We start from the raw sequence: 144,179 nt of genomic DNA on the forward strand, positions 1-144,179 counted from the left end.
TCCCCAGGTAGCTCCCACTTTGCCCAGAACAATTTATGTGTTTCAATGTGTTGACTATCATCTGGGCAGGAAACTTCATTTCAAAGTGAAGGATATTTGAGTTAATTTTTCTGGCTGTGAAATGCAGTATTAAATAAAATCTCTTGAAGTCATATTCAAACTATGACCACATGTACTTCCTCCTCTGTTTCCTAGTAAATTGGAAGTGATTAAAATCTAGGCATCTTTTTGCATTGAAAGTTGTTCAAAGTTTCCCAGAGCATTCTAAGAGGATGTCTCCTTGTGCATCTGAAGTACCTGAGTCAGTAGATATGCCTAGAAATTGCCCATAGAATTGATTCCAAGATCCTACCCAGAGCAGTGACTACTTTTTGTAAAAATATCCTGCTGTTGTGGCCCTGGTCTTGCTGACCAGTTCCCACCCCCCCTTACAGGAGCTGAGAGTTGGTTGTTTAGGGCTTACAGTCATAGTGCCAGGTTGATGGTTGGACTTGTTGTCTTAAAGATCTCTTCCAAACTTAATGATTCTATGGTTGTATGAAAGTCCTGCCTGAGAAACACTAGTGCAATTGTCTCATGCTAAGGAGAGGTATAAATTGAGTGAGTTTTGATTCAAATGGCATCAGAAACACTGAGAGCAGGTTTGCATCAACTGTACTGAGGATGTTCAGCCTACAGCTGCCAAGTGTGAAGCTCACCCTTGGCTCCCATGCTGCTGTTGTTCAGAGCTGCTGCTGCTCAGCCAAATGCTCTTGTCCAGAGCTCCTCCTGGAGGTGTGTGCTTGCTGTCTCTTCCCAAAGCAGCAGAGCTGGGAATGTGATGCTGTAGCCTGGCAGCGAGGCAGATGGGTGATGATGTGTGCCAGGGGTAGGCTTGTCTGGAGAGGGATCCTGTAGGTTGTTGTTAGGCATGCCCCCAGAAGAGCAGCTCGAGGGAGACAGGCTGCCTAGTGCATACAGCAGGGTACTGCCAGAGAAAATGTTTCATAGGCTGCCTAGTAACTACTTGCAGAAAAAGACTTCATAGCACTAAAACAGAGCTAGTTCCTTATCAAGAGATATTTATAGGGATGCTTGTAACATTTCAGCTATGCTCTCACAGATGGCTTCTTGATGTCTCATTCAGGCTCACTCATCTCTCTCGAAACTCATTGCAGCAACCTCTGGAAAGGCAGTTGCATGTGTTATGTGTGTTTATCCTGTGTAAAGAGTGTTCCAGGCTCTGACCAGTGCCTGCCTCAATGCTATGGAAAAAAAATGTTGTATACATCTCAGGCTCTAGAACTCATTCCCATTTGAGTGCACTGAGAGCTTTTGACAGTGGCCAACACACATCTGCAGTACTTACACAACATTAACAAGAACACTTTGGTGCTGTTCTGGAGAAGATGGATCTTAGATCCTTTTTATTCTTGAGCTAATGGCTGAAGAGCTGACACATATTGGTCCTTAACTCTCAGAGCTTGTTCCCTTTTCTCCAATGTATTGTTAGCACTTAATAAATAATAAATAAGTGCTATGTTGGTGTCTCTTTAATGAACTGAGCCTATAGTCCCAATGTGCAGTAGCTGTGCATGCACATCTCCATGTGCAGTGTTAATGGCTGTATTATGTAACTGTATAATGGAGTGTCAAGGAGTCTCTGGGACTCCTGCCTGAGAGAGGATTTGAAAGGAATATGAACAGCAGTTTGGTCCTGGATTCATAAAAGTGAATTGATCAACAGTAGACCAGCATTTTCTATTTACTTGATAAATAAGTTCAACCTCTAACAATCTGAGAGAAATTTCAAGAACGTATGCCATATTTGCTTGCTTATGAAGCCCTTTTTTTCATTGCTTTGAATAAACACAAGCTGAATGCAGATAACTGCAGCTGTGTTTTATAGCACCAAATACAGGGCTAAAAATGCCCAGAGTGACAGGGTCACAGCTAAAATTCTTCCAGCTCCTAGTGAAACTTGCCTGGTACATGCCTACATCTCACAGAACTGAGCAATCTCTCTGCTTCACATTGCTACTAACTTCCTCATGAGAGGAGGGATGCACAATATCAGGCTCCTCCAGCCACCTTCATGAGGGGAGCAGAGCATCAGAGATGGTCAGAGCATTGCTGGGAGCCAGGCTGTACACACAGAGCATTTTGGTTTTTTGATATTGCTTGGAAGCATCTGCTTTCTCTTCTATTTAGCCAGCTGACTCCTGGACTGCTGAGCCCCAAGCCCTGTGTGAAATATGCACATGCTCAGGCAGGGCATGAGAGTAAGAGTCAGCTGCAGTTTACTAAAGCATCAGAGGCAGAAAAGGAATCAAAGATGAATTTGGGAGGCCATGGAAGAGAGAGAAGGAGATGCAAGATGCTGAAAAATGTGCTACCTGCAAGAAATGGAATGAGGGAAAGGGAATATGTGGAAAGATTAAAGATTAACTGGAGGGAGAACACAGGGACATCAGAAGGAGAGAGCATAAAAAATGGGTGAATAGTGAGACATAAATGAAGAATAGTGAGGGGAACAGCTGGGAAAAACAGAACAGAGCTAATGGACTATTTCAGTATCTTTTGGGAAGAGCCTAGAGGGAAGCTTTTAAAGCAGAGTTTTAAAATTTAAATAATCAGAGAAATAGAGGTTATATTGGTTATACAGGGTGTTTTTAAGGAAGAAGAGAGCAATCTGGAGGGACTACACAGCATTTAGAAGTTTTCTAATTCTTGAAGATTCTAACTTCTCCAGAGATTTTAGTCAATTTACTGTATCAGTCATGGGCTGTTTCCTAGTATCATTACATTACATCCACAGTACTTTTTCCTATTGCAGAGATTAGCAGTGAAGGTTTTTCTTTCAAGTAGTTATTGGTTTTTTAAAGTTTAACAACAGATCCTAATTTTCTTGCAAGGGAATAGGAAAGTTTTTGTAGGTGCAGTGCTGAAAATAAGGATTCTGTGGATCCTTAACAACCAAAGATCCACTGACTGAGGCTGTGCAACACAACTTCACAACTTGGCACTTCCTTTTAGTTCTGTGTTCCTATGCTTCTGTAAAAACCTGATAGATTAAAATTTAAATTTTGAAAACATTTAAGCTTCAATTAATGCCTCTTCACCAAAGTCCTCTTGTTTATACTTTGGGAACATGCCTTAGTTTCTTTGAAGTCAATAGAATTAGAAAAGCTCTGCTAGAAAGAGATAAAGGATTTGTTTTGTTGATGTATGCAGCATATAATTAGTAACCTTTTAAGTATAAATCTTACTATAGATATCATTATTTGGAACAAGAATGGCTGTTATCTAGGTAAAAAACTGACAAAATCTAAACTAACTTGAAGATCTTTCAAACTGGAGTAAATACATGAACAGTCCTCTTCCCTGATGTAATGCTCACCACTCCCTATTTTGGTACAAACCTGTGTTTCACACAGGCCTTTTCAGCACATTATTATAAACAAGGCCAGCTTCTGACAGATGGACACAATATCCTGTCTTTCCTTCCCAGGTGAACATGATTTTGTGCAGCAGGTGTCAGCCTCAGAGAAGCCACGTGATGCTGCCATGCTCCATATTAGTTGAGGTAGGTAAATATAGTAAATACATTGCTAAGTTCTTGGGTGTATTTCTTAATAAAACACTCTCAGCAACTATCAATATGTTTATGTTCATGGGGTGCTCTCTGCTAGCAATCACTTCTGGCAGCTGGGAACAAAATTCCTGTCCCTATAATATTCTTTCATGAGAGGGAATGGAGTCCCTATGCCTGCAATTAAATTTTAAGTGATTGTAATGTTCTGAAGTGCCAGAATACAGGGAAGTGAAGTACCTCTGACCTGGACCCAAAATTTTGATGATTAAATCTTAATAATACTCTCTAAGTCTGCTATTATTTTTGTTCTTAAATCACTTTAACAGTTTGAATAAGAGAGTTTGAATAAGAATTTGAGTTGCACATCTTGTAGACTCCAATAAAATATTGCTATGAAGGAGAATGTAACTCTCCATAGCCAGGTTCTACAGGGTAACTCAGTTTAGAAGAGTTGTGCTTATTTATATTGGCAGAGGTTTTGTTCCTGTTTATTTTAAGCCACTTCTGTGTCCAAAACATTTGGGTCCCACACAAAAATTCCATCAAAATTTCTCTTATCCTTTAGTGCATGCTAATTATAAAGAAAAATACTGATGGTTCTTAGGTTGCCAGCTGACTTGGTTTGAGGGAGCCTGAGGGAAATGATTAAGCTGTATTTTCAGCAGTCTTTCCTGACTTGCATGTGCACACTGGTATCATTGGATTCTGTGGACTGCAGATAAGAGTGAAACCTCTTCAGATAAACATCTGTTAGGCTGAGTGAGAGTGGGGCATTTGCATTCAATTTTCTGCTCAGCCACAGACTCATGCACCCTCTTGGGCCTTTCTGCAGAGGCAATTAGACATTGTTATCCCTGCATTTCCGGCCATCATCTGTTCTAGGGATTTCAGTGGTTCTTAGGGTTAGACAAGCACCACTTGAGAAGTAAAACTTGAGAGTAAGTAAAACTTGTAAAGTAAAAATTGAAAAGTTTTAAGATTTCCCCGTGAGTCTAATTCCTAGACTCTGCATCTTGGTACCAATCTCCTTACCTCATACTGGTACTGAGAGAGCAGTACTTTGGTTCCTGTGGGATGCACAGATCCTTCTGTGATACATTTAGAGGTATCTGATAAATGGAGAGTGGGGGATGTCATACATTGAGGGAGAATATAGCAGCATGTCAAGCAGAAGTTCTTTATGGTGTAAACATTATGACTTAAATGACCTTTCCTGGAGAAATTCTCATCCTCAATAGTATCATGGAGCCTTTTTGCCTTTTGAATTAAGGTGTTCAAGGTTTTTTTATCAGCACATTCTGGAAGTTATTTCTCTGTGGATAGAAAATTGCTTCATTGTCTGGCATTATTTCTGTCACATAATTTCAGCAAGTTTTGTTACTTGGCAATTTATGTTCACTGTTTTCAAGTGATGTTTGTGATCCATTGTGACACAAATCACTGCAGATCCACTGGCTTTTCTTGCCTGTGCAATGTCACACTGAGACAACAGCAAGACTCATGGCCTCTGTGTCATCACATCTAATAGCATTAGGGGATCAGAAACTCTGATGATGTCACGATGAGTTTTGAACTAGGATGTGAATTGCTTAGGCAGTCTTTGTCATTACATTTGTCCAGGATGTTATAGAGATCGTTTTACAAGACAGCTCTTGTGACTGACTATCCTCTTAATGCCATTCCACAAACAGGAAAAAAAAAGTCATTGATTGTTTTAAAATCTTGCTGAATTTGGTGTATCAATTGTCTGTCAAGGACCATGGAAGAAAATTGTGTCAGAGTTTCCCATTCAAGTAGATTCTTATTTTCTTTTGTCAACATAGCCAAGTTTACCAACCCAGATTCTGATCTTTGTGAAACTTATTGCCATATATTAATAAGCCTACATTTACTGTGTTGGTCCTCTAAGGGACTTTTGGATTGAAATTGCCTTTCATGGAAGCAATTCCTTCACAATTCTTTTCAGTTTCTAATTTCTATTATTCATTTTAGAAATTCTTTATAATGAAAAATATATGTGCTATAATACAGATCTGTCCTGTCACTGCTAGAAAGGAATAACCTGCTGCTAGAAACAGGGGAGGCTCTGGTAATCTGTGTAGTATTTAACTTTCAAGAACAGCAACACATTTTATTTGACAATGCCCTGAGAAATTAAACTTCCAGCCATATCTAACTGGATGATAAACATTCAAAGAGAAGAGCATTTCAACATTAATCATTCACTGAGAGCAAGGCAACTGAGAGAGACCAAGCTGATGCTAATGAAAAGCACTAACAGTGCTAATGAAAGTTTTCAATGTCTTCTACTGACAAGGCAGGCATTGGAAAGCTTCTGCTGCTTTGAAATGGATAAGGCACAGTAATTCAATAAATGTTCTTTATTTGTGGTCTTCCAAATCAATTTCTGAGCTTAGCTAACACCTTAGTAAGCATTTGCACCTTAGCAGGCTGTTTAAAACTTGTATAACAGCGACCCAGAAGTCTGAACTGTTCTGTGTGCAAGGGCTGTGTTGGTCCCCCCAGGCAGTGCAGGAAGGGCCACGTCCCCCTCTCTGCTCATCCTCCCCTGCTGGCACTGACTGATTGGGGTAACCTGTACAAGAAGCAGGTACCGTCTCCCCTGCTTTTCACAGCGCCTCTTTTATTTATAAGAAATAGATCAAAGCGCAAAAAGGCGAGAAGAGAAAGTGTCAAGGACAGTAGGATCCAAGTCAGCTATGCTCTGGTGGAAACTAATTCATAAATGGTTTTTTACTGGAATTGTCTCGAAGCCTGAGCAAGCTTTTTGCTCTTCTCTGTAATGTAATGACTTTTTCAGCCCTCCGAAATGCAGGGAGAAGAAAATCCCTGGTACCCAGTGGATGCACTGTGGTTCACTGTTCCTGCTCCCCTGGAAGGGAGGGCACAGTGATTGGTGTACCTGTAGGACATGAACATGTAGTTGAACTTTTTTTTTCCGGGGGGTTATTTCTAGTGTGCTTAAGGAATATTTTTAGACAGTGGAAGTCTTTTCTAAGAACTCACATAGTATAACTACCCCAATTAGTTTAAAAGCTTTATTACTCTATAGTTCTTTAAAACATCCACACTGGTGGTATTTTTCTTGGAAAATTAAATGAAAAGATTGTGTAGAAGTATCTATTCATTGCATAAAACTAGTGAGATTCAGTTATGTGTGCAGAATTAAATTGCTGTGTCTCAACAGCAATGAAAAGATCTCCATCCAAGATTTTTTCTATCTTTGGGGTAGATTATATGATAAAATCTGCTCTACATCCCTATTTACATTATCCTTATTTCTGGAGCTGCTAGTTGCAATGTTATTGTAAATTGAGATATAAACTGGAGAGTGCATGATTAAAACCTGTCAGGATGATATGCATTGTTTAAAGTTTTATATAATACAACATTCCTGGCTTTCCCTAAGCTTACTATTGACTTGGGCTGAGTAATAAATGTCAAGGTGAGCTAGGAAAAAGCTGATATTTTTCTCATTTCTAAGAGTTTACTTTTCCTTTTTTTGTTTTTGCTAGCAGAAAGTTTAATTGCTCTAATGGAATTAAATACTGGATATTAGGACGCCTAATAAGCTAAATAATTGACTTAAATCCAATTTGGATGCTGTCTAGTCACCGTAGAAGCAGCATTCGGCATGTTCGGTATTGGCATTGCTATATGAAGAAAATTTTAAAGCCATAAAAATTATGTGACCTAAGGTAGTTGTATCTTTTTAGCAACTGTCCACTCAATTTCCCGAAGTCAATTTTTGTGCCAGCTTAGGGAAAATAGGATTCTGCAGTCCTTATGTTCTGTTCTGAGGTCTCCTAGTGATTTTAATTTTTCTAAATCGGCAGAATTCCTATAGGAGGTGGAAGAAAGACCAAACACTAATAATATTTTAATGCCTTTTTATTTCAGAGATACTTCTGTACCACATTTACAGCTTTACCACATAGCAGTCACTTCAAAGGAAATGAGCCTTATTTGCCTCTAAAAATGATAGTTTCTGGCAATATGAAGAGTGTAAAAACTGCATGATGCTTTAAGGGCATAAAAGTACTCATTAGGCAGTCATAACAAAAATGATATATGAATTTTAGTTCTGGTAGATATTGTTTAATCTTTGTCCAAAATAAATCCTGAAGACATTTCATGTTCCTTGGTTCTGTCCCAGTGATTCAGCTTCTTCTCCCTCAATCACCATAGGCCTGTGCAGAGCCAGGCAGCCTGTGCAGACTCAAACTCTCCTCACGCTGTCCTGCTGCCACATTGGTCATCAGCTGCCTGCATGAGCTGTTGAGCTGCTGCCTCCTAATCCTTTTGCTCTGGCAGGAGCCTCCAGAAATCCCCACTTAGTGCATTTTCCCACAAGAAACCTGTAATTTCAGCTTCTGATGTTCTTGCCAACTTTGCAAATGTACCCTTGCACAAATCCCTTGCTCTCCACCTTTCTTTTTCTAATAATTTTTCCCACATGATCACTTGCCATTTCTTTCTTTTAGTCCAGTCAGTTGTCTGTAGTTAAGCTGGCCAGCTGGATGAGTAAGGCACTGAATGAGGAAGGATTTTCAGCAGCAGTGAATAAAGTAAAGAGTTGTGTATTAACCAAGCAAGCATATGTTTTGTTACATAATAATTTGACAGTGTTCCCTGTTATATCAGTGGTAGACATATTCTAATCTAATAATTTTCTTATCCTTTAGCCTAACAATTTGTTAAACAGAATATTTTTAAATGAGGAGAGCAATCTTATGTGAGTTAATTTAACAGGGCTTGAAAGCTTTGGCTATTAATAATTCACAGTGCCAAGTTACCACAAAGAATCTTCAAAAGCTGGTTTAACTTATTATTTTATTATTGTTATTACGTCTCTTTAGTTTTCCAACTGTTACTTTCAGTTCAGGCTTCACTTCTGAAAGCTGCAAAGGCTGCTGCCTTCTCTCAGAAGTAACTTCTTGATGCTTTAGTTACTTCCTTGCTGCCTTCATTAGTCTTTGGCTAATGCTTGACAGCTTGACAATAGTTTTTGCCTGGAAGGTAATTATGATGAGAAATTATAAGTAGGTCAAAGGCATAATCTCTTAAATTATGTTTTTAAAAACGAATTCTGTAACAGGTATTATGTAGCACCTTACTGGAGCACATACATACATACAAATATATAGATATATACACACAGAATACTGTCTCTTTAGAAAGTGCAAAATTAAGAGATATCTTTCTTGCTACCACTTTAGGTAAGTGGATGGGCAGCTTCAATTTGTATCAATTAAGCAATTTACAGGAAATATTATTTTATTCTTAGATATGAATTACAATAATCAAGTGAATTGCAATAATTTCTGTGAACCACCATTAGAACAGATTGTAGCAATTAAGATTAAAGATAGCAAATCGCTGGGTTGGAGTAAATCAAATGTAATTCCCAGAACCACAGAAAATTTTAGGTTCAAAGCAGGGCTGACCTCACTTTTCTGACCTCACTCCTCAGAGCCTTGTAAATGAAGTTTTGAATATATCTGCAAGGACAGAAACACCTTGATAGGAGGAAAGTATCTGAATAATGATTGATGTAAACAAATGCTTCCTGCAGAAATTGTTTTGTAGGAATCCAGTCATTTGGAGAAACACACAACTTTCAGTGTGAGCATGCCTATGCCTTAAAAATGTTTGTCTTTTTAGTCTTGCTCTGAGCTTAGCCTTGTAGCCAAAAGGACAGTGTAGAGGGGATATCTGCAGAAGGTTTCTTAAAGTGCAGAGGTGTCTGTCCTGCAGGGAGTATGAAAAGTCTGGCTTTAGGAAACAAACCAGTGCAGGAAATTCCTGTGAGGTGTATCCTCAGTGGCCTGGTGATTGTGTCATTCATGGCAGAACCCCAGGGCTTACAAATGCTTTTTGTCTTTGTAGCTGACTTTTGTCACTTGGGTTTTCCGCTTTCTTGAGTTTTCTGGCTTTGCTGCATCTCATGAACTAGAAAGAAAGGGCATTTTTCAGAGGCACGTGTGTGAAAACATGAATGTAACATGAATGTCTTGTGAATGGCTTGGTGTCAAATGTAAGACACACATTTCTTGGATCTCCATGGATCATGAATGTGGAGGGGGGATACAGGAGGGTACCAAAGAGCAGGTCTGATGAGTATGATGAACTGGACTAAAGTATTTTTAATATTTAAATTTTTAAAAGTAATCTAAGAAAATAATTAGCACTACATCTAGTTTTCTTCAACAATTACCTGGATACTGTTTGTAATTCTGTTTGGTAAATTCTGTGGGCTGGGGGTTTTTTTCCCTTTTCTCCATTGAACCACTGCCTATAAATCCTGAACTTGCTCTTTTTATGCTTTTGATTGTAATTTTATGAAGTAATGGATAATGTCCAGCTCAGGAATGGGATTTCAGGTGTAATGCTAATGAGAAATGTCTGGTATAATTTGTAAGAACATAAGTCCTATGGCACAACTGTGTGTGAGCTTACCAGGCAGAAACAGAGAAAGTGTGGGACTCCTGCCAGCATGAGCTGCATACATTAAACTACAACCAGAGCTGGAAGCATTCTGTGACTTTGGTGCATAATTTATTATATTAGTCCATTTGTCCTTCCCTTCTGAAAGAAAGCCAATATGTGGGTTAATTTAATCTTACATCCAGCCTTGTGCTTGAAAGTGAAATCTTGTATACCTTCCCTGTCCAGGATACAACTGCTAGGGGCCAAGCTGGGGTAAGAAAAGAGGGAACTCTGCAAGTTTTACTCTGTAAGTGCCACTGGGGAATCATCAGACATGAAAGGAAGACCTCACAGTTCCATGCAGAGTCCCATGCCAAAGTGACAGTCTAATTTCTGTACACACTTTTGGATGGTTTTACGGCTCCCCTCCTTAGTATTGCAAAATATTTTATTCTTCAGTCCTGGAATTAGCAAAAGATAGTGATAGCAAGAATGCAAAGCTAAAAATTAGTCATAATTTTGTTAAAGTGTGGAAGTTAAAAATGAGAGGGTGGGTTCATCCAGGTACCAACCAGCAACGCTGGCCACTAAAACAGCCTGTGAGTAGATAAGCACTGATTCATTGCACAAGTTTTCCTGCGAATGAACAAGGTCTCCTTCAGTTAAAACAGAAGTTCATCTCCATCTCCCTGCTAACTTCAGCTGTTGTTCATAGATCCTTGAGCGATGTCTATATTATCTGTAAAAACACTGGGGACTTCTAGGGTTCATTTCCCATAGGCACTTAAACTGGGGGTGAGAGCATAAGGTACCCCAAAAAGGTCTTGATGAGCTCACCATTTCCTTCCTTCACAGTTCAGATTTTCAGCTTGATGAGAGCTTTATACTGACAACATAGAACCTTGAGGAGTGGGCAAACAATTACTTTCAGTGTATCCCCCTTAATGGCAGTACGGATCCTTAGTCAATAAATTATCTTAATTATGCTGACTACTTATAATAAAAATGTACAAAGGAGAAGGCAAACTACAGTGCAGAAAACTGTCATATTCAAATGAGTGAAATTAATTCAGTAATATATAAAGAGAGTTTTTGAACTGGTCTGTAGAACCTTCAGGCATTGTTCAAATGTCTGAACTAATTTTAGTTTATGTACAAAACCAGCTGTACTAATACATACGAGTGTCCTACACAGGGTAGGTCTGTGTGATTTTTCTTTTTCCCCACTTGAATACTGCATCATGAATAGGCTAGTGCTATGTCAAATACTGTGCAGTAATCTGCTATGTCAATCTTTCAAGGGATCATTGATTACCTTGGGAGGTGGCTTTTTTCATTACAAGAAATGACAAGAATTCTGGGTGAATGAGATGAGGTAGCTTATTTACATATTCTGAGGCTAGTCATATGATTTTTATTGAGCCAATTATGCCAAAAATTGCCAAGTTTACAGTCAGTTTGTATAGCATTGCAGTTACCAAAAATGTGTCTATCAATGAAAATAAATGTGTAGCTGTGGTTGTAATTTTCTGAGTGGTAGGCTTTTTCCTAAATTTATCTTAGGAAAGATTAAACAATTATTATTTGAGCTTTCAAGTTCCAGTGATTTATTTCCTTTCACACTGTGAAATGAAAAATTTTGTGTGTGGTTTTTTATTATAAATAGTGGTAGATATGCTAACACAGGCTTTAATTCTGAGAATGTACAGGCCTTAGGTACATGGTGTCCCACTGGTATCCCAAGACTCAGTTATAACCTATGAAGAACTATACTTCTTAATTTGAATACAGAAAACAGTTTAAAAAAGATTAATTATATTACTGATGTAAATACTGACTAGGCAACTAATGCGCCGTGACTGCTGCTCATTATATCAAACTCAATCATTTCATTGCTGCCTTGTCCTCCTCCTCATTTGTTTCATCTCCATCTGCTCACTCTCTCATATTACTTGCACTGCATCATACCCAAGCTTACTGGGCAAAATGTTGTCTTCTATGAAAAATATGGTCCAGTTCTACAAAATACTGCACTATAAATACAATAGTAATGCTTATGCTGCTACTAATTTGACCATTTTTCTTCCTGTTTGAGTCTTGGAAAGTACAATTCCTATTTTGGAGCTAGTTTATCTATGTGTCAGTGAAAGTTAAGAGTAGAATTGATGACATCTCACTACAGCTCTTTAAAAGAAGGGTGCTAGTCTAAGCTAGTCATCAAAGCTCATGTCATTACTCTTACAAGTGCTATCATAAGAGGCTGGTATTTCTTAGGATGCAATGAATGACATTTTCAGAAGATGATTCATATTGCCCTAATGTAGTAGAGCTTAGTCACATAATGGAGTTGTCTCTGTAAACTGTATGCTAAGACCATAGGAAAAACTTAAATTTTGTGCCTTACTTGTTTGAATCAAACTGGAAGTGTTCTGGGCGAACCCCCATTTCTGATTCTGGGATGATGCTGCTCCAGCTGCTAGGAAATTTTTTTATCTTGCATTATCATGGTCCTACAAGTATAAATTTTAGCAGTAAATGTCCTGGGTTTTAGGACTTAGATCACAGTTTATCATTAAACAATTTACTGTATCAATTAAAATGTCCTTTTAGTTGTCTCTTAAAAATATCTGTAGAGATTTTTTTTGTTCATTCTGTCTTTTCGCTACTGCTGTGCCATCAACACAGATGCAATATTCCTCTCAGAAAGGGCTGGGTTAGTGTTTCAGTGTAGCAGTGTGGAGATCTAACTGTGAAAGTCATAGGGCTTCAAGCATCTGACACTCTGATAAAGCATGAAAGAAGTAAACAGGAAAGATAAGATAAAAATAGTGGGATGATTTGATATCAATTCTTATTTTCCTTCCTGTTGAAAAGGCTTTGTTGGGTTGGCTCTGTTTCTTTACTGCCATTTGCCAGAGCAATGTTTTATAACTAGAAAATACAATAAGCAGCGATGATGTAAGCACATGAAAGGTTAGTGAATTTGGTTTGGAATTGGAAACACCTCTTTGTAATAAAGGTCATGATTTCAAAATATTGCAAACTAGTGTGTCTAAGGTTTCTCTTGGTCTGCTTCGCTCTACATTGTGTCTAATGTAGAGCCGAGCTAAAAATTCACTTAAAACTAGGTAGCAAATGAAAAGAACAAGATAAACCTATGAGGAACATCAGGGGAACTCTTGCTCTGAAATCAGTGGCACTATTCCCAAGGAAGTTAATTTCCAAACAAGTCTGTCAGTTACCTGAGTTTCAGCTGACAATTTCATGTATGAATAGCCTTCTGAAACAAAAATTGTGGGTTCTGGGCTTTTCTCTGCCATTCTTCTGTCATGCATATCACTGTGGTTGCAGACTATATTTAGCTGGTTGCATTAGTCACTGGGGATTGTATTCTTATGCTTCTATATGTTTGATTTAATATATGTTTGCATATTCAACTCTGCAGGCAATAAACATCATGTTCATTATAATAAAAAGGTATCTCTGCTTATTCTGGATCAGCTAACTGTGTTACATTGGTACATTTATAAACAGAAGTGTATAAATGGTTTGTGACAACAAAATGCAGGACTATTTTATCAGCTGCTTTCTGGAAAAAGATTGATTTTCCTCCATGCAAAAATTTGAAAGATATATGCCACCAGCATTTCTATGGAACATGCACTCAAACAGAACTAAAGAGCTGAGTCTTGTGCTCACTGCAGTCCAACTGTTGACTTTTGTCTTGGATCAGGCCATACATCCTAAAATGAGGGTGTCTCTATGCAATTTCTGGGATTACAATTTTTATGTGTATGGTGATGTGTATTAGACAGTGCTAATGAAATGGGGAAAATAGAATTTGTGCTAGGCAGAATTCACCACAAGATGTCTCATGTCTCACTACAGATTTTTCACAAAGGTAGGGAGCTATCCAGCTAAGTCTGGTGAGTGCAGTGCGAATTACATGATTTAGATTCTTCTGGAGAGTGTGTTAAAAGCACATAAAAATAGACTGGATGTGGAATCCAGACGTGATGAGTGTGTTCTTCAAGGGCTGATTAAAAATAAATGCACAGAGACTAACATCACTGAATATTGAAAAAATTCTCAAGAAAGGGAGGAAAAGGAACAGTTAAAGCCAAAGCACAGCACTAGAAGGATGATTAGTCATTATAAAACAGGGTGATCTCACCTCATTTGTTAATTTTTACCACCTTTACTATGTAAGATAAGTGGACTCTATGGCTGAAGTGTCCATTAAGAGTGTTTTTCACCCCTGTAACATTTGGGGTGGAGTGTGTGCCTTTAAGGAACTGTTTTATCTGCTGGCTCTGGGGATCCAGACTAGAGCCCACACATGCGTGATTCTGTACAAGCCTTGGGCACAGCTGTCTATTCTTGTGTGTATTGCTGTATATGTATTTTTAAATAGAACTCTTTTGTGTTCCTATGTGTATGACTTCTCTCAGCACTGGTGCAGACTCTCCTCTTACTTTAGGATGTTACTTGAGTGAGGATAGATTCAAGGCCAGCTACCAATTTTCTTTATAGCTGTTAAAGAAAAGCTTTAAGTGTTAATTGTTTTCATAGCTATCCATATACAAAAGACTACTTCAGTTCCCAGTTTTGGAAGGACTGGGGGGTCAGGGTGGGTAGTTGTGGGACTGTAGGGAACTTCTACTGGGGCCAGAAATGAGCCAGAGCACAAGTTGATTGTATAAGTCAAATGTATTTCACATATCTGATCACCCAAACAAGTAGATATGCTCAGGATAAATGCTATATGTTGACAAGTTTTTTAATATAAATAAATACACTAAACTTATTATGTTGGGTGTATGTTAAGGAATCTAATTTTAAACTTTATTATGGAGTCTTTTGTTAACATGCAACTACAATGTATCTCCAAAACTGCTGCCATGAAACTGCCTGGCAAGCCATAGAGCAAAAGTGAAGAATGATTTTCTTGTAAAATCACAGAATCACACAAGAATACATGGAGGTGTTTAAGGAAAGACTGGATGTGGGAGTTAGTGCCATGGTTTAGTTGACATGGTGGTGTTAGTTGGATTCAATGATCTCAGAGGTCCTTCCTAACCTAACTGAGGCTGTGCTTCTGTGATTCCATGTTGAGATCTTTCCCACCCCGGCCAATAGTGGCGATCGGTGTGCGTGCCCGAGCCCGTCCGAGCTGTGGCTCTTGGCACTGCCGGGGCCGGGCCGGGCCGGGAGTGCGTGCGCCTGCGGGAGCTGCCCGTCCCTGTGCCCGCCCGTCCTACAGGTGTGCGAGTCGTCGCAGAGAGGGACCCGCGGTGGTCCCCGTCCCGCAGGAGGCGGAGGAGAAAGAGCGGAGGGTTCCCTTACTAATCCCGGCAGTACCGCGGGAGCCGTACGGGGGTCGAGCAATTCCCTTCACCGCCCGGTCCGGCGCGGCCGCTGCTCCCGGGGCGGGGCGGGGCGGGGCTGCCCCTGCCGCCGCCACGCTCCGCCCGCCCGCCGCACGAGCCGGTGCCCGCGCTGGAGCCGCTGCCGGAGCGGCGGGCCGGGCCCCCGCTGCCCTGTCGTGCTGTCCTCCTGTGCCCGGGCCGCGCTCCCCGCCGGGCTGACCGCGCTCCCGGGCGCCGCTGAGCCGCCCCCGCCCGCGGTGGATGCCGCCGGGGAGCGGGCGGAGCGCGCCGCCGGGGAGAGGGGCTGCCGCGGCCGCCGGAGCCCACGTACATGCGAGTGCCCTCTCCGCTCACCAGCATGCTTTACTTCCAGATGGTGATCATGGCAGGGACCGTGATGCTGGCTTATTACTTCGAGTACACGGACACCTTCACCGTCAACGTGCAAGGCTTCTTCTGCTACGAGGGCGCGTACCGCAAGCCCTACCCGGGCCCGGAGGACCGCAGCGCCGTGCCGCCGGTGCTCCTCTACTCGCTGACCGCAGGCGTGCCCGTGCTGGTGGTAAGCAGGGGCCGCCCGTACCGCACTCCGGTGACTTGCTGGGCTGGAGCGGGCCGGGCCGGGCCGGGCGGGCCGCGGGTCCCGGCCGGAGCGGTGCCGCCGGCGGGCGGCTGCGGGCCGGGCCCGGCGGGCAGGGACCCTCCGCGCTGCCGGGACTGCGGCCCGGCCCCGGGCCCCGGCGGGCAGCGCTGCCGCCCCCAGCCCCTGCCCCACCGTGCCCACCGCGCCTCTCAAGTTTATTTTTAGCACCGGTTTATGTAACTGCAGTGCCTGTATTTCCAGCCCCGTGCGACTCCTTTTGGTAAAAAATTATCTTTTCTTTTTCGAAACGAGCGTCGCTTGCAGATAGATGGGCAACCTGAGGAAAACCCGGTTTACAGCTACCACTTACTGGTGTGTCATCCGGTACTAATTAGAAAATCCCTCTGTCAGTTTTGTTTTCTAAAAGTCGACTGGTACGTGCAAGGAGCAGGGAGCAGTTTTACTTGATTTAGTTGTCTCCGTATGTCACAGTTACTGATGTGTGTGCAAATGAAACCTGTGTCTCTAATTGAACATGATCTGCCGTCAATCAGTTTTAAACAGGTGTGGCTAAAAAGTGATTTATTTAATCGATTTTCTGTGGGGATCTTTTTTCGGGAAACAGCTCAGAGAAAGCTTTTTGGAAAAGCAGTGAGATTCCTTTCAAGCTGTTGAAGGTACTCTGTGTTTCAGATAACGAGGGCATTAACATCATTCAGTGATCCCTCACCATACTGAGGAGGAAAGACCTGTAGGGGAGCATTTGACTATTGGGGATGGATTATATATAGACTTACCAGGTGCATGCACAGTTACACATACAGAAAACCCTTGTAAAGAGTTGATTTTAATCAACTGTAAGCATTAGAATAGTAAAAGAATGCATTAAGAAGAGGCCTTTTGAGATGGCAATTATTTTTTTATCGCAATAATTCTTTTTCAGGAAAACGTAACAAATTAGGAGTAGAAAAAGCCTCATCAGGGTAAGGCTATGGTAATCCCAGGCACAATTTCTGCTTTTGTAGCATCATGAAATCTCAGATGGTATCAAATATAAAACCTTATGGTCAGTATCAGCCTTAGTATTGAGACTTGGTTCTCTTTTTAATTGTTTTTTTTCCTCCCAAGGAATTAAATTTCTTCATTTGGCAAAGCATATTATGTAGCATTTTGGCTTTTTTGAGTTCTTTTGATTTGTGCATCAGTTATTTGACTACTTTTACCTGTTTGTTGTTTTAAACCCATAAATACTGTTGAGATTCAAAAAGGGAGTTTTGCTGGTTTTTTTCTGGTGATGTTTCTCTGATGTCGGTGTGTGGTGTTTGTTTTGCTTTTAATTCTATTTCTTTTGTTTGCCTCAGGAAGTTATAAAGATTATGTCAGATATTCATGTTGAGCATCTCTTTTTCCTGTTATGTGTCAGCAAGATGGATTGGTAGTTTCCATTCATTTCCTGGTGCTAGATGATTACGTCAGAGCAATCTCCATGACATTTTGGGTTGGCAGTCTTGTAATTAGCCTTGCTCAAAAGCTAATAATAGAATTTAATGATACTTAACTGTGGTTCACCTTCCAATCACCAGTCTTTTAGGCAGATGACATGCTTTGGGATGTCAGGACATGGAACACCACATTGAAGATGCCTGTGTTTCAGTTTTAAGAAAGTATTTTCATTTTGTTTTATTAAACAAAAAATTCAGCTCCTGGGAGTCTCATGAATTCAACAGCATTGTCTAATCATTAACTTTATTAAATAGATGGATTTTTTACTTTTTGCATAGAGTTTTTTTCTGATTTGCCTTGAGCAATCCTCGTGGACTTAGTGTTTTCCCAGGATGGCATACTCAGTTGTGCAGGAGCATGTACATTGCCTTTGCTTGTTCCTTTCATTGAAAGGAGTGGTGAAAGTAAGATTTCTTCACCAAAACAACTTGTATGTTTCAAGTTGTCGTAGGTTTTAGAGATCAGATTCTCTTCTATTTCATTTGTTTCTTGCTATGGCATTTTGGACGTGCATGTTCTGTGTAATTTTGTTTCTGTAAATGAAATATAAAAATGAATCATGTAACATAGCCCTATTTTGGTCTGTAAAGTCTACATGCAGATGTAGGCTAGTGAACGAAACAGATTTCTGTGAATGCAATTTCAGGTTTTTTTTCCCCACAATTGAGTACTGTCCTTGAATGTAGGATATTAAGTAATATAATTAATGATTTTTTTAAAAAAATGCTTTTCTTTCCTGCTTGTTTGGTGTATGGGGTTAATGCTCTTTCTGGAGTTTTGAGGTAGAGCAACAGAATCTTTACCTTGGTGTTCATAGCAACTGAGGTTTTCTTAAGTGATTGGACTTGTTTAATTGGAGCCATAGAGTGCTTGCTTCAAGTTACCTTAATGTGACTCAATGGCTCTATTGCACTGAGCTTGAATGAAGTTGCTCAAAAATCATAAAAAAAGAGTTTTTATAATGATTTTCTTTTCCCTATGCCTGCTAGTAGAAAACTAAAAAAGTAAAAGTACCAGTAGCAGAATCTGTCTTGATGAGCATCTCCTCAGCAGTGGGTCTCTGGCTGCTGTGAGGCTGTCATGTGGCTGCTCATCCCAAACCCCTGTGCCACATCAGAGTGTCAGGCCATGGGGCTGAGCTGAGTGTCTGCTCACAGGGCAGCCACAGCCATGTGCAGATAACAACCTGTGTCATCTGTCAGGGATGTTCTGTGAGAGCTGTGTTCATCCTGGAAATTTTCTGGTTAGTCTTTAAAATGCTGCTTCCTGCTCGTATGTTCCTACAGCCCTGGTGCAGCATTGCTGCCAGGCTTTCATTCCTGAGTCAGTCTGCCTCCTCAGCCCATCTGCCCCCGTGGCATCCAGGGACAGATGCAGCCGGCTGGCAAGGCACAGGTGCTTGAAGTGTGATCTGAGAACTGCAGTCCCAGGGCTGAAGCAGAGACTGCTTGCTCTACTGGAATGCTTGACTTTTTGTTGGGGTTTTGGCTTATTTGTTTGGGTTTTTTGTGTGTTGGGGTTTTCTTTGTTTCCTTGTTTTGTTGGGTTTTGTTTCTTTGTGTTGATTTTTAGTTGTTTGTTGTTGTTGAGGATTTTCTTTGGTTTTTTTGTTTGTTTTTGTGATGGCTTTTTAAAAAAAAATCTCTGTGATTCAAGTTGTCTTGGGAAAGGGAAACTGACTGAAGGAAAGAAGTTTTGTACTCTGTACTTGAGACTTACTGGATTTGTGTATCTGCAGTCTTTGGTCAAGTAATTACCATGTATTTACCAAATATTTAGTCAGCTGTGACTTGGTGGGCAGCTAGACTAGATGATTATTGTAGGTCTCTCCCAGCTGAACTATTCTATTCTAAATATCTCATAGTTTGTGTAGGATCTAGTAAGGAGTCAAAGGAGTCACTTTGGCTGTAACAAATTTATTGTCTGCTAAGATGTCTCTGTTTAAAGCCCCTGCAGCTTCAGAGTTGCCTGGAGAAGCTGTGGCAGCTGGCAGGTTCAAGGCCAGGCTGGGTGGGCTTTGAGCAGCCTGGCCTGTATAAGCTGTCCCTGCCTGTGGTGGGTGGGCTGGAACTAGATGAGCTTTAAGATCCCCTCTGACCCAAATCATACATGGGATTCACAGGTATTGCAGCAACTGTAGGGAACTTGTAGAGGAGTCCAGCAACCTTGCTGAAGGATGAGAAGAGCTCCTCTTTTACAACTGCAGCTTAGCATTTAATAAAATATATGGTCCCTTCAAGTGTTAAAGTTTTAGTTGTTGATGTCCTAGGTCATGCTTTTAGGCACCGGTAGTGACTTGAATGAGCAGATGTGTTTGTGTAAGGAGCATTAGGCACACAAGCAGTAAAATCTTTTAAAAATGGTGGAAATTGCAATCAGAAGAGTGGAAAAGCCCTAAGTATGATATTCTGTGAGGGAAGACTCGGAGACTTGGGCAGAAGCAGTGCCCCTGTGGGGTCCCTTTTTCCCCCTTTGTGAATCAGATTTGGAAGAGTACTACAGGCTCTGTGCTCCTATCTTTTTACTGTCCATAGCACTAATACCCTGAAATCTCTGGTGTATTGAGGAATTCTCAATACATGGTTTTTTTTTTTTCCTTCTTTTTTTTAATCTTAAAGTCAAATGTGAAGGTGACAGGAAATAGGTTCTTGATTTGAGTCTATTCAAATATGTAATAAGCATAGAACTGCTAGTTGAGGGCTCAGTGCTATTTAAGCCATTTCCCAATGTGCCAGTTCTTGCTCAGTGGGCTGGTTGCTTTTTTAAACTTGTTATGACAGATGTAGCTTGGGAAATCCACGTCAGTCTAATCCTTTAGCTTCCAGTAGAGATGTTTTCTAGAACGGTGAGGCTAGTGTCTCATGTTTTCAGAGTCTATAGAGTGATCAGTTCTGCATTGTTTCTTTCTGGTAGATGTTAATAATTTTGACCTCTTTAAAATACTGTGAAGTGTACTCAGGGATTCTTTTATTCCATGTGCTAATATGGATTATTTAAAATGTCAAAACTGTTTAAACAATAAATGGTATAAAATGTAATGTATTAGACCTGAGATGTATGCTGACTGCCATATAAAAGCTAGGAGGAGATACTGACATATTTTTATTAACATATGTACACAGTTCAATTATGCAAATGGTGTTTGTTTTTATTTCCAAGTAACAAATATATTATTACAGTACATATCCATAAAATATACACTTCTATTTGCTTAGGTGAGTTCCTAGCATATTTGTTTCTCTGCAAACGTATTAAAGAGTAATTTGTTTTAGGATAATACTTCTAATGTCATCACTGAAAAAAATATTTGCCATTTAGACATGAAGTATTGCATTCTCTCTTTTTTTTTTTTAAGTGGACTGGAGGAATCTCTAGATTTGGCACATACCAACCAAGGAACGGATGTCAAAAGTGAGACATTCTGCCTTGAGCTTAGCTTTAGTCAGTAACTTTTTTCTTTGAGGAGGAAATTTTGAATCCTGGCAAAGGAAAGACTGTAAAGTGAAAGATGCAATACAATTGTTCTTGTATCAAATTTACTGTACCCCAATACTTCAGAAAAAACAAGATCAGTCTGTGAAAATTGAAAAAGAGAAGATACCTTTTGAAGTATATGCACAGATTTCCTAAGTCTGCTTTCTTCTTCACTGTCTTTGCTATCTTAATAGCTCCAGGTCTGAGTAGCTGAAGAGCATTTGAAGAATATGCAGAGACCTGAAGGAGATGCACCACTTGGTTCCAGCACATAGATCTAGGTGATGTGATTGGACATCTCCCATCTCAGTCTTCCTTTCTGAACCTGCTTGGACCTATTTTCCTTTTGACATCTGTGATTCTGTGTGCTGTGACATCAGGGACTGATCAGATTTTATCAGGCTGAGTTCTCAAAATGGTCCTGGCAGAGAAGATTTTAGTTAACCCGTAGTTCACTGAAACTATTCTACTAGTGTGAAACTTAGTGCCATATGTGAAAAAGGGTTCTAGATTGTAATAGTTGGGACATCAAAATACTCAGTTGTCTGTTATAATATGAGGAAAAGCACAATCTAGAATTAAAGTCCTTTCTGTGAATTTGCTGTGCTTCATGCCTGAGCTGTTACTTCATTCCTCATCTTAGTCAGAAAAAGCCACTACCTTCACAAATGGTCCTTCAACCTACTTTAGGCTGATTATTTTTTAATTTCATGGCTGGTACCAAATCACTTTGGCTTCTATGGACACCTTGATAGTATTGGAAAAAAACTAAAGCAGAGCCATTTCACTTTTGTGAGACCCCACTGCAGCACTGCATCCAGCTCTGGGGTTCCCAGCATAAAATAATGTGGACCTGCTGGAGGGAGTCCAGGGAAGGATTACAGAGGAGATCAAGGGTCTGGAGCATATTTCCTGTGAACACAGGGTGAGAGAGTTGAGGTGGTTCAGCTTGGAGAAGAGGAGGCTTTGGAAGGACCTTAGAACACCTTCCACTGTACAGAGGGGGCCTACAGGAAAGCTGCAGAGGGACTTTTTATGAGGGTTCCTAGTTGTAGGACGAGGGTTTAAAGTGAAGGACTGTGGATTTAGAATAGATGTTAGGAAGAAATTCTTCACTTTGAGGGTGGTTTGACACTGGAACAGGTTGCCCAGGAAAACTATGGATTCTCCATCCCTAAAATTGTTCAAGGCCAGGTTGGGTGGGACTTAGAGCAACCTGGTTGAAGGATTGGGAGCCAGATGATCTTTAAGGGTTCCTTCCAACTGAGGCCATCCTATGATGCTCAGAATTGAACAGACTTTTCTCCTGGTCTGGTACTTAAAGAAGTAGTGACCTCTGTGCATCCTGAAGGAGATTAAAGTGTTATGTCATTTCTTCCAGAAAATAATCAAGGAAGCTTGATAAATAATGCAAGGATGAACAGTTGCCAGCAGCTGTGTTACAGGGCAAAAAAAATCCCAGGGGTATTAGGAAGGTATTCAAGTTTTCAGTTTTATGTACAACTTCCTGAAAAAGTTAAGGAATTGCCCAGCAAGGTATGCAGTCTATCCTAGTGCTCCTTTTCTGGGAACAGTGAACTTTTATTATGATATTTGAACATCTCATGGTGCTGTTTTTGATAAGACAGTGATAGAGCAACAGCAGATTAAAGTTTTACGTCCTGACTCATATGAATTGAGTAGACTAAGCAGCCTCTGAAATCGAATGGAAATGGTTTTGAGAAACTAATTAGCTAATCAAAGAAAATAATTCCAAGATTATTGAAATAGGTTATATATTAAAAAGCTAAAGCTTTTTAGTCTTATGTGCCTTTCTCTTGCTGGCACATTTTTCAGCTGTTAAAATGTTCCATGAATAAGGAATTGCCAGTCAACTTTGTTTGCTCTGTGATCACATTGTTCTTGCAGGGCTCATTTGGTCCCTGTCATCATAGTCCTGTTTTAACCTGTGTGCACAGCTGCAACTTCTTTCCATGATAGGTTTCTTCTTCCATTCCCACGTGTTTGTAGGAAAGATAGAAAACCTGCTGCCTTTTGTTTTGTTTTGGTTTTTGAAATACGCAAGTGCTAGGGACTTCAGGAAGCCACTTTTTTGGGAGAAGGAATGCCCTTGTCTGCAATGCAGGAGAAATTTAAAGCTAAGGGACAGTTTATGTCATGCTCTTCCTTTGTGAATGGATAATTGCTTTGCAACTCTACTTAAGAATAAAAAAATAAATCACGCTGTTAGGTCTGCAGTAACTTTGTGTACCAGATGTCAGTATTGGCCTGTTGGGACACATAGCAAGACAAATACATGATTTGATAGTCTGATGCTGGTTTTATCTCAGCATTAAACCACTAATCCAACAGAGCTATAACCTGGAGAAACAATTAAAAATTCAGAACCACTGTGTGTTTTCTTGGGAATTCTTCTTTATCTGCCTGTCTTCCTGTTGTGCTGTGATGGCTTACATGAGTGGTGCCTGCAGAAGTTATGTTTGTACTTGCAGTGGAATGTATTTCTGCTGTGCTTAGTATGCATGTGATTTACAAACACTAACAATATCGAGGCCATATGCTTCATCCTTTGATGGGTTCTCTGGAAGTAAAGTGGCAAGCAGATGTGAACAAGGCAGGCAGGCTTCTGTTTGCAACAGCTGAATGCCTGCTTGTCCTACAAATGATGCACTTATGTTTAAGTGAGAAGTTGTTAATCCAACTAATCCTGAGCGATTAAGGAGTTTGTATCATTGTTTATAATCTAAAATAGGAGGCTTGAAGTAATAATCAGTTTTTCAACTAAACAATTCTTGCTCACTGTACATCATGCAGGATTGAGGAGATGGGTGTCCATATGATACATAATAAATTACAGCCAAAGTGGAATTGTAAGTAGCTTTAGCTGTGTTTTTCAGCCTTAAAAGCAGAGTGATGTTTAAAAAGCTTTATATGCTCTTGTAGCCACTCTCAGATACACTGAAGTGCATGATGGCCCAGCTTTCATCATGCATGGTTTTTTATTTAGCAGACATGTGGTAACCTCACAGATTGCAAGTAAAAAGTCTAGCTGAAGTGGATATACCATATCTCTGGCGCTCAAAAAGTTGTACATGAGACATACTGGTCTAAGGAGGAGTATCTGTTGAAAACAAAGTCCTTTGTATTTGCACATAGTGCAGTGACCATGGTGTTGGACAGTGACTAGGAAAGCAGTTCTAGCACTTGCTATCTCTAGTGGGCAAACTGCCTTTACTAAGAGCGCTTCTATTTACCTGTGGATCAGAATATGTTTATTTTCTATGTAAAATGCCAACAAACCTGCAGTAGAAAAATGACTGTATGTATTAAGGCTTTTTAAAATCTATTAGTGTAAAAAAACTCTCAGTACTGATTCAAAACTGACTCTTAATTTTGGATTCCACTTCCTGGGGTATGAAGCAGCATAAAAAACCTTCCTGATTATACAATATGAAAACTCGGGTCGTGCATTCCACTTCTGCTTGCCAGTCTGGACAACTTATTATCTATAGTTCTGTGTGAATTGTGTAAATGTGTCTTAAATATCCATTGCCTGATTGCTATACATTGTATATTTGTATGGAAATTTCATTAACCATATGCACTTGCTAATGTGCAGCCAATTATAAACGTAGTATAGCTATGTTTTAAAAATATTATTTTTCTTTCACTGCTGTTATTTCTTCTTGCCTCTCATCTATGTCAGTTAAAGAGTATGTATGAAGGCATTCAGAGTTTTTAGTTTTCTAAATAATAATTAAGAAAAAAGCAGCTACCAAGAACAGAAATCAGCCTGACAATATTCTGCTATCCAGATTTTTTTTCTTTCTCTATAAAGCATATTGAAATACCTGTTGTTTTCGGTTGGTAGGTTTTGTGCTGTCTCTGAAAAGGATTTGTCATACATTTTATTTTTTATTGTTCTGATTTTGTGTAATATTTTGGGGATTTCTTCAATCAGTGTATAGTGAAGGCTCTTTATAAATCAGTGTATATTGGCTCTTTATAAATCAAGTATTGAATATTAGAATCAGTAAGAGGAACTCAGCTTCCCAGTGTAGTTATTTTGGGTAGTAATAGGTATTTCTGTGACCTGTCTGTAGCAATTTAGGACTCAGACATGACTAAATTAATTCTGCTTAAAGAGCTCTTAATCACGGGCCAGCTGAGCAGTAACCAATGACATGAACTTGCAGCCTGTGGGGAGCATAAGGTGAAGTATTTGAGCTTGACCTGCTTTAATCAAGACTTAGCCCAAGATGTGTTCATTTTTTGGGTTTTACAGAGTGTGTGCCCAGGCTGTCCAGGACAGGCTGTGCTGAGCAGGGGGAGCCTCACAGGTGTGGTGGCTCATGGCTGAGCCTGACCACAAGCGCAAGTCTGTGCAGGAGTTCAGCTCCATGCCGAACGATGTGTGTCCATGCCCAAGCTTTGGCACATACTAATAGTACTTTGGTCATACTTCCATAGAGTGAGCTGGGTGTCCAGAGCCTCTCCACTGCTCAGGTTCTGCTTTTCCTGTTCCTGTCAGGAGTGTCCTTGGCCCTGTTGGGTGTATCAATGCTCTGCCATGAGGCCACACCTGAGGCTGCTGCCATCATGCATTAAGGGTGCACAGACATGACTGAGCATCTGAGGGCTCAGGGGAGCACTGGGGAGCTTGCATTAGGCTGTAGGCCATAAGCATGTTCCATGTCAATGGCGTGGGGACATTCCAGCTGTTGGGATGGGCCCCTTTGCCAAGTGCTCACGCTTGACTGAAGTCAGCGCTTCAGTCGGTCACGGGGACTCTTTCCAGAGCACTTAGCAAAGGCAGATGAGATTTGTAGGCAGATTGACCTTGGGCCATGTGAGTGGTTTGGGGACATCTGCAGCTGGCAGAATGAATGTACAGAGCTGGGCTGTGAGCTCTGTCAGGCTTTGCCTTGGTAAAGGGATCGGAGCACTCAAGCAGGATGGACACGTAGCCATTAATGCCTCACTGTCAAATGGTAGTTGTGAAATTAGGCTTCTCTGTAAAGCACTAGGAGATTTTGCATGAACAGTTATACCAGAGCTAGATTGTTAATTTGTTATCTTGGTATTGTTAACGAATTATCTTGATATTGATGGAGTTTAATCACATGCTTCAGTGCTATTTGAAATCACAAGGCTTTCCTGAGGTGGAGTGCTGTGTGTGAATGAGTTTGGTGCTGATAGAATCTTTTTCTGGAACCACATTCATTTTAGTAGTCAGTACTGCAGCTTTACTCAGTATTTCTTTTGTTTCTGAATTGTGATTATTGTGTGATTAGGAGTAGACGGAAATCATAGAGCAAAGACTATTTCTTTAAAAAACTAAGTATGTTTACTTATGCAAGTGTGTATGCACAATATGTTGCCAGAAAAGGTCATGTTTACATGGTTGACTTCTATCCATAGTTTAGTTCACATGTACTTTTAACCTTGAATACCAATAGCAAAAATGCAATGCCTCAAAGAATTTATTCATTTACACCAGAATACTTAAATTGTTATCACTGAAAGTGTGCAAACAGCTTTCAGCATACTTTGAACTTCTCTTTGTAGTAGTTTAAATTGCTCCAATAATGATTGCATCCAAGACTTGCTAAAAAAGCATGTGTTTGTACATTTACATAACAGTATGTATTTTATATAATATCCTTTATTCTCTTCACAGAGAAGACCAAAAACCAGCATTATAAAGTCAACCTTGAAGACTGTCAGTGTCAGAGCTTCATAAGATCTAAAAATTTAAAATAGACTCATTCATCCTTAAAACACTTCTCTCATCACTTGAGCTGTTTTCAAGATACTTGATAAAGCCAGCAGCATATTTAGTATTATTTTACAGATCTGTGCAAAGGAGATGATCCTTGTTAGGGTAAGCCATTATGCACTATTTCATGAGTGGAAAGAGATACAGTCACATATTGAAAAAGAGTAGCTGGGTTTACTTCAGGCAATAGACTTTGCAATTAGTTTTGAGAATAGCATTGCATGCCTTAAAGAGCTGTTTTTATGCTCTGCTGTCTTCACAGCAAAGTATACAATCTCCCCTCTGTCTTGTAGGCATTTCCTGTACTAGGAAATTTTTGCTGAAATTTCCCACTCTTGCTACTCCTGTTTCAGCTCATTGGCTGCTGTGCCAATGAGGGCACTTGGGACTTCCTCTTAATTCAAGCACTGCATTGTGTAAACTTCTAAACAGGGTCAGACAACATAGTGTTGCCAGCTGCACATCTGCAGCCATCTGGATTTGTGGCAGGAGCAGTAAAATAGACATTGTGTAGCAGAGTTGAAAGAGTGACAAAATTGGTGCAAATCATATTTGCAGAAAACCCACCATAGAGAAACCCACCATAAAGAAAATCCACCATATTTGATCTACAGAATTTACAGTATCATTATTGAAAAGGTCCTTCTACTTGTGTTTTTATCAGATAAAGAAAAATGGGATATGTTGTTGCTGTGCAATGTTTTGTGAAAAAGCTTGCTGGCTAATTCATTCCCATTGCATTCTTGAGCAGGGCTAAGTAATTATTAAAGCTTCTGGTGCTTATAAACAGGCCTCTACCTCCACTTGTATGACATCATTAAGATTCTGTTTCTTATAAACATCACTTCAGTATCTTAATTTATTATAATGGCATTCTTAAGGAGAAATAATTGTGCACTGAAATTGCAGCTTTCAATTCTGAGGGAGGAGATGCAGGGGGAATGGTCACCAATTGTTTTGTGTATGGGCTTGCTAGTTGGTTGAGGTGAGGCTAGAAGAGGCCCTTCTGACCTCTTTTGGGTCCTTTCTCCCTGATCAGCATCTCTAGTGACCATTCTGGGAATAACATCATGAGTTTGCCTGGTCAGTGAAGCTTGAAAAGTTAACTTCTGTATTCTCTTTGACTGTGTTACTCAAGTGTCAGTGCAAGGTGCTGTCTCTACTTTTCTCTACTTGAAAGCTTCTATTTGGTCACTTGTTTCCTGGCTCTCAGGGGCACTAGAAGTGTGGATTAATATTGTCAAGGTTGGTTACTGCTATTTTACTGCTGGTTTTGTGCTGAGTGCACATATTATGCACAAGTAACCCTAATGTGAGACAGCTCAGAATAAGTTTTAGTTTTAGACGAAGTACTTCTATGCATGGGCTTTTAAAGTATTTTGAATTTATTTTTAATGATACCTGGATTCTTTGCAGTATTGCTTACAATGTAAAGACATAAAGTATATTAGAAGAATGACTTATAAGTTAATATGTTCAGGAGTGGGCATTGTATTTTTTGACTTATCTTTCTGATTTATCTGACCTGTTAAACTTCTTCCTCAAATATTTGTTACTGCTTCTCTGTAAAATTGGATTGTCTTCTTAGTTTTATTCTCTTGGGACAGTATTCATATCTAAGATCTATTTCCAGACTTTGGATGAGGTGTTGCTCTTAACCTGGAGTGCCATGGTTTTCACAACTAGTCCAGCTCCTGTTGAAGTTATTGAGCTTACTACGTTAGATTTCAACTGAAAAAGGGTTCCCCACCTTAATGTATTTCATTTGTTGGCAATTATACTGTAGCCTAAGGTAATTGTAAAGGAAGAGGTGCTTATACAAAGGCCATTATTAATAGCAGTGGAGCTACTTACGTGATTACAAAGAGAGCTATTTTATTTTGAAGGTGATTTTTAATAAAAAGCTTAGAATTATTTTATTGAGCTGTCTACTTAAATTTATCATTATGAATCAAATATTAGTTTATAATTATAAACATAAGTAATAAACTAGTTGTGTGTATATTTTGTAGACATACATATTTTGCCACAAAAATCCAGAAAACAATTTTTGTGGAATCTTATGGGTATTAATCTTATGTACAGCATGTTTTTCTCATAGCTTTATTGAAACACAAGGTATTTAGAATGTTCCAGTGCTTGGTCCTCCATTTTCCATTGTTTGATGGCAGTGGCAATTCAGTGAAAGTGGCTTTCCTTGAACTGATCTCTGGCATGATATATCTGCAAAACATCGCTGGCCTTGAGTAGAAGTGAGCTAGAAGTAAGACAGTGGGAAAAGCAAGAAATACCAATATTCTCTTTCTTCTGAACCTCTGAGAACAGTTGGCTACAGTCATATACTGAGTGTAAAACCACTACTTTGTGACTGGAATCTTTAAGAGATGCCTTTTATGTAATCAGATTTTATTCAAACAGGGATGAAAGGCCGTTTATGCTGAATTTTGCAATTGAATGTTCATCCTGCAGTTGCATAGATCACCTAAGGCTTAAAATTCAGAGTAATATTGCTGTTGGAAATGATCACTGGTATGGGTGTCAGATGCATTGGTATTGTGTTTATCAAGGAATCATGTTTTCAATATGCACAGAAGGGTTAGAAAACCAGTGTGCCTCAGCAGACAGAACAATGTACAGTTTTCTTGGCCAGTGAAGAAACAAAGGGGTTCACCAAGATAAGATCGTAAAGAGCCACAGTGTTTTCCACGTGTCACTCAAAGTCCAGTGGAAGACCTCCTTGATACAGCTGAGTGCAAAAATGAACATATATGCAGTTCATCTTCTAATAGAGAAGATAAATTATAGAGCTTTGAACATTTCATTTTTTCCTTCACAAATGCCACAGTACTTTAAATGTTGAAATTAAGTCCTTGAGAAAAATGAAAAATTTTTTTGTAGAGTTATTTTTCAAACTACTTAATGAAACAATTATATTTAACAACAACCTTTTTCATGTATCCATCAGCAATCAGGAGACTAAAATCAGCTGAAATCTGAATGATACCTGGTCATATTACAACTCATTTTCCTAAGGAGGTGTGTTTGTGAAGTGTGGCGTTCAGAAACTTTACGTAATGGCATCCTTGGTTTTTGTAAAAAGAAAATGAGAAAAATTTAAAAACTCTAAGAATTTCCTATGATAACCATATCTGGAGTATTAGAGCCTAAAGTAACTTCACAGTTTGAGATGTGAATTTATGCCTTTAGAAGGCAGTTTTGAATTAATTTTTCTCTCTTCTCCTCACCATTTACTAGGGATTTTTATAGATGTAGAGCTTTTCTCTAGATTAACATTTTTTCTCTGTTTTTTTGATGTTACTTTTTAAAATTAGAGAAGCTTGATGCATGGGTAAGAGTTCTCATGAATGTCTCTTGTCTACTACCTATTGCAATGTGTTCAGCAAGAATACTCATGTCAGTATTGTAAAGCTGCCAGCATTTGGATAGTTTTAGAGCCAGGTGCCAGACGCTTACTTGGCCCCCAGATGCCACATTGGCGTTCCTGGGCGTGTTCCTCACATCCTGGCCATTTCTAATTGCCTGGAGAGCTGCAGTGCGGAGCAGCTGCATGTTCTTCATCTCACAGTGGTACGAAAGATTCACCAGCCATGAGCAGGAGCTGCAATGGCAAACACAGCAGGTGGAGAGGGCTGGATGCAGAGCTCAGCGTGGAGGGCAGGCAGGAGCTGCAGTGGCAAACACGGCAGGTGGAGAGGGCTGAACACAGAGCTCGGTGTGCAGGGGCAGGAGCTGCAATGGCAAACACAGCAGGTGGAGAGGGCTGAACACAGAGCTCGGTGTGCAGGGGCAGGAGCTGCAGTGGCAAACACAGCAGGTGGAGAGGGCTGAACACAGAGCTCGGTGTGCAGGGGCAGGAGCTGCAATGGCAAACACAGCAGGTGGAGAGGGCTGAACACAGAGCTCGGTGTGCAGGGGCAGGAGCTGCAGTGGCAAACACAGCAGGTGGAGAGGGCTGAACACAGAGCTCGGTGTGCAGGGCAGCCCAGCAGGGCGGGCACACCGCCTGGGCTGTGTGCTCAGTGCTCAATCCTGGAGCATCGAGTGCCATGCAAGGCCCTGCTGTCATGTGCCACCAGTTGCCCTCTGGTGATGGCACAAGGCTTTCTCTTAGTTACTCTGGGAACAGCAGGGCTGGTAACTCTTTCTCTAAATGACCTTTTATGCGACCAGCCTTTGCTCTGGCATTGTGCCATTTCAGCCCTGGTGCTGCTCTGCAGGGGCTTTGCCCATCGGACACCACAGATGGGCTCCAGAGGAGATGCCATTTGCACACATGATCAGTTGCTCAGTTAAGGAAAAAAGGAAGCTCTTAAGAGACTCTGTACTTCAAAATATTTCCTTTTTTCCCTCTCATGTGGTAAAGAATGAAGATAATTCGCTGAATAGTGAAGTTGTCCATGTCTCTGTGATTATGTTCTCATATGGTTCATTTCTGGCTTCCTGCTTATAAATGCTTGGCTACCGTGTGTCTCTTGCTTTCAAATACGAGTAAAGTCTTTGTGTAGAGAGCAGCCTTTACCATTGTTACATACTGAGTGTATGTCTACAATGTATTAAAAAGGGAAATAAAGAATATTTGTTCCTATCAAAAGTAACATTACTGTTTAGTACCATACAGACTTACTCCACACTATGGAGAACTAAGTAATGCAGATAATAGTGCACTATTAGATATGTAATCTTTTACTGTTATTTTTCTTTTGTAAGTGGACATGACCAAATATATTGAATTTTTATATTTTTCTCAAAAAACTATGGGGAGTACATATTTAAAACAAAATTTACAGGTTCAAAAAGGCTGAGTTTTTTCAAAATCTTTTTTTAGAAAAGTAGTTTTCTTTTTTACATCTTTTCTGATGACCTTCAGAAGCTGCTATGCAGTAGGGTCCTATATCCTCATGTTAAATGCAAGAGAGGATATTTTCTGTTTAATCAATACCACACAGATTTATCTAGGATTTATTTTTTCATTTTCTGCAGAACTACTGGTCATTTGTTACTATAGAAAATGTACTTCTCTGAAAATTGACCAGGGCATTTGCTGTCAGTTTAAGCAAGCAAGAAGCAATGAGAACAAGAAAAACACAAAGAAAATGGCCTCAAGGGGAAGCTCTGCATAATGAGCTTGAAATTGCTACTGCTGGAAATACTGTTGCTGCTTTTCCTGCCAGGGCTGTCACCTCACTCAACAATTTTAGCTTCAAGTGGAGAGCAGAGCTTTACTTTGAGCATCACTAAAGGCCAAGGTTTCTGCTGCTGGATTTCCCAAACTGAGGCCACTGTGCTCATTTGTACATGGATGGCATTTTTAAAGAGAAAATAGGCCAGGAATAGCCCATGGTCTCAAAAAGACAAGGTAAAGAGCAGGAATAACAAAGCATATAGAAGCCATATTTTTAGAAGAGATCTGCACCACACTAAGTGGGAACTCATAAATTAAATGAATAGGGAGGCCATGCAATTTAATTGATAACAATTTTCCTAGAGGTATGTAAATCATTCCCAAGAATTTTAGCTCCATTTCCTTCTTTCCTGATAAGGAAGAACAAGGAAATTGATTCTAGAGAGAAAAGCAGAGCTATGGACTGCCTGAGATGCTCATTGTACCAAGGTTGTTTCTTGAAGATGGTCTCATAGAAGCCTTGGTTACTGTTCAAGTCATGTCTAAATGAGAGAAACACAATGAATGAAACAAAGTCAGAAGAGAAACTACAAGGCACAGTATTGTAAAATGTTCTTAACTGGATGAGTTGAGCACATGGATGAATATTTAGTGGTCTTTTTAATGCAGTAACCACTTTTCAGTGTTACTCATCTATCTAAGTGGTTGCTGTAGTTACAGCATAACCCTGAGAATTGGCACAGAGGGAATCGTGTATTCTGTGATATTCCCTAGCCTGTGTGAAATATTTCTTGAAGATTTGTGCAGCCTAAAGTAGGTGCTGGAAAGGTCTGTGACTGTATATACAGAAATTTAATCCCAACTAGAGATTATCAACTTTACATTTCAAGATTTATCTCATTTAAACATATTCATGTACCTTCAGATATTTTGTAATGCAAGTGAATATTTAAGTGTCACTTAAGTCCTGGGACTTTATAAGGAGTTATGTGAAATATATGAAAATATAGGTCACAAAGTAAACCTCATTATTATTTTAAGAAGTACAGATTTATTGTCATTTATTAATATAGGTGCTGGCTGTTGTAAAGCATAGGAGACACTAGGGGAGGTTTGTTTATGGAGTCAGTTTACTGGAAAATCAACAATGTCAGAGCTGCTCTAGCTCTAATATTTGGAATGAGTCAGGCTTGACATTTCGAGTTGAAAAGAACGCAGAATTTAGAACCAAGTTAAGAATATACTGGATGGAAGGACAAATTAGATTTTTAAATTGACATGCGGTGCTAAAACTAGGCACAGCTTGCCTGGATTCAGAAAAATGACTAATACAGAGAAAACCTGGACTTGGGTGGAGGGAATCAGTGTAAGGAATATGTGCAAAGTGCTGTAAGAATCCTGAGAAGAAGACAAGGAAAGGGACAGGTATTAGATGGTTGGCAATAAATGCAAAAAATGTATTAGTAGTATAGACACGCCATGAAAATCAATCAGCTAATATATTAATATGGAGTTAAAGAGGTGAAACAAGAAGAACTATTAATTTTAGATCACATCCCTCTCAGATTCTGTTCCTGGCTGTCAAATGGATCGTCACATCACAGACAGGATATGATTGCCATGGAGATAGTTTCAAGAATTTTTGTAATTTAATTTTTGCTGGGTTAATATTTTTAAATGATTCCATAAGAGTAAATGATCATCCTTATCGCTCCGTGTTGCAACATTATGTACACTGTTTTTATCTAAGGACTCTGCAAGATGTTTATGCATATGTCCTTGAGAATACTGGAGAGCCTGCACTTGGTACTGTTAGACTTCAGATGAAAATTGTTCTTTTCCTTATAATTTATAGGCTGTAGCTGTATATCAAAATGGAAGGATAGCCTTAGGGAAGGATGGCCTCCCCTGCTTTTAAAATCTGTTAAAATATCTGTGAGCTAAGAATTTTAATACATACCTTTGGGAAATTTGTACAGTGATCTGAAGTAGTATGACCCTGGTAGAACAAGGTAAAATATGCTTCTAATGTCATCTTTTTCATTGCAATCATATTTCTGTACCTGAACTTGTGTAATTTGTCCAGATGTTTATGTTGTCAGAACATTCATATTCTCCATTGCAATCTTTCACTGCCAGTTATGGAATATTCCAAAAACTTTTTGCCCTATGACTTAGAGAAGAAGTACACAAATAATTCTGTTAAATAAAATGTCACTTGTTGGCTGGTTACAGCTGGCATATGCAGTAGAAGGGGTTCCTGTGCCAGCAGGAATACAGAAATTGCTCTTTCCAGGAATATACCAGGCATGCAAATTGCTGTAAAGTGCAGGGGGGATATTGCTCTCCTTTTCCTCTGCCCTGTAGAGCTGATTATTGCCAGTGATGCTTGAGAGAAGAAGGGGAAGGAATTGCACTGGGAAGAATTCCTCCTGGGATTTATTGAGATTGAAAAGGATTTTTCTTCCATTTCTGAAACATCAATAGGCTGATTATTGAGATGAGCAGTGCTTGTGCTGAAGGATGGAGGAAAGAGAACAGCTTTAGCTGAGCTGCCAGTACAGAAAAATAAAGAAGCTGTATTTATTGCCAAATTCTAGAAGGATTCTCTGGAAGCATAGAGAGAATCCACGGAAGCATAGAGATGAATGCCTTGTGTGCTCAATGACTCTTAGTGCTACTGACAGCAGAGCACTGGGCCTTCTGTAGCAGGAGTTTTGTCTTTAGCCAAACTCCACATCCTTCTGACCCTTGCACCTATGTGCCCACCTTTGGAGTATTCTTGTTCAGCTAAGAACTTGAATGCTGCTATTCTTGGAACAGAGGGGTTTCTTCATACAGGTCACCCTCAAAGACAGGAAATGTAACAGGGAAAATCTCTTGGCAGCAGCAAAGATCTAGATGCAGCCGATGAAGACATTGCTGGAAGTGAATCTCCTTTCCTATAACTGAACAGGCAGTTCTCTCTTTAGTAAATGCCAGCTTCCCTCCCAGGCAAGAAGACAACCTTTATTCTTAGATCAGCAGATTCAGTCTCTGCTCAGAGCTGGAGAGTTGAGCTTGCTGGCACTCTGAGTGCTCTTGCAAAAGGTTGGGCACTGTATCTCACAGATGCTTCCTTTGTGCTGAATTCTGCTTTTTCCTGGAGTTTCAAAATCTGCAAAAATTTTACTGCAATCTATTGAATTTGGCAGAAAGCATTAAAGGCAGAATCTGGCTCTGTTCAGGTTGCCTAGTCCTTGAGAGGAAAGAAAATCATACTGTGACTCACAGTAAAAGTATTAGTGTTTCTGTTCTCACCTTTATGAATCACATTAAAACTGATATTTTTTGGTATGTTTTTTTCATGAGAGCTTTAGGGATCACTGGCTTGAGTTCTCCTCATAATTTGGATGATCTTGAATTCAAGGTTGAATTATTTTTTATATATACTAATCATTTACTAATTATAGTTGAAGAAATTCTACTTCACTGGGCTGGAAATTTGCTTGCATCACAACAGAGAGAGGATATTTGTTAGTTCAGGTATTGAAATTTCTGTTTTATCTAAAAATTCCACTAGGATCTGAAGCCAGTCTAAAGTAATGGATAATGACTGTTTTGGTGACAAATTAAATATTGCTTTTTACATACCTGCCTTCAAACTTACTTTTGTTACTTGTTCCACATTATTTATAAGTAGCACTTTCCTCCACAGTTTGGCCCAAGGGTTTCTGCATTATCTACAAACAGCTAAGTAATGTCATTAATTGCATCCTTCCTGTTGACAACAAAATGTGCACGTGAGCCAGTGCCTGCAGATTATTGTATTTATTTTGTAGATGTGTTCAGACCTATTGTGATATATGAAAATATTTATATTTTCCTGTTAAGGCAAAGGTTTAGAAAAACCTCAGCAGTTAATCAGATTGATGGCATTATTGGTTGTGTTTGTGGAGTATTAAGATTTCACTTTGGTAGTCTTCATTGTAGTTGATCAAAGTGTGAGGTACCTGCCAATAAGCTTTAAGTTTTTCATGTAGAGGAGTGGAAGGGCCTTGCCTGTGAGTCCCACAGTGAATCAGGGTTAGAATCCAGTGGTCATTATTTGACCCTTCTGCTCAGCTTTTAAATTATCCCTGCCATAAAGCTTCGTATCGTATATCTGCTTAAAGTCTTGGCTTCGGCTATCACGTCTCAATCCATAATTAAAGTGAATAAATCAAAGTCATGCTTTTTTGTACAGGTAAATACATAACCTAGAGACGATATTTTACATTCAAAATACATTTTTTTCTCATTTGGTGATTTTTTTTTTGCCAACTATAATGTGAATGATATATAGACGTGAGAAATTTATTTTGGTGGAGTGTATATGAAACAGGCCATTCTTAATGTTAAAATATCAGTGGTGACACTTTGTTCAAGCATGAGGAACAGAGCTAAAGCCAGACTTGATAAATTTAGCTAGTAAAATGTTAATTGAACCTTGTTAAGTACTTCCTGGTTAACCAAACCTCTGATGTGAACAGGAGTTCTGTTATGATTTTTTTTTTCCCTTTCTCGCTATCATAGTCCAAAATTTAAAGCTCAACCTTGTGAAGTGCTGGGTGTCAGCGAATGCATGTGGGGAATGAAAGATTCAGCATCTTGCAGGATTAGGTCTTTACTGAGGTCCAGATCTTGTGCATTATGTGATCTGTTGTTCTTGAACTAATAGATCTTTCTCTTTCCCCTCATCCTGAAAACTAGGTTATGTTATGTTGACTACAAATCCTGGTTGTAATAATTTATTCTCTTTTAAGGCAAATAAAGTGAAGCAAGCCATAAGGCATATTTCCCTCATAAGTAGATTAATGTACAGAACTTGATTCACTTATGCTGTCTTTTGTACTGGTTTGGTCTTGTTTCTTTCAGATGAGATGTCTGTCTCTGTAATATTAGTGTATTTTACTTGCTGTAATCTGATGCACCATTTCTCTCCCCTTTTATCTCCTCCCCTAAGATTATCGTTGGAGAAACTGCAGTCTTTTGTCTACAGTTAGCTACAAAGGATTTTGAAAACCAAGAAAAAACAATATTAACTGGAGACTGTTGTTACATAAATCCACTGGTGCGCAGGACCATCCGATTCCTTGGTATGAGCAAAATTACTGCTTTCATTTTCTGAATGATGAAAGTGATCAGTTATGTCTTAATTTTGACCTGGGGAGAATATTCAGATAACCATATAACATTTCATGTGCAGTCTTGACTCAGGTGCAGTTTTCCTTTTAGGTAGCAAATGAAGCTTTTTGGAAGTTTGGGTTAAAAAACAGTTGCAGAAACAGCAGTAAAAGTAGAAAGAACTGGGACCACTACGGGGGTAAAACAACCAGCAGGCCTGAAGTGGGGTGAAATAGAGAAAGGTGGTATCCTTGTGCCATATCTATAGCTGATAGTAAACACACACACTCCCCAAAGTTGAGGACATTGGGATATAAATGTGTGTTTGAAGCCAAGCCAATTTAGCTGCTTTCTTAGCCTGGATATTGTATTATATCTCAGTCTCTAGCAGCAAACTGTGCAAAATCCATGCTACGTTGGTTTTAGCTGAAACTCCCCCATTTAGTAGCTATGAGATGTCATCTTTTCTATTTAGTTCATTCTAAATATGTTTGGAGGGAGAAGTCCCACCATTCAACATGTATATTGGACATTTTCAGGTGCTGCTCTTTAATACATGTAGGGATGCCATAGCAGGGCTCAGTTCTGCTGTTTGCTTCTCTCTCATGACTGCATCTGAAGGAAACAGCTGGAGGGATGAAGCCCTGGGGCAGCTAATCCTGCTGTGTGCCCCAGTCTCAGGGGGAGGGAGGGCATGTGCAGCTGTGTCTGTATTTGCAGTGTTTGTGTAACAACTGTGCCTGCCTTCCCAGAGTGCGATTGCTTCCTGTAAGGAGACTCTCTTGTATAGGTCTGGAGGAGGTGCAGACTGATGATGAGGAGCTCCTCCCACTCCACTTCCTCTCTGTGTAATCAGTGCCTGAGTTTTCTTCCCACTAAGTGGTCCCTTCTTTCCTCATAGAAGCCAAAAAAAGTGGTAGAGGTGGCAAGAGTGGACAGAAACTCTCTGCAGTTGCAGCAGATGAAGCATTACTGCCCATTATGCTCCTCCAGAGCAATGTGTCCAGCTGTGTTGTGCAGTGCACACCCTCAGGACTGGCTGAAAGGCCAGGCACAATGTGCTGCTCACCAGAGTCTGGCATCTTGGGAGGAAATAGCATTAATGTGACATTGCTGACCAGCCAGGATCCCAGAAATCACCCTTAGTCCTCTAGCTTTGCTAAGAAAAATCCTGACCTTTATAACTGTATCTTTCTGTGGAATTATGTCTGCTTGGATGTAGATCCTTTAAAGTTCTCATAGTGCCCCATGAAACTGGGATTTTCCAGAGCTCACCCTATATTCCCAGTGAATTGGAGTATGGGGAAGGGAAAGGTGATTTGCCCACAGAAATACAGGGGGAAATCTATAGCTCAGGTGGAATTGGAACAAGCATGGCTTTGCCTGCTGGCCAGGCTGCTGTGTTTGCATGTTCTTCCAGAGCTCATTTTCTATTTACAAAAGGATAGAGAGGGACCTCAGAATAGCAGAAATCTGTTTTCCTTTAAGTAATCAGATACATGCATTTACATTCTAATGAATGAGTACATGTACTTAATGCTTTGCTGATATGTCTGATTAAAAAAACTCTTTAGCATAAGTAGTTCCTCAAATATATAAATCTTTAGCTCACTGTGTTGATACTGTGATTAATATGCCATGCATAGAGATTTACCCAGTAGCAGGCCAATGAAGACAACTGGTGCATGGCAATATTGAATTATTCAGTACCTTAGATTCTTTACAGCTGCAAGGGAAAAAAAAAGTTTTTCCAGTGTGTGTTAAGGCTTCTCAAGTTACTTCTCCACCAGGATCAGGCCTTGGTTTTCAAGCAGATTTATTGGGTGGAGAATTTCCCTCTGTCGCTTCTGTTTAGTGAACATGGGCAAAAATTAGGTACCAGTAAAGCCAGCTACCCCAAACAGGGGATTTGCATGGCTATGGGGCGTAGGAAAGCATGCTGCTTGCACAAGGGGTGAGTGTTCTGTGAAAGATGGGAGAGCCATCAGGTGTGTGGGTACATTGCAGTGTTGCTGCTGCAGTTTTGTAGGAAAATACCATCTCCATGATCTTTAGGGTGCAGTATGTGGGAGGGTTTTTCATGTTCTTGAATGGAAGAAGCTGCTCTATTGCTGTGATGAATACTATGAATTTTCAGGAAATTTAACTCTTTGTTTCCTTCTTTAGGAATTTATGCATTTGGACTGTTTGCTACGGACATCTTTGTAAATGCTGGACAAGTAGTAACAGGGAATCTTGCACCCCATTTTCTTGCACTTTGTAAACCCAACTACACAGCACTTGGATGTAAACAGTACACCCAATTCATCAGTAGCGTACATGCCTGTACTGGAAATCCAGACCTTATCATGAAAGCCAGAAAGACTTTCCCATCCAAAGAAGCAGCACTGAGCATATATGCAGCTATGTATCTGGCTGTAAGTATATTATATTCTTTAATATCACTATATTTTTGAGAGCAAATGGCTGGCACTGTGAGGGAGAGGAGGGAGGAATGGGCAGAAGATAAGGCCCAAAATTGGCTGATTTTCTGCATGCAAACCTTCTGTGGGTTACTGTGAGAAAGATTCATTAGGATTAATTCTGACAAGGTGTTGTGGTTTCTGAGCCTTGAAAATCAAGACAATGCTAAGAGGCAACTTGTTGTCCATAAAGGTTATAATCTATGGATTTTGGATACCCAGTTCCTTGATTTACTTTTCCCCCATTTCCAGGGTATGTGGGACAATAATTTGCTGGGTGCTAAGGAGTAAGGGAAGGGATTTCCTCTGACTGGTAGTGGTACCCCTCTGTGCTTTAACCCAGTGCAGATCAGTAAAATCACACATGGCCATGTTCTTTGGTGAGGTGAAACAAGGGTGAGCTATTTGTATGTCTCATCTCTGCATGTTTCTCAATATCCCTGAGTCTCTTTTGTACCATAATTGGTATTTATAGGTACCTCATGCAAAGTCAGTTTGGCTCTTACTATGCAGTGAAGTGGGCTACAAGACAATCCGCCCTTTTTTCCCCTCTTTACTCTCTTGTACAGGGGGTGATGAAGAGTGCTGGGGTAAAACCTGGTGTTGGCTGCCTGGATCAGAGCTGTTGTATAGACTGGGGAGAGGAAGAGTCACTGTTTAGTCTCACTCAAGTAACTCTGGCTTAGTTTGGAGTTCATATCATTCTAGTCTTAAGCCGGAGCAAGAACATCTTCTTCCTTTGCTGGGGACAGGTTGCCCCCAGCACATGCCTGTGGGAGTGTCTTAGCTGACCTGTGCTGGTATCACAGCCCTCTGCAGCCCTTTGGATGAGCCCAGGGCTGCCTTCACAGGACCAGTGGGAAACTAGGCAGGTGTGTGGAGCTTTGTGGTCCTTGCAGGAGTCAGCCCTTGTGTTCCCTCAGTATTTGAGCAGTGGCCTGCCCATGGGTGTGTGTGTGCATGTATGCACATGTAGATATATCTGTGTGTGAGTGTGTATTGCTCTTGAGCACATACCAGTTGAGCCAACTTTTAATTCCTGACTGATCTGGAAGCTGACCCTTGACAACATAGCAAAGATCTCAGCCTCAGTGTGTCAACTCAGTGCTTCTACACAGGGTTTTAGAACCAGCTGCTTAAAATCTGCAGCACTGATGGCAACATTTACCAGGTTCCTTGTGAGCAATGTCTGTTTAAGAGATGTTGATCATCAGTTAGCACAGGCAAGTGTTTGCAAATGAGACACGCACAATAACATTCTATTCTAACTTGAGGCAAGTGTAAGTCTTCTACTAGTAATGTCTTTATTTGGGGAGATATCTAAGGATGAAACACTCTAAATTTGATGCAAGCTATTTTAGAAAACACTCAGAATTTTTCATTCTAATTGCTCCTATATTTCTCATCCATCTGTAAAGTTGGATTTCTACTGTTACCAAGAGTCAGAGTAACTAGCAAACCAGCTATTCAGCTATTGCAAAGCAGAAAGTAAAATAGTATTACTACATTTTTAAAACAAAAAGCAGACATCAGTAAGGTTTAATACCTTAAATAAGTGGCTTTTGACATGAGCAAGAATACTTTATGCAGAGCTTGTCTGTGGTCAATATACAGTTAGCAATATAAAAAATTAAAGCTGGTGAGATCCATTTCATTGCTATTTGCTCTTTCAGTAACTATAGAAATGAATATATCCTGTGTCTTATTCTACTCCTGCATGGTGCTTGACACTGCTATCATTTAACTAAAGCACTATTAACTACTCTCAGGACTTCCTATAGTAGCTCCTTGTTACAATATTGTCAGGTCCTTTTTTTTGGTTTTGTTTTTTTTTTCCCTTAAGTCCTAAGCATGACTGAAGCGAAAAATACTGTTTATTACATAACTCCAAAGGAAAAAAATTTCAGTGTTCCAATATTTGGGGTCATGTCCTTACACTGCCATGATGTTTATCAGGATGGTTGGCCCTAAATAACAATTTTCTCATCACTGTTCACTGGAGTAGAAGATTTATAACAGTAGCCTAGTCTTTCTATGAGCCATCCCACAACAGTTACTGAGAGCATGGACATAAAGACCTCCATATATTACTCACTTTTTCATTAGCGTATAATCTTTGGTACAATATGTGCTTTCTTTTTGGTTAACAGAAATTTTGGAGCGAGGGAGAGACTGTTATGGAATCGTCCCTGGTTATTTCAGCCAGCTGGGCACCAAACAAAACCAGCCTAAAGGAAAAAAAACACCCAAGAGCTGGCCCAAGGGTCCTTGCTCTCCAAGATGGTGAAGTAAATGCTTTTAGACTTGTGTGATTTCACCATCAACCGATTTAGAAATGTGGTTTCTAAATGCTTTATCTAATAATTCCCCTATCTCATTCCATTTAAGTGCAGCCACATCGTTATCACCTAGCATCTGTGCATATTGTCTTGTTAACAATAGCTTCTTTTTTCTAAGTTCTGAGTCTTCCATTTTCCCCCTTTTGAGAGTGGGTGGCTGCTATGGTAACTCAGAATTCCCTTGAAAGTACAGTCGTTTTCAAACAGTTGTTGTGCTAGTATTTAGAGCTTTGTAATGTTTGCCTCCATTACTTCCAGTGTCTATCAAGAGAGATTTAGCAATGGAAGTGTTGAATGCCAGTGCTGTGGTTAGGTGTTTTTTCTACCCTGCTCCAAACACAGATGCATTGCCTTTCTTCTTCAGACTTTCAGGTTTATTCTTTCCAGTGTACCAGTGTTTTCAAAATGAACTACTGTAAATCTGTTCTCAAACTCTAATTAATCCGGCTGGTGCCTGGTTTCTTTTCCTTAGATGTCTACACTGATCTCATTGGAGATATTTTGTTTTTGGTTGAGTTGGGTTAATAAGTTGACTGTATCTACTTTCATTTCTTACCAGCCTTGCAATTCACCCTTTCTCAGATGAAACAGCATTTGCTACATCGGCAAACACTGCAGCATTATTAAACAGTATATAATTGTATAAGACACATTTTGATATACATAAACTGACATAGCCTGGACATTTAGAGGTTTGAAGCTGCCAACTATGCACATACTTGGGATGTTTTCCGCAATTGAGACACAGGAAGTGGAAGTCATGAGTCTTTTTTTGTTAGGATTTCAAAGTGATATATGAAGATTTAGTCAGCCTAATCCCATAGATTTAAATTTAAGATTTGTGACTAACAGTTATCCTTTGGTACTGCAGATTGGTCATGGCTAGCTGTAGTTTAAGGGAAATTGTAATTCTATGAAGTTTTGCCCTTTTTGTGTTGTTCTTAATGCATTGCACAGAAGCAGCTGGGTAGGGTAGTGTTTGAACTTTGTGTTACTGCACACATTTCAGGCTTGTTTTGGGTTTGTAATGATAGAGGAACAGGCTTCATGTCTTGAGAGTTGACACAGCCCTGAAGTCTGTAGGCAGCTTTTGTTGCTTTGTACTCTGACCCCTTGGCCTTAACTTTGACTTCAGACAGGACTAGATTGTAAAGCCTACCAATAATTTTTTCTTCTCTGCAGAGCTTTTAGTTGGCCCATGATCATGCTTTCTGCAAGACTCTTGCTTCTGGTGTTTTGCTGCATTGATTTTGCTGTTCAGTGTATTTATAAGTCACTGGGAAAAGACAACAAGACAGTCTGGGTAACAGTGCAGGCAGCATGGTGACATTCTCTTCAGTGTCACTCCTTGATCCAGTTGAAAGTGTAGTCTCACCTGTCCTCTGTCTTAAAGTGCCTGTTAGATTCCAGCTAAATGGGCAGCTGGTGAAGGCATGATAGACTTCTCAGCCTAAAGGGAGTGTTCAGGAGGAAGAGGAGGTGCAGAGCCACCTCACTGAATTGACTTTGTTCTCCTTTTTTTGTTAGAAAATTAAAGGATTCTTCTGGCTGCCATTCAGGAACAGTGCTAGGAATGTGGAATTTCTTTTCAGTATCTGGTGCAGCAAGTATCCCTTAATACTGATGATAAAACATATGTCATGAGCTTCACAAATTGAGTGCATTGGTTTCTTTCAGACCAATAATAAAATAATGTTACCGTCTGATCCAGGAATTTGTCTTAAGACCTGTATAAATTTCATGTCAGTCAGCTCTTCATTACAATTCATATCCTCAAGAAAACAGCCTTTGTAATAGATGTCTTATGGTCTTGGTACAGAGAAAGATGCCTCTTACCTTCTCCAGTTGTTTTACAGTTACAGCTGTGGGGAGCTTATAGTGGGAAAATTAATAGTAAGGTCCAGAATTCTGGAACTTTCTTTTCCTTTTGCCAAGCCAGCCCCTGACTTTGAAAGCTGATTTTGGTCTAACATCATAAATAATTAGATCAAAACATATAGAGAAAGCTGGAGGAGGCTTCAGAAACACTACTAGAAAGCTTCACTGGACAGTTGCAGAAGGACCCAGATGATTTGAGAATATGACTTTGGTTTGCTCTAGAAATAGTTTGACCCGTTAATTATTACCAAAAGAAGCTTAAAACATTTTAGATTTTCAAACTAAATTCTAACTAAACATTGAACCTGTTTATAGACTACAGCAGCCTACTATTTCTTCAGCTTATAGATGAGAGTGTCTCTTTTCTTGTAGGTCTGATGAATATTGAAAATTCCTTGGATGGAACATTTATAACATTACTTATATTACTTAAATAGTTCAAGAGAATTTCTTTAATTCTAGCCCATTGTAAAAGCAAACAAAAACATGAGATAATTTATGTTTGAAGTGCTGCCTGGGATGGATGCCTGTGCAATAGTTTCTTCCTCATTCTTCTCACTGCCTTTCGTCATTATTCACTGCCCACTGATGGACTGGTCTTTCAGTCTCCCAGGCCATCTAAATCAGGGAGAAACAAATAGCAGACACAGAAGGGATCTTCTTCCCTGCATCCCCTGGCCCCAGGCTGATGAGATCAGCAAGGAAAATTATCTTCCCTCCTGGCTGGAGCACCCAGCCTGATGTGTAGCTCCAGTGTAACTAAAATGGGATTGTGAGACCTGTTGCACCTGTGTTTGTGTGCATAGGTGTTGGTGTGGGTGGGCCTAAAGATAGCTGAAAGATGCCTAGAAAGAGCTTGCAGCATAGCCCAGGAATCCACTTTGTCCTGCACTTTACATACGGCTCCTGTTCTTTTCTTAATGTTTTGGAATTATTTTATTCGTGTTAGATTTAGGACGAACTTCACATGAGACTTGCAGCCTGACATTTTTGAAGTACTTTCCCAGTACAAGCTAAATGCCAAGACTGATTGTTCCTTACACTGTGGCCTGAGCCAGTCACATCAAAACTTCTCAGGTAGCTTGCTTTGTCTTTGGTGGTAATGGTGATAATTTCTTTCAAATTCATATTTTCACACCTGCTTTAGTTAAAGGTTTTATTTCAGTTCATGAGGTTCTCTTACAGCTTCACTTCCAATATCTTGAAGACTGAAGGTCAAATGTTTGTGTTTCTCTCAAAATATGGTAAATATTGTTATATTGTGCAATGAGGTAACAATCCACCTTACATGACTCTGTGCCTGTGTCTGCATAGCGGTGACAGCTTGTATCTTTTAATACTAAAATCTTATTTCAGGAAAAAGGAACAGTGGTAACAGAAGTTCTTTGAGAGAAGATTCACTACAGCTCTGATGTTGCAGGAGAATGTGCAGCCCGCTGTATTAATTCTAACTTCTGATCAGTCCTTGACCTTTCATACAAAATCTCTGCTGCTGGTCTTGCTGTTGACTAATGTCAAAGTTTTCTTTCACTAGAAAATTCCTCCCCCAATTTTTGTTCTTAAAAGGAATGGAGATGAAGTTGTTCAGTAAACATTTTTATCCCTGTAGAAAGTTATACTGTCATTCCTTCCTACTAATGTTTTAAATCACTGCGATATTTTTCTTTGTTGATTCTGCATTTAATATTTATTAAAAGTGAGTGAAACATCCTGTCATCTTATCAGGTTGTTTATTCTTTGTCAATTGCTGAGTGTGCTAGTTTATAGTTTTTCCACCAGAATCAAGAAGAAAACAGCTGCTTAATTGTACTTTATTCTTAGTGTAAATCAGGTAGTTGACTGTTAATATATTACACTAGAGCTGCAAGGGGCCAAGTTTAAAAATGGGTATCTATGAATCCTGCCTTGAGGAGGCTATATTTGCTATATAGAGTTTTGCAAATACAGACTTTTTGTCTCATTCTTTCAGGAAAGTTTGGCCTGCTTTTATTGATTCTCTTGTATTGTAACATAATGCTGTTCCTTACATTAGTAGCTGTTCTTTAAAGAAAACATAGATTTGATACCTATGCTGGCAGGACCCTCAGGTTATTTTGAATAATGAGCTGGGCATGGGAAGCATGACTGCTCATCGGAGGAGGGGACTTGGCAAATGGAGGTCTCTGCTCATGTGAGGCACAGCATGAATCTGCGGTTGATTTTCCTCAGTGCTTTGAGTAGGGATTTGAGGGACATGCTTGGTTGTGAGAACATTCAGAGAATTATATGCAGAACAGTTTTTGGTTTCAGCTTTGTATTAAAATGATGAAATTTGATTGAAGTAATGCAGAATCAAGTGTTTTGTCTTATTAAAAATAGAGATAATCTTCTTGGGCAATGACCAGTTGTTATAGATAACTGAAATATGTCACCATGACCTACCTTAAGCAAGTTGTTCCTTCTCAGTAGTCATTTCAATTTATATAGCACAATACAGAATTAAATGCAGGTGAGCTTCCTGCTAACTCCCCTGTGTCAACTTCACCCAAGCTGTATTTAAAACTTGATTTTCTTATTGTGTATTAAAAATAATCCAGAGTTTTTCCTAGCACCAGCTGTCCTGACACGTAGTGTGAATGTGGATAATGGTGGCAGTATCCAGTAGAACAGTGAGACTCACTAAAATAGATGGTTGCTGAATTAGTTCAGTGTGCAGTACTCTGTCTATAGCTTGGAGAAAATCAGTGGCTGAATATTAAAGCTGCAGTTCTGTTATCACCTTGCTGCATGGTAAGAGTAGCTCACTGAAGACAGCCTGCAAAATACAAGAAGCTAAGATAAAAGAAGAATCAGCAAATAAAAATATCAACTGTTTCTGAAATGGTCTAGGAAAAAGAGAGGAGAATATGGCTTGGAGATAAACTCCAAACTCTTTTTTCCAAATCTTTGCTTTGTCTGAATTAGTGGAAATCTTTCTACTAGTTTCCTGTTGATCATATAAAGTACACTGAAGGTTTGTGTGTTGCACTTCTCTGATGTTATTTTAAGATCAAGCTTTGTTTCATCCTCTAAGCCATGGATATTTTTCTAGTGTTTTGAACAAAGTTACTGTTAGATGTTACTTGTTTTAGACAAGCACTGACCACTACTTCGTCACTTAATTTATTGTGACTATAACCACACTTTCTAAACTGCTTCTTGGTTGGATTATTGCAGCACTTTGTAAACTGATTCCCTGGTAAATTCCACCAAAGTTCCAGACAGTACAAAAAATCCCCAAACAAACCCAAAGGACTGCCCATTTGATGGCCAGAGAAGTGGTATTGGTTCTTCAATGCAGACTCATCTGTTTTCCTTTGCAGTCCAAAGTTATGGCATTACAAATTTGGAATTTCCAGTGAAACCCCATAGGAAATACTGGCATTCTTCTCTTCAAAAACTTAAATCCTGTTTAAAATGTGAAGATTTAGGGTTTCAGTGGTTTGATTACAGAAACATTTTCAGCAGAGTAGAAACTTTTTGGTCAAAAATCTTATTAGCTGAAGTATAAATTTTTTTTTTGAGGATGGGGAGGAGGGGTGTTGCAAGTGGTCTCAATGCTGAGATAAGAGAATGGAAAGTCAAATATTGGTATTGATTTCTTCTATTGGCTCATCAGAGCTTGGGAAGTGCTGGATTAAACCTGATAGTCAGTAATGCACTCTTAGGGCAGAAGAGCTGCTCTGTTAAAGGCACTGCTTTTAATTCAGTAGTATTACACAGGGAGAATTAGACTGCAGCAGGACAAATGGATTTCTCAGTGTGATGCATAAAACCTGCAGCATTTAGATTGGTTTGTGTGAAGCACAGGGTTGTATTAGTTCAGCACTGGTTGAAACTATTATTATAGTCACTGGTTGAAACTATATCTATTGAAAGTAGATGCTGGCATTTAGTTCAATTTTCACTGCTCTTTAACACTTTTTTACCTTTTCACTGCTTTTTGACAAATCATTAATTAGTCATGTAAAGAAGTGGTATATAATAAGGTCTGTATGTATTCCCTTTCTTAGTCTGTCTGGCAGTTTGTAATAATACTAGTAATACTTCAGGGTAAATATTTTTTCTGTTACTGTCAACACTGCTCAGTGAAAAATCAGTCTATTTGCTTCTATTCGTTAATAAATAAATGCATAGACTGAGAGTAATCGGATAGGATTGTCCAATTTGTCTGACTTTCTGTAGGCATTTCAGGTTCGTATAAAATGCAGTTTTGCTGTATGGTCTGATTCTTTTTCTATATCCCTAGGAAAGGGTTGTGATGACTTTATCTACTACTCTACCTCCTAGTTTCTTTACACCCTCCCCCACTTCAGAAAAAAAGTACCAAATACACATAATATAATATAAAGCTTTTATTCCCCAATTAGTGGGAGACATCCATCAGTCTTACACTTTCTTCCTTTCTAATTTTCAGATGTATATCACCAACACAGTGAAAGCCAGAGGAACAAGGCTTGCAAAACCTGTTCTGTGTTTGGGTTTAATGTGCTTGGCCTTCCTTACTGGAATCAACAGAGTAGCAGAGTATCGAAATCACTGGTCAGATGTAATAGCAGGATTTGTAATTGGAATATCTATAGCAGTATTTTTGGTAAGTGTGTGTCTATGTCACTTCTGTTTGAAAAAAATCAATGTATAAGGTTGTATCTCTAAAAAAGCCTTCGGATAACTAAATAACAAAAGAGATGTTCCTCAGTTTTTTTAATTAGTCATCAGCTTCCTTAGTAGTATTTACATACACTCAGAAATGTGAAGTCAAAAAAGGACTGATTCAGTTATCTGTTTTGACTTCCATATAAACCAGATTGTAGTATTTCAAACAGTAATTTATGCAGCAAGGCCCACATGCAGGAAGCATATATTCCTCAGAATAACACATAGTTATGATTTCATGGATAAAGTATTAAATTCAATATAGTGGTACTGACACTCATCAGACAATAGGTAGCATTTGTTTTTCTGGCTTTACAATAACTCTAACGAATTTATTTCATAGTGTTAGTGTTTCATAGATTCAGGTTTATGTTGAAATTTCTTATTATTCTGTATCAGAAAATCTTTGTTCAGCCTTTTCATTTTCTGGAGCTGTGTTCCAAAACCAGATAGTTTTAATTGCAGTTGCCAATGACTACTGTCTGTGTCAGAAAACTATTTCTAATCTATTAATCACCTTCACTCATATCTGCAGTGCAAGACTATAGAATAGAACAGTCACTGCTGTTTAATGCCTGTAGGTTTGTCTGCCTGGCAGCTTGTAATAGTACTAAATACACCTTTGATGGTTTTTTTTCACCCAATTTGGAAAACTCTTGTGAGGTTGACCCTTGGAATGCAAGGGTCTGGCAGGTCTCTTAAATGCATTGCTTGCCAAGTCCCTCCCAGGTGTATGGCATTAGTGGTTGTTTATGAGACATGCAGGGCAAACTGCGGTCTCTGTTTAATGCTAAGCTTGATTTACCTAATATGATGTCCCTTGCACACATTCAGGTGTCCATGGTCTGCTTTTATTCCTTTGTTATTTTTTAAAGAAAGCAGTGTGATCAAACATGAAATGGCCTCCATTTCCGAGTTTTAATTATGTAGAAGCTCAAGTACACTCACATTATGAATCCTTGTGAGTTATTCAGCTAGTATGGTTTGCTTTCTGATTTCTTGTTCTCATATCATGTCCATTTAAATGACTGAAAGTCTTTGTCTGAAAAATGAATGATGGCTTTTCAGTGTTAAGTTATGCACGTGATCTGCAGACTCTTCGAGGTTGAAAACTTGGGCTCTATTGGCAGCTTCAGTAGTTTCTTCAGATAGAGTTTCTGTCTCAATGATGCTGTACATAATGCTTGACGTTGTGAAATTTTGATTTGAACATGATCACATTCGTGTTTCTACTGTAACGTGTGCTAAGTGTGTCATTCTGCCTAATGATAATTGTCAGGATCAAAGCTTGAAAATATGAGTTGTTCCTTAGGTATTCTGTTTATCTTCAAATCCCTTCTAGGTTGTTTGTGTGGTAAATAACTTCAGAGGACGTCAGCCAGACCATGAACATTCTCATCTGGATAATCTGACCCAGATGCCCATGATCAGCATACCCAGAGTAGAAAGCCCTTTAGAAAAGGTAATGTCTGACTTTTTAAAAATCAATTAAATAAAACATAGCTTTCCTGAAAGGATGATCATAAATTATCCTGACAAGAGTGCCAAGGTAATCAGATTTAAAATTATGTCAGTGTTTCTTAACAGTGAAAGAGAAAGAAGGAAAGACTTAAATTCAGTGACACCCCTTGGGAGACTCTTCATGTTGTCATTTCAGGGCCATAGCTGCTGCTAAGCCCATGGAGTCAGGCTGAGTAGATCTGAGACCCTCTCCCCTTGTGTTCCTCAAGTGAATGTGATTCATACTCTGCCTGATATTCCACAGAACATAGAAAGTTCTTAGAATGCTTAGAAAGAACAATTAACCCCTGGCCCAAGGGGCTTTGCAGTTCAGGTACAAGTGGCATTTTTCCCATTTGTGTGTGGCGTGTCCTGAGCCTGGTGTAGAGCATGGGATGCAGTCCCTTCTGGGTCACCTGTGGGGCTTCTGTCATCAGACGTGTGCCCAGGACAGGGCACCCACTTGGAAGTGAGAGGAGCAGTGGGCCATACAATAACTACACAACCCCATGATCTCTTGTCAGAGCACATGGGATTTTTGACTAGAACATGCTAGTGAGAGTCTCCTGGGTATGCCAAGACTTTTTGCTTGAGTATCACAATAAAATTTATTTTAGTTTACTGGGATAATCATTTATATTTTTTGAAGATGATGTTGAACTATATGCTAGGTAAGATTGTCTGACTAATTTTATGAGCAAAAAGCTACTGAAATAGATAGCATAATAAAATACAGAAAATATTTTAGACATTTTTACCAAGGGGAAACTTTGAACTAGTAATGCAAAGTTTAAAGGAAGGTTTACTTTTTCTAATGACTGTATCTGTCATAATTCATTAAAATCTATTGGGTTATGCCCATATTTGAAAATAGAAAACAATTCTACACTGGGTAGGGCACCAAAAGTATTTTTCTGTGGTATTATTTTAATTCCAGATTAATTATGATAATTTTTTTCATGTTCAATATAAGAAAGGTTTCCCAATCTGTCTTACGCACTTCAATGTGGTGGAAGTTGTTCTTTAGTAAGAATTGCTACTAGTCCTGGGTTTTTTATTCCTTTCCTTGAAGGGAAAGAAGATTTCTTTTCAGAATGGTCTAACATGCCTTTTTTGAACCAAATATGTCTAAGCTACTTCTGCTGATGTCTTGTCGTATGGAGGTCAGTGTCTCATTTGCTTGAACAAGCATTTAGATGATGAATGTGTATCTTCAAAATAATCCATTCAGTAAACTTTCTGTAAAATGTCAAAACAAAACAAGCTGTCAGCTGGCCTGGAACATACCACATTAATAAGAACATGTTTTATTTACATGCTGGGCTCTCATGCAATAGAAGTCATTTCTGTGACTCAAAAGCCATCATAGGTAATACATACACATTCTCTGGATATTGACATTTTAATTTTTTTTCCTGGGGACAAAGACTTCATGTTAATTTCATGTTTCTACCTGGTTTGAGAACCTCTCACTCATGATCAACAATGTTCTTTTCCTGAGACTTGGCCTAGTTTGAGATGCTGTGGGGAAAGCAATGGGAGAGTGTAGGAGGATGGTGGCAAGAGTAGTGTTTGCTGTGCTAGAGGATAACCACTGCCAGTTGTAAGCTGCCCAGGACTCTGTTACATGAATGAGCTTCTTTCCTTCTGAACCCATATTCTTATGGCAGTAGCTGTTTGCTGTCATGCAGCTTCTCTCTAGAGATTAATTTTAATTAAACAGGGGACTGACCACAAAGTGATACCACTTGCTGAGGTCCCATCTTTGTCTGTGTTGCAAAGCCTTACTCCTTTTCAGGCAGAGAGGATGGGATGCAAGGACAATAAGGTGAAGACTTTGCTAATTGCTTGGAAATGCTTTCTTCCGTTTCCACTTCCAGAAAGTTTAAAATTGAATTAGCAAATAATTGATGAAGAAGTTACTTGCATATGAGTGCTTTAGATTTTGAGTTTCTATGGATATTTTTACCTTTTTTTAAATGTAGTTTTGTTTTGTTTAATCTAGAGTTTTAGATAGAGGACAGACCCTGTTAAATAAAAGGAATTAAGAACAGTAGTTCAGGGAACTAAGGTCTAAATTAAGTTAGGTATTCTCAGTTTACTACCATTGCTACAAGAATTCTTGAATTAGTCTTTGCTTTTTAGCTCCCTTCTTATTTTACGTCATTTGTTCTCCTCAGGAGAGAAAGTGATGCTAAATAATTTGTGTGATATTTGCCTCTTCCTCCTTTAGACACATGAGTTACTTTTCACTACATTTCAGTGAGGACTGTTCCAGTTCAATATTCTGAATGCTCATCGACTTGCATTTTTCTTATTTTAAAACTTTTTTTCCTTATTTTCAGTTCTACAAGTTTCTGTACCAATATTAAAGACAGGATACTGTCAGAAATTAGCTGCAGGGAGTAGCAAAAATCCCAACTGTCTGAAGTTATCAAAGGCTAAGGCAGTGCAAGCTGGAAGCAATGCAGCTATGTGACTGGTACTAAAAATCAGTAACTATATAGGTATCTTGGATCAAGCAATTAAAAACTCCTGCCTTGAAGAGTGACTTCATTAGAAATGCCTGCCAGATAGGACCCCACTCATTGCTATTTTGTAATAAATTCACCTGTGAGTAAGCACATGATGCATCATACAGCCCTGGAAGCACATTACTTTGCTGTTTCCAGGTCTGCTGCTTGCTATTCCAGTGCTTTCTCTGTGGAGAGCAAATGCTCCTGGCATGCTCACCGTGCTGCTACTGTCTGAGTGCTGTTGGAGGTCTCGCTACATTTGAAGTGCACTTAAATAGGCATAAGTTCTTGTGATACTCTGAATTGAGCTGCTGCTGCTTGGTGACAAGGTTAGATCACTGTTTGCATGGCACTTCTGTTGCATTGTGGTGCATGCAGATGATTCAGCTGTTCTGCACAGGTGCCCATGCAGTCAAATAAGCTGTAGTTACAGTGCCTCCTTGAGTGATCCTTGCCAGAGCCTGCTCAGCCGTGCAGACAGGGCTTTTGCCTTAACTATAATCATCCTCAGAATTAATGAAAAGAATGAAAGCCAAGAAACCTCACCACTCACCCATCTGCTTCGTTTTCTCTTCTGTCTCTGACCTTCTTCTCTCTTACAAGACAGTTGGTGTTTCAGTTAGCTGGCAGTCTCCTACAGAGAGGAAGCTCTCATCCTACCACAGTCAAGACTGGAGAGTTCTGTTCTTTTTCAGGAATTACTGAGAAATGGGGATATTCTGGGTAGTACCTGGAAGAGTTTGGAGTTTCATCTTTATCCAAGTGCAGTCACAAATTATGTTTCCTGTTTCAGGAGAGACTGACATTTTTTCATGCAAAAGTCGCCTGAAATTGGCCAGGGCTTACAGAGATCTCCTACCCATGTAGTAGCTTATGACTCTGCTATCTTATTTATTTTTTATAAGTATTCTAGCTTTGAAAAAATCAAATACAAATACAGCATGGAGTACTTCAGGACTAATGGAGGCAGTAGATATAATACTGAGATAGAAGGTTTCAGAAGGAAGCATTGGGTTAGGAGATGCACCATGGTCCATCTCCTGTGAGATGAGATAATTACTGTGTGTGATTATCAGTGCTTTCTGTAGCTATTCAGTACTAATTTGCACAGTCGGTTCTTGGCAATGCTGTCTTTGACAGCTAAACTGCATTTATTCCCCAAGGTTCTGCTTGGCATTCCTTCATACTGCTACTTCTGTCAGCAGTGGCCAAACCTTCCCCAACACACTGAACATTGTTCTTTGTTCAATGACGTTTCTTATACTGCCCTGTAGGACTGACTATCCAGCATGACTGAACTCAAAAGAGAGAGATTACATGCTCTCTCCTTCTGCCATTTCCAGCTTTTAGTGGTCATAAAGATTTGGAGTTCCTCTTGCAATATGTGACATTCTTGTTGCCCATCAGTTTTTAGTGACTATCAGGGTTAACTGTCTGAGAAATCTTCTTGAGTTTGACACAGTAATTATTGTTCTGTCGTGTATGTGCCAAAGATAATGATGGTGATAAAACATTCTAGCAATAGTAAGTGTAGATGTTGCAATGAATTCTGCTAGTATTTTTAAGACTGGGAAAGATTTCCTCTTCAGAATTTAAGGAGTATTTTTTTTGATTACTCTTGATTACTCATGAGACACAAAACAGCTTCTTCCCAATGTCAGAAAATTTTAGTTCTCAATGTTACTGCTTTTTTCTTGGTCTTAAGCATATTGTACCAAGTCTTCAAATGTTATGTGCCCTGGTGTGCACACAGCACCATGGCTTAGGGAGCCTGGCCTGCTCCCTGCAGCTCTCCAGGAAGGTCACCTCTCACTGAGTTCACAGCTAAAAGCAAAACACAAAGATGCTTTAGCTCACCATACTGTGGGCGGATGTGGGAGAGGGTTGTGTCCATTTCTGCTGCTTCAAAATATTTTAATTGAGAGGTCTCCAAATACTGTTGTACTTGATGTCCAAAACCATTCATAGGTGTCCATACTTTTTTCTCCAGGATGGTTTGATGAGAGCCCATGTGTTTACATCAGCTTATAGGCAGTTGTTGACATAATTGTTCTCTCTTGATGATACAGTCTGTTAAAGGAGATACAATGCAACATTGCTTCACACACATATCACAGACACATACCCAGGACAGTCAGCTCATAAAAAATCATATGCAGTTTTGTTTCAATGTCAAAAGACTTGAATTTGTATTCATGTCCTACTCTTCTGCTGAAATCTGCTTCTGGGGGATTATACAAAAATTGTTTCTGATTAAATGCAAACGGTGATCACTACATCTAATGCTCAGATAAACTAATACTTAAACATGGGAGGTGGAACAGTATATTCAGTGTGACCTCCTCCAACGTGCATGTTGTAGGTGTTACAGGATCGAGGCGTTAGCCACAGCCAAGAAGATGCTTTGCAAGGAGCCTCCCTCAAGGCGCGCATCCTTAGGCTGTTCTCGTGGCTGTGGGGGCCGGAGCGCGGCGAGCCCCTTGCTCTAAGGCAATAAGGCAGTAACACCCCTTGCTCTAAGGCAATAAGGGAATAACACCCCTTGCTCTAAGGCAATAAAGCAACAATAACGTATGTTCGTGGCAGCGCAGCGCCGCAGCGCCTGGCACTGCCCTGCCTGCCCGCCTTCTGTGCAGGGTGCAGGACACTAACACCTGCTCCAAAACTCACTGCTCCAGTAAAAGCAGATAATACACTCTGCTGACTCAGAGAGCTGCTTGAGAACGTTATTACTATTATTGCTTGATCAATTATCATTTGCCTAAGGTACTACAGTAGTATTTTCTATTTTAACAAACTCTACTGTGGGAAAAATTACAAACAATTTTACAAAGAGAAGACTCTTCTTTTTAGGATGATGACTATTTTTGAATGTTTCTAACTGTATTGATAAGAACAAAGTAAAAAAAAAAACCTAAAAATATTTAATATATATAATGAAAACTGCAAATCACAAAAAGTTTAATGTATTTTTTCAATGCTTTGACATTATAGCATTGCTTATCGACAGAAATGAATTAAAACTTAACAGAAGCTGTACAGTGGATCATTTTCCCCAGAAACCTGCACTCAAGGCTTAGCCCTTGGATTTACCTTTTTTGTTAGTGTTGTCAGAGTGCAGTTATGATGCATGCTGTGCTCATCAGCCTGGTACTGTCCTCTTAGAATGGATGGTACAAATGCTGGTCTGCCTGCCTGTGAGACTGCTGCCATTGAGCAGACCCTCAGCATTTCTGATTCTTTTGGGAACTTGAGGGAAAAAATTCCCATGGAATTGGAGAAGCTGAGGTCTTATGCATGGTTTTTTGCTTGTCTTCTTGCATCTGTGTGAATCTGTTTGCTCTCAGTAGTTAGTATCTCACTCTGACCCTTGTCGCAGCAAATCTAAGCAGAATTAAAAGAGTTGAAATGTAGTTATTTCAGAGGAATGCTGTTTGTTTGGGTTTTTTTCTGCAGAGTGTCAGCAAGGCTTATTTGTAGTTTTGCCTGAGAGGGTAGCATGAAAAAGCACGAGTAACCAGACAGCTGCATGAATCTGTATCAGTGATTCTTGCCATCAGCAAGTGATTAGTTTTGGCCTAGTTATGCATCACCCTGCTGAGTCCATTGGAAATGAATTGACAGGCCTTCAGTAGGGTCCAAATCAATAGGTCCTTGATTAGCAGCTTAGCAGTTTGCTTTGAGGGCTTTTTGAGGAAGGAAGATTTTCTTCTGTGTTATTATATCCCATGCTCTGCGTGTCTTCCCAGGATGGTGACCTGCTCATTTTGGAAGTATAGCTGGCAGGAGTGTGAACCACATTTTCCTTTCTCTAAATAATCATTATCCACTCTTGAATTAATGCCACATGAAAGAGCATTTGGTTCTCTGCATCACAGACAAATGTGTGTCACTTAGAGACAGGGATGGCACATAGCAGGACTTGAAAGAATTGATTGAAATAAAGAGAAATTCTTTTTTTCCCTCAAATTCTTCATTTTTAAACCATCCTATGAAAAAAGTGAATAATTTTAGACTGAGAATAGTTTAAGTTGAGAGGATGACTTCTGAGGTCTAAATAAAGGAAATAAATACTGTGAAGAAAATGTCATCATAGCCTCACAGCAACTCCAGAGTCATTGAGTTTGCCCACTGTGTTGCATACTTAAAACAGAATTTGGCCAGCCAAATAAAATTGAGTTGAATTTTTTTTTTTTCTAATTTAGGAAGTCTAATTTTGCATTTTTTCTGCAGAATAAAAATCTGCAACCAATAACATTTGTTACTATTTTTTACTGAAAATGTTTTCATAGAAAGTTGTACTTCTTTTTTCCTAATACTTTTTTAAAAATCTGGCCATGCTTTAATAATTGTTGTTTATTTAAAATACACAAATTCTGGTTTTGGGAAGAACATACATAAGATATGCTTGCTGTTAAGTGTTAAGTAGTATTCTTTTATGAAAGCTGTCATGAAATACAGCAAGAGCATTGCTAGAGCTAAAATACATTTTGTAGGGGAGGTGGAAGAGAGCTTCTCCCCCTGGACTCAGTACAGTTATGGCACAGTGAGAGAGGGAGCAAAGCTGCCAGCCTGGCTGGGAAATGGGGGTATAAGGGGCAGCTCTCCAGTTAAAGCATTTCTAATTTCCTCTCTTTAATATGAAAAAGCAAAGATACCTGCCTATCTCCCCCTGCTCAGACTGATAGACAAATATTCAGGCAGTTTAAAGAAGAACTTAGAAATAGAAACTTGCATGGTGGACTTTGTTTCTCTCCAGCATTTTTTTTGCTGTGATAAGAGATTTTCTGAAAGACTTCCCTTAAGCAAAAAATGGGAGGTCCCACTGTCCCCAGGTTTTCCACATTCCCCTCTTCTTCAGCTCACATTTCCTCTCTTCAGAGTTTAATCTGCCCCAGGAGGCAAAGTAATGAAAAAAAATTTGCAGTGCTTTGCTTGGTGTTTTACCCTCTGTGCATTTTGTGCTTGGGAACAAACACATGGCTTAACATCAAGGTTCCCTTTACCAATTTCACCATTTGATGTTTTGTGAAAAATGGTGGCAGTCAAGGGTGCAGTGTGCCCAAAGGGAAACACACTTCCTCTGGATCCTGCACTTCACTCTGGGGTTGCTTTCCCCTTCAGGTGTTTGCAGAGTCACTTGCTTAGGTTTGAGTATGAAAAAGTAGCCAAGCTCTTGGGGATGCTGCAGGGTTCTAGAGCTGCACATAGAATGTTTGTGTTCCAATACACATCTCAGTGTTTCTAAGAATTGTCCCACTGAAGGAAAGAGGAAAATGTTCTTAGATTGCAACTGGACGCTGGTGATTCTGAAAAAAAAAAATTGAATATGACTTCTTAACTGCCAAATGCCGCTTGATTTCAAGCATTTTGTGACTTGATTCAGTGCCATTGAGCTCATGAGGAGAATATAATCTTTACGAGTTTAATATTAATTTTTTATTTACACTGAAATAGAGTATTATAATCTGTCAGAAACTGTCATTTTCATTTCTAGGAATTTTGTTTTCAATTATGAATAACATAGCAATAGAAGTACAGCTAACTCAATTATTCACATGTAATTTAAAATTAAACTTAATTAAAACAAACAAAAGCCATCTGAAATTAAAATATAATGGAACGATCACATATAATTAATTACTTTGTTCAGCATACTTCCCTATCCAGTCTTTCAGCAGTTAAGAATTGCTATGGGAGTGAGTGAGAGCACTGCAGTGAAAATCAGTTTTATTTACATCATCCTACAATAGTCTCCAAGTACAAGGCTGCCCTTCAAACACAGGAGGCAAAAGTTTTCACAATGGTGACTGCTGTCTGTCTGTGTGATTTTGTGGTTTTTATCTGTTTGTTTTTCCTTTAACTTGTAGAACCACATCACGGCCTTTGCAGAAGTCACATGATGTTGACGCTGATGTATATTCACTCCACTGGACTTCATCTCTTTTCACAACCCACACATGATATTTGCAGTGTATCAAAAAATAAGAAATTTTTAGAAGTCCTATTTCTGACTTGATTTTTACATCACTAAAATGATAAACATTTTGAAGAATTCTTAAATATTAGAACGTCACTTTACTTTCTAGCGAAAATATTAACTGTTTACTTTTATGATGGAATGGGACAAACTGAGCACTAATTATCTGACATTACCCTCTATTTTGGCTTCTCATTGTTTTCAATGGTTCATGTACCTATTCCAACAGTACTTTGTATTTTGATTTAACTTTGATTTTTAAAATCTACATTTTTAATTCAGCATGAACTTGTTTCCATTTGAGGCAATTTCAGTGTATAAAAACTAGACAAATATTATGTTCTGTATGAAAATGCTGTTTGCACATTGTATTACGCTGTATTCCATGTAAGATATCATTCAAAACAGTATGTTATATGTAAGACTGGTGCTTCTGCTTTTGAAGAGAAAAAAATGCCAATTTTTACTGTAATAAGTATTGTATCATAATTAAAAGTTTATTTATTTGGATATTTTCCTGACATAATTGTAGTTAAATTGTTGTTTTGTAGTTCTTGAATGTCTTGGATGACATATATGTATCTAGGTTTAAAGAAGTGAGAATAATTTAGAGAGTTTGATCTTTGATATATTCTTTATTACTAATGAAATCCCATGAAAGGTTAAGGGCTCTGTTCTTAGCTTAGCATATCTGATGGGAAGCCGTGTTATTCATAAATCATTTAAACAAATTACTCAAGGCAGCCTGCATCTTCTCGTGATTGTTGTACTCCCTGATACTAAGCTGGGAGAATGGGTGCTAAGATAAGAAGAGGGTCACCAGCTTAGTGAGGAAAGTTCAATTGAGTTTCTACTCTCCATTTTCATGGAAGACTCATGGAAAAACCAAAATGACTCACTAAATTTTTTTTCAGCCTAAGTGACCAGGACAGGCAGACTTTCTCTCAACAAAGCTTTTTATCTTTGTGTTTGAGGCTCATATTCTTTAAAAAAAAGAAAAAAAAATCCTCTGCCAGCCAGCATGGTGTTGACAAATTGATTTTTCTTCAACATCAGCCAATGTTACCATATCTCTGTTATTGCTGTGAATATTCAGATTAAGCCCTCCACTTTGGAAGAGTCTTGCTGACTATTCATAGTGAAGTTGTCCTATAAAAATTGAGCACCAAATGGATCTGAATATTGTAAATACTGAAGACATTCTTAACATGTGCCAGACAGTGTCCCTGTGGCAAGGGCTGATAAAATACTATCACTATGGAAATACTGAGAATACAATTGGTCATTGCAGGCTGTTGAGCATTTTAGGCCTTAAATTTTCCAGAGTTCAGTGTATTTCCTGTACATTAATCATTGTCAGAGTATGTTTGAAACACAAGGATGTAGAATCAGGTCTATTTTTTCTATTATGAATTTTAATGCATTCTCACATAGTCATCAGGTACTGCCTGCTTTTACTTTATGTTTTAACCTCTCCTTTCACTAAAATACAACTACCTAAAGAGTGCTTGGCAAACAGGGCAAGGCCAAGTTGTCTCTGAGTGCAATAGAGCATATGCCACGAAGTCATTGTGCTAAGCTGAGAATTAAGAGATTGAAGAAATATATATGTGAGGAGAAAAGACCTAGAATAGAGTCCTTAGCTACAGCTAGGTTATTTAGGTGATTGCAAATCCACCTTTATTAGACTATCAACTGTGTTTACAAAATTGTAGTAGATCCAAAGTTTGTATCACCGTGTTAAACTCACCCTGCTCTTAGTCTAGCTAGTTAGGTTCCAAGGTACTAATGATTTCTCTGTGTGCAGATTTAAATGAAATGTTCACTCATTTTTGCATGGTAGCAAATCTGCATTTTTTATATCTGATTTATAAGATTACCAAGAGATTCTTTTATGTTAAAAGAGATGACTCTTTTTCAGTGTACTGTATATCATCAGCTTGTAACTGGTCTTTCTCAGGATCTTTCCCAGTCAAATATTTGGGTTAAAATTATCATACTATCTCTGTGAACCAGCAGTGAGAAAACAAAAAGAGAGACACTCTGCTGTATAATGTATTTTTAAATAAAATAATTTTTCATTCATATGTAGTGTATTTTTTTAGGTGTCTGCTTTATATATGTTTTGGTTGATGATGTGCATGTAATGAAATAGTGATTTTATGTGAATTGCATTTGGTGACATATTCTCACAATTAACCAAGAATCCCCACAGTTAAGGGTCTACCCTTAGAAGTAGTTCTGGTGAACTTGAAAAGCGTGAGAGGAAGAGCTGTGTTGTAGTCTGCAGCCTGTGGGGAAAGGACTCTCCCCAGAATGTGGACCAGCCAAGCTCCAGACTCTGCTTTGACTGATTTTCAGAAGCTGCCCTCCCACATCTGTAGCTCTCCACTGGCCTGAAGTTTGGGCGTTAGCTCTTCCATTCTGAACTCAAAAAAGCTTTGAGTAAGAAGAGTTTGCCAAAACAAAAGTAAGTTGGCACATTTGTACTAAAATGGCTTTTTGGTGATTGCTTTTAAAAAAATCCCAGTAATGAGCAAGCATCATTCCTCATTCAGGGAATATTCTGGTACAGAGTGGTTCCTACTGGAAACAGTGTGGTTGAACCATTTCAGTGGTTTTGAATGCAACTGATTTTATTATTCTTGCGGACCTTTTCTGTGTGTACTTCAGTGAAACAGCTCTGCTCCATTTATAAATGAGATGTTTGAGAAGCATCCCTAATGTTATATGCTGCTGTGTTCCTAAAAATGGAATTTCTAAGGCATATAGGGACACCAGCTGGGCTCCTATCCATACCATTTTAGATTCTCTTATATGGATTCTGCTGTTGGTATAATCAGGAACTGCATAAGACATACGGTGATGGCATCCAGGCTCACATTTCTTCAGCTTTAAAAAACATTCATTTTAAGAATATGTATTAAAAAAGGATAATGTTGGTATTTTTTAACTGCAATTTTCTTTGCTGTTTGCTGTGGCCTTCTGATTTTGTTGCTGCCCAAAATCACAGTAAGTGCAGCAGTCCATTTGCACATTATGTTAGCAGGGAGCTTTTTTTCTGAAGTCTAATTTTGGTATTTCTGAGGTTTGCCATCAGAAAGGAGAGTGCATTACATTTTAGGAGCGGATAAAGTGATTTTGTTTTGATAAAACACATCCCTGTCCATCTGCATAGCCCTGCCTTGGGGACACTCAGGAGCATTTGCAGGCGGAAGGGCGAGCACACCTCCAGACCTCTGAGCCCTGCAGCACCTCCCTCCAGGCACATCAGGAGCATTTTTACCCAGCTCTGCCTCTGACAGCTGCCTCAACCCCAGCATACTGGATTTCCCTGCTGTACACCAGCATGAACAGTTTTTTTCTCTCCTCAAGCACCTCTGAGAGACTGGACAGATCATGAAGTGCACTACAAGCATGACTGCAGCTGGAGCCAGCAGCTGCCTGGTTCTCACTTGGACAAGTGGAAAGCTAAAGGAGAACCTAGTATGGCTTCAGCTTTTGCCCTTCTTCTCCACTTTCTCTAGGGCTTTTGGTTTTCGAGCAAAGCAAGTATTTACAGTCTGCCACTTGAACTTCTGCCGCTGCCTAGGGTTGTGAAAGCTTTACACCTTACACCAGTAGTGCTGTTGACCACTAGGGACTTTCCGGTGTAAGTGTTGCCTTTTTGTCATCTTCTCCTGTGTGAAAATAGCTGATAAAGCTTCTTAGAGTTTCTAGGTTTGACCTGATGTTTGGAGAAGAAGACACTCTGAACAACCTAGAAAGACCCTGCCGGGGTGGGAATTGAAGCCCTGGTGTGACTGTGATAAGCCTGGTTTTTGCTGAGCACTTGCCAAGTTGCCAGACCAAGGTATGACTAACAGGTTTGTTGCTCATAGTAAGCTGCCTGTGTTTGCCTTATCGGGAAGTCTCAGTTCCCTTCCAAAACAGAGGATTAGATACTTGCTTCCATGGTCAGATCTGGAGCTTGTTGTTTCTCTGTAGAGAGTCCTAGGAAATACAGCATATCCTGCATGAAACTTGTCCCCTGTGTCTGCTGATGCTCTCCTAGTCAAGCTGGAGGTAAGTGGGGTATCATTAAGCCTTGCAAGGGCTTGGCTTCCACTTGGCTGTAACTGTAGGTGCAGTTTGTGGTAATTGGGAGTGAGTGGGGCTGTGGCTGAGCCTTATCCCTAATGGGCACAGCTGTGAGCAGCAGGTGAGCAGCACTGACAGCAACGAGCCAGGGAGTGCCCAGGGGCACTGAGCAACCACCAAAGGGAACAGAGGGCACACAGGTGCAGGGCATCAACAGGAGGGGATAAAAGGCTGGGACAAAGAGGAAGAAAGACAGAGTTTGCAGCCTCCTGAAGTGATCTGATGTTGCTCTGTATGGGCAAATGCCTGAAGCCTTCTGATGAGGTAAGGTGTTACTCTGTAATGAGGTGAAGCTTTCTGAACTTGTTTGATGTTACTCTGTGTTTTGGCTGTTTGAACTGTGACATAGGCTCTGGTGTGTGCTGGGACACGTAACCATCCTGTGCTGCAGGCAGTTGGTGATTGCTGGAGCTGCCAGCACTGTAACTGGCCTGTGCCTGGGCTCCAGCTGCATGTTTTCTGAGAACTGACGGCCAGTTCTCTGCCTGTTGTGTCCTTGAACTCAGTTTCTTCTGTTCCAGTTGTCAGCTCTTGCTATGATGTCCTGTTGTGAGATGTGGTATTCATGAGGCAGAAGGGGAGCACGGCTGTGTTCATCAGGAAAAGGTTTTAGATACTCTTTCAGGCCTTCTACTCTGGTCTGTTGTCACTGGCTGTGTTAAACATTTGGAAGGTTACTCTAGGTTAAGTACGACAGTTTAATTCTGAACAAAAGTTTGCACCCAGAGGTATTATTTGATTCTAACTAATCCACAGCAAATCTCTAGCTAATTCAGATAAACTGTCTTGAATTGTCTCTTGTGTGGCCAAGTCCCAGGCTTTCTCTTTTTTTCCCCAGAGTAGGTCTGCTGTTTTAGAATCTTCCCCTAGTGAGTACAGCCAGAACAGTGTGCAGCAGTCAGCTTCCTAAAGAATTACTCAATCCATCCTCTAAAATGGAGATGTAGAAGCCCCAGTAAGAGCTTGGGTCCCCAAAACCAAATCCTTGGCATCAGTGATTTCATCTGACAATGTTCACAGCAAAATAAATAAACAAAAATAAGAAACCAAATCCTTTTTCTGACAAACTTCTTCCTACATACCAAAATTAAACCTAAATACATATGTTCTGCAAGTACAGGGAACTTGTAGTCTTGGTGGTAATCTTTAATGCTACCTAGCTGTGACTAACCTTAAGCTGTGAATTCCTAGCATTGCTCTGAAGTAGGCAAATAATCCTAAAAAAAGGGAGTGAACATGTCTGCAACTGTAAAAGAAAAACTAGAGGGATCATATTTCTGTATTTTTGAAATATATTTTCTTCACAATAGAAGAAAAATGCTACTTTTTGTCTGCTGTTTCGGCTAAGAAATCATCTGCTGTTCATGTTCTTTTGCTACTGTTGCTTAAGGAAATGCAGCTACTCTTCCTTCCTTAGCAACCTCTATTTATAAAGCAGCAACTGACAAAGATATTCTAGTCAAATATTCTAAAAATAAGTCTGATGTGATGAGAATAAAGTGCTTATTTAGCAAAACAAAATAAAATGCCCATTTCTTCTCTAGCTGATCTTAGTAGACAACACAGGGAAGAAGATAGACCCTTGTCTTTTGGCATCAGTTTACAGTGTTACCAAGACAAGGTGATAGATCTTCTTTGACTTCTTTGATTAATCCTTTTTTTTTGTCCTCTGAGAGTTTAGAGAAAACGTTTTTGGATGTTGCCTTGAATCATATAATCTTACAAAGCAAAATGTAGAATGCCTTTGATTTTGTTTTATGTGTATTTTGTGGAATCTCTCTAAGCCAGTGAACACCAGCCCAGTAGAGGAGGAATAGAAAGACTAAACAAACTATTTCTTGTCAGTTAGAGGGTGAGAGATTTCCCACGCTGTGTCTTTTCAGGAAAGAAACCAAATGAGTTGGGAGACTTGCTATCAGCTGATTATGTGACAAAATTCTGTCATCCTGGGTCTCCTGTGGGAACGCTGCCTGCTTATAGTGCATATGTTTCATTCAATTAACATTTTGCTTAGAGTAACAGATAATTGTGAGATGTTTGAACCTTAGTTTTTTGTCAGATTAAGAGAAGTTGATATTCCCATGGCATTGGACATTATGCTGCTGCCTTTTATTTTCTACCTGGTGACCTGGCTTCCCTCCATATTGAGGGTAAAAAGCTGTATACTGTATTTTAATAAAATGAATAAAACGGACTTTTTCTTCAGGAATCTGGTTACCTGTATATAGATCTTAAGAAAATCTCTCTCATGGATGCAATTTCTTTTGAAATTTGGCATTGTAAACTCACTTCTACTTGTATGTTGCTATATTCATGACAGTAAAGGCTTTTTATAGTTGAGAGAAAGAGTCACCTCTGTGGGCTCAATGGAAGAGCTATAGATCTTAAGCAGTGTGGTGGAAGAGATCACAGACATGTTCACCTAGGAGTCTCTTTCTGACTCTCTTGATCACAAGTGTTTTGATTTTCAGATGTCGCACTCTCTGCACTGTGGCTGTGGTTTCAATTGGAAGGAAGGTTGTTGAGAAGCATACACATTAACACAAAAAAGAACAGTACTATGGCTTTCTTCTTCATTCTCGTTAGCTTTTAACATACCTGCATTACTGCCTTTTGGTACATGGCTCTGTGCCCAGTGTTCACTTCCTGAGTCTGCTTCTGGCATTTTTATTTCTCAGTAGATGTCACGTACTGCTGTGTCACATTGTGTAATAACCAGCAAGTGTATTTGACTTAGGCCTTTGCCAACATAAAATTGCTTTTTCAGATGCAGGTATGAATATAAAAATAGAAAAACGTGGTGTGGTACCAATTATTTTAATGGGAGTAAAGCAACAGCAGAAAATGAGATGGTTTCAGAAGAAGAATGAAGGGTGGTGATGAAAATTTGATAATAAATGTGAGATAATTTCAGCTGACGAGAACTCTGAATACAAGTGAGATTTCAAAGGATGCAACTGGCAATGACTTTATAGACAGTGAATAAGAATTCCCTACACAGCTGCTAAAGCAAATAGATCATACTAAATTAATTCCTGACACTGCATATTCCAGCAGGAGTGGTCTGACAGTCATGTTGATAGGCACAAATATGGCCTGAATTTGTGACTAGTCAAAAACTCATGGGAAAGCCAAGATGTTCAGGACTGTGTGGATCATACCTTCTGCTGTATAACAGGAAAGAAAATTGATCAAGAAAGAGCACTGTCTAGGCCTTGTTGATTCTGGCTTGTTTAACTCCAGGTGGGAGTGTGAGGGGGGGATGTTTGTTTTGTATCTTCTTGTTGTGTGCAATTTGGACAGCCACATTGTATCATCCTGCTTTGAAAAGCAACCCGTACCCCACCCTGATGTGGTTTGAATTGGACCTCAGGTGCAGGCCACCTGCTGCACATCCAGTTGTACCTCCTGTGCTTACAGACCATCAGCAGAGCTTTGGCATTAGCTTTGAGGAGCACATGGGAGAGCTGCACCTTCCCCTCTCACTGCTGATCTGTAGCCAGAATTGAGATACACAGCCCTGTTTCCTCCTCCTGGGGTAAAAGGATAGAAATGTCCTCAGCAGGACAGCATGCTGTGGGAAGCCATGGCGTGGTGTCAGCTGCTGCTGAGTGTGCATTTGTATTGTTACACTGGTATTCCTCTTCCTTACACTCTTGGTTATTGCAAGAGGCTGCAAGCTCACATAGGGGTTAGCCCTGGAGTGTGGAAAGACTCTTTCACTTGTCAGATGGAGACTAGAATTATGATGAGAATTTATCAGCTGTGGCTCCCAGAAACTTCCAGATGTCCTGGCATAGCCCTTTTCCAGGACAGTATGTTATCAGAATAGGCTTTCAGTTTTCCTTACTTCTGGAGTATGAGATAGATGTGATTTCTATTCATTCTCTGTAACAGATGACATCTTGTTTTTCATATGCCAATTTCTTGTTCTTGATTAGTTTTTGAACTTGCTCACTCTTCCATGGTGTGTTTTTATTGCTTTTATTTCCAGATGGCAGCATACATTAACCTGACATAAAAAAAATTTCCATTTCCTTTCAATGCCATTTCTCTCTGCTGAGCTTTACACTTCACCAGTGTTTAAGCATTTCATCTTTGTCATTTTTTGATGTTGGTTTGCAGTTTATAATTTTTTAGAATATATCAGAGACAAATACAAATCTTTGTTTTGCGCTTTTCAATGCCTAGGCTCCCTGCAGCAGTGGTGGAACCGAAGTTCTGCCAGGTGCTGTGTTGTTGGTTGAAAGTGCTGGTTTCAGTGCAGAGGTACAGACAAGGACAAATGTGACACTTCCCAGCTGCAGGGAGAGACCTTCTGGCCTGGGCAGCAGTGTCCTCTTGGGTCTCATTTTGCTGAGCACAGTGTGTGCAACCTGGAACAGTGGCTGTAGCACAGGATGCTCCAGCGAGTGTGTAAACTTGAAGGAGCTGCCAGGATGTACGCATGTCTTTGATTGTGCTGAAGGCTTGAAATTGAGACTTCTGTGGAAGGGGAAAGGCATTAAAATCAAATTAATTAAGTTAAAAAGGAGCAAGAAATTTATCTAAATATTTAAAGAGATATTTATATACTAAGATTCTGAAGGGGGAAAGTTGCTTGCTGAATATTGGTTCCAGGTGGGAGAATGTTAATTTTCTGCCTAGTAACTGTGTTTTAGATTTAGTATGAGAATACTGCTGCTGACACACTGGTGTTTAGTTAGTTGTGTTAGAAGCACAGCTGGTACAGCTGGCCAGAGGGACGTTCACACCATGGAATGTCATGGTCAGTAAATAAATTGGGGGGAGTTTGCCAAGAGCTGCTGATCACTGCCTGGGCATCAGTCACACAATGGTAAACAGTTCTATTGTGCATCACTTGTGTTTCTTTTGGTTTAGTCCTCTCTTTTTTCATTTCCATTCTTCTTTTTGTTGTTATTATGTATTTGGAGGATTTTGGGGTGGGGGGTGTTTTTGGGCTTTTAATTAATTAAAATCAATTTTAATTATTAAGTTCTTATCTCAGCCCACAGTTTTTACCTTCTTCTGATTCCCCTCCCCAGCTCACTGGGGAAGACAGAGTGAATGAGTGGGTTGGGAGTACTCAGTTGATAGCTGGGTTAAACCATGATAGGCATATCAGATGAAAAATTACCAAAAAAATCTCTGCCAAAAAGGGAGTTTTCCAACTATTTTACTGATGAAACAATGTAAACTCAGAAAAATGCAAATAGGTTTCTGCCTTTTCTGTGAGACTGAGCTTTTTGCTGTGCCATCCTCTGCAGGAAATTGCAGTATATGATCAGTACACAAAAGTATAAATTGACTGTATTTATAGATTATAGTTATGTAACAAGGGTTTGTTTTCTGACCCGCTGTTCCTTGAATGGAGCTCATCATGATCACTATGAGCAATCAAGTGGAGTTTTGCTGAATATGGTTTTGCAGGCAGGACCTCCTGATACCAGCTTAGCAGCTGGGGGTGATGACTACTGAATCCATCATTCCCCGATTCCCTTATAATGTACCCATGCTCCTACAAAAAGTTATAACCAAATCACTCAGTTTATGATCTGACCAATAGGAATTTTGACTGTTGATAATAGCATTAGAGTTTCTAGTTACAGCAGTGGTTGGAGGCTTCTAGACAGACTGACAATTTGTGTGCAGTTTGACTTTAGCTATCAGAGTCCTGATGCTTCTTGCTGCTCATTTATTTCTGGAGAGGTCTAGAAGAAAGATCTGTCAGGCAGAAAATGAGGGAACATCAGGAAAAAGTTCACCAGCCATGTTGGGTGCATTTTGAGTAATAACATAGGGCTCAATTTACTGGATAAGGTACTCAGCTTGAAGGGACTCTGTAGCTATGAGAAGGTGTCACAGGAGGATTCACACTCATCATCTGTTCAGGCATTTGGTCGCTGTGGAATCTGAAAGCAACATCATGGTTTTATTTTCATCCTAGCATAGTCATCTGCTTCTTGCCACACCTGCCTCACCCACAGATATTTCTGAAGCACTTTGGAGACTCCAGGGAAGGGAAAGTTCCATTGGAAGGAACTGAGGAATTTTTTTCTCTCTGCAGTAGTTGTCTTCTGCATCTTTTAGTAGCTGCCCTCAGTTAGCCTAATGAACTCAAGACTGAGAAGTGGAAATGAAAGATCCTGCCAATGGAAAATCTTGGCTTGAGTTGGCAGATAAGTAAACCATTAAGAGTTGGAGGCAGACAGTAAAATTACAGGATATACATTGAATTTTCCTGAAAATTTTAAAATAATGCATTTCACCTTTCTGTTGATATACTGGATACTCTTATGACAAAGACTGAACATAGAACACATAAAGCTGTATTTCCTCAAAACAAAAATACCATTTAAGAGTTGTTTTATTTTCCTGTGTTCTGATTTCTTTCACCTAACGCAATCCTGAAACAATTGAAAAAAACCTGAAATATATGCTTGCTTATAATGCTTAAACAGATGTTTAAAATAAACAGGAGATTTTGGTTGGTCAGATATGGACCCAGGTAAGCAGAACACATTACAGTTTCACTTGTTTCTCAGCAAAACCAGCCAGTTTGATCCTTATGCATTAGTTCTGATAGCAAAGGACCTGGTCCTTTGGCTGGTCTCCCCTGACTCATTAAAAACTGCTTGTTGCCTTGGGGACTATACTCTGTAAACTTGCCCTTTTCAGCAGCAAAGAAGCAGCTGTTAGAAATGAGCACTGCTCTTGTTTCTGTTTCTTTTCCTGCTCTCCATGTCCCCCCAGCTAGTAACAAAGAAGCAGGATGCTGCAGACAACAGTGAAAAGGTCTGAGCCCATCTCTCTCTTCCCCTATTTTTCAAAAATTGTGTTTTAAAGGTCACCTTAGTTGCATATATGTTTGTAGCTGTCTTATTCCTTTGCTGAATGGAGATGAGCCTGATTTGTCATCCAAGATCTTAGTCATTTGGATGAGAAAATCTGTAGTACATTTTGTATTCTGGCTAAGCTCCAGGTATATTCTGCCTGGCTTATTTACTCAGTGCCATCAACAGAATGATAGTTTTGGCTTCCTGTACTTCAGTTTGGTATGGTGGTGTTGTCCACCACTAAACCCACCAATTCTGGGTGATCACTGGGAGAGTGGTAGTGGCTGGAAAGGCAGGCCCTTGGCCAGCCACACAGCCCCCAGCGGCACAGTGCTGCCTCGTGGTCTGGCCTCACTAGCTTAGAGGGGATAGTGTTGCCAAAGTCCCTAGCAAGCTTTCACAAGGATGACAGGTGCATACAATGTCTCCAGACTGGCTTTTGAGCATGCAATTTGCCTCATGTTTACCTTGTTTGGAAAGAGTTCATAATACAGGAAGAAGAACTGTAAGAGAAATATTATAAGGAAAGCTCCGTCTATGGGCAGGAAAATACAAAAGCTAATTTTGAAAGGCATCAATATTCTACTAGGTTTCATGTTTGCATATTCTGTAGCCCATTCAGTGATGCTTCTCAGGGTTTGGCTGCAGTCTGTGGCAGAAATTCGTGGCTGAGATTTCTCACACCTTGGTATCTGTCTTACTGTAGAAAATAGAATGAACTGAAGAACAGTGAGGTGAATACATGAAATGCTATTATAAAGTGTGAAAGAACAAGGGGATAGATGGGGAATTCAGAGTTGGAAATACAGAAAATGTGTTTAAAGCAGGACATTGTCTGGAAAACAGTGCATATAAGAATGAGATGTCTTTGAATGATATACTTTAGAAGTCCTTCACAGAAAAATCACGTTCTGATTTGTGTTTTGTATGGAGTTGTTTTTTTATTATTTTGTGAACTCCAGAAGGTGCTCTAAGTGCTTATAAGAAGTTATGTTACTTCTAAAAGTGCTTTATTTTATTTCTATAGCTGTTTTTATACTGATAGATCTCTTTTTGATTACTGTAAGCTTGAATTTAGGCCTGAACAGATGGTAGTAGAGCTAGCTTAGGTGAGTTACAGCTGAGTGTTGGTAACAATTTTCATTTTTTCTTTCTTTGGACCAAAGTTTTCAAATGCATTTTAACTTTCAAAAGTTAGTCTTTTTTCAAAGGTATTAACTGCCTGTATCTACTTGAATGTGCTTATGTCTGGTTGAAGCAGTCTAATATTAGGCTAAAAACTTGGATTTGGGCTTAATGTGCTGGCAGTTATGAGGTGAGGCTTGAATGATCCTACAAGGGTCAGCTTGAAAAGCTTCATTTTTTTGGCTTTATGCAGTGAAGTATGATTGCATAGGATGCTAAGCTGTGGAAATACATTACTATGGGACAGGCACTGTGAAGGGCTTCCAGACATGCTGTGGAGCTCAGCTTGAGGTTTTGGATTTCTCTCAAGCTCTTGATGAGCTCATTGGCCACAGCCAGCAGGAACTGAGTGCCTCATCACTTAGCTAGGGGGGAAGAGGTGACCCAAACAATCCATGCAGAACAGATTAGCCTGGAAAGATTCCCAGGAATGGAAAGTATAAAAGCAGAGATTATACCTCCTTCCAGCACAGTGGTGGAGAAGGCAGGCCTTGAATGCCCCTTTCTAGCATGTGCTCCAAGAATAGACATGGCAAGAAGTGCTCTCCTGCATGGAGTGGCCTTGCTTCTCCATCTGAGGGGTTTGTCCTGGCCAGTGTCAAGAGTACCCAGCCAGCTCCTGCTAGGCCATAAAATAGTCTCTGCAGGGGGATGGTTCTTTAGGCCAGGAACAGGTGCTTGTATACCATAGCTGAGAGATTTGCTAAAGAGGCTGTAGAAATCAAATGTCAAATGCTTTAGTTTCTGATGGGAGTTCAGAAGATTTTGTGTGCCTATTAAAAGTACAGTCTGTGCTATTCATTTGAGAATTTGAAGTGGCAGATTCATGGGTTCTGAAGAGCCCTTTCTTGAAATCATAGTCTGTGGATTTTTAAAAGCTCTTACATTCCATATTGGAATATTGCTTAAAGAAAAGAAATCTTTGTTTTGACTCTAGTGTGCATTAGGAGATTTCCCATGCTTCCAGGAAAAAGCTTTGCAATGTTCTTTTTGGAAAACCTAATTCTGCTGCACTTAGCACAAGCAATTTAGTAGTATTTGTGCCCCTGCTTGGCTTTGAATAAACCAGAACGAAGAAAACACAAGGCCTAATTTTTCAATATCTCTGATGTTGACTTCAAACTTCCAGTTTAGATGAATATCTTTTGGAAGGAGAAGAAAAAGTTTGGGGAGCTGAGTTGTTTTTTGTTATGTAGGCTGGAGGTTGAAGGTTTGGCGTTTTTAACCTCTGGGCAAGTCACTGGGAAACAGAAGGCTGTGACTTATTCCACAGCTACTGAGCAGGCATCTAAGAGGAGCTACCGGAGGATAGAGAACCCTTCCTGCTTTGATTGCTCACCTGTCACAGCATGGATTTTCTCATTCATGTTTTCCCAGTGTCAGTTGTTTCTCTTGGTGGTCAAACAAAGCAATGGCTCCTACAGGCAGGCATGGTGATTTTCAGGGCCAGATTTTTAACCCTTGTGAAGCTGCAGAAAAGGAAATATTTAACCTGCTCTGTGGCTGTTGACCATCCCTATCAGTTTCCTTTGCATCCTCAGTGGTTGTCACAAGCTGTTAGGATCCAGTCACTGAAAATGTTTTTCCACTATTTAAAAAATATATACTTAAATGTATTTTGTTAAATGAGGTCCATACCAGGGGTTCTTGAGAACCATGTTTTGGTCCAGGGCAAATTAATCAAAGTACCAAGTATAGAATAAACAAATTTGAAATGGAAATGCAATGAAGTATTAACTTTGAAAGCACCAATGGTTCTGCTGTAATAAGTTTATCTTGGTGCCTGCAAGCAGTCCTCTAATGGGAAAAAAGTATTAAATTGTGTTTATGACATATTATGGCATTTCCAGAATTTCATTGCATAGTAATATTCCCATGTTAGAGAAAAATCTGTGTCCTTGCATTTAAGCATGAGAATGTTTCTCTGATGTTCAAGAGTTCATTTTAAAATGAAATTTTACAGTCCTTACCACCATTAATTTATAGAGCCTAGCAGGATTTTATTAAAAATACTTTCTAATGTATTTTTGATAATTTATGCTGCTTTGTCCTAACAATTGAACATGCAATTTAATTTAGAGAAGCCTGTGATGATTAAAATATAAAAAAAACAAATCATGCAAAAGCAGAGTTTCTTTTGTAATGAAATTAATATAATGGAATTTGTTCTGAGATTAAGGGTAGATCCTGTGTCTATATCTCATTTTTATAATTTTTTCAGGTAATGAGTTAAACTCAATAAACTTTATTAAAATATTTTAACTTCATATAGTTTTTCTGGTTATAATTTTCTTGATTTTATGCAACCTCCCCACAGTGTTGTAATACAATGTTAATAATACATGATATTTTCATTTCATTTGGTAATGTGTACACATTTAAAATAGTGGAAGAACAGTTCTCCAGGACTCATCTATGATTCACTGAAGTGCTGCACAGTGTACTTGCAATTTATTTCTAATATCATCCGCAGCTGTTATAATGGTGCATTGTACATTTGCAGACTGAGATCACTTGGAAATAAAAACAAGATTTAAAATATTTCCAAGTAGTAAATAAGCAAAGAATTATGTTCTTCATGCGCTTTACTGCAGATGCTTTTACAGTTACTTCAAAACACCTCAGGAGCTACCTGGTAGTTTATAGGTAATAATATCCAATTAAAGTATATAATTTTCCTCCACACATCACCTCCCTGAAATATTCTTGTGGATGGGGAACCAAACAGAGCATGCAGAGGTTTTTTGTTGATTCAGTGTCAATAAATTCTGTCTGGTGCTGGATTGCTGCCAACTGAGTAATTTTTTTTTCCTTTTTCTTCCTTTTCCCCTTCAGGAATTGGAAAAAAAATTATTTTTTAAGGGGACTGGGTGTACAAATAGCTCTATATGCTAGCCATGATATAGGAAAATTGCCCTTACTCAATCATGAAGCTTGCACAATTCTTACAGGTATTTCCAACATATTAGTGAGTATTTACTTTAATGGTGATTGCTGACGCTTGCAAGAACTGTTCATAACCACTTGCAATTCTGTCCACAGTACACCTTCTGTGCGTGTGGGTGTTACCACAGCCTTATTTTTAATTCTACAAATGTCATTGTGGGCTTCTGAGAGCTAATTTTTCTACCCTGGTGATTTGCTGTACCTCCCGTCTGCTCCTGCTGGGTTTGGAAGCAGGCATGAGCCACGACTCAAGCTGTCACCCATCCGCTGTCCCCTTGTCCTGCCGCAGCAGTGCAGGGAGTGCCCGCCGTTCCAGGGACACCATCCCGCTGCTCCTCGGGGCTTGGCGCGCTCCTGGCCCTTCCCAAGGAGAAGTTATTCTTTCAGCAGGAACTGTGGCCCTCACAGTGTTCATTAGACATTGTATTGGGAAGATCTAAAATACTCTTTTGCAGAGATCACCTGCTGTTGTGGGTAAGAGTGGTTCAGAAAAGTTTCTGATTGCAAGTTAAGGTTTCTGGACTTGAAACTGGGCTCTTTGTAGCTGCCAATCTCTGATGTCCATATTTTGGGACAAAAGTCTTCGTGCTCTGAGGCTTTTCTCACTAGGGACTTAACCTTGATGTTTAGCAGTATTTACAGTTTAAACTGTCCTAATTGGAAGTGAGAAAATCAGGAATGTGGCATTGTTTCTGCTTTCTGCCTGACTAAATATACAGACACTTTATTAAAGCAGACCTGTGGTGTAAACTGTTTTGTTAAAGTGGATTTTGTTAGTAATAAAATCCAAGGTGAAGTCACTTCAGTAGGGGCAATAATACTGAAAGTTTGGCAAAGATGATTTGTGCAGACAGAAAATAGTGTGTGGATCATAAACAGCTAAGGAAAATAACATAAGTCAAGACAGGCCATAATGTAATGAGCTGCAATTTCTTACATGTTGTTTTCTTCACCTGCCAGAATTCTTTCTAATATTAAAAGCTATGGAAAACCTTTTTTTCCAAGAGTAGTGTGAACAGCATGGAATAATAAAGACATGATAATACAGAGAAGACATTATTTATTGCAGTGCTAAATAAAGATAAATGAATCATTGTGCAGATTACGAGAACATGAATGACTGAAAAGCAGCATATAGAGACTGTGGTGCACTTATTGCAAGTGTGGTTTCAGGGCTAGAGCTGTTCAGTTGTAGCCAGAAATAAGGTATAATATTAAAGTTTTGGGGTGTTTTACTTTAAGTTGTATAACATTTACATTTGCTTCATTAACACTTGTGGAAAGAGCCTGGCTTGATTTTTATATTGATTAGCAGTTTACTCAGGGCTTTTGACTGTACCAGGCCGATGTTTTTCCAATATTTCTTACATTAAAAGTAATAAACTGCAGTAAATCTGATTACCTCCAAACTTAGCTCTCTGAGAATCAGTAGTATTTTAATAAATTAAATATATTTTTATCTCTTCCACTGGGGTTTTTTGTTTGAGAAGACACAGCTGTCTGAACACACTGTGAACTGAGTGGATCTGACTGTAAGATTTTAAGCTTATTGTATATCATATAGTTTGCCCCAATATGAGATGATGTTTTGGGGCAGACTAATGAATTCCTGTGGGTTATCATTTGGATGTGGTTAATCACATACACAGTTGTAAGCTTACGATATTCTGTTCTATTTGGCAAAGATTCATCAGTCCATGAAATTCTAGAGAGTACCCTGGATTTCCTTGCATGAAATTTCCTTCCTTATTTACTGCATTTCAAAAAACCTTCTTCACTTGTATTTCCTTTTGTAATTCTCTTTGCCATAGGAATAGTAGTGTGTTCAGAGGCAGTCATTTAATTGTGATAACATGACAACTGTAATATTTTTTTCTTGTGAGCAGATCAGTCTGTTTCTCTTAGGTTTTCAAGGAAGTACCTTCCTGTAAACAAATACTTTCAAGGAAGTACCTTCCTGTAACAAATTCTGCAGCTTCCACAGGCTGCAGAATCCTTAATGTTAGATGGTGCTTCAAGAGGTGGGCAGCCAGTGAATTTTAACAGTGATAACAATGTGAAAAAATCAGTAGTATTGTGAACAAAATATAAATTCACAAGAGGCCTATTTTACAGTTTGATTTTCATCCTTAACTGCTTGATTTACTGTCTATTTCATAGGAATTCCATCATGTTCTCAAAGAGCAAGGACTGTAAATTTTGAGACAGGGTAAAAAAGGAAACTACATCATCCAGAGAAATAATGAACATGAACCCCTGCTTTAAATTCGAAGCTTAATTCATCTGAAACTATAGAGCTGCAGCTGGCACCTTGTAATGCTTAAGCAGTCAGTTCAGTTTATCCTCAATGTCCACAATGCAGTTATAAACTTTCTTTAGAGCTTCATTTCTCTTCAGTGCCTGCCCCTGGGTTTAGGCCTTTTGGAGATTTCCCAGCACCCTGTTTCCCTGGGTGTGTGGAAAATTCAGTAGCAAACCTGCAAACATCCTGTGTATTCAGCTCTCTGCAGCTGTGCAAACGGCACAATGAATTTCCAATATTCTGCTTTAAACATGCTCATGGATAATTGAACTTCAAAGCAACAGCTCTGCTAATTCTTTTATGAAGATGCAAATTACTAGTGTGACTTCTCACCAGACTGGGGACTTACTGGAACAATCAGTCTGATCTAAATCCTCCCCAAGGCATGAGCACAGTGGGGAGATTTCTGCAAGTCTAATCCGTACTTTGCTCACTGGCAGGGTGCAAAACTAATAGTAGCCTGGAGAAAGCAAAGTTTTCATGTTTGAATCCCAATCCTTGAGTTTACCTCCTCTAATAATCTACATTATTCTGCTATTATGTGCAGGGATCAGGCATCAAGATAAAAGTTTAAACACAAAAAAGAAACCAAGGTCTTTACAAAGATTTAGTATGGAAAGATGGAGTATTCAATAAATTCAATTTTTTCTTTCAGCAGAACTGTGCTTAATGGTTGCTAAAATATGTCACATATTTGGCTCCAGTATATGTATTTTCTGGTAATTTTTTTTTAAATTATCCTTAACTTGATAAATGCTTGGCATCTTCTTCTCTGACCATTACCATTGTACTGCCAGCTTTTAAAGGAAAGGCTGAAGAATACATTATGTTCCTCAAAGGCAGCCAGTGCAATTTACCATCTTGCTTTCCAGTTCACCGATATGAAAGTTTAACTTCTAGCAATTGGGAAGTCCAATTCTAATTAATTTAATATAGAAAATTAGGTCCCAAGAGGAATAAATAGCTTTGGTTATGTCTTCACAATTATGCCTGTCTCCACACATGCACCTAAAAACAGCTGAAGTAATGCTTTTTTTTAAAACAAGTTATTGTGAATACTTGTAAATGAGTGTAAATTTTAACTTCAAAATGCAATTTGAATTTCTCTGGAAGATCACATGAAAACTTATTGCCTAGATTTCCAAGTAGCTGCTTATTTGTGATATGAGAAGAGAATCTTTTTTTCAGTCAATGGTAAGGATCTGTGGGCTGAAATTTTGCACCTTTCAAGGTCTTTCCATCTGAAATGCATGTGTGTGTGTAGAGGGAGCTGTCTGTTCTCCAGTCTGAAACATGGCTGGGTTTTTTACATGCTTTGACAAGTTGGGAAATTCTCAAAAGAATTACATACAGAACAGCTGTGCTGGTTTTGGGTGGGGTAGAGTTAGTGTCCTTCACAGTAACTGCTCTGGGGCTGTGTTTTGGGTTTGTGCTGAAAACAGTGTTGTTAACACAGGGATGTTTTAGCTATTGATGCAGCACTTGGCATCAAGGCCGTTTCTGTTCCTCACCTCACCCCACCAGTGAGGAGAATGGGAGTACACAAGGAGTTGGGAGAGGGCACAGCCTGGACAGGTGACCCCAGCTGACCCAAGGGATATCCCAGACCATATGGAGTCATGCTCAGCACATGAAGCTTGGAGAAAGAGAAGGAAGGAGGGGACATTCAGGGTCATGATGTTTTGTCTTCCCAACTCACCATTATGTGAGTGATGGAGCACTGCTTACCTGGAGATGGCTGTACACCTGCCTGCCCATGGGAAGTACTGAATGAATTCCTTGTTTTGCTTTGCTTGCCTGCATCTTTTAGTTTATTTATAAAACTGTTTTTATCTCAACCCACGAGTTTTCTGACTTTTACTCTTCTGGTCTTCTACCCCATCCACCAGGGAGTAGTGAGTGCCCCTCTGTGGAGTGCTTAGTGTCATCTAGGGTAAAAGTACAACAGCCCTTTTTGGTGCTCATTGTGGGGCTCAAAGGGTTTGAAATCAAGACAGGTTTGATTGGAATGTGCTAGAGCTGTTACTGCAGTTTGGCTGATAATTGACAGGCTGCTGTGCTTGCCGTGGGGCTCACTGGCCTCACTGTGCATTAGAGTCAAGGGCTCATCAGCGGCTGCTCTGTGCTTGGGCTGCAGCTGCAGCCTGTGCTGCTGATCCCCTGACCCTGGGGCATTCTGATCCCGGCACTGGCCATGGCCTGGGCTGGCACCTGAGGGACTGCAGGGTCCGGCTAAGTCTAGGCCAGAGCAGGGGGAAGGGGAGGAATTCATTGCAACGTTAAACATGATGCTCTAGTCCAAAGGAACTGGGAATGGATGTTGTCATGGAAATACCTTTAACTTGTTGAATTGCAGTTTATGGAATTACTGTAGCCACCTGAAGCAAAGGAGGACAAGCCTTACATGAAGCAGCCCAAGTGCTTAGTTGCCATCTGGGGTGAAGCCATGAAATCTTGAAGGGTAAAGAATGGAATGAGATTTTTTTTTCATGGGGTGGATGTGGCAACAGAGGTACTGCTGACAGTTCATTGGTTTGTACATTATTTTCACTAATACTGGGGTAGTAACAGATTGTCCTGTATAGTAGTACCATTGTCCCCCTTGAAAGTCAGTCAGATTTTACCAAGGAGAAAAAACCTCTTCTCCCTGTGCAGTGCCAGTTCTGTGCATTAGAGCTGGAATGCCACTGAGCAGGTACAGAGAGCAGGAGTTGGACAAGTAGTATGTACCATTTACTTATTTATTTGTTATCTCTTTTTTTTTTTCCTCCTCTCCTCAATACTCTGTGACTTGAGACTCTTTACATCTTTTATTTTACCTCCTTGTGTTCCATTTCCCAATCTTTTTTTCTCTATTGTTATTTCCTCTGGGAATTTCTTTTCCTGTTCATTTTTTTTTCCACATTTTTGAAGCAAAAAATACATAGGAGATGCTTTGAGTTTCAAGAGAACTTTAAAACACTCAGTCTTTAAGGGACTTCTCAGCTGATGTGGATTCACTTCTTTCTTTGGTGAGGAGGATGGGGTGGGCCCCGAGCATCTGGCTGGTCAGACAACCTTGGCAAGCAGGGCAGGTGCTGTCCCCAGCAAAAACTAGAATGAAGTTAGAGCAGCCTGGTGGGACCTCACTGGAGCTAAAAAAGGCACCCCAACCTCATAACTAACCACTGCCACCATTTCTCTGCCTCACTGATGGAAACAGAAATACTTAAAACATAATCTGAAATTTTCCCAAGCCTGAATAGTTGGTAGGTGAACAAGAGAAATCTGTGAGTGATGGAAAGGCCAGTAAGAGACATGTTCTTGTAGATTCTTACTAGCAAGCAGCATGGAGGTGAGCAATGGTGACCTGCAAAAGCTGTATGGAAACCATGGTGCAGCTTCCCTGGTAAGGCAGTGCCATGAAAACCAGTCATGTGAGCTAGGGAGAGGGAAATCAAGATGTGGTGATTCCCAGTGTGCTCCCCAGGAGCTGGCACAGGGGCAGGAACATGCAAACACATGTGTTCTTGCACCCGTCTAGGAGTTTGCCATGCCACCAAATTATCCTTTTAATAGAAGAGAAATGCTAAAAGTGCGTGCAGCCATGTGCAAGCATCCCTGAAAGACATGGCCTGCTGGCACTTCTTTAAATCTGGCATTTAAAATTGCTCAGACAGATGGAATGAAAGTATGTAATAAAATGTGACATTTTATTTTATCATCTACATTTGTTAAGTGAATACTTCTGATCTTTCCCACTTCCAGCAGCACTAACTGTGAGTCAGATTCTGACAATTTGTAGTTTGCAAAAACCAACTCCAGGGGTCAGACAGAAAAACAATAAGTAATAATTAATTAAAGGATTCGCATTCATCCACAGAATCTGGGTTATGGTGTGTGACAGCTCAGCCTAACAGAAAAAAGACACGATTCCAAAAAGTCACAGCTTTTTAGGCAATGATTGAGAATACTTCTCAGTGCCATTTGTATACTTTTTGGTCTTCCTTGTATATATATTTCTAAGTATCAAGGTTTTACTAGGAATTTAGAAGAAAAAAAAATATTTGTTTTCCTCTGTCTTCTAAGTTAGTTGTTTGCTTTGGTGTATAACACAGTGCCTTCCCCTGCTCCTCTTCAAAGCACAGCTCCCTTAGATCCACATTCTCTCCCTCTTGGTGCTTCTCTCCCTGCTGCCCTGGACGCGCTCCCAGAGCCTCTGCAGAGCACAGGTACAGCTGGCAGCTCTCAGACTGCAGCAGATTGCCACACACATTTCACTTCCAATTTTGTTGCTCAAGAGGAGCAAACCCTGAGGGTCAGCACTTTCAGCTTAGCATTGCTAATGAAAGCAGGAGGTGGAAAACTGACATGAGCACAGACCGAGTGCTGATGCTTGGAAAGATTGCCCCCATCCCTCCTTTTATGATTAGGTCAGGGACCTCAGCTGCCATTACATCACTTAATGTTCATTTACTGCTACATTGGGAATATTAAGCAGCAAATGATTGAAATTTAATTTGCGATTAAATTAAAAACAGCCTTCTCACTGCAAGAGAAATGTCATTGAGAACTTAGTATCTGACAGTATTTTGCAAACAGCTTTACTGTAGCTTATACGTAACATTTTTATAAGGCCTAACCCTGACTTTGCAAAGACTTGCTTCTGCTACAAATGCAAATAGCCTGCGCCCTAGGACATAGCAAAAATACCTGTGCAGAGGTAAATATTAATTCCACTGTAGCACCAAGTAGGAGTTCCAACTTCAGGGCAGAAACTGCTGTGTTCATGCTTTCTCAACAAAACTAAAACATATGTAGGTCATGAAAGGTGACAATCTTAAGGATTGCAGTATTTACATATGTGCTTACACAAATGCCTGGAAACACCCATAAACTACTAAAACTTGTTGTCGCTTTTTTATTTCTGGCACCAATTTTTCCATCAAGAAGCCAAGAGTTGTAGAAATGTGACCTCCTGATCCCACCAGGTTTCAAACTCCTGGAAGCTCAGCCCCTCACTCCACAAAGTGTGGTATCCCTCATCCATGTAAACAGAGAGAGGTCAGAACACCCAGACTGCCACTGGTGGCTGAAAAGTACATGGCTGAATATACAGGAAGCCTCTGGTGTGCATGTCTTCAGTCCAGGGTCAGTGCTGCAAGGGAAACCCCAGCGCTGTTGTTGCTCTTGGTATCAGTGTTGTCTCTGGCTATGCAGAATTATAGAGCCATCGAATGGTTTGGGTTGGAAGAAACCTTAGAGATCATCTAGTTCCAGCTCCCCTGCACAGACAGGGACACCTTCCACCAGACAATGGTTCACTTCCAACCTGGCCTGGAACACTTCCAGGAATGGGACACCCACAACTTCTTTGGGCAGCCTGTTCCAGGGCGTCACCACCCTCACAGAGGAGAATGTAAATCGTATGTACTTTTAAGAAACATGTAACTTGTGCTGTTTGATGGTGCTGAGGAGCAAAGACAGTAAGTGAATGAAGCATGACAGCCCACTGACTCTCAAGTCCTTCCTTTCCAAGGAGTCAAAAAATGTTCACTTATTTGGTGGGTATTTTGTTCTGTGTCAGAACTTGTGAAGTGAATGTTGAGGAGCATTTTCAAGAAGCCAGTTGTGAGTGGGGACATTTTCAGCAAGTGCACCAAACGCCACATAGGAAGGAGACTTTCCATCAGGGGATGGTTGGATGAAAGTTGAGGTTTTGCTGCTTGGGTTTTTGGTTGCACCTCTGAACAATACACAAACCAAGAATTATTTGCAAAAATTATTCAGTGACACATTTCAAATAATGAATATTTCAAGTGAATTATTATGGGCCATACTTGAATAGGAAAAGAAGCAAAATAGTTTATGAATTATACATGCAGCTTTAGCACTGATGTAATAAATATTACATGGTGTCAGAGGGAAATGAAGAATGTTGAAGTGAAGACAGAAATTCACTATGAAGAAAAAGTACCTGAAAATTGGAGAAGGTGTGGAGAAGGTGAATACAAAGATTTGAAATATGTGAATAATAATGAAGAGACTTAAGAGGGGGAAATAAAAAGGGTGACAATTCTGAGTCACTTCAAGAGGCAAAATACTCTTCCTCTTTAGTTCTTTACAGAAAACATACAAACTTCCCAAATCTCCTTAAGCTCTGTCTAAAAACAAAATGAGGGAAACAAAAGAAGACCCCCTAGAGTCAGCCATGTGGGAACATATCTAGATCTGGCTAAGGGAGTTACATGATCAGAGGTACTGATTTACAAAAGGGCTGTAATGCAGAAAAATGCCATTTTTAATATCAAACAATGTCTTTTTTATTTTGCAAAGTGACTTCTCAACATCTTAATACTGAAGTAGGAAGTACTGTATATTTCTAAAGGACAGAATCCATAAGGCTTTTATTGTGCTTCGGGTACACATTCAGCAGCTTTAGCTGCTGTGCCACTGATCACGTCTGAATGGTCACTCAAATCTGCTTTGACGTACTGTGTCAAGGAGCAACAGCGTTAATTCCAGGTCTGCTCTTCTGCTCAGATGTAGTGTGTACAGATTCTCATTAGTCTTATCAGTTGACTCTTCATTTTAATATTAAAAAATCCCCATTTTTAAAATCCTACTTTTATGTGAGAGAGGAATTTAACCTTCTATTTCTTCCAAATGCGTTCCTATTGACCTCTCTTTTACAAGAGTAAATCGAACATAGGAGAGAAGAAAGAAGCTTTAAAAACCCATCATATTCCAAACAGATTTTGAAACAAACTTTCTCTCTAAAGTAGAAATGGGGACACATTACACATTTTTTCCCTATTGACAATGGACTTGGTTTTCTTTTAACCTCAGGAGTAACATATTAAGATGAAATGTTTTACGTTCACCATTTCCGTAAATGTCTCATTTACAAAATCTGTCATGGGCACACCAGTCGCCTCCTCATTGGACATTTACCAGCCTTGGCATATCAATCCATCTCTTGCACATCTGCTCAGAAAATGTAATTAGTTATACCCATATGCTGCAGAAGTACATGATCAAACTTCGGAAACAGAAAAGGCCGAGAGACTTGACAGCCTTTCTCCTTCCTACTACGTGTATTTTGTTGAAGACTTAGGAAACTGAGGAGCTTTTCTTGCCCTCTGCCACAGGGTGGGGATATCACTCTGGAAGCAACTTCCAGAGGTAAGGCAAAGCAATGTATATTTTTTTTCTAGTAGTGATCACTTTGAAACAATAATTTATGGTTTAAAAATACATAGTATTCCCCAAACAGGCACACCTTCTTTCCCTGGTCATTAAAATATTATGAGCATATCCTTGCAAGGAAATGTTAGATAAGACGGACAGGGAGCCTCATCAGAAGTTCTGACATGGGAGTCCAAGATGAGAGGCTTTTGCTACAGCAAATGACACTCTTATGTAGCGAGTATGGGAACTCTCAGCTTGCTGATCAGCTTTTTGTCAGCTCTGCTCAAGCTTGCTGGCAAGTGCCAAAGGAGAGAGGGACTTAAAATCAAAAATGGAGCTCTGCCTCAGCAACCAAAAATTGATTCAATGGCAACTTTGTGCTGCTGGCTTGTGGGTAGAACTATTCCATGTTCACCAGTGCCCAGCCCCTGCATACACTGGACATGTCCCTGTAAAGGGGATGAGCAGAGGGCTGGTGTAACTCCCTTGGTCTCATTCAGGTTCCTTTTTTTCACTAGTCAGTAGTAATTATCTTGCTACAGATACTGAACAGAGCTGTTACAACTGTGATTAGCCATTTATCCATTGAGCCCAGCTTCTTTGAAGTTCGCCCCAAAAAATGAAATATATTCTGGATAGTTCCATCTCCATGACATTTGATTTGCAGCTTTTCTCAAAATCTCTTGTAATGAAACATTAGTTAAGTTTTTCACTGATGGTGCATTATCAGCCTTAGTTGGTGTCATGTTTAAAACCCAAGATTACACTTCAGTTCTCAAGAGATCTGAGCTTTCAACAGGACCTCACAGTGTGGATCAGAAGCCACTGTCCACTAGTTAAAGAATACAGAAAAAAACAAATTTTGTAAAGGTTGAATTCTGTAAACTCTGTTGTCATGTTTCTTACTGAAATCCAAAAAAATGTCACTGTTCACTACATTAACAAAGTCATGGTGATGTGGCATTACAGAAACAACATTTTAAGTTCATCTCTGACATACTATATTTAGCTGTGTGTGTTGTTTCATGGCTCTACATTTTTCTTAAAAAAAAAAAAACAAACCCAAACCCACTTTCAAATTATTAGCATTCTTTTACTTCAGTAGGGGGTTCAAAACCAAAGCTGTTGCACCTCCAGCCTCCACCTTTTCTTTTAGGATTAACTGTGAAAAAAGAAAAGCTTTCATAATTACAGAAATTTAGCTTTCTTTATAAACTTGCTATTTTAAGATCTGTTTACAAGATGACAATATGAAACATCATTCAAAAACAGTGTGAATTGATTACATTCTTCTGAAGAACATGCAGCAGTAGAATATGCATTTGTAGCTGTTTTGTACAGCCCTATAATTAAGATTTTATTGCTTCCTTTCTAAACATGTTGCCACTGCTGGAGAACAGCTGAGATAATTTAAATGAAACAATGCAAAATGCTGCCCCCTCCCCAAAAAAATCACCTTCCAACCTTTTAAAAAAAGGTGGCAGAAAGACTGTGATCATTGCCAAATATATGAATAAGTCAAGGCAGTTGAGTCTAGTTTTCTGCTCCTGCTTCTTTTCAATGAGCAAATTCTCCCCAAATACTATTAATAACTTGAATGTCGATCAGTTGGGAGACAGTCTTTGGTCTCTTCATTAATTTCCATGTATCCTGGATCACAGCATGGTGATGGTGTCGTGAGCAGTCATATTGGGAATGTTCAGGTATCTCAGAACGAATGAACAAACCCAAAACCCCAAGGAGCACCATATAAATACATTTGAATGCTTGGAATTACTCAAAGATTCATTTCTGCTCTGATCTTACATTTTTAAACTAAAATTAATACCAATAAATTTGTAAAATAGCTGTACTGCAAATAATGAATTAGAATAATCTAACATCTGGATTCATGTTATTGGACAGGGACTCCAAAGAATAATCTTCAAAACCCTGCCGTGTATTTGTTCTGAATAAATACTTTTGATAAATGAGATGACATATTACAAAGCAAAGAAGAAAAAGTACTTTTGTCCATAAAGGTCTTTCAGAAGACAAATGTTTCTGAGGGCAAATGAACACGTATAGCAATAGCATTGATGAGCTTTGTCAAATTGCAGATGATTTTCCAGGCATGGAAGCCAGAATTCCCATGGCAACCCTCACAAACTTCATATACACATTCAGTGTAGGTAGCAACCCATATAATGTCGGAACATTTCAAGTTAAGTGTTAAAAACTAAGCTAAATATAATTTAAACCATGAAAGCAAATATCCTTCTAATTGTATCCAAGTTATTCTTTTCCTTCCGTCCTATTTTCTGATTTTCTATATCTGAAATCTGTGTCTAGATTGCAATCTAAGTGACTTCTGCCAGTTATCTTTGTACCACTCCCAGAATCTGAGTAAGAGACAAAGTGCAGTTCCTGCTTTTGCTCCTCAGCATCTCTTGGCAGTGGGGTGGCCAGGAGAAAGGGATTGTCCTGGCCAGCGTGTGCCTGGCTCCCAGCCCTGCACACCCCTCTCTGTGCCACCTCCTCGGTCTGGGTCCTGTGCACTCTCTCCTAGCATGGCTCTAAAAGTCCTTATTAAACCGGGGCCAGAAGGGGCTTTATGGGAAAAGGGGAAAAGGGGATGTCTTCTCTTGGCATCTCTGCATTTTAACCAGATAAGTCTTTTCAGTTTGGTTATAAGAACCTGGCTGAGACTGGCCAGGTTGACCCAGTGCTGCCATTCTGTATTAGATATTCTGGATAAGGATGATGATCATCTATACTGAGAGTCTCTCTGCTTCAGCAGGAAGTCCCACATGAAGAAAAGGCTCATAGAAACAAAAGGTTCTAGGTGCAGCTTGTAGCAGGAGGGTATTTTTCATTTGCTGTAACTGTATGTGACAAAATGAGGCACAATGGTATTTGTATAATATTTTAAAATTCTTTTAACATTTATGTGTCACCGTGTACAGTCATCATCACAGATTAAAAATGAGTTGATCTTTCTGCTTTAGTGCCTCCCCTTTTATACTTCTCCATTAATTTTCTTTCTTACAACGAGATGGTAACAAAACAGGTGCAATCATAGGAATAAAGGAACATCTGCAATGCACCAATAAATATTGAACAACTTACTCTACAATGTTAAGCTGTCGCAATGAATTCATTTATAAAATTTGTCCTGTCCTGTCAGTGAATGAACACATACTCTCTGATGAGCTATTGTCATTTAGGTATTTTTCTCTCAAACCAAATTACAAATCTTGTTTTGACCTTGCTTTAGATTTACTTTTACCTCAGCTGAGAATCTGCCAGGTTGTTTTGTTTATTGCAAAAGGTATTGCTGGTGGACAAAAGCAGGAGAGGATGTACTGAATTCTTGTAATAATTTTTCTCTTAATAATATAATTACTGTCAATTTCCACTCTATTTCATAGACTCATATAATATTTTCTAGGTTCAAAAGGACCCTCAGACATTTCCCTCTTTAACCTTTTATTAGATACAAATTTTGGACTCTTGTGTTATTGAAGAATCGAGCAGTGAAAGGAGATGAAAACAGAGTGATTCTGACACTTCAGTGAGCTGCTGCTCCTTTACAGACCCTGCCAGCCTTAAGGGCTCAGGGCCAGCTTTGTGGGGCCCAAACAATTTTTACAGGCTCATGGGCAGGAGGTCCTGATGTTCACAGCAGCTCTGGTTTGTCTTCTAACCTGACAAATAATGCAGTGCCTGAGTGAAAAAACATTTCTCCACTTAGAAGTGAGGAGCTTTGTGACAGTTGTACATGTACAGAGCAGCTTGCTCAGCTCTTATTTTACGTATTATTTCTTTACTTCCTGGTGAAAGCTTTATTTATTATTTAAATTAACAAACTCCAGAGTACAAATTAAAAAAATAAACATCTTATTTGTTTTCATTTGGAAAAAGAGCCTCACTTAAAAAAAAAAAAAAGAAAAAGAAAAAATCATATTGTAACATTGCAACTACTTTCTTTTTTTTTTTAATTAAGGAAGTTAATTCAAAAAAGCAGTTCAGTTGCTCTTTAAGCTGCCATGGTGTTAAAACAATTATTTAAAGAACAGTCAATCTTCCCCATATCACATATTTACCGTTACTTTGATTCCAAAGAAACTTTTTAGTTTGGTTTTAAAAGTTAATGGCTTTCTGGAAAGTCTTGGTTAAATATTAATGCAGACATAATAATGCTTATTCCTTAAGTAAACTTTTAAGCAATACAACTTTCAAATTAATTATTCCTGCTGAACACTTACTGTCATGTCTCAATCTAGGTAAAAAATTTTAAACCTCACATATGACTTTCTGCCTGTAGGAAAATGAATACAATGTTTTTTGCTATATTTTTTTCCAACTAGGTTTTGGACAAGGACATCCCCTTACTGTTCTTCATTTCTTCAGATGTGTGTGTACCTCACCTAAACCAGGATGTACCCTCATTTTCCAGGTCTCCAGAACCTCCCAAATCTGCTGAAAGTTTGTGTCCATCCCTTTCAGTTTCAGATGAGTTGTTGCCTCTCTGTTCTGCCCAGTGAGGCAGTGGCACCAACACTGGGGGCTGCATCCAAACACTGGTGCAGCCTGAAAATTGTAGCACAGGGGGTTTTGTGAAGGAGTTCATGGTTCATGCTGTTGGCCAGCACTTTCAATCACTCTGTATTCAATAAGGAGCCTCTGGGGATTGCACAGATAAGGCTTCTCTCTCCTCATGATGATTGCAGGACTGCAGTAAAGATGCTGCCTGTGTGACACACAGCAGGTAACAGCAGGTCCACACAGCAAGAGCTGCAGAGCTGGCGAGTGCTTTATGAATATTTTGCTGTCCAGGTGCTTTCTGCAAAGGTTTTACATCTCATCCTCTACTTACTCAAGTCAGTTGCACAGCTAGCAGGTAGGAGCTCCTCCATTTGTTAGAAACAGGGTTATTTAGCAATTTTCTTTGAGTAAATTTAAAACATATCAGAGTAGCTAATTTTACACACCTCTACCTTCATCTGTTCTTCATGAAGTTGTAAGGGACTGTTTGTCTAAAATAGTGGGCAGTGCTGATGTGTGATATTAAAATATGATTTAGAGATATGAAACAAAACCACTTGATACTCCTCATGGCCTTCAAAGCTCCTGCTCAAAGGTTGATTTCATGATTAATTTATGCCAGCATTAGCCTTATTTTAGTGATACTAGAAGTGAAATCCTGTCCACAGCTATCAGGTAAATGAAAATAATTCAATACATAGCACACAAAACTTTTTGAATGATCACTCTTTCAGGCATAGGCTGACAGCAGCAGGGGCCAGAAGAACCTGTATTTATTTCTTTTTTCTCCAGACATGCATGTTGCCATAGATCAGTTGTAAAGAGTCGGTATCAGGCAACCCTTTAAAATCATTCAGCTTAGGGCCACTGATTTTTTACACACATCCCTGTTTCACCTTTACTGCCAGCAATTTGCTCTGGTGACAGCTCCCCTGTTAGGTACCAGAGAAGGCTTTTGTTCTTTTCTTTGTGTGTGTTTTCAGTCTAATAAGAGAGAGATGCATTGTTTACAGGCCCTAGATATGAACCACTGACATACACAGAGCATGCAAATTCAGTAAGAGGCAGATTGATTTTCAGTAATCAAATAGTTTAAGCACTTTCCAGTCATAAGCCTAAGGAAGGCAAGACGCCACAAAAAAAGAATCTTTGGAAATAAGTCTGAATAGGCAATTGAGTTTCTAAAATTCTAAGTTTCAGAAGTATTTGCATGACACAACATGGACAATGTTTGATCTCAACAATAGACCTTATTCTATGATGGCAGAGCTGCTAAAAAATCAGGAATTCATGGTCACAAGAAGGCCTCCATAAAACTGACTGCTAAAGTCTTTCCCACATAAGTTACGGCCTAGCTAAGAGAAAAAGAAAGGAAAAATACATAATGAACATTTTTACCTAGAATGCAAAATGTCCATTGGTGCTTTTGATTTTCAAATGTCTCAGGTAATAATTTTCTAGTCCAGCAGAATATACAGGTAAAATCAATGTAACACACATTGGCACTCCCCATCTCAGCTAACCAGACACTGTATGTCCTTAGAGGTGCCTAAATTAGCAGCATGGTAGTAATTTTCAGTTACACTCAAGTATTTCCAGCTTTCCAATAAGCCTCTTCAAGCTCAATTCCTTGAACCTCCGCTTATCTGGTATTCAAAGTGTTACTGCTGTCTGTCTTGTTGCAATCCTGTTTATAGAACCGTACATTACAGAGAAATTAGGAGCTAAAAACAGCAAGCTAAATTGAGTATTAATAAATGCAAATAAATGCTCACTAGGGAAAAGCCAATTCTCCTATATATACACACTGATGGATATTAAATTATTCAGTAACCTTCAGAATAGCTCTGTGGACAGTTCTGTGGAATGGCAGCTCAGCATTCAGTGGTACTTCAAAAAATAAATTAGGAATATGATGACAAAAATCAAAGCATAATTATGACAACATGTCCATTTCTGGTGTGTCTGCATTTTGATCACTGGTTGCAGCGGAACTAGAAAATACAGAGAAAAGCAGTAACAATGAGCACTGATGTGAAGTGCCTTTTGTACTATATGGTATTGAGCTATGGCTTTTCCTCTGGGAATATAGGTTGTACTTGGAAAACATGCTAGAGCTCTGTAAATTCTTGAGTGGCACAGGGAAAACAAATAGCAAAGAGTTGTTCATCTCTTCTCACAATTTAACAGGCAGGAGGTCTTACCTAAAGTTGTTGGGCAGCTGGTTTAGATCACAAAATTAATTGATTTTTCCTACATATTAAGTTGCGTAATTCATTGATATTCATCATGGTAAATCCGATGAATTTAGAAAAAAAAAAAAAAAGTAAGGGAAAGCCATTAAGCATATTGAAAGAAGCTCTGGTGTTAAAAAAATCCTCAGGAAGGTAGAGTGGGAAAAGAGCACAGTCCAAGCTGTTCTTCCCTTCCTCCTGTAAGGATCCACTGCCAGCATGGCTGGAGAAGAGCCTGTGAGGCACAGCCCTCCAGCACTGCCCTGCCCTGAGCACAGACTCACCTCTGCACAGGGAGTTGTCCACTTTGGGAGAGATTGATGCTCCCTGCAGGATTTCAGGAGCACCTTAACTGACACTTCATAGATGAAAAAAAAAGCTGAGCTTTCACTACCACTTCATGGGGGGGGCAGCATGACAGCACTTTTCCTAGCATTGCTGAAAAGGTCATGCTGGTATTCCAGGTCTTACTTGCAATATGCATTTTTTAAGATGGAAGCCACAAAACCCTTGCTCAGCTTAGACAGCTCCACAGCCACCCAGGAGCAGCAGCCATGTACTCTGGAATTGTCCCCTGCAGCCATTAGGAGACTGACCAGAGCAAGCTCACAAAATGCCACCACAAAAGGTGCAGGTGATGGCTGAAGCCCTGCTCTTCTGCAAGGCCAGAGCCCTGGTTAGGCTGTCTCTGATCCCTGGACCTCGTTCTTTCCATATAAAGCCTGTGGCTTGCTCAGACCTTAACCACCAGGGAGAACTGCAGAAACTACAGCTGCAGACTGGAGGACCTTCTGGGTGGAATAATTCAGTGACTGGAAGACTTTAATGCATATTGCATGAGTGAATCAGCTGATCATTTTAATGCAAACCTCTTATTTTCTTAACCCCTCCTCTTCCACACTGACTATCTAAAGAGGAAAGAAGTTGATGATTACAGGAATGTGAGCCATGGGAGCAGGTTTCACCCTGCAAACTCCAAATGGAAGTTCTTGTGTTGGCAGGATCGGTGCTGTGACTAATGGTATTACTGTACATACAGTGTTTCATGAACTGTCACTTTTTTCTTTATCCTTTAAAAAATGTCAAACTGAAGATGTCTAATGAACATGTAAATAATGCAAACTGAAAAGTAAATTATCAACAGTTTAATGCAGCATTAATCTCACAGAACATGTTTGGCATCTTTATGTCCTATGTTGCCATTGGGCAACTAGAAAGATCTATTAAAATAATACTAAAGTACTAGTCCTTGAGGACTACATAGCATAATTCTGTAAGTACAAGAAATTACTCAAGAAAGAGAATCTAAAGAAGCATGCTAAAATACCAAAATACTTCTAAAAAGACAAGGATACAGACTGATGACAAACTTTCCTTAGTCAACTTTTTATTAAAATTGAGCTATTTTTACATATTTAAAATACTTTATATCAAAATTACACAATATTTATGAAAAAAATTGTATGCAATTGCACAAAAATATGTAAATCAGAGCTAAGCAATATAAAGCAATATATAGCATGTTTCAAAATGTATTTCAGGACTAGAATACCTGAGTGTACAATAAGCTGGTTTCTTGCATTTCACTGATTTTAACAGTTAAATTTAATAATATATCTGATCTCATATAAAGCACTTTGGTTGGGAGAAACTGCATGGAAAAGGCAGAGATCAAGCAGACATATTTCTCAAGACCTGTCTTCAGAATCTTCATCCACATGAAGATCCACTGTTTGAGATGCTAGGAAGGACTCCCACGTAGCAAGGCACTGAAAAAACCAAAGACATACATGTGAGTACAGCAGAGAGATTTCTGTGAACTGTTAGCCAAGGAGAAAGAGAATGAAAAAAATAGCAGAATACACACACATTGTCACAAGCTGCTTTTGTAGGATCATGGTAAGAGCAAAATACGGTTTCCTAGGCAGCTCAAAATGCAAAATGTTAGCTGACATGCTGAGTGAGCTGTAAAGGTCAATTTTACATAATGACAGGCACACACTGTGAGCACTGTAATTGTATGTTGTAGCATGGAAGATGCTATCATTAATTATGCTTTTCTTTAATCTCTTCCTTTAGTTACAGGCAAAGATCTCTTCCAAATAGAAAGCACATTGTCAGGCACTGTTCTCTTGTAATCTCTGTGGATTCCTAATGTATACCCAATTTTCCTTCCAAGTTAAATTACACCATTTTTTTTTTCTAAATAAGGAGAGAATTCATTTTCCCCCAGAGTAATGGGAAAGAAATAGAACCAGAAAGACAGAGGCTGGGAGTAGGGAAATTGTTATCCTTAAGTGGTATTTCTCGGCTTATGGAAAAATGTATTTACAATTGTAAAAACTATTTTTTTTTATCTGAAGCATCCTGCAGGCAATAAAATGAAAAAAACAGAAAACCAACAAAACTCCCCAATTACTTTGGTTGAATTTAGCTTAAATGAGTGTTGGCAGCTTGGTAAGCCATTCTAAATCAGAAATTATTGTTGAGAGCCATGGCAAGGCTGTCACAAGGTAACCTGCAGTGAGTTGATGCTTGTTACCCAAAGCACCAGGTTTCTACTATTTCAAGTCTGTCAGTAGAACAGGACAGGCAAATTGCTGCAGTAATTTCCTTGTTCTGATGCTATTGAAAAAAAGCCCTTGAAATGGAAATGTTCTTAAAAAAATTTGACTTATACATTCATACCTATTGTTCTTGACAATGCAGCTGATTTACTACTTCCTCTACACAGTTTTTTTTCCATGAAGAATCTTTATTATGCACCATAAATAAGTCTATTGAAATTTCCCAGGAAATATATATTAAAACCTGGACAGCACACTCCATTTACCTGAACTTTGGATTAAATCAGTACCCTGAAAACAGTGTTATTTCCTAACTGAAATCTTTTGCCAACAACTATTCAAGCCACAGCAACCTGCTAAGCCCAGCTCATTGAAGCACCTTGTATCCATCAGTCATTGCTTAGGAGACATGAAAATGACCCTGCTTGAACTTGCAGCCACCTAACTCCATTAGACATTTCTTGTGAATGACTTCCAAACTCTGCCATGAAATATGGAGATTTAATCATTCTACACTGAAGAGCCAGGTCCTGGTATAACTGCATGTCTGTGTGTAAGCAGATGAGTGGGAGGATCTGATAATGTTAAATATAAGCTTGAAGAGAAAAACAAAGAATACAAACAGGATGACTGGAGCTGGGGGAATCCATGATGATTCAAGGATACAGAACCAGGGATACCCATAAAATTAAGGGTGAAAAAATTAAAAAAAAAAGGCAGTAGCTTTGTCTCTAAAGACATAAGAAAGTAGAACAAGTGGGTCTTCAGGAAAATGAGAGCATTTAAAACCCCAAGCCAACTGAACTAAAAGATCACAAAGAAAAAGCATGAGCTTACTATTGCACGGGTTTTTGGCTGTTATCAGGCACGAGATCATTCCTGTTATTCACATTCAAATTCATGGATACCATAAATTTACTGCCCTAGTCTTTCTCTTCACATCCTGCTGACAAAAGCCCCAAGTAACTTCTGCTGCTCTTGCACACAACAAAATTATGCCACTGTTCAGAGTGTATCTAAGGTCTGAATTACTGTGAAAAGAGAGGACTAACAGGGTAAGATTCATGTGGAAATCTGCTTTCTTCATTGACTTTCTGGAGAAATGTTATTTAGAAATGGTACACCAGGGGGAAACAGTGACGATACTGCCAGCCTGAACAGTGAAATACAAGTGTTGAAAACTGACTTCTGATTTAAAAGGTCTTTTTGACCTTTTGTATAAAGCCTTAAAGTTTGATCATTAGATTCTCCCCTACTTCACTGTGGCATCTGAGTCTATCTGAGAGGCTTGAGCTGGAATGTGGCCTCTTGGTTTTGAAATGTCAGTGAGGCAGCTACTAGCAATGTGTCTTCACTGTGGCTCTCAAACTCCTCAATTTCTGTTTGTTAGAGCCCAGCCTGGATCACCATCCTAGAAAGCTGCAAGGCATGGCTGTTTTTCTAAGCTTTTTCTAGGTGTGGTACAAGAAAACATCACTTTTTCTTGAAGAGTCTTTCATTGGAAATGACAGATTTTTTTTTCTGAACCACAGTTTAACTGAATTACCACGTAAGTCCAAGTTTTGTTATTCCATAATTTCAGTAATGTGAATTAAAATACATGTATTGACATTGGCTGCAATGTAAAAATGGCTTTGTGTTATCTCTGCAACACTGAGCCAAGCTGCACATGTTAAAATGCAATAATAATACACTGCTTGACCAGACAGATATGATCTACTCAAGTCTGTCCAGACAAAGATGCAAAGCATTTTTTTCACACAAGTTATTCAGCTTATAATTTATCCCTGTTTATGGAACCAAAATACATTTTTAAAAATGTAAGAGCAATGGTGGCTCGTTTCACTGTCAGACATCACAGTGCTCCTACAGCTGACAAATTTTATAATTAACCACACCAAAACAAAACTAGATCCCTGTGCCTTAGGGCCAAGCTTTTCACATTGTGAAGCATGAACTGCATAAACAACATTTTGTTAGTGATGTATACTTCAATATTATTACCAAATGATTTTACTCCATTCTCCTGGGAGGTTGAAAATGGAGATCAAAATAGAGGATCAGCCAGTTTTCACAAAGGAGACAGAAATGAAAAAAACTCCAGAAAATCCAAACAGAGGAAATTAAATGTGTTTGCACAGGATTGAAATTCATAATCCAATTACTCATAAAAGCCCAATGGAAAACATAAAAAAAAGCCTAAATACACAAAATGAAATAGCAAGAACTTAAATAAGGCTACTTTACCTGAAATATTCTGATTACTACTGGAGGACACATATCTATTCTGCAACATCATTCTTAGAAAAAGCAGCAAAAAGTTTTTCATGTAGTATAATTGCATATATAATGAAAAAGGAGATATAAAAATTGAATATGTAGTAAGGATGCTAGCAGAAGCAATGTGTCACATGCCATGTGTGTTTCTGTTCCAGTTCCCAGTTATCTGTGGCTGATACCTTAAAACCAGCAATTATGATGGAATTTTTTGGAGTAGAATCTGAAAATGAAGTCTTGTTTGTGTCTGAAAGTATTTTCATTATTTCTGTGTGCAGGGGAACAAAAACTAGACCACACAGAAATAGTAATTCTCACTGCAAAAAAATCTTCCTGAAATTATTTAAAAAAAATATTTAAAGGCTGAAGTGAATTAGGGTTCAAAGATGGATCTGCCTTTGAAGCAACAGGGACAAAGAGGCTCAGATAGGGGAGCTTTTGAAAATCTCATGAAGTTTGGTAGCTGAACTCCCAGGCATGGCTAAGGTAGGATGTGATCAACACACAGGAGCAGCCAACTTTCTGCTACACGACCAAATGACTGCTTAAATGCATCACTACAGAGGCCTATAGGGCAAATAAAAAATCTCATCTATTTTTCTGTAACTTTTACAAGACTGAGAGGATCATAAGGGCTTTGGAGTTAGAGGGAAGTTGCTGTAATGGGGAACAAGTATTGCTTTGCCCTAATTAATCTTTTGGATCCATTTATGCCTGTACAACAAATTGTGCTTGAAACACTTAAGAAAATCAGGAAATTATTTATTTTTTTGAAAAATAGTAAGATGTGCCAATACCAAGAAGAATCTGACTATATCAAAGGTAACTAATTATCTGATTAAGATGCGGGGATTAATTACCCATGCAATAAATAAAATCAAATTATATGCTTTAAAACAAAGGTTCATCCATGCTCAAGAGAAAACAAATTCTTTCAATGCCAAAACTATCATCCCATTTTAGGAAAAACCACCAATCTGTCTGCATTTCCTGGAGTACCTAACAAGCAGTGGAAACCCAAACTCTGGTATATTTACTGGATTTGCAATCTATAACTAGTCTTTGGGTTGGACTGTAACCTTGCCACTTATTCTGGTGGTTTTCCTCAAAAAAATAGGTTGCCAAAATTCATTGGCTGCATATGTATTAGCTATACTAAACACATGAGAAAAAAAAAGAAAAATTTAGCACATGTTGAATTTCTTCTATTCTTTGAAGGCAGAGTTCAACAGGGCCTGGTTTGGTTCTGCTAGTCTGCAGCAGCAACACCTCAAACCTGCCAGCTAAGTAACACTGCCAGCACCACCACTAACTCTGCACCCTGCTTTGGATTTAGTGATGCTCCATCTTTAGAATATCTATTTCTAAATTAAACAAAATACTCATGGTGACACTCAGTTTCTCAGATGAAAGCTCCACCCTGTGGACAGTTTGTGATTCCAGCTGTTTGGCAGATACCTCTTCTGGACTAAGCTGTCAGACCATGGTGTTATGCCTAAGACCTCATGAAAAGGAATAAAATAAATGGTGCGCTGTTAACACATGCTGAATCAATGCTATTTATTTCAGAAATAGAAGTAAATTGATGAAATTTTAAAAACTAAAACCTTTTCATATTGTTTCAGAAAATCCTCCTTATTCTAGCAACGCATTTACTGCCATTGTAAGTACAATATTATTTTGGATTTAAGACTTCGGGGAATACAGAGAGACTTAAGGATGTTTTCAACTCTTTTCCAGAGCAAAGAAAGTACAGAACTGTATGAAGCACTGAGACCAGCTACAGGAATACCAAATGATTGGTCAGTCATGGTAATTCTTGGCTCCTCAATGATTTTAAATCTATTATAACAAACCTTGTACATTATCAATTGAAAGCTTTCATTTTCACAGTCCTGCACAGGAGCACCCTGTAAATCTGCAACACTGGGATTTTATTCACGTCTTTGTTACCACAGCATTGAGAGACACAAAACAGCTGTAGAAACAAAGGAACACTTCCTATTCAAGTTTAATAAATGCAGATAGCCAGCGAACTGGAAGACTACAGGAATAACTTCTAAATTGTAAATCTGGAGAAACATAATTACAGCTAACACTTTGGAGTAACATTTAATTCATGTGAACATTAATTCAGCTTAAGGAAGAGATACTCTTTTGTGCTAGCTAAGTGATGCTTGACAAGTTGACAGCAGAATCCTTAGGAGGCAACTACAATTAAGCTAAAACCCAAACAAATGTAAGGTCATATTCTTTGCCCATTGTGACCAAGATGAAATAATATTTTGGAAATTCTAGTGTACTTTGACATGCTGCTGTGTTGTGTTTGACCACACTGGCTTGGGTTTATAGTTTTGAAGGGCTGCATTCTCTACTGCAGCAGCCATCAGAAAGTACAAGATGCCTGTCTCTCAGTACTTTGTGGTTCCCAAAATCTAAGGGCTGCAGAGAATCACTGTGAACAGAAATGTCTCCTTCTTTAGTTGTGTGCCTGGGAAATGCACTCAGCAAGGAAAGTAATGAGAAGCACAGTGAAATGCTGCTGTAGAGAAGAGAATGGGACACTGCTCGTGGAGAGGCACAGTCAGTTTAACTGAGGGTAGGGGGAAGTTGTGGAAAGGATGAGAAGCAGGTAGTGACTAAGTTAGAAAGCAGGAGATGATTTCTTATAGGAGCTGGACAGAAGAACTGGGTGACTGAATCACATTCATAGCATCCATGGTGCCTGGGAAAATGCACAGATCGTGCTTTGGAGAAGAGAAAAGGCAGGAAATAACATGTGGGATGTTACAGCAAGAAAAGGCTTAGTAAGCATCAAATGGTGCATCAAAAGTCTGAATGAGTAACTTCAGACATGTGAAAGAATGCTAATGAAGCAAGTAATAACTGAACAAGTGAAAAACACTGTAACAGACACTGTTTGTGCATGAGTTTAATGAGTCAGACTCTAACTATTACATTTAAGGATTCTCTTTCCTACTGAAAGCATAAAAACAATATTTCTGCTTCTCAGGTTTCTGAGATTCCCTTCCTGAAGTTTCAGTCCCAAACAGCAGGAGCAGATGCCAGAACTGCTTTTCCTGCTGCTTTCTGAAGTATACACTCTTGTAGTTTAAATACACAGGCCTCTGACAGTAATCAGTAATCACCTCTCTAACAATTAACCATCACTGTTAACCACGGGTCTCAAATAAACAAATTTTAGGTGAAAACTCCCAATCAAAATATTAACTTTATCAAGTTCTTTTGAATATCATAATTAGATGGTGATTTTCTGATAAAACAGAAAGAGATTGGTAAGCTCTTACTTTGCAAACAAGGAGTGCTAGAGTTAGCACAATTGTTACTTATTATTGCAACTGCTGTAGTAAGATAAGGTGCTTTTTCTAAAATGTAGATCTACAAAGATGTAACAGCAAAACCACTTAATGAAGATTTCATTATTCAAGAAAAGCACCAACAAAAGATTGTGCCTCAGTATAAACCAACTCGTCTGGTATTTCAGAGGCTATTTAAGAACCTCTGGCAGTTACAGAGAGAGCTGAATAATTTTCTACAGTTTGTGGCTTAAGAACAGTAATTTAATGTACAATATGTGCTTTAGTGCTCTGGATTAAACTTCTAATTCAGCAAAAAAACATTTCTAGACAGGAAAAAGAACCAAATAATTATTTTTATATTTTAGCTAATCATTCACAAAGAAAATATTCTAATATATTCAGCATTGTTTTAACATACATATTGCTGCTATAGAAGTCAGAGACCATCAATAAACGAAGACAATGTAAGAGGATGCCAAAAGCTTGCTGCCTCATTTCTGAAAATATTTTGATCTTAATATGTAACAACAGATTGTCAATGTCCATGCATCTCACAGACTGCATGTTAATTAATTAGACTTGATAATCAAGAGCTCTGTCTTTTCAATTATGTTTTAACAAAATGATTTGTAAAATCAGAGCACTGCCATTGGCTAATGTGCAATCCATAAAAGGCTCAGACTACAGGGCTGAAGTTACACATACCAAAATATATCTGCGAAAATGACTAATTTATGATTAATAGATAGCTCAGTGCATTCCATTTTTTCCCCCAAAAGTAAGGAGAAATTATTTTAAAACCTTCAAGACGTGGGATATTTTCAAAATGCGCATTTCAATCAACATGGTGTTCCCCATGAGGAAACGTCACAGAATGCTTAATGTATTTTGTTATATGTTTTCAAATTCTCCTTCCTAGCATATATTCTTGGAAATTCTTACCAAGAATATTACCTGAGGCGTTTGAGCTGAAAATAAAAATCTGATGGAATCACACTTCAATGTTTTCCTCATACAGGTCTGAGCCTTTCAGAGGGCTTCTTCATGCTCTCACAGCAAAATGTTTCCAAACTGAAATATAGCAGCTGACACTGAACCAAAATTCATGTTCCAAGTTGTTGTGGTTAGTAAAACAAGAGTGCCCTCTGTCGATGATGAACTCAGGATCAACGACTTGGACACAATAAAATATATTCTGCTTGAAATCTGTCAAATTAAGCATAACTGCCCCACTATTCCCACAGAAACTGATTCCAAAGTTATCAAATATTTGAACTAAAATGGAAAAATTCCTCTTTACCATGGACTTCTTCACTGAAATAATAAAAAAATAACATTTTTGTGAGAAAGAGTTTTACCTCTTCATAGTAACGGAGATTATTCTCAGCCACATTTGTGAATGTTGATCTCATATCCCACTGCATGTTCTGCTTCCATCTGTCCCAATCCGCTTTCAGAGCATTATTGGCACGTTCAACTTTGTCTTCAAGTTTCCCAATCTCTTCTGAGAACTAAATATTAATTTTAAACATTAAAAAATATTAGGAAAATCACCATTTCCAAAATTATTTAAACCAACTGACTGTAGTGGAGATGAAGAGAGCCGCAGAACCAAGGCTAGTATTTAATTTAGCAAAAAAAGTCTTTGCCCAGGGATAAATTTAAAATTAATTCTTAATTAATAACTCACTACAATTTTTGAAATATTAATAAGAGAAAATATAGATCAGAACGAAAGTATTCCTGGAGATATATTTTATTACTGAGAGAATTACAGACTCTGGCACCTCTTTACTAGCACTTGACATTAATGCATTAAAACAGAAATATATAGAGGGCTTTACCGAAGCAGAATCAATTGTACAAATTAGATTTGGCAAGGAAAACTGAGAAAATCCTGTCAGAATCTTTGATAACAGGAGAAAACAGAATGGGGAGAAGACAGCAGAAATCAAAATCACAAGCTTTCTGATTTCTTGCCTGTCACATTACCATCTTTTCTTGTGGAACTGTGTGTGACCATATGAGGGAAAAAGAAATACAGAAGCAGAGAAAGAAATTAAATGAAAGGACTTCTACAGAGAAGAAACTGTTTCACAGCAATCCAGGACCAAAAACTTTGAGGGCTACTCTTCAGACATTACTTGCTTCTCATTACTGTAGATGCACAAGCTGACTTGCCAGCTAATGGGACTAAGTGGACAGCAGCCCTGTCTTTAATGAGTTTTTCTGGTCTTCTCAGTAATTTGGTTACCTATTGTCATTTACTCATCAGCTGTGTCTGTTCTGGCTGGCACCAGGCCACAGAACATCTCCTGTCACATCTCCTGTGCCTACAGTGCAAAATCCCCTGCTGGGACTGCAGAGCCACAGCAGGAGGGAAGGCAGGCACAAACACCACCAAAATAAGGAACATCAAGCAGGAAAACTTAATTCCTTGGATTGCTTCCATTGCAACTCAGGTTCATACATTTCTTCTTCATCCTTATATTCTGCCATAAAGCAAATTGTTTCCTCCTCATACCACACCTGTGTGAAGTTGGATAGGTAGTTTTACTTCTGCAGAGCTAGTGTTTTCATTGATAGGAAGTTCAGGATTCCAGGACTAACTTCCAGGATTTTAAAGGAATGCTTATGCTCCTGGTAGAACACAGAAACCTCAGAACTCGGAGCAAGACATGGGAAGCCTGGGTGCACAGCCCCAGCTTGGACCATGCAGGGGAGAACAGTGATCGAGCGCAACAGCAGTGATGCTGCCATCAGACACAAACTGAATCATCAAACACTGCCTGAAAGGGTCACAGAACCTGGATCCCTAGCTAGTAAAACTGAAAATTTCACCTGAATCAATGTTATCCACAGTCAATAGTAAACATTTTTAGTTAGATTTGATTTCCACACTGATTTTCTTTGCCACACTTCTAGGTTAATGACATACTGGTTATTAATGAGGAACAAAATGTAAAAAAAATATTTCTACTTTACTGAAAAGCCCAAGTTTAGTTATCTGGCCAAACCACTAATCAAGCTACAGACAAGAATAATTTCAACTATTAACACTGCATTCAAAATGAAAAGGCTAATCCAAAGCTTAAATGTGGGGCGATTACCTTTAAAGGAATTAGACAACTGGATTTGGTATTTTGACCATGTTCCATGCTAATTGCCTTTCCTTCAAATACCAAAAAATGAATGTGCACAGAATACTGAAAATGATGACATTTTAAAGATGATTTAGAGCAGGAAAGGCAGTTGAATCCATTCTCTGCTTTTGCAAAAAAAAAAAGTTCCTATGTAGCAATACACTAGTCTACACACATAAAGAACTTCTCTGACTTAGAAGTCCTGGCTGCAGCTTCTCCTTACCTTGGTCTTTACAACTTTATAACTTTAAGTTATTTTACAGTTTGTTTTTGTCTACCCTTTTCTAGGAACTAAAAACTTCTTCCATACTGTAGTCAGAACATGATATGGACAGGCAGACTGTTACACAACTCTGCCTGGATATGCAGTTTAAACTTCCCACTCCAAAGCCCCAAAGAAATCACATGTTGTATTAAGCAGGGGTTGGAATTATGGTCTAAAGGCAGCATTATGCCACATGTCACCATGTCAAGTAGACATGTTCAAGGTCTACTTCTTCAAAACTGAAAAAACCCAACAATGCTACTCTCTTTAGCTGCCATAACAGCAGAAATTGAAAAAGAATGAATTGGAGTTAACTAAAACATCTAGTTTTTGTTAAGTCCAAACCAAACCACACCTAGCGTGTTCCTCATTTACAAGGTGTAAATTGTTACAACTGATCCTGCAAATTAAACAGGATTCTGAATCCATTTTCTTACAAGGATCTCACTGAGGCAGCCAGTGTGAGAAATGAAATCTCCCACCAGTGATGGCCAGAGGCCAGCACAGCACTAATCAGCCAGGGGACCAGAGCTCAGGCATTGCTAGGGCAGAGTGCTGCAGACATGGACTGTGTTACTGTAGCCAAGGAGACATGGCCCAATAGCCAAATTACACGGTGACAGTATTTTACACCATCTCACTAAGCAAAATAGCACAAATTTCTACCTCTATATGAATTAATCCTACAGCTTGGTGATACTAACCCCTTTTTAGCCTGGAGTTAAAACACAAAATATATTCAGAATGTAATAGGTTCAGCATTTCATCTCTTTACTACTCAGTTTCAAGCCTGAACACTAGAATCCTTAAGTTGGCATTTAATGCTTATCTTGCTCTGTCAGAGCACATTAATACCAACCTTTTTTTTTCAGAATTATTATCAGCTATAGTGGCAAGACTAAAACCGTTAAAAATGCCCAAACCATAGAGGGATACACCAGCATTGCTGTGTAACCTTCAGGATGGAGTGAGGGAATCATGGAGCAGCATATTCCACTATCTTTTCAGCCACAGCTCTGGAGGTAAGAAATGTCTGGTTAAGCAGGAGGGTAGACCCTGCATCCAAAAACACAGTCTTCAAACCATCCATACCCTGAATAACAGCCTCCTTTGTGGACCAAATTTTGGAGTAGAAACCAAGGTTCTGGCTTTTGTAGCAGCACCAGCAGCAGCTGGTTTCTAACACAGCTCAAGAAAACATTTTTTTCCCAGCTGATTAGACTAATGTCCCATAAGGTTTAATTTGCAATTTCAGCCTATTTCATCTGCACTGACCTTAGGGATGTTTTACATTCTTCTGCTGTACAACCTTGTGTTTGTTAAATCATTTAATGTTTGCCACAACCAATGCTAACTATGTCACAGCCTTTTATCAGCTCTAATGACAGTCTGAGACTCCTTATCTGTGGTGGAAATGTACTTCAAATGAGATTAGAGTTCACGCCACTCATTGTCAGCAAAATTTCTGGCTACTAGATTGCACTGACAAGTTCAATCTGACATCTATGAGATCATTAGAAGCTACAGGAGTTCTGCTTAGGAATAGATATGTGCAAATATACCCAAACTTGGTGTCTGAGACCTGTTCCAACAACATACCTGTGTTATGACCACCTTTATAAGAAATAAGTCTGATTAGAAGTGGTAGAAAATATTTCAACACATAATAAAAATGAAAACATATTAAAAAAAATGACCAAGAAAATAGTTAAGTCACTTGAATGGTTAAAAATAGCAGTACACCATTCTCTGTTGCCAAACTATCCTTACTAGAAAAAGGCTTCAGCTTCTAATTAAGAAAAAGTCTTCAGGATACAGCTGCCACTCAATTAGAGAACACAGGATTTTATTATCAGATTAGACTAACAGACATCTGTTTTACTGCTCTTCTGAGACTACAAGAAGAACCAGACTCTCAAAAACAGGATTTTCTGAAATTAGTAAGAAATAGAGGGGTTGGAAAGATAAAGCAAAGATCTGAACACCTGGGGAATCAGAGTGTCCAAAGCCTTTACCAAACTGTAAATGCAGATATGGAAACATACACACAGTGAAAAAAATAAGTTTGGGCAAACTGATTTCAAAATCCTCCTGGAAGCAAGTACAACTATCTCATGATGGAGTAAACCATTGTCAATATCAAATCAACATGGTATGATCAGTACTATGCTAAAATAAATATACCCCTTTTTTATTTGTAACAGTTCAGGAAAAGGGAGTGCATGCACACTGTCTGAGAGCTCCATCAGATTATAACAGGAAATGCATCCTGAAAAGAGAGCACGTCCTGCCAGGCTATGGTGTCTTTTCTGCAGTAAACAACAACGAGTCTGGCTGCTAAACAAGCTGTATGGAGCTGAATTCATCTCTGAGTGCACCTGCCCAACTCCCTAGAAGCCTAGGGGGCTTCTCCAGCTCACCATCCTCTGAGCATTTTATAAGAGCTTCAGGCTTTAAACTAAGAAAAAAGGACAGGAGAAATAGCAAATAAAGTAGAAAAACAAAAACAAATTACAGAACACAAAACTTCTGCTTCAGGAAAAAAAAAACCCAAAACCAGAGATATTTACTTAATGTCCCACTGCAGTACACAGAGGCAAATTGTTGTATAATATACCATAGCCATTGTAGATATCTGAGTTCAGCAATATATTCTTATTTACTCATCTCAGTGCCAAAAAAATCAAATGAAAATATGCATTTAAAGTGCCAAAAAGTATGTAAACAGCTCATCTTTACATGGAAACTAATTAGAACAAGCCCAGTAAAAAGTATCTGGAATGTTAAAGATTTTCTCCTTTGATGTACTAAAATGGTATTAGTAATTCTTACATATCATTTACACTGTATAACACTTGGTGCTAATACTGTGCTAAAAGGACATTATTTAGACTGGAGAGTTTAACTATCAAAAATTTTTAAAATGCCAATTCTCATCCCAGAGGTTGTTTTTATTTGGCTGCTGAGCCTTGCTGGTGGTTTTGGGGATGCCTGCCCAGTTAGAGTCTGACTTTACTGGAGTGAATGAAAGTTTCATATAGGAAGAAAAAAAATATCCCTGAGCCCAACCAGAAACCTGTAAGAACAGAACATTTTACTTTAAATAAGTTTAATGAACAGTTTTGCTGATTCTAATCCCCTCCTCTACCTCTCCTACATCACTGAAGCCGCAGCTATGAGAGCACTGCAGCAACTGTTACTTTCTTTCAACTGCAAAAATGAGCCGTGGTCAGGTCTGTGTTGACAAAGGCCAGTGGTTGCCCACCACGAGCAGCAGCCCAGCTACTCAGTGCTGCTTCTTGCTGGTGATGGCCTCTGCCTGGCACAAGAGCTGCCAGAGTGGGGACAGCCCCCAGCCCCAGCCCCTGGCCTCAGAGGACAGCATCCTTCTGCGCCTCTCCTGCTGCTACAACACGGCCTGGAAGGGTCCAGCCTTCTGAAAACACTTACCAGGTCCTTCTCTGTCTTTTTATTGGCTAAAGCATCAACTCTGGAATCCAGCTCGCCTTGAATTTGGTCTCTCCTTTTCAAAACACCCTTAGTAGGGAAGGAAAAAAAAATAAAGAAGTAAACTGCACCAAATTTTAGCTCTTTCAGAAAACAATCAAACAAGTTGGCTATTTGATAAACAAGACCACAGAATGATACCCTTTAATAATTTAGACATGATATATGTTTTATCAAAAAAAACCCCCAAACTTAAAATAATGAAGACTTATTTTTCCATACCTGTATTTTATCTTACAGGTTTCTCAATAATCTTACTAAATCCAAAAATCAGTGCCACAAGAATCTGCCATACACAATACCACTGCCAGTTGTATAAGCAGAACTGCTACAGGAGTTTACTTGGTATCAACTTAACTTACAATATATTCCTTTAAAAACAGCAACATAAGTTTACCAAATCTCATGAACAGAAGTAACTTCTTTGAGTAAAATTTACAAAATAAAGTAGAATGACTAGAAATAGTATAAAGGCATTATTGAAATCGGTGACTTTAATATTATTTTGTAAGTGCCAAATATGGTTCTGGCAAATCAGAAAAAAAATATCAGAAAAGTCAGATAAAATTATCACAGGAATGAAAGCTTTTCTACCATTAATATATGTGCTTATTTTCAGAATACATAATTTTTACCTTTTTTGAAACTATCTTATCAGGTATTGGGTTTTTAGCATAATGTCAAAAAATAATTAGAAAGGGGAAGCAATATTACTCATTAAGCTACAAAACATGAACAGCATTTCCAATGCTCATTTGCTCTGAGACCTTGATGAAGCCTTACAAATGTCTCTTTGCCTTAGCTTCCTCATCTGTAAAAGCACACTCAGGTATGTTTTTCTTGCAGAAGTGTTGCAAGGCCTTAGTATTTTTGAAAAAAAATCAGAAGCAGGACATATATAATTACAAATCTCAAAACCTTCTTTTACATTACCTTGCCACAACTGGTTTTACTGCTTCTTCTGCAGAGATGTTCAGTATTCACCTCTAGCATAGGGCATGTTGAAACAGCACAGGGCACAAGCAGCTCTACCTTCTCTAGCTCTCTTTTTGACTGAGTTCTCTCTGAAATTTTGGCACTTTATCAAACATGATAGAATAATTTAAGAGCTTAATTTTCAAGTAATTTTGCAATGTTTCTTTTTGAATAGGTAATCACTATAAAAACCTGGTAAATCTGACTTTGGGTTTTTCTGAGCAATAGATCAGCAATATAGACGAATGCTCATCAATACCTTGGAATCTTTTGGTTAGATAAATACAGAAAATGTTTATCTGGAAGCACAGAAGCAAAAAAAAAAACAAACTGTCTGGAATAGCTTTTCTTCATAAAGAAAAGCTATTTCTCTTTTTTCCTATTTCTTTTGCCTCTTTTAAAACTTTTAATGACAGCTTGGCAACGTTTATCACACATACACTTTAAATTACAAGACAAAACCAATTAACATTAAGGTGCTACATCGACAAGTGCTGAGTTCTAATTGCAAACAAAGGCACTATCCTTTTAAAACATATTATTGTACTGCTGCAGGTTTTTTGTACAATACTTAATGGTATCGTGCCACAAAACACACAAATAATTTTATGTGGACCCATAACTAATTAACGCTGTAATTTGTACCCTGAGGGACAGCAGATTTGTTCTATGGGTCAGTTAGGAAGGGGTTGGTCCAGATGTAAATATTTTAGTTATAAATCCAACTCTTTTCCTAGTTACAGGCTGGACTTTCAACACTGGAAAATACGAGGATTGTATTGTATTGATCACACCTTGTTCTGCACGTTTGCAAGTGATCTTGGCAGCACTGCACCAAGGTCTCTGTGATGAGGGGTTAAACACACCTCTGAAAGGCTTACTGGTGGGTGACTTCCATACAGTATTTTGGGTATTTTATTTTAGTGGCTAGCATTTCCCTGGGGAACTAAGCAGTAAGTAAAATAAAAATCCATGGTGAATGAAGGGAAAGGAACAGTTGTGGAATAGGAATGAGCTACTGAAGGAAGACTTCTCCCCTGGACAGGACCTCATGGCAGCCTAATACTGTGTTGCAAGTGCTGCAGCAAGAAAGCTACAAGCAGAAAAATTATGCAGTGGGCAACAGTGAGGTGTGCAGGAAGAGCCTGGTAATCATCCTGGGGCTTGCCCCAGAAATCTTTCTTTGCTCTGCACAAAGCAGAACGCCTGAGAAAGGGTGAGGGTGAGCCAGGCTGCAAAATAGAAGGCAATGGGTAGGCAGCATCTCCTCAGTAGCATAAAGACTACAATTGCTTCAGGGTAACATAGAAATTCTGAAAAATAAGATTGGAAGTGGGGGAGAAGATGACCTGCTAGGACAGTAACCTCTTCAGATCTTTAAGCAAAGTACCTACCTCCATCTACCAGAAAAAAATGAGGACTGTGAGATACAGGCCATTTTGTATGGCCCCCTTTTCTGTGAAGCTTGTTTTAAAGACAGCAGTCATTGCAGCAGGAATTCCTAACTCTCAGTAGCTAAGCCTTACTGAGAAATTGGCAATACCCTGCAGAGTGCCACCAAAGGCTCAGTTAACTTGGGTCTTGCTCTATCTATGGACTGTAAGACTCCTGCAGCCCCTACCCAGAAACCACTACAGCAGGAGATGGGTTCCCAGCAGTAACACAACAGATTCTGCAGCTGGCATTGCTCAAAACCTAGACAAAGAGGAGTTTGTACACATGTTCTGCTTTCTGTAGGCAGCAAAGTGGGAATTATGACACACTGAATTCAGTTGCTTTATTATGCTGATTATCCACCAGCACTGACTGTATCAACTCTGGAGTCTGATTTTTTACATCCTCTCCAAGTGTAAGCAAAATACATACATAAAGGGAACTGAGAGCAGTAGCTTATGGCAAAGACTAACACATGCTTATATAATGGTGCAGGGACTGGAAGTTCCCAGCTGTTCAGGAAAAAGAAAACATACTTAGGAAGAGCTCCTAGAAAGGGAAAAACCTCTCCACTCCTTTTCCCACACACAATCTGTTACTCAATGAGTTCATATTTTGGCAGTGTCAGGGAAGGTCTTTCTCAACTGCTGTTCCCAAACCTTCACTGCTACAATGCAGAGCTCACTGAAGATGACAAAACTAGATACCCTAGCACAGTTACCCATGGCTGCCTGCCAGGCAAAACTATCAGACTCTTCTTATTTGGAAGGGGCACCTAGCAAGAGAAACAGGACCAATCGGATTCCCCAATAATGGACAGGTATCATATGCCATGTATGCTTTGTACCAAGTAAATACAGGGACATTTTCATCAGCTACAAATTCTCTCCTGGACATGGTCACTGGCCTAAGTCAAATTTTATACTGAGCCATCAGGAGTCCTTCAGGAAAGCTTACCATGAGAATTTCGCTGTAGAGGACGTACTCATGCAGCATGGGCAGCAGGTGCTCTGAGAGCCCTGCCATCCTCCTCTCCGTGGCCCTGCAGCAGCGCTCGATGCAGCCGGCCAGGCCCCTCAGGGAGTCGCCTATGGCCTCCTCCGACGCCGACCACAGCGTGTGGATGGGGCCGTACTCCTTCATCTCATTGCAGTAGTCTTAAAAGGAACAGATACACCTATTACTCTTCATTTATAGAGATCTAAGGGATACTAAATGCAACTTCATATTTACTGTGAACCAAGCAAGAGTCTGACACTAATTATAAATTTGCTCAAATGACCAAGATGAGTAAACTCCAGTTCACTGTTAATGAATAAACTAACCAATTAATGTATTGTATTTAAGTAGCTTTGAGAAATTTATCAGCCAAAGTGCCCCACACATTTCACAATGACACAGATACTCAGCCAGACCTGAAGAGCTGCATTCAGACACCAATGACCTGCATTACCTTACACTGTCTTCAAAAAGAGCAACAGGAGCCCCGGCAACTGGTCTGACTTGATGACTTCTACTGCCATGAATTCCTCTGCTTCTTGGTAACAGTAATGTTCCAAATACAGTCTCACTTATTGAAACTAGAAGATTTGTTATGTCCCAAAAGCTTCAGAAGAAGCACTGAAGTTCACTCCTGCTCAACAGGTATCTCCTTCAGTAGTTTTTATTAATTTAAATACAGAGATATCTTATTAATTACTTCTCTTATGTAGAAGACATAAGAGAAGTAATTTTCTAGACCAAGTGATAATCCATAAACAGAGAAGGCCCAAAAATCACTGTGCCATTTGGTAGGGCTAAACATGGGCAAGCTGCAGTTCACAGGAGGAAAGACTGTGAACACATTGGTCATGCATTGAAAATGCAATTTTGTCACTAGATTTACAATGAAGAAATGTCCTAAGAGAGAAGAAAGCAGTTGTGTGGCATAAAGAGTGTAATGTTTATTTTGAGATTATTTGGACAAAAAAAACCCTCTATGGAAGATGTAATCAGGAACCCCATGTTAAGGTACTGCAAGCAGGAATTCTCTGTATCACAGCTATCAACAATTCCTATTCACCACAGTGTAGCCCCACACACAAGTGTTCTGACAAGTGTTGTTTGGAAAATCAAGAAAGAAGATATAACCTACAACATTTGGGAGCATGTCAAAATTCTTAAGCTTTCCAAAGAAATATTTTGGCACTGGTACCTTGAACCTACAGAGCTCAGACAGCTACTTTCACTGGAGGGAACAATGTCAACTGTTCACCCTTTCAGTGAGGACACACTGAGATCTGGTACTGCACAAGAAAGCTCTAGGACTCAGTTATTAACACAATGCAGCTCTTCAATTTATATTCTAAAGACAAATAAATACTTTAAGTGCTGCCCAGTGGAAATTCTACTGAACAGGCATAGTCTGAGATCAGGATCATCTCAGAATCTCAGAAAGTCAGTAACTTAGCATTCCAACTAGATGTGTGAACTGCTCTTACTTAAGGAAAAAATTCAGATTAACCCATCCTTCTTGAGAAAACTCTAGTAGGCACAGCTTACCATGACAGAAATTATCGCCAACAGTAAAGCTATTAAAAAATTAAAATCTACTTTGTCAATGGAAAAAAGGTGCAGAACAAAACTAAAAGTTTAGAGACCTAGAATCAAGACAGCCTCATGTCACCATGAGATTGCACAGAAAACTGTACATTCCCTTGAAAGTTAAAAACCAAAAAGCACATCTTAATATATTCTTCTAAGTTCCTTATAAGTAGCTGAATGACATGTTAAAACTCTTCATATTAAAAAATTATTCAAACTTGAATGTCTGTCAAAAACATGACCAGAAAGAAAAACACAATAAAAACATCTCCCCTTTTCCTGGAAAGAATATTTTGCCTGCCATAATGAAAACTAATTTACTTTTAAATGTCTTAAATCAGTAAAACTGTAACATGTTTTCTACTTACCTCTTTCTTCCTTGTAAATCCTATGAGCTATTTTATCTAGTAAGTTTATTTTCTGACTAAATGTTTCCATGTAATTGTTCATTTCTGTAAACATTTCAGGACGATTTTTAACTGCTCCTCTTACTGAGGATGCTACAGCTCTGACGGTCTGTCCCATCCTGCTCAGCAAACCAGGACCTTGCTTCTTGTGGGAGGAGAGTTCCTAAAGACAGAACAAGCTCTCTTTACTCCAGGTACTTTTGATAATTCTCTGAAAATTATAAATAAAAGCGTGCTTTTTCTTTTTTTAAAAAAAAACAAAACTACATACATAAAGCTCTGTGTTTTTAGTGTATAAATCTTATCACTATTAGACCAGTGTCAGAACCATCCCTGCCTTGTGCATGTATTATTAGCTAAGCCTTTCTGAGCAAACACAAGCGTGCCATGTGTGACAGTGTCGCAAGAATGGCTGAAGACGGCAGAGAACCTTCACCCCTGTGCTCCTCAGGGTGAGTTAGCCAGTTTGCAATTTAGCTTTTTGAACAGGAAAGCAGAGGTAATGATTGAAGAAATAAGTCTTTGAGAAAAGCAGACAATGCTCCTACTGGAGGAAGTAATCCATCTATTTTTTTTAACTTTTTTAATACATTGCTAGAATAACCTTTGTTGAAATTCAGAAGCAGGCTTTTCTGAGTACAAAACTCCTATTTGCAACTGGACACAATTTTGCAGCAATGCAACAAGAAAATCCTGTATTTTTCTTTTATGAGATTAGTAAAATTTAGAAAAAAGAAGGAAAAGACATTGCCATGCCAAAACAATAATTAATTAATACCACTGTTTTACTCATAATCTTGGAAACTTATATGTGTACCAAAAAATATGCAGAGTTGAAATACTATGAATTTTCTGCAAAAATCCAAAATGCAGTAACAAAACCAACTTTGGATGGTACAGCACCATTTATGGTCATGATTATCAAAACCACAGAACCACATGATTACCAAAACCAACAGAAAAGGTTATCTGAGGTTATGAATATTCCACAAATCCCTGCCTGCTTCTGCCACTTCTGTAAAAAGCCATGGGATGACACTGCTGAATACTGAACCAGGGAGGCTCCTGATATACCCTAACATAACATGTGGCTTCACGTAACTGTAAATAACAACAAAGTCATTTTACCCAGGCTTGAGCAATAAGAAAAATCTTGAAGTCTTCATTAAAAGTTAAAGTTGGATGATCAGCAATACGGTTCAAAAATTTATGTAAAGCTTTTCTTCGAGTCTCAATGAATTCATCACTAAATCGTTCCACCATTCCCCTCATTATGAATTTTTCAGGCAATGGCTAAGGAAAGAAAAATAAGAAATATATTGTATAAATTGCATAATGTTTGGAGTATTATAACAGGTCTTCTGCTTACTAAAAAACATAGGCATACCTTTTAAAATCCACTATGCAACAATCCAAAAGCTATATAAAGTTATTGTATTAAACTAAGGTATACCATTTTTTCTTGTAATATACAGTGCAGAAGAACACAAGTACAACTAGGAAAGGACATAAATTACTGCAAATTAACCTAAGAAATACCTTTATGTGATTTTTGTCACATATATATAAAGTTAAGGAAAATAGGTTGGCTTAATATTTGTGAAATTTCAGAAGCTAAAGAAAGACCTCAAACATCTCTATATAAAACTGGAGCCATCTTATAAACAAAGAAAAAAAACTTAAGTTTTAGCAAACAAACAGGAATGATCAGTGTTGGATGTGCTTCCTCAAGTTTGCTCTTCAACCAAAGGAAATCCTGGTATCGTCTTCGCACTTCATATTCACTGGAGTCAAATTCACCACGCGTTGTCTGAAAACCAAAGGCAGAAAAAACAGGCTTAGGTTAGAATACCAGAAAAAAAAAGTTTTAGATTTTGGAGAAAACTGAGTACTTGAGGGAATGCATACATTCTATTTGGTCTCTGTTACTGGTTTGCTGTTATGTTAAAGAACAATGATCAACTCCTTGATGAGTTAACACACCATATTCCAGCAAGAAATCAAAGTTCTATTGGGGGAAAAAAAAGCACTAAGCTGCACTTTGGGCAGTGACATATAATGGTTATCTTACCACAATGTTTCCGAATTATTGCAATAATTACTTTAGTGTGGCATTTTTCTTTCAGCAATCACAGTTATGTTTGTTACTTGGGGCACTTCTCTTAAAGTGATGAGTAATTTACAAGTGAGGAAAGTCCATTTTATAGCACTCTGAACAAAGCCCAAAGAGCTGACACACATCCTTGTGACATTACTCAATAATCCCCAGATTCAAAACATGAAAACTTCAGCATATCACAGCAATAACACTTCCTGCATTGTTTAATGGATTCTGCAGCCTATCACTGATTCCAGTTTTGAAGCCCCCTGTTAGAATTTGCCATCAAACCTTTAATGCCTACAAAAAATGCTTATTACAGATTAAAAATTTGTCAGATCCTGAGATTGATTTTACCACTGCTCTGTCTTCTGGAGGCAAGCCACAAAGAGCCCATGTTTTAATTTACATGTGCTTTTTAGCATTCTTTGTTGCACAGAAATTTATAACGCGATGCAAGTAAATTCTATAAACCTCAAAAGAGGCTTGGTAATCCAAAAATTTTTGAGGGTTGAATAAAAATTTTTCAAGGTGTGTGGGAGGAATGCTATTACTTTTATCATCAACAACCAGCACTCCAAATTAAATATGATAAGAAAGGATAGAAGAGATTAAAAAAGAAAGACCAATGCAACTTACAGCCCTTTCATACTTGCCTGAAGAAAAAAATGTTCTTTCGTTTACAGAAAGAGGCATAAAGTGAAAATTATTGCTAGCAACATAACAAAGATAGCTCTTTTCCTACTCATTAAATATTTTATGAGGAATTGATATATCTTATTTAAAGATGAATAATTCCCATTTGAAAATATGCTTTTAAATGAATATTTTAAAAAGAACTCAAAGTAAAATAAATTAACAATGCAATTCTCAAAATGGAGCCAGCACAATATTTACTGGTAATCTCAGAAGATCTCTCTGGTCTCACAAGGCTGACTTTCTTCCTTATTTTTTGTAAATAAGTTGCATTCAGGACAACAAAAAGTACACTTAATTGTTTCCTAATACTACTTTTTCATTAGAGAATTGTGGCATTTCCCCCAGAAATCACATCACATGTACATGGGAAGCAAACACCCATGTGTTAATGGCTGCAATTAGAAAAGAATGGAACTGAAAGACTGTAGGAGGTAATGTTTATGCAAAATGTAAGACTGGTAGCCTGTAAGTTATCCAAAAGTCATCAATACTTGTGCTAATACAGTGTCTTCAAAGTGGGTCAGTCCTTTGGCTGTTTCCTGCTCCTGCTGAAGATCACAACAGAAAATGTTATTGCCTCACAGCACTCATTTTGCCATTGAAGAATTATTAACTACTTTCTCAACATAAAGAATCTAAGCATGTGTGTATACAGACTCACACTGAATTTTTCCATTACATAGCACAGGTTTGATGCAGTTTTAGTTGTCTATAACTCCTGGCAAAATTAAAGTTTAAATTTAGCAATAGGCCAGAGAATGGTGTGCAAGAAGAGTGAAAATGCCAGTTGTTATCAAAGCAAGCCATTAAACCACAAATAGATACTCACCTTTGTGACTACTCTGTATGTGATAAATGTTTCAATGGCTGTAATGTGGCTTTCAGGATCATCCACTGTAATGAAGAGATCTCTTAATTCTGGCCCATCTTCAAATTTATACTGGTTTATCATTGATGAGGGGGATATTGGCACTGAAGGACTGAATGAGTTTACCTCAGTCAGAGATGCATCCTACAGATAAGACATGAGGACATCCATATCAATAATCTTTGTATACAAACACGTCTCTGATGCTAAAATGGCAAGCTTTAAAATAATCTGACAGAACAGATACAACTCAGAGCAAATGAAAGAATCATGTAGTATATAGCAAATCTGGTATCCTTTTCAGTATTTGCTTTGGTGAGGATGTAAGAAATGAGATTTATTCTAAAATGGATGAATGATCAAAATACTACCATTTGAGAAAATGTTATGCATAGGTAGAAAGAGTACTTGCCTATGAATAGTAAAATTAGTTATGAACCAAGCACCCATTAATTGTGTAGGGTACTTACCAGTTTTATTAAAATTGTTAGAAGCCAATTATTGAGGACTTATGATGTTTGAATTATCTCTAATTACCTGAATAGGATGGATAAAAAAATTATGATTCAAAAAAACAAGGCAAAATCCACATCAGAATTTTTACTGGAAGTGGATATTTCAGTTGCATTTATTTTAAATGTTACTTGAAATGGAAAACAATTAAAAGTACATAAATTAATATTTTTTTTCTTAAGGAAAACAGTAAGTAAGGATGCAGTACAAATTTGCTGCTTAATTTCTAAAAAAAAAAAGTCAAACCACTGTTTTGCTGAAGGGAAAAACCTCTTTTTGATACCACTGACCACTTCCACACAACTCAATAAGAATATGTCCCCATAGCAGCTGCTTCTGCTAGTGCATTCAATGGTGTTCACTCAACTGCTGAGAAACAAGGTGGAAACTGGAAATGGGCCAGAAATCTCATTTTCTTCCTTAGATACAAATCTGGGTGAGATCTACTAATCTAGAATCTTGAAGGATACAGTCACCATGAAAAGAAGTTGAATCCACTAACTTCATAAAAGAGCATAACAAATTAATAAATCATTAGAGATAACAGAAATTGAAACAAATCATTATATATTAAATATCAAATACTGTATATGGCTTTTTTAATATATGCAATACAAAGAATTCTCTTCATAACAAACTTTAATCTATTTCCTAGAAGTTTTCTAAAAGGGCTGCTAGACTACACAAACTATGAGCAACAAAGAGTTCCCCTCTCCAATGCCTTGTTAATTATGGAGGAAGGAGAACAGGGATGCAGTTAAAGAGAAAACTGCTCAAATGCCAGGACTGGAACAGTTGAATCCACACAAACTGGAGTCACAGCATCATCCCAAGGCTGATCTCACAGGAATGAAGGGAACCCCACTTTAGTGCTGCTGAACTGTGTCAGAGTTGCTTTTTGTCCTTTGAATTCAACTGGATCAAAACTTTCTAAATACCTTATCTCATTCTTCTGCTTTGGATTTATCAATGCACTCTTACAAATATGGAAGAGACATCTATACCAGGAATTATGCCCAGAAAGTGCTTATGTACTAGCTCTCCTCCCCTCCCTTACATGCAGCTCTTTGAACAGAGAGACAAAAGCAACACAGAAGACTGAAGACAACACTTTAAATATTACACAGTGGCCTCCTTGTATGCCTGTCAGTCATTTTACCTTTTCTCAGTGTGTTTCTACACAACTTCTATACAGCCAGCACTACCCTGAGTCGTGCAGAATAAACAGAGCTGTTGCCAGAGCCTGCTAGCACTGGCTGCCCGTGGTCTAGATGAAGAATGAGGACTGCTAGCTCAGAGCAGCCCATGCAATTCAAAGTGCTGAGGCAATGGGAAATTTCTACGGAAAGAAAAATGGATGTGAGCAAGTAAGGGACTTGAATGGCCATATAATTTGAGCAATAATGACTCTGCAAAGCCTAAATTGGATCAAGGTAAATGTGTTTCATATTTTCTCATTTTACATGGAGCATTAATGGCATAATGTTTCCTTCCTTCTTCTAGGTTGCTACTAAAAATTGTTCTATTCTTGCAGGTATGAAAGTATATGTTTATGTGGAAGGGCTTATGAATATGTGATTTGAGAAACAAAATACGAGTAACAAAAATCCACAGAATAAGCAAGTCTCTGGTTTTGTTTAATATAGCTCTAGTATTCACATGCACAGGAATGAATACACCTGAGTTGTAAAGAAGCATCTGTCTCTTTATCCTCATGATAGTTCAGGTTTACTTCCAGTAATTCTTGAAGTTCATGTGACCTAAGCCTGATGTCATCACAGAAACACAGTTAAAAAACCTCTTGATAATATTCTGTACAGCTGTAATTTTGTGGCTGGAACTATGTTTTTGTGTGCATACAGATGAGGGCAGGAGTTTTGTAGCGCAGGAAAAACAGACAGCTCTTGGGTCGTGTAACCTTCTTCCTCCTCATCCATGCCAAGAACATCAAGGCACTGTCCCAGAAAATTATGTCCTTTCCCATATGTCCCCCATCCCCACCTACCTGCAGTATCCCTTCTCTTTCCAAGCCCCTTCCCTCCTGACAGAGCAGCTGGCAGAGCTGTGTGTGTGCCAGTCCACAAACAGGATCATGCCTTTGGATTTACTGGCCAAGAGACCAAAGCCATGGAAAATCAATGAGCTCCTCGCAGCATGAGGGCCTTTTTCTGTGTCTCCTTTCTCTAACACTTGCAGTTACCTATCTCAGTCTCACATTTGACTGCAACTGGTCAGTTGCAGTCCAAAATACATAAGAGAAGAAAACACTCCTGCAGCCAGAGCAGCCTCAGAACAGGCTACACCCAGAGCTGAGACTGCAGCTCTTTGGAGACAACACGAAGCCTGGGGGTTTGTCTAAACAATGTTCTCTCCCACAGCACAGGTCCTTGACCCAAGGTTACCTCTGTGCTCCATCCATCCATCCATCCATCCATCCATCCATCCATCCATCCATCCATCCATCCATCCATCCCAGCAAGGATCCAGTTCTTGAGATAAAGGACATGGGGCAGAGTTTATCTTGTAAGTGAATAGCTTGGTTGTTGGAGAATTCTTCGAAGAGCAAAGAGATTCAGGAGGACTGATTTATAAGTGCATTTTTTGGCCAAGGAACTACTCTGTCTCAAATCCTTGATGAACTTGAAGAAAAATCTTGAAGAAAAATTTGTTTCTATGCAATTCTGAAGTGGTATATACATGTTTTTCAGAAATATCATTAAGTTTTCTGTAATTATGAAATGCAGACAACCACTGTAAAACAGAGTTTGAAAGCAGAGGTGCTAAAGATTTTAACCAAACTGCTGACAGCTTTGTCAATGCTACATATCAGTAATCAAAGAATGCAGAAGATAACTGAATGGGTATTTGTGATACAGGCAGTACTCTATACTTTGAAGCTAAGGGAAGGAAGCAGGTTGAAAACATTCCATCTGTCTGACTCATAACTCAGCTCCCAGAATTTGTCTCTGCTGAAAAGAATTACAAACTTTTTCAGTGGCAGTGGAAACTAGGATAAAGTGAAATGCATATCACATCATGAAATGCTTTATCAGAGCTGCTGAAGATGCTGGTCTGTAATATTTGAGATATGTCAGAGGATACCAGGTCAATGGTTTATAGCACTATCAGGTTAAATGTCTATGGATTTTCATAAAATAAAAGCCCAGTGTTTACATTCTGAGTAATAACTCAGGGTATTGAGGTTGACAATTTTTAAGAATCTCATTTTTCACCATTTTGTTAGCTGGCACATTGCACTGCCTAGACTGAGAAAGATGAAGCTGACGAGAGCGGCAGGCAGCGAGCTCTGCACGGCTGCCTTGGCCTGCAAAGGCTGCACCACTGCCTTACAGACACTGCATGAGGAACCCCATTAAGGTGCAATTTAAAACTGGGCAGTCCTGGAACACTATGTTATGGAAAAATTGGTTTTACAAAACTTAGCTGTAAGCTACATTTAGCCTGTCAGATTTCTCTGAATATATGGAACATGAATAAATAGGGTGTAAAGCCCAACCACTGTCACAGATTTTCATCAGCTCAAAAGATCAGATCTCAAATTGTGCTTGAAAATAAACCATGAATTTCTGGTTGATATATACAACCACTACATGCAGGTATCCAAGCTTTGGACGGAAAGCTGTATTTTCATATAATATGACAAATTTTCTTGTTTGCAGGAATAACTTATCATGTAGCATGCATTAACAGTAGTTAAGATTTCATATATGTAAGAAGTATTTGGCATGAATCCAGGGAGAAATTTAAAGATCTCAATATCTGCCATAAAGCAGGAGTAACTTGTATCAACTCCACTTGGTTTTATTTCTTATTCTCAAGGAGAATTGCTCTTGATAAGGAAGCAGCATAAGCATCAATACACTGTGTTGATAAGCAGATACCTTCATGCAGAACTGCCTGAACTTCACTCGTAAAAGGAAATGGATGCAAAGTGAGCACCAACAACTAAAATGATATTTTAGCACTGTTTCTGCACACAAGTTCAGTGAATCATTCATCTTTTTAAGTAAAATCAGGACTGGTGCTTTCCAAGAAAATATAATTCAGCTCAGCCCTAGTTATGCTTCAGAAAAACACAGGTAAACTTGGTGAAATTTAGTCTAATCTCTTGCATGTTACAGACTATTAAATCACCTAAGAGTCCTTTCTGGCCTTAAAACCCATGAGTTTCAAGAATTCTATTATAGTTTAAATACACAGCAATACATACATAAATTCTATTACAGAGTTTAAATACACAGCTCCTAAGAAGGAAGTCCTTATCCCAATAGTTGTATTCATTCATACCACAACAGTGTTTCTCACCTACAGAAATATAAAAACCACACATTTACTACCTGTGACAATCTGTCCTATTGAATACAAATACACTGTCACTTTTTCAAATTGTAAATGTAACTGCTATTTCTCTCCCATGGCACACCACACATCCTATCACAGCAGTTCACAAGTCTCAGATGGTGAATGACACCCTAGCCCCACAGACATTTTCTCCACCCTACTTCTCTGTATGCATTTATATTTTAGATGCTGCCTTGATAAGGCAAATAAACCCATGGCATGCCCTCTTTAACTACAGAGGAGACGGAGGTAAGTCTGGCAGTAACAGATTTCACCGGTACTAAATCAGTACTAAATGAGAACGATACACGTGGAAGCCATACCCCCCTCCGCTGAATTAAAACTATCAGCCAGACGGGCACGCATCTACCTGGCTGTGTGCTCTCTGAAGGTGGACACTGATTCATTGTCAGTTACGTTCATTTTATTCCCTTCATCAAAATTCACGTATTATCTTCTCAAATCTTCCATCTGAAGGTATGATACTTCATCTTTTAAAAGAAAATTCAAACTGAAACTTGGAAACATTTATTTACGCTCAAACACAAGTGCAATTACTAAGCACGATTGTTTATTTAATTTTCAGATACTTGTATGGCACCTGACGAGCATAAGTGATGGTAAGGGTACAGCGAGTCCAGATTAGATGGCACATGCAAGGTAAACGTAGTGATCACTCGCACTGCTGGTCCGAAGCAGCGACTCCGCGTTTCGTGCCCGAGAAGTCACCCGGGACGGCCGATCGCTGCCCGTGCCGGCGCCGCGCCCTGGGGCAGCCCGGCCCGTCACGGAGCCCCGGCGGCACCGGGGAGCGCCGCGCGTGCGAGGGGCGGGCGGGCAGAGGCCGCGATCGCGGCCCGGGGCGGAGCCGTCCCGTCCCGTCCCGTCGCGCCACCCCGGCTCGCCTGGCGCCCGCTGGGGCAAAGGACCGGGGAGCTCGCCCTGCCGCCCCCGGCGCGGAGGGTGCTGCCGTACCTTGCTGAACACCTCCAAGTCGTCTTCCTCATCGTCCAGGGCCAGCACTTCGGCGGCGGCGAGCAGCGGCGCCCGGGACGTGCCGAGGGCACCCGCAGCGAGATGCGAGTCGGCTCCGGGCCCTTCCCCGCCGGCAAGGAGCGCCGGCTCCGGTACCCGGCCCTCCGTCTCCATCCTGCCCTGCGAGCGCGGGCGGCGGCCCCGCCACAGCCGCTCCCCGCGGGACCGCAATTGGCGGCTCCCCGCCCGCCCCTGGCCGCGGCCGGCCCGGGGGGCGCGCCCAGTGCGCAGGAGTGGAAGCGGCGGCAGGAGGGCCGCGCTGCCGGGCAGGGCTGGGAAGGAGCGGGGCCGGGGGGTGTCGAGCCTGCCGGCAGGCCCGGACAGCGGGGACTGCGGCTGCGGCCTCTGCGGAGGCGGGACGGGGCGGCTCAACGCCCACAGGCGTGTTCGTGGCGGAGCGGGGGACGCCGCCCTGGCCGCCCCTGGGGCTGCCAGGGGACTGGGCGAGCCGCCCACGGGGTGCCGCTGGCCGCAGCCGCTGGAAAGAGTGTGCAGGGTCTCGGTCGGGAGAGCTCCATGCGCTCCCAGGCAGCCGCCCGCTCTGCCCTCGGCAGCCCCCCGGGCCCGGCAGGGGCGTACCCAGGCTTGCTTTTCTGCGCTCTCTGGGTTGGACTTTATTCCCTCCTGGCTGGCACTCAGGTGCCGCCACCGGGGCAGCAGGCAAAACCCACGCGTTGCTGCTTTGTCTCTTGCCTCTCGTACAGCTTCTCTTGAGCAGCCGCTCTGTCGCTCGTAGCTGGACCCCTTCGCCGTGAGGTCAGGCGTGTGTCCTGATGCTGGGGCCAGGGACTCTGGTGTCAGAAATGTGAGAACAAAGTGACGGCACATTACATCAGAAAAGCAGAGGGGAGAGAAACACCAAACATTTAAAAGCGCAAAGCTGTCCTTTTTTGTAAAGTGAAACCATCGGAATTGTGGGATTTCGAAGTTGGCAGTGTTGAACTGGAAGTAATGGCCGGCGCCGTTCGTTGCCGGAGCCAGGGCCGAGCAGGGAGGCGGCGGGCGGGGAAGGCAGCCCTGACCTGCCCTGGGCTCCAGCGCTTCCCTGGCACCGACCCTGGGCCGGGCAGAGAGCGCCGCTGCGGGGCCGGGCCCGCGTTTGCTCAGTGTGGAAAAGGGCATATCTGTCCAGGCGCCGCCTGAAATAGCTGAAGTCAACTTTGTTGTTAATGTAAATTTCAGGAGTAGTGGGCGGGTTCTTAAACAGGCAGATACAACATTGTCTTTGTGTATCTTGATTCCCTTGCTGTCAAATTAGAAAAGGCAAACCCCGTAATCAAATGAAAGTATTTTGAAAAGTATTCCTTCGTGAAGCGCTGCCGGCAGCTGATGAGGAAATACATTTGGTATTTCACGGTTTTCGGCGAAGTCTTGAATCACAACTTGAAATAAAGGGATTAAAATAAAAACCACCAAATATTCACTGAACTGTGAAAAGAGACAAAGACTACGTCTGCCTAATTAGAGAGTGTTTACTGAGACACTTTAATTTTTATTTGAAAATACCCTAAAATTCGCGGGGAGCCGGGGGCAGTGGCCCGCTGCACGCCTCAGGTGCCAGCAGCGTTTGCTGCAGGGGTCTCGCCCGGAGCCGCCGGCAGAGGGAGGCGGGATGCGCCCGTCCTGGAGCCTCGCACGCCCGCCGATGCCTGAGGAGCTTCCAGTAAGTGCAGATAAACAGTTCTCGTAGCATTAAAATAACAACTGCCCCTGGTACGAGATGCCCAGGCTTCTTTTCTTTCCCACCCTGTGTAGACTGTCCCTGCCCTACAGCTCTTTGCTATGCCTCAGCTCTGTGCCCCTGAGGGGCCCGGGGCTCTTTGGGGCGCTGCGTTCCTCGCAGCCTGCCGCGGGCCCTGGCCTGAGCGCTGCTCCCCTCCAGGGGGGTGCTGCTCCCCTCCAGGTGCTGCCAGGGCCCTGCTGGGGCTCCTTGGGGTGTGCTAGGTGCTTCTCGTCTGGTGTCAAATCTCCGGGTCTTCCCGCCTCTGTGTCTTTTACGGCTCCTTTCCAGTGTTGTCGCTGCTCCTGTCCCCTCTGATTACCTTCAGGTACCAAAGACTGATGAAAAGTGACTATTACAATATAAATTTTATATTCTGTCTTCTGTCCATCTGAGAGAAGTGTAGCTAGTTTCTGACTTTATCTATAGTATACAGTTTACAGTGGCTTTGCCCTTATTTCCACATGTTCTGCTATAGGCCTGCAGGTTTTCTGAATAGAATAAGTACCTACAACCTGTATAATGCCCAAGTTTTTAATATGTCTGTATTTAAATTTAGATTATATACTTGTGAGGCAATAACAAAACTAACTCAAGGAACACAATTTCAGACAATGCACATCAGGGATGATAAATAAAGGAGCCAGTCAAAGAAAGGATAAAATTGATGTACTGTAGGCTTGAATATTAAGGCTGTTGTCTGAGTTATACTAATTTTCCAAAGTTTTACCATGCTCTTGGAGATTTTTATTTCTGTTTGAGAGAAATATTGCAAGATGCTTTAATTGGATTTTTTTCTTATTATAGCTTTTTATTAGCTCATTAATCAAGCTTAAGAATATTTTTAGATTCCTTGCTGGCAGTGCTTATCTTTCTGTGCTTTATATTTGGAGTATCAATCTGTAAGGAAAAGGTATTCATTGTCCTTCACTCTACAAAAAATATGCATTGCATTTAACAGTCGGTTGGAGGCTTAATCATCAAAAGGACCCCTGCTAAAACAAAATAGGAGACTGCTCTGTGATTACTTTCAGCTGCCCACCACGCCCTCTCCGCCAGTTGTCCCTAATTTCTGTTAAAAGGGCTGAGTAAGCAAATGCATCTTCAGGGCACCTTCCCACCCATGCTGAGTCCCAGGGGCTTGCCAGCACCTCTCCCCTGCATTGTTTAGCAAAAAGAGCATTTTACAGACTCAGGGATTTTGTGCTCATTTCCTGCTGTAGGACCAGAGATGACTTAAAATAGTTGAGTAGTTGTTCGACTCAAAGATATTGCAGATAGTGTAAATACAGACTGCACTTAGCAAAGGGGATTTGCAGGTTTCTCTTGAACTTTTATTTCAGAATTACATTGCTGTAGATCTTATTTTTTCTTCATTTCCATGTGTGTATATTCACAGGCTGCATGTTTCCTGGGCACCAGGGATTTACACATTTTACTGCAGATAACCTTTACTGAACCTGTGGAATGAGATCTTGGCAATAATTAAGTCAATATATTAGATGTTGTACCATGAATATTGTTGCCCCACTTATTTAAAGGAATAGGTATTGCACTGAAACAATACTTGACAATCTTTTGCTAAAGAAATTGTAACATTTTGCAAAATATGGGGTTTTTTTCTAAATTCCTATGCAGTTTTCATGAAATATTCTAGCTTTCCAGGCCCTCCTACTCAGGAACGCTAAGTGGAATATTCTCATATGCTGGGGTTGAGCTGCAATCGCCTCCAAATTTTATTTATTCACTTAAATCCAAAAAGCTATTTTGTATTACAAAAACGTCAATATTATTCCTACTTGCATTTTCTCTTTTTCTTTGGTAAGAGTGTTGATCTTAGCTAGTAATCCCTTCCAGAGTTGCTTTTCCTTGAACAAATTAAATTTACAAACACCGAAGCAGAACCAAGCTATTCCTTTGCTCTTATGTGCAGGCTGCATGTGATCCCTTTAGGCCACAATACCACGTTGAATACTTAATGTTGACTTGTCAAGTTTCACCAACTGCACAGTGATATGGACAGGATTAAATCTTGTTTTATTTCACCATCTCCCTAGCCAGGCAGCAGCGGGGCATGGAGGGCTCCTGGTGTTTTACTCTGTTCCACCACTGCAGTGCAAATAAGCGTGTTAGTGAATCTGCTGACATTCAGCACCTTGACGCAAATGAGAACGTTTCTCTAGCTCTGAAATGGATTGTCAAGTAGCATTCTTGTCAGGGTTGTGTAGTGCATAAGCAGAAGTCATTATGTTTACACCCAGAAGATATTTTGATGGTGAATTAAGGGCTGACCTTCATATCATACCATTTATTAGAGCAAGCTTTTTAGTAAGCTCCATTTAATGGCTTAGAATAAGGTTAACTATTTATGTTCCGTGCCTGGACTCACAAGGAAGTTGGAACATTAAAACTCTCTACATTGTGAGCTGCTTAGCTTTTCAGCTGCCTTTTGATTTGTGGTTGAAAGGTAATTGTTAAGTTATTGTGTTATTTTTGTTGTTGTTAATTTAAATTGGGAAGATTCTTTAATTGGAATATTGTAAAATGATTCATCTGTCAGATGGTGGATATCCTGCAAGCTTATTTGTTTCAGAGACTATCAGACTGTTTTTCCTTTCTGACTGCCCAAAGGAAATTACAATGTAGTGTACTCATAATCATGTTATCTCTTTTATAGCTGCAGATGATTTTTATGGCATTGCAGCTGTACAAACCCCTGATCAATATCTGGAGATATGCTATCCTTTTAAGTTATGTTACTGTCAAATTTTAGACATGAAAATATTCCAGGTGAAGCACTATTTGGTCTCATATGTTTTACGATATCTAAAACCAGTCAAGCTTCATTAGAATGAAAGCATCATTTTTTGGGGAGGGTGGGGTGAGGGGGTGTAATACTTTGCATTGTTGTGAAATAGAGTCTATCTGTTCTAATATAGCATTGTCTTTTCTGCTGCAAAAATGGTTTCCTGTTTTCAAATAAATGCTGCTGTCCTAGTTTTTTGAGGAACTGTATATTTAGCAATCTGTACTGTATGGCATGATATACTAGAGTATCTCCTAGTCAGAAAGTATGCAAAAATATTCATACATTAAATACATATCAAGGCTTATTGAAGCAGTTTGATACGGGAGTTGGAATTCTCTCTGGTTTTAATTTTTCTCATACCTACTTTGGAACTCTAAGTAAAGAGAAACAGATTAATAGTGTACTTCAACTTTTCCATTTATCAATGACCAGATGTAATCCTGCTTATTAATCCAAAACAATTGACAATGGTTGATATGAATGTTATTTCTTTACAAGTGTCTGTTTGTAATCCATTTCACTTGAAGAATTGTGTATTTCAGCTGGTGCAGTGTAATGGCTCTGAAAACACTGTGCAAACTGGTGATCATTTTTTGACCTTTAGGCACAGGTTTTGCCACCATTTCAAGGTTTATTAGCCCTTACAGAATTGCTTGGTATGGATTTAGCAATCTTTAATGTCTGCACATGCTTTCAGTGACCCTCAAAACTTTTTAGTAGGTGAGCCTAAGTATGTTTGTGGTAGGTGAGAGTACTTATATCAATACAGACGATGCACCGTGGTTGAATTAACACTCCATATTTGTGATGTTTTAATAGATTTATTTTTTAGATAGCAAATTTGTGTGCCTTTTGCCTTAGTTTATTACTACCAGGATGAATACTAAGAAAGTTTTATATAAGAGATTTTTTTTTTTTAGTCTTCAAATTCACATCTGAACTATTGATATAAAATTTCGAACAGCACACAACCTAATTAACAATTTCATACTAATTGATAGAAAGTGACATGTATATTGGTATTCATAAAACATGTAGAAAATTCATATTGCAGCTGTACTGCTGGAGAATCTCTCCATTTTATCTGAGCTCTTTCCATAAAATGCTATAATATAATACTAATTGTAAAGGACAGTGACTCAAGGTCATTCTTTCTAAAAGCTTCCACTTTTTGTTCTACAAAGATCAGAAATTTTTTAAAAAGCCCCATCATCATAATGCAGAAATAAAAGTATGATCATGTTACTAGATTATGACCCAGAGGAAAGAATGTGAACAGCATGGCTGCAGAGAGGAATTCCAAGTGATGTATGTGAAACTGCCAAAATGAGAATTGCAGCTGAAGGAAGTGAGCCAGCAGTCTAACTACAATCAATATCCAGGTTAAGTAAACAATTACACTCTGCCAGAGCTGGAAGAAAATCCACACAGCCTGACAAGGTACCTGAAGTGTCTTCAGGTATGAATTCTGAATTTACTTCTTGGATAGCTTTCTTGTCATTTGCACAGACTGTTACTGTTGGTTTTTTGGTTTTTGTTTTTTGTAATCTATAAGGGAAAAACTGTTCTCACTGTATGAAGAGCTGCTTTTAGGTCCTGGCAAACAAATGATACATTTCAGTTGATAGTGGAGGTTGTTTTAGAAGTCTGGAAACTGATGTGGCTCTGAAGTGACCAAAGAACAATGTATCTTATCAGACAATCTGATTGGTCAGGGAAGCAGGCATATGAATAATTAGACAATACAAAGGAGTAATATTGGGGTCCTTTGTGAGCACTGAGCTTACCCAGCATAGATGTCAAGTTTAAAATGGGAACAGCTGTGTTCACACTATTTGAGGGCAGTTTTTTAATCAAAGATTAATGTGGAAAAGCCCTTGTGGGAAAACTTGGCAGTTTGTCTAAGATTCTTCTTCCCTTTGACATCCTCTTCCTCTCCTAACTTTATTTGTTATGAAGTTGCTAAATAGCTCAAAATAATTTCAACATTGTTAAAAGAGATGCCTAAATCTCAAAAAGAGCTAAGATGGACTTATAGAAGAATTAATGTTTTTTATACTGTGCCTTAAGTAAATCTCTTACCCCTTAGGTAAAACTTCAAGGAAACCTCAAAATTTTCCTGCTAGGGTACATACATATAAAACTAGCAGTATAGTAGACAACTGTTCTACTCATGTGCCCTAATTTTATATTTAACCCCCCCAAATGTCTTCATTATTTAAAAACAATCTGTTGCTTCTGGTGGATAGTCAAGTGACAGAGTATTTCCCATTGCTCAGAACACATGAAAAGCAACAAACCAGCTACTGTCTGTTCCCTCACCACTGCATGACATGCTTGGGATTAGCTAAGGTTTGTGGTGTATCTGGTGGGAATGCTATATAGCAAATGTGTGCATGAACACAAGTGCACAGGGGAGCAGACTTCAGTAATTTTGTAGACTGGAGTTTTTAAATTTCTTCTTAGCATATCGTAATGTATTTGCATTGTGTACAGTTTTGGAGGCTCTGTGTCTTGAAAACTGAGAAGTATTTGTCTTCAGATACTAAGAACTATTGCCAAATTCTAGAAAAGAATAGCAGGGGAAACAAATTTCAAGACTTTATACCATGATGTAGTCCAAGAATAGAGTGACTTTGGACAGTATGGTCAGACTGCAGCTGCAAGAGCTCTAGATCAGATGGGAAGGAAGTATTCCAGCAGATGTGATTTACAGTGGCAACACAAGCAGTCATTTGCTTCCTGCAGTTTTCTCTTTTGTGAGAAAATGAAAGAGACCAGATTGGTCTGTGTCTTAGAGGGAAAACAATGGATTAATTAGGTCATTATTACATCCAGCAGATTTTCCACTTAGGGATGATGTGATAGCAAGACACTGATGATGTTGACCCTGTGGATTTGCAAGAGAACTTCTGTTTAAAATGAGGTTGGTGGATAGACTGTGGCATTGAAATATTGTGTTCTGGCGCGTTGCAGTGAGCTCTGCAGCTAGCATTGGTACTTGTTTACCACAGAGAGAAAGAGAAAAGCTGTTAGGCAAGATGAAACTGCAGGGGAGAGTAGGTGTATCTCCCCAGCTCCTAGGAATTAATCCCTATCATATTACATGAAAGCTTAAATACATTAAATTTCTCTTCTTTATTCATCTTTCTGATAAGCAATTGCTAGAAGGATGCTGTAGACTTCAAAAAGGAAGACTATAGGAAGGAATATATGAGAACTTAAGAGGCATTTATCACAATATTTACACTTTACCTACTCCACACTCTGAAAAAGTTCAGAAATCAGAGAGGTCAGTTCCTTCTGCCATAAGTATGTAATTGTGCTTTTTTTTTTAATCCACGAAGCCAGGTTGCATACTATTTTTGGCTTTGTTGAGCTTCTGAAGTATTAACAGAATAATATTTTCTTTTCTATATGCCCTCTCACTTAAGACAGCAAATGACCATCTGCTAGATTGCATTTCTCAGCCTGTGGCCACAAATACTATAATAGTTATTTTGGTGGTCTGCAAAAATTTCTCTTCAAACTGACTTAATGATTTATGCTACCAAATTGTTCACATTTCTAAAGTGTATATGAAACTATTGAAACAGACTAGAATTTGAGATTTTTCTGTTCTCATGTGATACACATGAGGAAAAAAAGCAATGAACAGGGCACAACTATTGGAAAGGGTACATTTTCCATGTGCAACATCTCTGAAAGCACCTTTGGTTTTGTTTAAGAGACATTCCAGTTTAACCATTCTAGCACCTTTGAGACTATATCTTAGCTGGGCAAACTCTGTTGAGGCCAGACTCAATAGCTGAGTGTAGGGGGAAGGGTCTCAGTGATAAACTCATCTGGTTTTGAGCCAGCTGGGAATTACTCCAGCTCTTTAGAAGGCTGGAATACTTTAGGAGTGCCTTCATGTGAATTTGTATCTCTGTGTTTCAGAAAGCCCTCCAAGCCACCAGGAGGAATGATACAAGGCTTGGAAGACTTACATTTGGCTCCCATTCCACCAAAAATATCTCACATAATTTCCTATAAGCAGTATGGATTGTGTTTGAAGCCCTGTGCTGATAAGGCAATACAGAAGTGTTTTGTATATAATGCTGCAGCCATTCTTGCCTCCAGCTATTCCCTCTGCTAAAAAGAGTCATTGAGTAGGTTGGAGCAAATCTCCTTCGATATCTCTGTGCCTTTTGAGGGCTTTAGGAGCATCCCCCAAGAAGATTCCTAATTCCTGGGCTTTACCAGAACCAATTCAGATTATTCACAAGACTACAAATTAGCTGAAGGTTTCCATGAAAATATGCTACTGCTTTTAGGATGCTTTAACTTTAATTTTACATGCACACTGGAACACAGAAACATGCCTAGGAGTAAGGAAAGGAGGTGAAAGGCAGCAATAAAAGCAAACATGGAAGTTATGAACTTAAACCCAGGTGAAAAAAGGTTTCAACAATCCCATGTTTATGAAATTTACTTAAAGCTGTAATCTAATTAATTAATCTTTTTTTGCTCATTATTTTTAGTACAAAAAAGCCAGGTAATGTAGTAATATGCAGATTAGCATGTTACTGGAGGAATGAGTCTCCAGTAATAGTATGGCCTGAAATAAAATGATTTTTAAACAAAATTATGTCTATTTAAAAAATGAATCAGTCAGTTTTTAGGTAACCACAATGCAGAGCAGAATGGATACAAATTCTCTGGTAGATAATGGTATGAACTGCTGCATACTGAAGAAGCTGGAAATAGGAAATAGCTTTGGTAATCTGCCTCTGGGGGCTGAAGTTGGCATGATGGACATAATGGGTCTGAAGCCAAGAAACAGGGTAAGACAGATTTTTGGACTGCCCAACTTACCTTCTGTTAAAAGCACAAGTCAGTTCAAGTGTTTTCCAGTGATGATGGAGCTGACAATGAGCAGAAACAGTTCAGAAAGTGAGGGGATGTGTCACTGACATAGGCTTTAGTGGGTGTGGTGCATTAGGTCAAAGGCTGGACTTGATGATCTTGGAGGTTTTCCAACCCTGATGATTCTATGTTAGACGGATTGCAGGCATGTAGTGGAACCACAGGTGAGAAATCTGATGTGCTCATCAGAAAAGGTGGAATTGCAAGAATTCTTGTCAATGGCTCTAGTGTAGCTATGTCTCTTGAAACAAAAAACCTCAAAATCAGAGAATGATAGCAGAAGTCTATTAGTTTGGTGAGTCTGTAGGATATTGTAGGGTTGAATTTGCATATTAAAAGGGATCTTTTTAAAGCATTTTATGTTTTAACATTCTGTGCGTGGTTAAAGCTTTTAAGTACTACTAGGAGTTGTGACCAGATGGGTGGGCAGCCCTGCATATGGAAGTATTTAACTTCTTCAGAATAGCTTGGAGAACAAATGCTGATAGTACTGGTTTATTTCTGCTGATAATAGCTGACAGTTTTTTCACTTCATCAATAAGGTTTCATTTAAGTAATGAAGATATTCTAGATGAGCTGATTGAGGAATGTATGATGTGTGATTTGGATAAAATTAAATGACAAGAGGAAAAAAATCTGTATGTAACTGAGGATTTCAAAGCTCAATACTCTACAGATGTGAATCAATGTACCAAGGAAGCCCTGAAACTTAAACATGGAAAAGGTCTGGAACTTCCTTATTCAAAAGCTTTAACACTCTATGGTATTAATACCTGGAAAAAAGAAAGAAGCATTGTAGAAATAATGTAACTGGAACAATAGCCACATAATCAAAGGTAAATTAGCAGAATGCAAAAAGATTGCAGAAAGGACTGACAGGCATAGAAATGTATGCAAAAGAGTTAGAGAAAGATAGGAGTAAGGTGAATTAAAGTCAAGCGGAGCTAGACCTTGCACTGGATATTAAACATGATAAAATTAATTACCCTTAAGCAGTTTTAGAAACAAACTCCTAAGAACAACATGTAGTCACTGTTCAGGGATTAAATGTACTGCTCTACAAAAAAAAAGGAAATATTTTATTCTGTCTTCATTGGAGGCACTGGTGCTGATTGTGGTGAGAAATGGAGTTTGCATAGTAGGAATAAGTCCACAATCTTAATAAAAACCATTGCAGCTGTGATCCAAGGAGTGTGGTGCAGTGAAGGGTATGACCAACAGTTCCTTGGCCAGAAAGATACTGGCTCGTGAAGTCTCATACCTGACCATATGGCAGCAAATACACAGTGATTAGGGAGCAGGAATAATGGCCCAATTATTTATGGGTACATTAGCCCTACCTTGAGGCTTGAGAACAACTTGTAAAGGAAATCCTTCCTGAAGCTGCAAATGAATGCTTGACTGATGGCAGCTTTGGTTCTGAGCGTGGGCTGTCGCAGGACACACACACACACACACACACACACACACACACACACACACCCCTCCTCAGACACCACGTGTTCTTAGGGGCCACTTTACCCCAGCTTTGGGCTGGAACACTTCTGTACAATTTGGATCTTTAAGTAGTGTTAGGCTTTTTTTTTTTTTTTTTTGTGTCTGAACATGGCTCAGTCTAGAAATTATTCTTAATTCCTTGCCTGTAACTTAATTTTCATGCATACTGGGCAGATCTAGATTTGCATAAACATGAATTTCAGTTATAGGCTAAAATTGTCTCATACAATGCACCAAAACTTAATATAGGTGCAGAACAGAGATTGTGAAGTTTTTGTGAGATTCCCCTCCCACTGACTTATGAGTGCAGTGAACTCTGTGAAATGATCTTGACTTTCTTCTTGAGGATGAGAGAGATTGTGAAGAACACACTTGAGTCTACAAATGTTTTTCCATAAGATTCAAGTCCACTGGATGAATTTCAAATTTTGTCCTGTAAGGTAAGGGCTTTAGACCTCTTACTAGCACTAGGCATAAATTGTGAATTGTAATAGTTTCAGAAAAATTAAATTTATTTCTAAATTGTATTTAAGAGGTGAAAAGACCCACAGATCTTTTACCAATAGGTTTCCTGACAAAGGAATTTTCTTCTTGACCATCAGAACCAACAGCTTGACAAAAAGCATCCTAAATACCACATTTGTTCCACCATATCTACAGAGACTGTAAGAAAAATAGGCTTAACCCAAATATCAGGGATAAAGTCACATTTTGTGACCTGTGGTCATCCCCACAGTTTAGGACTGCCTGTTGAACTGAAGTTTGAGAAGTTCTTTCCAGAACTGAGATGAGATGAGATAGTGATGGGCATTTTTACATTAGGTAATTTTAGTATTAAAATTATTACTTAGAGTGCTTATTCTCTCTGAAGAGTGCTGGAAGAGGACTGTGTGGTGAATAAAAAGCTTAGGCAATGCTGATAAATTAAAAATAAAACCTGGCTTTAGAATTTGCTCAGAGGAGCTTGTTAATCTTTAAAATTTCCCAAAATTAAGTATGAAATTATTGGTAATGTCTGGCATCCTTTATAGGAATGTAATTCAGATACACTCACCCAAAGAGCTCACATCATTAGCGGGGTGATTGTGTCACCTTCTGTTGAAATATTCCACACCATTGGTGTTTCTTGGCAGACTGACATGTTTTCACTTGACATTGCTGTAACCTCTGGGAAAGAAAGCCCTACCTTTCTGTGAATAATTCATTAGTGAGCCATCATACTGAAGTATTCCCTTCTTTTGAGGGAGCAGGGGAGGGATACCAAAGCTACTTACTTTTGGTTTCGGTTTTTTTGTTTTTTGCTTTTTTAAATGCTACCTTGCAGTCTTAACACTTCTGAAGTATTCTTCCATAGGCACCTTCTCTCCTAACACAGAGCTAACTCTCAGTTCTCATCCTTTGGTTTGTGAATTAATCCATATAATTTTTCCAAGGGTTCTGGCTCAGAGCAGTGGAAGGCTGCTGATGCAATGTAACCTTTCTGATAGTGCTGGGTGGTCTGGAACTGGACAATAATGCCAGTAAATAAAACTGCCAGAAATTCAGCTAAGAAGCATGGCTGGCTGTTTAGTAAAATGTGCTAAATTATGTTTGAAGTGACTGTGTAGGCTTCCATTGCCAGCAGTGAGCATGCAGGACACACAGAACGCTCCTGGCAGAGCCAGGGGAAGGAGCCCTTTTGTGTTTGACCAGAGAATGGAGGGTTCAGTGTCCACAGGCATGTTTGAAGCACTGGGGAAGATGTTTACATGGAGTCGGTTTGTCTGACTTTTGAAGTGTAAAAAGTCTGTATCTTCACTTCACCTGGATAATGGTCCTATTGCTAGCAATGATTTTAAGAAGCAAGGTGAAACAGAAGACCCAGTACAGCTTTTTTAAAAATTTATGTTAGATAAGCCTTTTTTTAGGTAGCCTGTTTGAAGGTTCTACCAATGACTTTTTTTCCTAAAATTGTATCAGTAGCAAGTGATCACTTTGTTCTTTACTTTTTCACTTGTAGTATGTATTTTTTCATGTCTGCTGGAAAAGCTTGACTCAGTTTAAAGCATGTTCTTGATAACAGACAGGCAAAGGCTGGATGAGCTGTTCCTCTATTCTTATGTGCAATATCTTGGGTATTTGAAGGGCTCTTTAGTGATCCCTTCCTCTAAGAAGCTCAAACAATTCCTGGTCTTTTATTAATCTGTCAGAGCAGGGGTTGCTTCTGAATTTATCTTAGTATTTCTGTCTGAAACAGCTGTGCAGCCTATGCTTCAAATTGCCAGCATTAAATCAACATAGTTTTCCTCCTCATTCTTCATCAATTTGTCATATAGATAAGCCCACTACCTGCACTAGCAATCTTCCATTATCCACTGTTCTTGCTGGTTTCTTCCATATACTCCCATCAACACCCACAGAGGCTTTTTAGCCTCAGATATATTCTTTCTCTCTCTAGGTTTTTTAACTCCACTGCATAAGACAGTGTCTACAGATAGCTAATGACTCTAAAATTGAGCATGACATATGACTTACTTTGCCAGTGATATAGCTAGGTGATTTGGACTTTAATATCTTGAGGTAGTATAAAGGAAATTAAAAAAAATTATAAAGCTGATAAAAAGAAAAAATATCACAAGAAAAAGGCTTGTTGATGGTTTTTGTTATTTATGTAAACTCTAACATCCAAATTTCTTTTCTAATTGCTGAAACTGTATGCACTGAAAATGTATACATTTGAGGAATATAAAAAGAATATACTGTACCCTCCATTATGCACTGTGCAGAAAGTGTCCTTCATGATCAGATTTCTACCCCTTGAAATTTAATCTTCATTCAGATTCTTCTTTTTTCATTTATTTGCCTGTCTTTAAGTGTGCTTTTGTGACATCTGGATATGTAACCTCCATAACTAAGATGTGCTTATTTGCATTGTAAAAGAGTAAAGTGTTTCCAGTGCCAGTTTTATAATGAATACTATATTTAAAAGATCATGCCTCATTTTTCTGTGTGCTGTGTCGGCAGCAGTGTTGTAGTCTGTCCTGATATTTCACTGTATAAATTAGACAGCCAAGGAAGGGAGAAGGAGAGCAGCAGATACAGATTGAGTGACCTGTTCCATATCACAACACACGAGTTTGACAGCATGAGAAGCAGATTCCTAGCCCAGCCTACTAAATAAGGAGTCATCAGAAATGTAGTCCTGATTATTAGAAGGAGATGAGGAGTTTGGAATTGTCTTGAATTTTATTTTTGTCCTTTTTGTGCCTCTCTACCAAAATAATTATAACTATATACAATTATAACTGTTATAACTATATACTACTTATTACAGTGGCTGTTGTAAACCTCTTTGAAATTTTTTCAGAAGCTACTGCTTCCAATTGTCATTCTGCGTTGTTTTGCTAAAATAAAAAAAAAAAAAAACTTTTTTCATAGAAAGAAAGACATTTCAATGGTTTCTGGTTTTCCTCCATTAGAGCTCAAGAACAAGTTGAAAAGGGGCATATGTTTTTCAATGTGTAACTTCCATGTATAAACATACTGGATGCTAAAAAAAGAACTGATAGACTTTATAAAAAGGAATAGATCTATTTGTATGGAGAAGGATTAGCAAAATAATCTAAGCACCTGAAGAAATAAACAATTAAGAATAAAAAAAATGGAGACTACTCTAGGAATTTTGACAAGGTGTTTGCAAATAAATACTTTAAAGGAGGTGAATCCTGTTTCAAATCAGAGCAAAGCTGCTGGTTCCCTTTGCTTCTCTGTGGCTGCTGCAGGTGCCCCAGGCTTTTTCCTCCAGAGCAGCTGTGCTCCACTGACACAAATGGCACTTCCTGGGGACTACATCTTTAGTTACTGGTGCATCACAATGTGCAATAGGATATTTCAGTCATGCTTTCAAATGGCTGCTAAAACACAGCACTGCATAAGCAAATCACAACTGCATGCTTGCAGATAGAGGTGCCAGTGACACAGCTACCTATGTGTATTTCCCTTCAAAGAGGAGCTACTAGAAAAATTGTAGGGCAGCAAGGAAATGTGTGAAGAAACCAGATGCTTAGTGATGTAGTCTTACTGCTGCCTGTCTTCCCATCTCCCTCCCAGCTTTCTCTTTCAGCTCATGATCTCCAAAATACTGAGTTTTCATAGCTCAACTTATTTTTTGCCTCACATCACAGAGAATGCCTAACGATGTCAAATATGGAAAAGCTGATTCAAAGTATGCCTATGTCTTCAGAAAGGTCCCAGTTTTTACCTGCACAAAGTAAACATTTTGCTTAGGAGAGTGCAATATGATGTGCATTAACAGGATGCTTTGCCTATTCCCTAACAAAGATCTCTTAATTTAGAATTTGTGCATTAAAGCAGGGGTAAACCCAAATAAAGATTGTAAAGTTCACAGCCTGTTCTGCAGGATAGACATTAATAGGATAAAGTCAAAAGTTAATCAGTGTTGAGGAATTGTAGCATAATGTTCCTTTCTCTGTCCTAGTATCCCACAGTAAATACTAAAAAGGAATCACATTTAAGTTGACTTTGGTGCAGCATGTGTTCCTGGCTTCTCAGGACCTCATCCAGGACATGCAAAATTTATCTGCCAAGGAGTTTGCAGCTGTGGAGGTTCTTGATCTCAAAAGTGGTGCAGGAATCTTCACCTTGCTCTAAGGGCTCGTGTGTCAGGGTGGGATGCTGTTGAGTGAAGGTATTGAGATATCCAGTAAAGAATAATGTACACTTGGGGCAAGTAAACGGGGATTTAAAAGTTCTTCTGAGTGCTTAGAAACTGAGCCCCGCAACAGCCAGCAGCATCTGGTCCCAGGCTTTTTTATTTTCATAGCTTCATGCTTTGGTCATTAGCTTATTCTGCCCTTAAATACAGTTTGCAGCTTGTCAGGTTTTTCATTTGAGGAGTTAAGCTTGTCATCCTGGATCCATGAAGTTGTATCTCTGATATGAACAGGAGACTAGTAACACTTCAAACACCAGCATGTATTTCAGGCAGACCCTGTATACTCATAAAATGTTAGAATTTAGGGTCTTTCCAATGACAGCCATGACTGCTTTGTTTAATGTTAGGCTTCTGAAAGATCCTTTCCTAGCCAATGCTGTTTACCTCTCTGTCCCTTAAAGAGAAAGGAGACACAGATCTTGAATTTGAGTTACTCTCTCCAGCTGGAAATGTAGTATAGTACATTCTTTGCTGTATTTATTACAGAATATGTGGTACCTGCTTGAGTGTACCAAAACCACATACTTGAATTGCTTTTTTAGAAAATTGTTCATGACATTTGCCCAATGATTTACACCCAAAGCTTATTATTGCAACAGAATTTCAGTCCCATCTTGCATTCTCTACTATTTATTTTGTCATCAGAACTGTTAAAATTCATAATAAGTGATTTGGCACTCTATTTGTTAGGCAGTTTATTTGGGAACAATTATGGTTATCTCCTAGATATTTCTATCATATTTTTTTGAAACACAGCATTTGTCTCTACAGTACTTGAAAAAATAGTGATTGAAATCTGAACTGTATGCTACCATGATAGACAGTATATCCTGGTTTTGTTTTCTGCTTGGGAAGGAATCAGATTTCAGCTCAAATGGTCATGGTTGTCCCTCTGTGTTTTGTTTCTGGTAGGTTGTTCTACAAACCTGCAGATTAATGATACAGAACAAAAGCCTCCTGAATACATCCTAAATGTTTTCACACGTATATATTTTATAGATATGTAGATTTGCCAGCATAGATTATTTGTAATTTCAGGGTTTTTAGTTGCCTTATAGTTTGGATAAGATTTTTGTGTGTCAGAAAAGAAATGTCTGTCTTTATCATCAGCTGATTTTTTGCAGTAGTGTAAGGCAATTATAAATATGTCTGGTAAAAATAGTCTCCTTTGATTCTTTAGTAGGTGTTGCTTAAATTCATCAGTCTCTTTATATATGTATGTGAATTCAAAGACTGAAGATCGATATGTTTGGGAAGCTTAAGAGCTGCTGGAAAGGGGACAGTGGACAGTTACTCAGATTCAGCATAAGTGAGACTGGAGATGCAAACAACTGCATTTAATATTGATAGCGGTACCTAATTTTCTTCTGATGATTTGTGTCATTTCAAAAACATGATTTTAAGGGTGAAGCTTTCTGTGGAGCTTTCAAAATTTTATATTTCACATTTCTGAAATAATCAAATTACATCTTCTTATACATAACTAGAGAGACTGAGGTGCTTTTCACATGCAGTATTGCACTTAGCACAAAAACAAATGCTAATGTGACTATCAGTACAGGACCAAACTTTATCTGAGATCTGGGGTGTTGCCATGGCAATTCCAATTGTTGGAAAAAAATTCTCTTTTGTGCTTCATTCTGACATTAGATTGCAAAATGATGATTATGAAGAAACATACAACCCAAAAGGAGGGTGTGGGGGGGAAATCTCTTCTTGAAGATATAAAACATACTTTCTATCACATTTACTTTTTCTGAAACGGAGTGTGTGCCCAGATTGTTACAAGCTGTATTTTTTGCAGATTCAGATATATTGTTATTTCTCAAGCTGCCATAATAATACTCAATGTTATTTCTCCCAAATGTAATAATCAGCATAATAAGGAACTCAGAGACATATATCCCATTTCCTATGCAAAATATCAGCTTCTAGTATATGTTATACTGCTGTTGTGGCCCTTTTGCTTTTAACAATACTGCCTATGTTAGTTGAAGCATATCTAAAATACAGACCTCGCTTAAGGTATTTATATAAATCAGCTCTATAATCTATGTATAATAGAATAGCTCATACTAGCCAATAGATCAGTCATTTCTGTTTAGTTATAAAATTGTTTTTCTACCAATACATCTCACTGTGAGAAAATTGATATGGCTATTACCTGTTCCTTGCTAAATCAATACACAACAAGCTTTAAATAAATCAATAAATAAATAAATACACACTCCTACGCCACCCCCCAAAACACCCCACCAGCCAAACAACAAAACCACACAATACTTCCTAAAAAGAAGTAAATGAAGGAGTGCAGTTAAAATGTGGTTTGCAGTGCAATTCATGCTGAAGTTTATTGTGCATTCTTTTATGTAGGAAATGTGCAAAATGGGAAACGTTTCCAGAAGAGAACTAATTCTTGCAGTGCTGCATTGCTGCTTTATAAATAAATCATTGTCCTTTCTCTATTGATCACTGGAACAGTCCAGTCGAAGAATGCTGACTTAGTGCAGCCCTTCGCAGGATGGCTGGATTGAGAGGAAAAGCCGGGTAAGTGGGACCCAGTAGCAGGGAATTGGGAAAATCCCAGACTGGTTAGAGATCAGGTTTGGTGCATGAAATCCTTGACTTGTCTTTTACCTCCAAAAAAACTGGAAAAAGCAGCTGATTTCTACAAGATATTCTGACTTTCCATAATGTCATTGATCAGGAGAAATTAAATATACGATGATACTAGTTGTAATAAGTGGATGATACTGAAAATCCGTGTTTAATGTATTGTGATATATATATATATTTTGAGAACACACACAAAAAAAGACATTCCAAATTTATTTAATGATCTCAATTATGATATTTATTTGTTAAGAAATAAGGGCTCAAATCTGCCAGAAATATGTTTGAGTTTATAGACTCTCAAAAATAGTACTGCATTCCTGTGAGTTGAGGTGGAATCTGAATTTTATTTGGTTATCACAGATAACCAAGATCACAGCTTGCCAGTCTGACAATTGAATGATGTCTGATGTTTCAGGACTTCTGGTATCAAGCCCCAAGGCTTTTCTGGGAATAGGAGTAGCCTGTTACAATGAGGAGTGAGAAATACTATTTGGGTTTGCATGTCTGACCAATAAGATCAGTATTGGATCTCAGAGGCATATACTTTTTAAAACACGGCTTTCACTGATGCCTGTGGTTGTCATCTATAGCAAGAGTGTATACTCACAATGTTTTTATCCAGAACATACAGCTAGTTCTAGAATTTAAAGTTCCTATTTTTCATAAAATGAGATTTACTGGTAAATGCAGCGCTCAGCTGATGGCAAGTTAGTCAGGGTCATGGTGATGCATTGCTTTTAGGACACGTTGTCATCACATCATTCTTTCTCTGTTTCGCATTAATTACAGATACTTCCAGGATGCAGGTCTGTAAAACGTAATTATTTATTCCAGTGGGTGTTTTATCTCTAGGGCTGCAATCAGAGGCAGCACATGCTGCTGTATGCTCACCGGGGTGCCGTTGGGTGGCTCACAGGAAGCAGAGGGGCTTGCAGAAGCTTTCCCGGCTGCAGCCGAGGCGCGGGCACGGAGCAGAGCAGCTCCGTGCGGGGTTGCAGGGGCGGCTCTGGGCTGCGCGCTGCTGCCGCGGGGCCGCCGCATCCGCTCCCTGCTCAACGCCCAGTTGATGGCAACAGTTCTCCCAACTTGAAAGATAAACCTGGACCAAATGGGCTACAGGGAACAATTCTGGAGGTACAGGAAGAGACTACATGTGTCGGTGTTGCTAGCGTGGCAGAAAGCACCTGGCACAGCCCCAGTGTCCATTGGACTGGCAGTGGATGGGCTTTCCCTTTCCTCTCCCAATGTCCAAGTATCAATCCCTTCGTGCCTTCTGCTAGGATGCTAAAGGGCCTGTAATTAACATGAGCATAATAATCCATATAGTATTTCGTTATCTGAAATAACGCGATTTATTAAACAAACAAAAACCCCGGTGGTGTTTATCATTACTCCTGCGTTTGACCGTCTCCCTCTTCCAGCTGGAGCGGAGCCTGGCCGCTGGCCACTAGATGCCACTGTTGTATAAGGACATGTCGGGCGTAATGCCTTAGACAATGAGTAATTTACTTAGAGAACATGTATGTGTATAATTAGGAGTCATCAATGTCTTTCTTTTAAAATAAAATAAGTTTACCATATCTAATTAGATATTTCTTATAAGATGGATTTCATTCTAATTGGGTAAAGTTATGCTGCTGGTTTAAAATACAGCAAAGGATGTATTTGTATTCACTTTCACAGTTTCCATATTTTTTTAGTCCTTGCAATAAATGTATCTGATTACACCTTTTAAATCGATGTTCTCTCAAACTGGTATGACATAAATGATTGTTCTGTCATTGTGATTTTACTGCCATTGTTTTCAGCGTGTGAGGTTTTCTAGTGATATCTCTCTTAATCTCATTCTGTCTTTCCCTGTCCTCCTGATTGTGATCTTAGATCTGCATATTCTTTCTATCCAAACTGAAGTAATCTATTTAAAGAGCCAACAGTGGCCACCACGGATGACTCTGGCTTGACCATGACAGCACAGGCTTTCCAGCAGCAGAGAGCTCAGTAATCCACAGCTAATGAGCCAGAGCTCCAAAATGTCCGTTGTGCAAGGAGCTTCTTTAAAAGCTCAGATTTCCTGTAGCTGAATGTTGACAATGGAAGTCTAGATTTTTCAGATGTTGGACTGTATCCAGCCTAGGTAAAATTCAAATTCAATGCTTTTTTTTGCAGGGAAAATACATGCCTTAAAGCTTCAATATGAATTCAGATGGCAGTGGCTAGTCAGTGTGACACCCAGTGTGGGTAAGGCTTGCACCCCTTCCCAAAGCAGTTTCATTAATGCCTGAATTCTCTTCACCAACCTGAGTTCTGGGTTTTCCCACCAAAATTCTGTGTTGCATGCTGACGTCAGAACTTTGCTGGTTTTACAGTTCTTTCAGATCTGTGGGAGTTTTGGTGTGGATGATCTTCGTCAGATCAGCTCTAGTGGCACAAGGCTGCAACACTGACCACTTCCACCTTATGAGTGCTCCCATCTGCCTAGTCCTGCCTGTCTGGCACGTGAGCCACTCCTATGTTTCCCAATTATGACTAGAACTTGTCTATTCAATCTTGATGGCATCTTTCAAATTACTTTGAATTATCTCCTGAAAGAAGCTACGCCTGCAACAAAACAGTGGCAAAGTGATTTTAGAGTAATTTTCAGATTGTGGTTTATAACTGTGTTGTACCTCAGAAATAGCTTGTCCCAGTGGGCATGGCTTTCTCTGCTATCCCTATCTCTCATATATCAAATTATGGATTATTATACAAAAGTTGTACCTCTGTCTTATTTATTGAAGTGTTGGTTCACTAAATAAAGGATCTCAACAATGATTTGAGCTGGATGAAAACATGCTTGAAATTTATGTATTTCAGTGAAAGGTTTTCAACAAGCTCTATTTCTGAAGCTAAAGTACTTCAGTTCCCAATGACCAAATTCATTAAAATATAAATTAGCCTAAAGAAACATATGAATCACAATAGTATATTTGCATATCATCTATTTGGTGTGCCTATAACAGTTTCTTCATGTAGACTAACAGCTACTGCAATCTTCACAACCACAGAGCTGAATAAATGACTGTGGGTGAATAAGAAAGCAAAGAGAACAAGGAAGACAATTCTTTCTGCTGAATGGGGAAGAATACTGCAGAATTCTGCAATTGAAATTAAAACCTGTGTTAAACCAGTTTCCTCCACTAAGACATGTCTTAGCTAATCAATTAGCATTGACTGTCTCAGTATTCTAATAATAGGAAAGGATTTAAGGAAATGTCATGTTTCGTTTGTATTTTCAGAACTGTAGATAATTACTGATTACTGCAGAAGAGTGAATATCCTCTAAGAAATAAAGGTGAAGAGGATGGAACGAGAATGTCTTGTCTAAGGGGACTTAGATGATCCTCCTGCAGTAAGACCTTTGCATCCTCAAAAGGCAGCACCAGAAATTTCTCATAAAGTTTGACCTGTTGTTCTGTAAGTAATATATCCGAGACTCCAATACAGAGTATCTTGTCAGTTCCCTTGAATAAATGAAGCTGAACTGATGCAGCAGCTTGGCTAGTTTCTCTGATCTGTACCCGTTCTCTGCTCTATGCCTTCACATGTATTTCCATGAATTGTTGATACACTTGGCCAGTGAATTTTCTGTGACTTCAAAGCTAAGCCTTTCACTTTGCCTTGTATAAAACATGCCCAGAAGCTGGATTCGGAAGAAAATAAGTAGAAGAAAAAAATATTGATTTTAGATGTTAGGATAATCTAAGAAAAATGGTTCAAAAATAAAAGGGGAGGAGAACCCTGGGTTTTTTAGTTTTTTTTTAGATTTCTCATTTATTGCAAATACTTCCCAGAAAATTATTTTGTAGTGAAGTAATTATCTCCATATAAATGTAAACAATAATTGCAAATATTGCATTTGTGACATCCAGAAAGTGCCATAACATTCTTAAGAGATGTTGTTCTACATCTGTTCTTCATCTTTCCAGGAGAAAGGAGGAAGAAAGGATTGGTTAGTCTTCAAGAATGATGGGCATCAGGTTCATTGTTGGATTTTCTGCAAAGGCTTATGTTTGATATCATAGAGCACAAACTCAATTAGCTCTAATGTAATTTGTTAGCTGTTGTGATGCAACTCAGTGTGTGTCATTGTGCATTGCTCTGATCAAGGAACGTTAGGGTGACAGTCAAAAGAGCCAAATAGTCACAGATTTATGCCCTTTCTAGAAGAGACTAGGACATTTTGAATCTTATAGGAGAATAGACATTTACACTTATAACTTACCTAGAATATCTTTGAAAATATGACCTTTAATATAGTCCCATCTTTCTAAACAGCTGCAGGGTCATCCTAGCATTTCCAGATAAAATTGAAGACATATAAAATAAGGAACTGCTGAGTTTTCATCAAACTGAGAAAGAATAAATCATAAGATGTGAAAAAAAAAGTTTCATGACTAAAGCTTTTCAAACAATGCAATTTATTATAATATCCCATTAGTTCTTCAGTCACATGAGAACACAAAGCATGTAGGTAACCTAAGAATGACTATTGCTGCTCTCTAGGAAAATTGTTCAATAATTCATTGACCTCCCATTGCTTAGGTTTTCTGCCTAAAATATAATCCTCCGTTTTCTTGATAGTGTCAATGTTTTTGTAAGTGGAAGAATTTTTAATATTCAACTTGGTAGCATTTGAAATCAGCTTGAAATAGAAAATTTTATGAGAGTTTTATAAACTTCATTTAAACTGAATCCTAGGAAATGTGGAAAAAAAAGTATTGCAGATGAGTAATTTTTAAGGAATTGGGAGGAAGAGACACCATTATGTAAAGGAATGTTTAGTATCAAAGCATATAAATAGCTTTAGCTGACAGCAGAACAATAACTTCAAAAGTTAACAAATCATTCTCAAATTTTGATAGAAAAGGAAGTTAGAAAAAGAAAGCTAGATTTATACCATTCTGAAGATAAGAAAGGCTGTTTTAATTGTGATTTTTAAGGATTTTTCAGACATGCTCAACTTTTGATTTCAGTGTTTTTAATCCTGATTTGCACTAATAAAAACTAGGTGCAAATGAGTGCTGATGAGTCTGTATTGAAGTTAAACGAATAGTTGAAAATGTCTATGAATATTCATTTAAATTGAAAAATTAACTCCAAATTGATCATGCCTATGACTTTGTGAATTTGCTTTCTACGAGCATACTTGCACTTGAAATTACCTTTCATGAATATTTGAAAAAGCAAATTTTCAATTAGATATTTCATATACTTGCAGAAAATAATTTTTCAGTGATATATTTAATTGTGAGATTTGGATTTTACATCATGCTGCCTGATATTTGTGGTCTGTTCTGTGGGACTGTGTATTTGAAGGCCTCCAGGAAGGCTTTAGCTGGATGGAACACTTTGGAAAACCTTTACCTTGTGAATTACCGTATCCATCAAGAAGCAGAAACAAATGAGAATAAACAATAAAATAAGAAATACTGCAGATTTCCAATTTCCATTTGAGGATTTTTAAAAAAAAATATATTGAACTTTGTACTTCAGCATGAAGTGAATCTTAGAGGCCAATTTCTCCTCATTTGTGCTGTCAGGCCATGGTCATGGCCAAGTTCAGTGACTATGTCCAAGCAGAATAACTTTAAGGAAGTGGTTGTTTGGATATTAACCATTGAAGATAAGAGTCATGATAAATTGCAATGGCTGATAGTTTGGGGTAGCTTAGAAAAAGTGGTATACATGCAATGACTGTCACTGGAGATCCAACATGGGATGTGTGGTTTCAATTAGAAGCTGACTTCACAAAAGAATTCCTAGATCTAATAAGGTGTTTGTATAGATCTGTTCTCATGGTATATCCAGTTTAAACATTACCTAGAGCCCGGTGACTTGCAGGAAGAACTGAAGGTGAAAATAATATTCTTACTAAGGGGCACAAGAGAAATTATTGTTTGGCAAGTCTTCCATATCAGGAGGAGAAACCAACACCAGCAAGTGAGAGGAGAGGATGGGGTGTGGGCCTGCTTGGCACAGGTATTTTTGTGTTCCTAGGAAGAAGGAGAAGCCGGAAGGATGCTTGACCCCTCCATGGATGCAGTAGGATCAGTTCTGGCCAGAGCTGTGACGTGTGGGAAGGCTCAGAGGAGACGCTGCTGGCAGCCTGCAGGT

At 39.2% G+C, this 144,179-nt stretch overlaps 2 protein-coding genes across 3 annotated transcripts; one reads left to right on the plus strand and one right to left on the minus strand.

Annotated features, from left to right (window-relative positions):
* The first annotated feature begins 3,471 nt into the window (after nt 1-3,471).
* On the plus strand, nt 3,472-60,456 carry PLPPR5 (phospholipid phosphatase related 5). 2 transcript variants are annotated; one of them, XM_064719289.1, is made up of 7 exons: nt 3,472-3,565; nt 15,767-15,955; nt 36,860-36,992; nt 39,187-39,437; nt 48,135-48,311; nt 49,716-49,835; nt 58,260-60,456. In XM_064719289.1, the coding sequence occupies exons 1-7, from the start codon at nt 3,497-3,499 to the stop codon at nt 58,290-58,292; spliced, it is 972 nt and encodes a 323-aa protein (XP_064575359.1). In that variant the 5' UTR covers nt 3,472-3,496; the 3' UTR covers nt 58,293-60,456. The 2 variants fall into 2 exon arrangements, with proteins under 2 accessions (XP_064575359.1, XP_064575360.1); XM_064719290.1 differs by lacking the exon at nt 3,472-3,565 and having other exon boundaries at nt 15,500-15,955.
* A 30,623-nt stretch (nt 60,457-91,079) lies between these two features.
* SNX7 (sorting nexin 7) lies at nt 91,080-120,977 on the minus strand. The gene is made up of 9 exons (XM_064719288.1): nt 119,703-120,977; nt 113,814-113,996; nt 111,887-111,997; nt 111,316-111,480; nt 110,149-110,350; nt 108,155-108,354; nt 104,732-104,818; nt 99,232-99,384; nt 91,080-91,478 (listed from the first exon to the last, which is right to left on the minus strand). Exons 1-9 carry the CDS (start codon nt 120,882-120,884, stop codon nt 91,398-91,400), a joined length of 2,364 nt encoding a protein of 787 aa, XP_064575358.1. The 5' UTR covers nt 120,885-120,977; the 3' UTR covers nt 91,080-91,397.
* Between the last annotated feature and the right edge of the window lie 23,202 nt (nt 120,978-144,179).

This window comes from Zonotrichia leucophrys, chromosome 8, assembly GCF_028769735.1.
Source record: "Zonotrichia leucophrys gambelii isolate GWCS_2022_RI chromosome 8, RI_Zleu_2.0, whole genome shotgun sequence".
Classification (NCBI taxonomy): domain Eukaryota; kingdom Metazoa; phylum Chordata; class Aves; order Passeriformes; family Passerellidae; genus Zonotrichia; species Zonotrichia leucophrys.

Excerpts from the sequence above, each read along its gene's own strand:
- PLPPR5 (XM_064719289.1), top strand. The coding sequence starts at position 3,497 with ATGATTTTGTGCAGCAGGTGTCAGCCTCAGAGAAGCCACGTGATGCTG. Across the intron at positions 3,566-15,766 it reads CATGCTCCATATTAGTTGAG|ATGGTGATCATGGCAGGGAC; the intron begins GTAGGTAAATAT and ends CTTTACTTCCAG. Across the intron at positions 48,312-49,715 it reads TATCTATAGCAGTATTTTTG|GTTGTTTGTGTGGTAAATAA; the intron begins GTAAGTGTGTGT and ends AATCCCTTCTAG.
- SNX7 (XM_064719288.1), bottom strand. The coding sequence starts at position 120,884 with ATGCCCTTTTCCACACTGAGCAAACGCGGGCCCGGCCCCGCAGCGGCG. Across the intron at positions 108,355-110,148 it reads GATTTACAAGGAAGAAAGAG|ACTACTGCAATGAGATGAAG; the intron begins GTAAGTAGAAAA and ends GTTCCTTTTAAG. Across the intron at positions 104,819-108,154 it reads TCTACAGCGAAATTCTCATG|GGTGTTTTGAAAAGGAGAGA; the intron begins GTAAGCTTTCCT and ends TTCCCTACTAAG.